The 127071-nt window shown below is 38.0% G+C and overlaps 2 protein-coding genes and 1 long non-coding RNA gene across 3 annotated transcripts; 1 reads left to right on the forward strand and 2 right to left on the reverse strand.

Annotated features, from left to right (window-relative positions):
* Positions 1-12758: 12758 nt before the first annotated feature.
* Positions 12759-17018, forward strand: LOC126490845 (uncharacterized). Its single transcript, XR_007589258.1, has 4 exons — positions 12759-12857; positions 13289-13389; positions 14035-14116; positions 16117-17018. It is a non-coding gene; the product is annotated as an uncharacterized lncRNA (long non-coding RNA).
* A 151-nt stretch (positions 17019-17169) lies between these two features.
* On the reverse strand, positions 17170-43272 carry Vsig4 (V-set and immunoglobulin domain containing 4). The gene is made up of 7 exons (XM_050126054.1): positions 43059-43272; positions 40250-40606; positions 32836-32898; positions 31178-31399; positions 22857-22961; positions 20212-20233; positions 17170-19893 (listed from the first exon to the last, which is right to left on the reverse strand). The coding sequence occupies exons 1-7, from the start codon at positions 43144-43146 to the stop codon at positions 19728-19730; spliced, it is 1023 nt and encodes a 340-aa protein (XP_049982011.1). The 5' UTR covers positions 43147-43272; the 3' UTR covers positions 17170-19727.
* A 17263-nt stretch (positions 43273-60535) lies between these two features.
* Positions 60536-108939, reverse strand: LOC126490838 (heat shock factor protein 3-like). Its single transcript, XM_050126053.1, has 12 exons — positions 108844-108939; positions 99254-99362; positions 82713-82837; positions 74374-74498; positions 69379-69454; positions 68888-68949; positions 67081-67165; positions 66750-66880; positions 65327-65536; positions 64113-64212; positions 61541-61601; positions 60536-60837 (listed from the first exon to the last, which is right to left on the reverse strand). The coding sequence occupies exons 1-12, from the start codon at positions 108937-108939 to the stop codon at positions 60536-60538; spliced, it is 1482 nt and encodes a 493-aa protein (XP_049982010.1).
* Between the last annotated feature and the right edge of the window lie 18132 nt (positions 108940-127071).

Consider the following 127071-nt stretch of genomic DNA (forward strand, 5'->3'; position numbering starts at 1 on the left):
AAGTTTGAGATTCCATCTTACCCCTATAAGTATGGCCAAGATCACAAACACTGATGACAACTTTTGCGGAGAGGTTGTGGGGTAAAGGAAACACTCCTGCATTGCTGGTGGGAGTGCAAAGTGGTACAGCCCCTATAGATATCAGTAAGGCAATTTCTCAGAAAATTAGGAAACAACCTTCCTCAAGACCCAGCAATACCACTTTTAGGTATATATCGAAAGGATTCTCAATTATACCACAAGGACATGCACTCAACTATGTTCATAGCATTATTCATAATAGCCAGCACCTGGAAACAACATAGATGCCCCTCAACCAAAGAATGGATAAGAAAAATGTGATACATTTATACAATGGAATACTATTCAGCAGTAAAAAAATGACATCTTGCAATTTACAAACAAATGGACAAAACTAGAAAAAAAATCATACTGAGTAAGGCAACCCACACCCAGAGAGACAAATAAAGTATATATTTGCTCATAAATAGATATTAGACATAAAGCAAAGAATAACAACCCTACAGTTCACAACTCCAGAGAGCCTAAACAAAAAAGAGGACTCTAAGAGAGACGTTAGAAAGGAGAAAAAGGGCAATATCTCCTGAGTAAGTTGGGAGCATGGAGGGCAACATGGGTGTGGGAGGGGAGAGGGAAGAAAAGGGGGAGTGAGAAAATTTATAGCTCAATAAAACAATAAAAAAGAACACTAAAAATTAATAAAAATTTTAAAAAGACTGTATTGGGGCTACTGAATTATGAACTAATAAAGCCAAACCTCTGCTTTAGTGAGACAATTGAGACTTGTCAGCTGGGACTGAAGAATCGAGAAGAGACCAGCATAATTGAGGTGAAACCTGGGAAGCATTGCCTCAGAGCACACAGAAACTGTTCCAGACGTGGCTAGGTATGTCATGCTGGCAGCTGAACTTGGTAGTGTAAGATTGTCCCAGGTTGCATTTTTTGAGCATGAAGGGATTATGGGAAACAGCTGGAGCTTGATGCTGTGTTTCAGGGTTGGAGACTGAAGTGAGCCCGGGAGAAACCAATGGTGAAAATGTAGCCTCAGTTGCAGTAAAATGCCCAGGGTGGAAATGTTCATGGAGAGAAGTTGAGGCTCGGCATCATGTGACAGTCCAGAATGAGATGGTTGAGTTGGGAGGAGGGACAGTGTGGGAGAGCAATGGAAGAGATATCTTGATAGAGGAACCCCTTAAGGGGTTAGGGAGAAACCTGGATTCTAAGGAAATTTCTCACAATAATGGAGAGAGTGCCTGAACAGGTCATCCGCTGTAATCATGTCGGTAATGACTCAGCTGCCATCATAGAGTCTTCATCCAGTAATTGATGGAACCAGATGCAGAGATCTACAGTCAAGCACCAGGCCAAGATCCAGAAACCCAAATCGAAGAGAGGAAGGAGGAAACATATGAACAAGGGAGGTCAAGATCATGAAAGGGAAATCCATAGAGACGACTGAACCAAGTTCGTGGGAACTCATGAACTTTAGACCGACCGCTGTGGCCCCTGCAAGGGACCGAACTAGGGCCTCTCCATGTGGGAGACAGTTGTGTAGCTTGTTCTGTTTGAGGGATCCTTGGCTGTGGGACCAGGACGTATCCCCAGTGCATGAACTGACAAGGTCCTTGATGCTTGGTACTGCCTTAACTGAATGTGCCAGACTTTGTAGACTCGCCTTACTCTTTCTGAGGAATGGATTGGGGCTGAGCTGGGGGAAGGAGGGGGAGTGGGAGGAGGGGAGAGGAACAATGTTTGGTATGTAAAATGAATAAAAATTTAAATAAAAAAGAAGTTGATGAGAGGCAACAGTTAAAGGTACAACCCAGATGAAGTGGAGATTCAAGCATTTGGGAAATAAGAGTACCTAAGATGACCTTCAAAGACCGCATCAGCTGTGGAGTAGAGTTGATCTAAGCTTCCTTTGGAGGAGTCCCGAAGATCATAAGGGAATCGCAGACCTTGATCACTGAGTTCTTTCCACTGGTGGAGGAATTTGGCCTTGGCCTTGTTTTATTCAGATTGAGACTGTGTCCTGGTTCTTCTTGCAGTAATAAAAATTTGAACTTACTTTGATTTTACAAGAATCAGGACCGCGCGGGGGGCACCCACACACTGAGACAATGGGGATGATCTATCGGGAACTCACCAAGGCCAGCTGGCCTGGGTCTGAAAAAGCCTGGGTTAAAACCAGTCTCGCTGAACATAGCGGACAATGAGGACTACGGAGGCCCCACGAACAATGGCAATGGATTTTTGATCCTACTGCACCTATTGGTTATGTGGGAGCCTAGGCAATTTGGATGCTCACCTTACTAGACCCGGATGGAGGTGGGTGGTCCTTGGACTTCCCACAGGGCAGGGAACCCTGATTGCTCTTTGGGCTGACGAGGGAGGGGGACTTGATTGAGGGAGGGGGAGGGAAAGGGGAGGCGGAGGTGGGGAAGAGACAGAAATCTTTAATAAATAAATAAATAAGGAAAAAAAAGAATCTACAGTTGAGAGACTTTTGAGTTTTAGAGTTACTTTGGATAGTTTAGAGACTTTAGAGACTTTAGATATTTTAGAGAAGTAATGAAATTAGAAAACCACTTTGGATGATTTAAAGAGACTGAACTTTGTTTTTTTTTTTTTTTGGTAGAGAGCTAGTTTAATGAATTATGGCATATATAGACAAGGAATACATGACACTCATTTAAAATGAGATAGATTGGCATGGATATACTGAAATGAATGTTCTTCAACAAAATACATTGATGAGCTAGGTGGGAGAAGCATCCCCATCAGCCCAGCACTTCAGAGGTAGATGCAAGAGGGTTGGGAACTCCAAGTCATTCTCAACTTTATAACAAGTTTGAGGCTAGTTTGGGCCATGTGAGACTATTAAAAAAAAAAAAAAACAAAGCATACCAAAACAAAGAAGGGAAAACATTAATTGAATTTTTATAAAAGCCTCTTGGGTCGGAGATTGTAACTTATAAAGTGTTTGAATTTGTAAAGACTATGGAACTTCAAAATATTAGAATGTTTTATACTGTGATATTTATATTAAATATGAGATTTTGGGGATGAACAAGAATGTAAAGGTAATGTAACAAGAAAATAACAGTAATGTGCTTGTGTGTCACATTGACAAGGGGTCAATTATGGGAGCTAGTTTTTATGTCAATGTATCACAGCTTGAATTTATTTTGGAAGAGGGAACCTCAGCAGAGAGAATACCTATTTCAGACTGGTCTGTGGGCAAACCTGTGGTACATTTTCTTGACTGTTCGTTGATGTGGGAGGGCCCAGATAACTATGGACAGTGGTACATCTGGTCTGGTTATCCTGAGTGCAGAAGAAAATAGTCTCAGCAAGTGAGGAGTAAGCCTGCAAGTTGCAGTTCTCCATGGCCTCTGCATCAGCTCTTACCTCCATGTTCCTGCTCCGTTTGAGTTCCCGCCCTGACTTTGAGCCATGAAATATGACCTCAACATGTGTAAGCTGAAATAAGTCCTCTCTGCAAGTTGCTTATGGTCCTGGTGTTTTGTTAGAGCAACAGGAATCTCTAAGACAGAGGCGTTTTAGTCAGTTGAGGTTTTCTCTTTCCAGATGACCCTTGCTTATGTCAAACTGCAAAAAAGGAACGGACACACCCATAAAACATCTACTTATTTGGAATGGGTTGCCTCCTAAATCAGTGCCCAACAGTTCTAGCAAATGGTTAGTTCTGACCAAAACTCAAGGGTATGTTCTGTATGTTCCTTCTGTTCCTGTAGAGGCACCACTTTTCCCCCTCTTTCACAAAGAAGGAACCCAAGAGAGAGAAAACAGTCTGTATCAGCTCAGTGATACAAGGGGTACTATCCCCCATCTGAATAAGTGAACACAGCTTTTATTGTAACTTCATAATTTTATGTGTTTTGAGGATAAAATAGTGTTATGATTTATAAAACTCCATAGAATTGTATCAGACTAATTGTCATGCTTATTACCCCAAACACTTACATTTTGACTGTGTGATTTGACATTTGATCTTTGTAATTTTGAAATATGCAATATACTACATTTAAGTACATTTAAACTTATTCCATTGAGACTTTGTAAATTTTAAATACTTTCTTCTCCACCTACATCCCCAGATTCTGTATCATTTTACTCTGTGTTTCTGAATTTGGTTGCCCTAGATTCCACTGGGAAGTGAGAATATAAAGTAGTTGGTTTTCGTGCCTGGCACATTTCACTTGGCATAATTTTTTACACTGTGTGTTGTAAACAATGGAATTTCCTTATTTTTACAGTACACATTTTAAAGTAATGTAACTTTCAAAGGGAATAGAAGTGCAAGAGTTCCCAGGTAAGCAGTTATTGACTGTTGATGGATGCCAGGAGGAGAGTCGTTTTCTTTTTAAAAAAAATCTTGGCCCCAGTTAGGTCTACTATGCTCTGGTGGATGGATGGCCTTGACCTATCAGTCTGGGGGCAACAGAAAATGGAATCTTTGGGGGAGAAATAAAGAGGTAGGGAGGAAGTTGAGAGTGGGTGTGGTAAGCTGGGGGGAATTGGGGGAGGAGGAATGGGTAGTAAATGTTGTCAAAGTCCGTTGTAGGTATGCGTGAAATTCTCAAAGAATTAATTGAAAATGCATTTGTCCCCTCCAAATATTTGCAATAGGTCATTGCATGTTGGTTTCTCCTTCCTTCCCTGATAAAGACCCTTGGTGGACCTCTGTAAGAAGCCGATAAGACTATTTGGCTAGTTCTCTGACCAAGAGCAAAGTATAGAAAGACAAAAGTATACTTAATTTGTTTTTCTATTTTTAAACAATTCTCTGGACCCCTTTTGTTAACAGTGTTGAGCATTGAACTCTGGGCTTTGCATATGCTAGGTAACTCCTCTAACACTGAACTATAACTACTGAACTTGAAATCCCATTTTATTTGCTTCATTTATTCTGTACTGTTAAGAAGCTAGGCAAAAGTAAGCTCTAGCAAAGCTCCAAGACCAACAATCATAAATGAAAAATTAGTGAGATTTTCAGTATATGACCGCTCTTGTAAGACAAAAGGGTGACTAACCCAAATTTAATATTTCTTAGCTAGAGTTAATATGATATATTGCTAATAATATATATGTTGCTGCAGGATTCCATTCATTCATGGATTTTTCACAGGCCATTGAAATCTTACCTCTTCCATTTGTTAATTGTGGCATTACCTATGTCATCTGTTAAATACGAATATGGAGGTGGAGGTGGATCTGAGAGGAATTCGGTAAGGAAATGGGTATGATCAAAATATACTGCATTATCAAAAAAAACCCCCAAATACACTGCATGAAATTCTCAAACAAATAATATACTTTAAAAGGGTGATTACTATAGTTCTCTCATTAAGCTATATTAAGGATTGTATTGGACTAATATTTTAAAAAATATATAAAACAATTGAAACAGTGCCTCACAGTGAGCTCACAAAAAAAAAAAAAGTTCACTATTGTGATTACAGTTCAAAACAAATCTTTTGGCAGATCCAATGATTTACCTCGTTATTCTAATACATCTATAGGTATTGGTAGCTCTTTTAGTCACACAAGGTAGCCATGTCCTTTCCTATCACTGTACTTTTTCTGTTTTGGTACTTTGGCTGGAACGGAAGTATCAGGTGTGCTAGGCAAGCACTGAGCATGCAATGGTGGTGGTGCATGTCTTTTCACAGCTCTAATCCCAACACTCAGGAGTCAGAAGCAGGCAGATATCTGAGTTCAAGGCCAACGTTGTCTATAGAGCTAGTTTCAGGACAGCCAGGGCTACATAGAGAAACCCTGTTCCCAAAAAAAGTGTGGTTATTAACACGTTGTGGCCACACTTTATTTCTAGCAAATTATTGCCTGTTTTTATTGGTATATATTTATGTTTTCCCTTGGTACCAAATGCAGAGCTTTGCAGGCAGTAAATGTTTGACACAACTTTATTGAATATATTTCAGCTGTTGTTGTTGAGTTACATGCTGAAATTTATTTCGTTGATATTACTGGCTGTGTATGGCCCTTAGTGAAAAGCCTGTCTTCAGATTCAGGTGTAAAAGGAGTTTTTTAAGTCAGATCTCAGTGTGCCTTACACATTGCATCAGCCTGTAGGCTTCCTCTCACAGGAAGCCCAGTGCAATACTGTGCAGAGCAACTATCAAGGTTGGGGTGGGGTGTGTGGACATCAGCCATCTCTTGCACAGGAAGTGGCCATAACTTTGCAATTGTCTTTGTACTCTTTCTTTCAGAAGTTTCCCGAAAGAGGTGGAGGTGGATGACCACGGAAATGAATTCAAAGTAAAAAGGTGTTTTCCTGGTTCCCACATAGAGGGAAACAAGCTAAGGATCTTGGAGAGTTAAGACCAGGAGGTCTTCCTCATTTTCTTATGCACTTGGTCGTTTATTTACGCACCTGATAGTCCTGGGGGAAACATTTCAGCTGTTGCCTTGAGAAGACAGCGAAGGCCTAGAAACAGTCCTTAGTTTGGGTTTCTACTAAAAATGGATGCATAAGAGCAGTTGGACAACTACTGATTTTGCTCAAGGTTATCAAAGAAGACTTTCTAGTGACAGCCAGCATCATTTTTATCTCTCTATCTTTTAAGACGACCTAAAACCTTACTCTTCTGAGAACCTTTCTAACTTGTCTAACTCTTTGTCTCTCACCCTGGGAGGACTGTTTATTTTAATCTATACATCTGATGTCACTTTATTCCTTTATCAAGTATTTGTCACATCCTATAGAGTAACACAGTTTCTTTGATACAGTTCTGTTTTCCTCTTTGCTGTAGTCTGAGACTCTGGGAATCGGATGTGAAGATTGAGGTTCAGCTAGTACATGATTATGTAGGGTCCTATAGTTATGTAGGGTCCTATAGTCAGAACTGAGTTGAAGGACTCTGTCTCAGGGTTCTTTCTCATCTAACACTGAGTGAGTACTTGAACATATTACAGAAGGGGTCCCCATCACAGTCTGCAAATTCTCATTTTTTTCTCTTTTATCTTTTTCCTCCGTCTTCCTTTCTTTCCAAACACAGCCATGAACTATAGCACCTCAAATAGGAAATCCGTTTGACTTTCCATTGCACTGAAAATCTGCATGGACTACAGGCATACCATATATATAAGGGGCCCCGCTTGCTGGATGTGGTGACACATAGCACAGAATCCTAGCACTTGTATGGCCGAGGCAGGGAGATGGTTTTATTCTGAGTTTGAGGTTAGTCTGAAAAAGGTCCTGAAAGCCTGGGGTTTAAAGGAAAACTTTGTCTCGAAAAATAAAAATAAACAGTCCCCTTGTGCTGTTGTTGAAAGCTGGGCCCTTACCAACATGTTCTGTGCTTGTGGAATAAAGAGGAACTCTCAAGCGCTCAGTACCCTTTGTTCTACTTCATATTCTCGTCACAGATGACATTTTTTTTTAAAAAAAAAACATCTCTGGCCCCTAATAGTTTCCATCTATGGTGCTGAAGATGGACACCATTAGTTATTCCTTTATTGAAGTCATTATCTCCAGAAGTACCTTGTTTAAAAGCCAGTGGGGAATGGTTGGGAATGTAGCTCAAACAGTTTGAGCCCCTGTCTAGCACACGAGAAGCCATGAGCTTAATCCCCAATATCACACACAAAAAGAAAACAAAATAGCCACTAGAATACCTTAACTGAGCGCATGCAAAAGGAGTGTTACTGAATGTAATTTTTTCAGAGTTAGTTGAGAGAACATAGTTCCTTCTTAGAGAAGGGCTTACTGCCTTGCTCCTACTCCAAGCTTTAGTTAGAAACTCAAAAGAAACAGTCGCTAAATCTTTCTAGAAGTGAAATCTGGATACACTGTTCTCAGGGTCTAAGCTATCATTATTATTTATTATTATTATTCTGGTGTAAGGAAGGTATTTGCAAAATAGCGTTGATGTGAATGGGTCCCTATTCTCGGCTACAGTCACAGCCTTGGTCCCTGTAATCACAGGAAAACAGACAGTAAATAAAGAGGACCAGGAAACTATGGAGTGTTTGAGTCAGAGAGGCTGAAAGCAACAACGACTCCCAACTATGCTGTTTAGAGAAGGAACAGAGTTGAGACTATACTCCCCACACTTTTAATTCTCAGGCCATGGTCTTTTTGCTTGAGTCCAAACTTAAAAAAAAAAAAAACTTTATATGGCAGAAACCGATTGACTATTTTCTAGGCCCTTATTTCCACTAGTTAGACTGAAGGGTGCAATCTGAAACCAACATCACAGGATCTGTCCCCATCCTTCATCCTCTGTATCATTAGAATTTAAGGTGGAAGGTCCTAAATGAGAACTGATCATCTTCCTAGTTTGATGTGGGAATGATTTCTTACTAATAAAGAAATTGCCTTGGCCCATTTTAGTGGATAGAAAATTAGGTAGGCGGAGTATACAAAAGAGAATTCTGGGAAAAGGAAGCTGAGTGAGTCGCCATGGTTCTCCCGCTCCAGACAGACGCAGGTTAAGATCCTCCCTGGTAAGCCAGCTCGTGGGCTACACAGAATATTAGAAATGGGTTAGAACAATATGTAAGAGCTAGCCATAAGGAACTGGAACTATCCGGGCCAGGCAGTGTTTGAAAGAATACAGTTTCCGTGTAATTATTTCTGGGCATAAGCTAGCCATGCGGGCGGCCGGGTGCCGGGGACGCAGCCCTGCCGCCGCTCCTATTTCAACAGATGGCGCCCAGACGTGATGGCTAAATCCACTTAAAAACCTGAGAAGGCTTAAAAATAAGGGAGAGAGAGTTTAACACAGATTTTTGCTGTTTTGTTGGTGGCGTTCTGTAGAGAGATTCCTGATTCAGCAACAGCAAAAAAAAAAAAAAAAGCCGCGTCATTTTAAAGCGCTGCTTCCTGGAGCTATGCTGCCAGCGTGAACTCTGGCTTTAAAGCATTTCAAGGCTTTTATGGGACTGGATGTTTGTGTTCCCGCTTGGGATCGGAGGAGAGTGCTCTGAGACTGTGCCGATGGCTCAGCGCTTCCCGCCTGCACCTGGGCAGACGGCAGAATCAGGCTTAGGCAGGCGGAAGAGCATGGCGGATTCCTGCCGCTGTACAGAGACGCATTTTCAGACTGCGCAGTGCTCTGCATGTCAGATTTGGCTGTAACTTGGATGAAAAGAGTTTCTGTGCTGCACACTCAGTCTCAGAGTTAAACTGCTGAGTGCGGCTCCAATGTGGACTTGCTGTGTGCCTGAAACTGTGAATGGTTCAGGGGCACCAAATGACTCTGAGGCAGGAGCAGCTGCTCCATGCTGAACTGTGCTGATCTCAGCAGGAACTACCGTAATTACCTTAAAACCGTGCAGTTAAGGTTTAGACTGGGCAGGACACAGGCAGTACCGTATTACCTGTAAATGGTGCAACTTAAGTTTTTAAGAAATGCTTAACATTTTAAGAAATGCTCCTGTATAGTAAAGAAATTACAGATTCACAATAAAACAGATTCAGACACTGTTGGATAAATGTACGTAGGCTTGGGAAAGAGAAGAAAAAGAATATAAAGAATAAAGTTAATGTCTTAAAAAGAAAAAGGGTAAAGTCTTTAAAGAGACAGAGTACAGAAGTACAGAGAGTTATAGATTAAAAGAAATAAAGAAATATAAGCCACGTAAAAATGGAAAATTCACAGAGAGTCTGGATTATGTACATTGTGTTTTCTTTAAAATTTTTGACTGTGAAGGAGCTAAGTACAGAGAGACATTTCATTACATGGGCTGCCAATCTAAACCAAAATGGATATAAGGGTATTATGATTTCAGAATTTGGGTCTAAGGATATGATGCTTTGGAGAGGGTCTTCTTTTGTTTTTGCAGAGGATGAGACCCTGTGGATTGCATCTATTCCGATTTGGTATGATAGACCACGCCCTCCTGAAAGGTTGCTGTGAATACCCTCAAAAAATTGCTTCGCTCAATTGCCAACTGAGATGAAACTAGCATACAGGTTATATCATGAACAACCTAATTAACGACGCCCCTATTCAGCAGGAAGCAGTTTGTAGAGAAAAAACTACGCCCATGTTCCCAAATATTGTTTATAAATGTTCTTTTACATTTAAAGGGGGATATGATATAGATATGAATAATTTGCATTGGTATGGATTTTATGGTCAATTTTGTTATATGTATATGTATTTTTGATCTTGATTAAGGTATTGTGATTGTGTAGTTCATTTAAAAATGTAATGTATAATTAGGAAATATAGGTTGTTAATGGATAATCATCGCTAATACTTAAGCTTGTAGTCATGTTAGTTAGATTTTCTAGATATATAGAGAGATATTTTAGTTAGATAGGCATTCTTCATATCTTTCAAAGGCTGCAGAATATGGCATTTAAGATATTTTAATAACTTAGGGTTTTTCATGACAATGAGACACATTTGCTCCTGGCAGCACCAATCTATTTCAAGAGGAAGATGGGCATCGAAGAGAATCCTTATGGAGTTTGATAGCCATTTGGGCAAGAAACTGCTCTTGCCTGGACTGTTGCATAAACTGGACACAGAGAACCCGCAGAGAGAGGACTGCTGAACTTGCCTAAAGGTGAGATGACCTTTTGGGGTTCCTGCTTCATGAAAGAGTCTGTGAGACATTCTGCAGGACACAGCAAAAAGTGACTGAACTGTCTTTGGAATTTCTTGCTTGATGAGAATGTCTGCTGGATACTATGGGCCTGTAGGCCGAAGATGGATGCCCCAACGGTACAGAGGAACTTTGGGTGACTGTCCAGGCAGCGAGATGTCTCTGTCATTTCTAGAGTTTTCTTATTTCTTGTTTGATAGGTAATATTATATCCTTCTGGAGTCTTTGATGGAGTTGAAGAATGGTTAGTTATAGTTTTCCTTAGTTATGATAAGAGATAAAATAGATATAAATATTGTAACTGTAATTCTTACTTGATAACTGTTTTGTTATATGTAATTTTACTATGTTAAAGTTAAAGCCTTTCTTTTTTGTTTAAACAGAAAAAGGGGAAATGATGTGGGAGTGATTTCTTATTAATAAAGAAACTGCCTTGGCCCATTTTATTGGATAGAAAATTAGGTAGGCGGAGTAGACAGAGGAGAATGCTGGGAAAAAGAAGCTGTGTGAGGAGTCGCCATGGTTCTCCCGCTCCAGACAGACGCAGGTTAAGATCCTCCCTGGTAAGCCAGCTCGTGGGCTACACAGAATATTAGAAATGGGTTAGAACAATATGTAAGAGCTAGCCATAAGGAACTGGAACTATCCGGGCCAGGCAGTGTTTGAAAGAATACAGTTTCCGTGTAATTATTTCTGGGCATAAGCTAGCCATGCGGGCGGCCGGGTGCCGGGGACGCAGCCCTGCCGCCGCTCCTATTTCAACACTAGTTGTGAATGTAGACTTCCCAGGGACTGCATACATGAGGCTTGAGCATTTAAGTCATTGCCTTCCCAAGCTCTTCAGTTATTCTTCTCATCCTGGAGGTCACATTGATTTTAAAGATATAGCATTATCTTTTATTTTATTTTCACTACTTTTTTTCCTTCATTGTGGTTAATAAAATACAGTTTAAAACATCCTAGCATCGGAGCAGTAACTGAGTGCCAATTCAGCCTTCACCCTTATTTCTGAGTGTTGTTTGCTTAGACAAGCTGTTTTATCTACAGTGTGTGGCAGAGAGTTACCAGTATATTCCCTGCGGTAACTTGGTCAGACTATGGCTTGCCTCACCTGCTGTATCCCTTGGGAGAAAGCAGACTCTCTGAGTCTCACAGGGAGGGAACAATGTACTAGCACCGTACACCCGAATACCTCAAGCCATGGCTCAAGTTCAGATCAAGCTGCACGCTGGGAAGACATTCCAGGTGGTGGTGAGGTTTACTCCTGATTTGGAGCTCACTTGTTTCCACAGTGGAGAAATACTGACTAATATGATCTGCGAGATGGCCCAGTCGGTGCTGGCTTCTCAGAACTGTCCTTTATGTTGTACCCACAGAGGCCCAGGGCTCCAGGCCTGCTAAAGCAACCACCTCGACTCCCACAAAGGTGTGCTGCTGTAAAGATGGAGCAAGTAGGTGCTACCACTTCTGGAGACAAAGAGCCAAAAGTTTCTACATTCTCTATTTGCTAGTCTTTTTAAACTTTTCTATAGTTTGTGCTCTAAAATGATGGGAAGGAGAGTCATACCCAAAAGGGAATGCGCTTGTCTTTAGAAGGGGTGGAGGTAAAACTGTCACATTTATTTTGTGCTACTCCTTATAAGTCATAGAGCTGCTTCTGTCTGTCACGAAAGAAGGAAAGCAGTATTCCAGGATGAGACGGCATTCTCACCGGAGAAGATTAACATTGTTTCAGTGGAAAGGGTGTAGTACCATATTTCAGTTTTGATACAAATGTGCTTCCAATTTAAAATTTTGACAACGGATTTTCATTAGGTATTATCATAGCTCTGATATTTGAGGATTCCCTCAGTTGCTCTTGGAACCTCTTTGCCTCATGGGCAGAGCCCAAAGGCAGCTTATAACTTCCTGCTTTCTCACTCTAAAGCATGGGAAGCCAGTGAGTGTCTTTGGAGGCCGCTTGAGAATGGGTGGAGGCAGAGCAGTAGAGGCTGTTGCTGTACTAGCAGCTCCTTTCACAATAGTTCTGTTTTGTCATGTTGTACCCAGATTTCCGTTGGTTAGCCTCAACTTTATCTTCCTCATTTCTGTTTCCTCTTCATGATACAGAGGCCTTCCGAACATGTGACCTGCCTGCTCACAACATAAAGCTCGGCTTTCCCTGATCGCTATAGTTCGGGTCGGCACCTATATCCCATCCAAGACAAAGACACGAACTACTTTGATGACAGGTATAGTATCCATTTATTCTCTTAGATTTCCATGCTGTGACAGTGTTCACAACAGCTTACAGTGGATTGAATATGCCTAACTGCTTCTCAGGTCATAGTTAGGGATGGAGGTCAAAGATAAGACAGGAGAAGTTTTCTATTGGCTTTCTATGCTGGAGTTTGTGGTAGCTGAGAGAGGGGACATGATAATTCCTAAAAAATGATAGGGCTTAGAAGATAGTCATGTAGAAGTTAAATGTTCTTCACAGCCAGGAGTTAGGAGTTCTGAATAGCATTTTTCAGTTTGTCCTTTATCTATCACCTTAATTCTTTTAGCGAGTCGTTTCTGCATTCTAGCGCTCAGGCTTGGAGCTTCTTTTTCAAAGAAGAGGAAGACAAAGATCTCTGGAGTGCCATTTAATGTCCTAGTCCCTGTGTCTCTTATTTCAAAGGTTATCAGCCCTCCGCTGAGAAGGGGGATGGGACCGATGCTCGAATGTAAACCTCTAGGCAGTGCTGAACACACGCTGGAAAACTGGTGTTGTTATGAAAGGTATGACCAAGAGATGAAAGTTTCTTCCTCTTCTAGTCTTATTCCCCACTACTCCAATGTTAGAACTGAAAAGTCACACAGAAGGAAGTTTGAGAGTAGAAAGAGCACAAATATGTAAGTGAGGACCAGAGGTCTAGGGAGCAGGAAGAAGGTAATTTGCCCAAGGCCATGCACAGAACCTACAGCACAGCTCAGTCTAATCACAAGCCAGAGCTTTTTTTGCCCTGCTGTAGGACTGAGACACCAGAAAGTAGAGGTGCCTTGCATTTGAGGCAGGTGGCTCTTCTTCTATTGGAAGAAATTTGGATATTTCAGAATGGCTCTGAGTACTTCTTCTTCACTAACCTATTTCCTGTTATATGGCTTATTCTGGACACTTTGGGTAAAACCTCATGCCTCTTTTTACCAAGATTATGCCCTCCAATTTCTTTGGTGACGACCGATCTATTGGACTCTTTGGGAACAGATCTCTGGAGATAGCCAATGGAGGATGTTGTGCTCTCATGGGGGTGAATGATGCTATTTCAAATCAGATCATGACAAATAGAAGAGTTTAGGAATCCTTCAATTACCACCTTCATTCTATGGGTCTGACTAACTTTTTTCAACTGAACTTGCTCTTCTTCTGTGTACTCCTTTGAACAGGTGCAACGAGCATCAAAAGTGAAAATGAAACTGGCCTACATCCAGCTTAATGACGGACTCCTTCCATCAATACTGGGAACAAGTATTTATAATAATTTTTTAATTCAGAGTGTTGACTCTTTAGCCCCTCTCATACCTTTCTTCCTGGCTTCCTGGGGTGTATGGGGTCAGATAGGACATTCAGGAGGCTATGAATATCTCTGGGGTGTCCAACTCTTCTTACAGCAGGTGTCAGGCAGTGGAGAGGATGATAGGAAGCAGCAACAACTGTCCATTACCCTTTTCCTTGCTATTGTAAATACAACCTCTTTTAATCAATTTCCTTGGATTTTACTAGCTCCAAAGTCTGAAGCAAGGTCTCTTTAAGCACCTTCATAAGAAGCTATAGAAATCTCACCAGACAACTTTCAACCACCTTGACATGTAAGACTTCTGTCCACATCTCTAGAAAAGACAAATTGAAGCCTAAGAAAAGTTTTATCCCAGCTGTGATTGGCTAGGATCAGCACCTAATTTTGTCTGATTCTTTCCACTGTACCACATGTGGTGGCCACAACAGCTGCCGTGTTAGAAAGTCACACTTTTGGGTGACATAGGGTGACTGGGAGAAAAGTTAGGGAGTAGAAAAGACAATTTTGATGTTTAGCTTTTAAGTCATCAAATTGGAGCGATGTGTTAACCTCTTATATTCATCTAAGAGTTTAGAAAAAACAGCATATTTTTGCTGAAATAGCATTCAGGGAAGTTTTCCTTTCCTAGTAATCTTGGGATGTTTGCCACTTTTTGTGCCAGTGATTAATATAGGCTATTTACTTTTTTTTTTCAAACCTACATTTAGTTCTGGGCAGGACAAAATTCGATAATGGCAAGCTGGCATTTTGAACAATAGGATTTGTGTAATGCAAAAGACAATCTCAATTTCCAGGTGTGGCTCTTCTGACAGTTTCCTTACTGCCCCAGTGGCTGTGAGTTCGAACAGCTTAATGATGCCCTGCAAAATCCACTATCCTGTTTTGCTCTTTGTTTCTGTTCTTCTCCTTTTTTGCAGGGGGATATAAGACAGGAAAAGGCGATGCTGAGGAAAGCTGAGGGACACAATGAGATGACATATGATATAACCCCCAAACTCTAAATGACTTATTATATGACTTTCCCCAAACTTCCTTTTCTCATTTTTAATCTTGAGTCGGTAAAGCCAGTTGACTTAAAAGGGAATTTTAATAGTATTTGCTTGTAACTATTTATGCGACATCTGGCTAAGGCCCCAAGAAATTACTGCTTCAATTTTGCTAAACAAATTGTCAATCATTTTTTTATGTTGATATTTATTTCATTTATTTATTTTAACTTTAAAAACACATTATAGTCACCTTTTTTTCTGTATAAGGAATGAAATACAGAGTTTTATACATGCTAGCCAAACGTTCTTCCACAGAGTTTTATCCCTAGGCTTTGTTTTTTTTTCTTTTTTGTATAAGATAGGGTCATATTACATAGCTTAGGATGGCCTCAAACCCGAAGTTCTCCTATCTCTAAGAAAGCTGGTATTCAGACATGTACAATCATAACTGGGTATAACCACAAGTTTTGAGCATTTGCTACATAACACATATTAAATGGATGTCGTTATATATTTTATCAATACTCTCACAGTGACTTCCTGAACATTCTCGTGGCTTTAAAAAACTAGGCGTGAGGGACATAAAATCACTTATCTAAGATGTACACTAGCTAATGGCAGAGCTAGAATTCAAGACCATTTTTAAAACTCAAAGTCATGCTGAGAACACAGCGTGAAGGAAGTGGATAGAGGGAAGGAACAAGGATGTTGCCTTTGAGGCTTTTAATATCAGGGAGGCAGGATAACTGCCAAACTGTCCTGTTTCAGCTGGATAGAAGAGTTAAGTGTGGCTTGGGTCACGGAGTTTCCCGGGCAAATATTCAGGATCCCTGGTTTGGTATGGTGCCTTAGGCCTATTTTGCTCCCTCCCCCTCTTTTGGTGTTTCAGCCAGTCAGGTCAGCCTCTGCTTTTGTCTGAGGCTCGGGGTCTAACTTCATCACCACATCCCTTCTCTTTCTAGGTGCACGTCTTCTAGGATGTGCTTGCTGCTCAGTGGATGCTCCTGACCTGGCCTTCTGCAGTGTCACGCTCCGTGTATTTGACAAGCTGAGTTGGACACTCTGTGTGGTAGAGTGTCAGTTTGTCAAATACCCCAAGTGTGGCTCCTGCCTAGCATCTCCAGGCCCAGGACAGAGCAAATAGCCTGCTGCCTATATACAAATGCTTATGAACGATCGAGCTTTCTCAAGGTACTCTGTGGCTCTGAGGGAACTATAACATTTCATCAGGAGACGTCAGAGTAAGGAAGGTGCAGCTCTGGGGCCTACACATCTAGGATCTATCGACACATCTTGTGAGACTGCCATGGAGTGTCCAATGGGATTAAAATATATTAAGGGATACCAAGAAGGATGTGCAATTTGATTTAGTATTAATGTCTTCTTTCACATTCCTCTTCCTGCAGCCAGAACACCAGAGTTCTTCTACAAGCATCTTGACATCAAGAAGAAAGTAGGACATAGCAATCCACTTTCTTGTCCCTGGAGCACATGTTGACCTTGCCTGCATTTTCTCTTTTTCTGTTTTCTTTTTGTCCCTTCTCAAAGTACTCTTTCTGTTTCTCTTTGCACATCCAATTCTTCCATGTACGTTCAGACCCCACCAAACTCCAAACACTCTGGGCGGTTCGGAACATCGACCTATACTTTTTCTTTACTCCTTGAGTAGATGCAGGTATTTGCTCTTATATTTCCTGCCACTCACTACATCCCCCTAAATTGTCAGTGAATTTTTCCAGGGTATATTCTTGAATTCCCCATTACATTGTAAGAGTCTAGAGCATATTACAGTTACTTGGTTGCTGCATTCCCTACTATTGTCCAGCATTTTAATTTGTTTAATAAATGTTTACCAATTAATTGATGTTCTACTAGTCCATTGCCTTTGGTGAAATATCATGCAGGGTTTTGTGAAAAAAAAATCAAGCTGTGTGTATTCCAATGCTAACGTGTACACAAATAGGAACCAAACAGATTTTTTTTTTCCTGAGAAATAAGACTTAGGACTGGAGAAGGAGGGTAATAAAAAATAGACTCAGAGGGCAAGTGAATTTTGGAATTGTTTGTTTATGTGGAGCTTTTAAACAGAATTTTCTGAGCCTTTAACATTCTGCACTAAATGAACTTTAATACAGACTTATAGAAAGGTGTTTCCAATATCTATCTCCAGAGTCTAACATTTCATGATATATATTTTGGGAAGTTTCTCTAGAGAAATTCCATACTTTCCCTCTGTTCTGGAGATACCTAATTTCACTCTAACTTCCCACGCATCAGCCAGCTACCTAAATGACAAGACCTATCTTTTCAACCCATTTTTTGCTTAGAAGAGTCACTCTCTATAGGAAGGACTTACTGGCTTATCCTGCCTGGGAAAACATCTTAGTTTAGGAGCAAAGAGCATCTCTAGAAGATGTCAGCAGCAATGCACGCACACTACTAAAATTCACGGGACTCACTTCCAGTCTTTGTTTAGCCATTGTCTTGATGTCTGTTACTTTTGACAAGTCATCATTTCTCTCTGAGCTTCGTTTCCCATTTTGTGATATGTGAATGCTCAGATCAGTAATTTTTCAATTGAAAAGACCAAGAGACATCTCTGATGGTTCCTGCGTCGGGGAGTTCCTGCATTTGTGACTAATTTTACTAGAGAAATTTCAATAATAATCCTCTCCTCAAGTCCAGGGATTATTTTTTTTAGCAGAATAAGATAAATGAGTGTTTTTAAAAGGAGCTTGGGGGGGGAAGGGCTGGGCTAAGAGCTGTTTCGTGAAGGAAGCTGAGGTTTCTGCTGAGTGGGACCACTGCTGTGTGGAGGCTTGTAAGTAAAATGGAGAAGTGGTCCTTCTCACCAGTTATGTGTAGCTAGCATTCAGCAAGGAAGAAAATGCTGAGGTTTTGATCACAAACTTGGCAGTATCAGTGGGGGCAAAATGTGGAGGCCTCTTACTTGCTCGTTTTTGTGTGCTGTTTTGACTTTTGTAATCATCTCACTGTGGGAGCAGCTCTTGTTGAAACTATAGGCAATGTAGTAACTCTCATGAATAGTAAAGAAGTTGATTCGATATGAAATACACGGGGGAAAGGAAGCAGTACAAACCTGATCCCAATTGATTTCTAGACAAGGGAATTTTATTCAATGGTACACAAATATATAGCTCTCCCCCCTCTTCTCTTCCCTCTTGTCCCTTCCTCTCCCTTTTCCTTCCCTTCCCTTCCCTCTTCCTTCCCTTTACTCCCTCACTTCCTCTTCCCTCTCCCTTGCCTCCCCATTCCCTTCTTTATCTTCCTTTCCCTTTCCTTTCCTTAAAAAAGAATCTGCTACACTTAACCCTCTCCACATTGCAAGAAGAGTTCAGGAGTTAAAGAAAATAACCGATGAATATTGCAACTAACCCAAAGATTTTAGTGATACTACACACATGTTTTAAACAAGGAAATTACTTCATATCTATGTTCATTGTCCTTTGAGAAAGAAGTAGGGCTTCTTGCCACACTTCCTGTTGCCCTGAGAAGAGTCCCTAAGTAGAACTAAAACGAAGATGGAGTGGGGGAATGGCTATTCTGTAGAATACTGTTTAGAAGTGATTGGTTTGTTTTAGATAGGACTATTCACGGTGTGAGAAGGGAAATGGCGTGAGTTGGAAAGTGAAAGACTAAGTTTAGCCAAAAAACAAACCGACAGCAACAAAAATCTATAGTATAGTTTAGCCTAGCATTCCAGAACTACAGTCCCAGCTACTTGGAAGTCTAAGGCAGCTGGCAAGCTCAAAGCCTAGAGTGAAATAAAGGCAAGCCTGGGCAAGTTAATGAGATCTCATAAAAATAAAATGTTAAAAAAATACAAGAATATAGTTTAGTAGTAGAGTACTTGGTTAACCCTGGTTAAATTTCTTGTAACACACACACACACACTTTCTTGTAAAACACACACAGACACAGAGAAGAAAAGGGTCTAGGGGGGCTTACCATCTTATTTAGTCTCATTTTAGGTAGGTCCTACTGTGTCTTAAGACAAACACAATTGACGTTGCTGTCCTGATTAAACATTTATTACCACCAGAAGAACAAAACACAAGAGCATTAGGTTTGCAGTATAGGAACAGATGTGTACCTTGGCCTTTGATTTGGCAATATTAATTAATTAACATAGATGATTGCCTGAGTTGGTAGGACTGAGCCTCACTCACCTGATTTTCTGGTGATGCTTTGAGGCATGAAAAAGAACCTTTAGTGCTATGGGAAATTCTCTAGTGTTTTCAGAGGAGGTGTGGAGGCCCCGGGCAGGAACATAGAAGGGTCCAGGGCCAAACTCAGAAGCTAGCTTTCTTGAGGGGCACATGGTAAATTCTTAGTCTAACTAGGATTTCCCAGTGGCCCCACCAATGGCAGAGTTGATACTTTAGGTTGTCTAGGAAGAAAGGAAGCAAGCAAGAAATCTTAAAGAGCTAAATAATCATAGGCAATTATGTCAGTAGACCTTGACTTGTAACATTTTAGCAGATGCTATTGTCTTCAGTAGCGACAACTTCGTAGTTTCGAGGAACTGTGTGAAGCAGGCAGGAATGAATAGTTATCGTTGATCTGGGTGGTTATCTAGTACTCCTGGCCCAGGCAAGGACTCATCAGAATAGTCATTGATCAGAGCATGGGAATCTGGTTCGTCACTGAAGTACCCATTTATGAAGGTAGTCACCTCTGTGGTTTCTCCAGAGTTTCTGGTCTCCTTGGCACACACCCTGTGGACCAAGAGCCAATTACTCATGAGAAAGATCTTGGGCTTAGATCCTGCCTTCTAGCATCCTAACTCTTAAGTTCTTATTCACTGACTCCCAGGATCCTGTTAGGCAGGGACTGTGGGGACAGAAAACTGGTATACCTAAATCATCTTGTGGATTCATTGATCCAGGATACAACATGAGAACATTCATCTAAGAGGGTAAAATACTTTCTGACCCTGAAGGACTCTGCTTGGGCTAGTCTCCAGATTTTCTGCCAACAACCACCAGAATTTAGGGCATTGAAGGGTTAATATGTTAGCAAAATGTGTATCTTACCTGTTTAGTTCATAGACATACTCTAGAAAACAAGGAAGAATCAGGTTAGAAATTTATATGGAGAGTATATAGGAGCTAAGTATGAAACCTCAGTAGCAGTCCAAAAATGGGAGAAAAAAACAGAAGAGAATCCAGGATACCAGCTTTGTAATATTGAGGGATGTTGTCATGAGTTAAAATACAAGGACACATATTTTTCAGAAGCATGGATGGTACACATCCTTGTTTGTTGTAATAGGAGCGGCGGGCTGCGTCCCACCACCTGGCTAGCTTTACCCGAAATAATTACATGGAAACTGTATTCTTTTGAACACTGCCTGGCCCATTAGTTCCCACCTCTTATTGGCTAGCTCTTACATATTGATCTAACCCATTTCTAATAATCTGTGCAGCCCACGAGGTGGCTTACCAGGGAAGATCTTAACCTGCATCTGTCTGGAGTGGGAGAATCATGGCGACTCACTGATTTAGCTTCTTTTTCCCAGCATTCTAGCTTATGCTCCAAAATAACACTTGTTCTCCATCCCCTTTGCCATTTCTGACTCAGATAATTAAGCTGAAGATATTGTTTGGTGTGGGTAAAGGGAAAATACACCAGACCGGTTCTTCACCCAGGATTCTCATCAAAGATTCACAGAAAATTCTGTGGGAAACTTGATTGCCCAGCTACAACCCAGGAAAATGCACTGAATTTGGTTCCATGTCAGGAACCATTTTCAAGTGCACTGACACTGACCTATTACTCAAGAAAGGGCTCAGTTGTTGCATAACCTCTTTTACCACATATGTTTATGAATATGTATACATATATGTATATGTATGTGTGTACGTATATGTGTGTATATGATTTATAACATACATGGGTAAGTTGGTATTTCATTGAATTAATAAAATATTATTACTTAAAATCTTAAGACTAAAAGGACCCCAACTAGATAGTCATTGCCCCCTAGTATTGTGGAGAACTGTCCTCTAGTCTAGAGGACTAGCCTGGCACAAAGATGGGTATTTCTTGATACAGCCCTCTTCTCTCTAGGTGCTTATGATCTTTCACGGTAGCAACTGGAAATTCATGTACTAAATTACAAGAATGGTAACAATGCAAACTATGGGAGTTCTGTTTTGTAGAGACCCACCTTTCCAAGTTTTATCTCCCCCACTGGACAGGGAACTTCTTTATTTCCAAAGTTGGTGTTTTTTCTGTCTTACCTTGCTTAGTATCCAGAGTACAACCTATGCTCAGTAACTACAGACTAAATTGAATTACTGCTCTGACGCTGTCTCTCTTAAAGAGAAACAGGAAGTGGGAATTCTGGAAAGGCAAACTAAGAAGGTTAAAAAAAATAAAGCACAAAGACATGTTATGTAAGCTTTAGTTGCTTGTCTAAATTCAGTGGCTGGAAATGAGAACAAGGAAAAGTGACTAGTGGATGGGAAGAAAACAGAGCTAGACCCACATCATAGAGGGTCTTAAAAAGATGACTTAACCTGACTTCTTGTTCCCTTGAGCTGCCAGGGACAATGAAATATTTTGAATATTTTAAGAGGCAAATAATATGTAGTTACTGTTTTAGCCTTTAGAAGACTATGGTGAATGGTTTCCTTCAAATCGAGCTGGTATTTGTGGCCATTTGAGGAATTTCCATTCCCTAGATCATCCTGATGGATCGCAGTCATGGTAACTGGCCAACACCATCGGTTATACTTGAGACCCTGAGGAAAGTGATAGACAAGACTGTGTTCTATTTAATTAAAGTGATCCAAGGCAGAAAAGATGGTTATGAGTAGAAGATGCTACAGAAAAATATACAAGATGATTTTAGGCAAATTGACTAGTGCAAGGTAATTGAATTCTAACTTTTTCTTAGAAACAAACATTCCAACCCTCCTGTACCTCGTGTTTTCCATACTTATTAAATCTCTCTGGCAATAATGTCTTCATCATGCAACTTCCAAAACAACTGGGTTAATCTTAGGGCCATTGCAAGGCCTAGTGAAGAAATTCCTTAGGCTGGAATTCAAAACCTGCTCTGATTAGAAGGGACCCTACATTGTCCCCTGTAATTCATTATCCCTTAACTAACTGAATTTTCCACAAGTACTTTCAGTTTAGACCTTTATACTTCTGCTCACTTGGTTTCCCTTTCCTGGAACACTGTCCCTTCATTTAGTGTCTTCATTTAGTATGACCTAGCTCTAGTTAAACCTTTTGAAAGGCTTTGTTGATTATTCCAGCTCTGACACTCTTCTCTTCAGTATTTGTTGAATATCTTCTTCTCTACACCTTGAATCATTAATCTTTCTGTAATGTATGCTATTGATAAATTCTATGCTTCAACTTGGAAATCCTCACATACATTGCAAGCAACTCAAGGGCAACTTCCTTTCCATTCTTGTAAGATGATTCATTACAAAGAGTTGTGCTTGTCTTAGTACCCTGGATTTTTATATTCTGTTTCATAATTCTTACAACATTACTGGCAGGAACAATGAATATCTGTCTCTTTTTATTTCTACCATTGCCCTGAAACTAGTCTTAAAGATCATTGGAAAGTTAGCCATACTTCCGCATATAGAATGTAGATAAATACATTGTTGGAAAGAATGCATGAACAAAAGGCCAGCCATCCCTACGTATTACTCACCTTGCTGGAATGTCCTGTGGCAGAAGATAAAATAAGCCGTGGTGACAACCACTATGCAGCAAAGGGAGGTGATGCAGATGATGAGAAAGACTTTCAGGTTCCTTCCTAAAAGAGAAAATAAGACCAAGAGTTATGTGGTTTAAAATGAGGTTAGTCAAAGGCCCTACCCACTGCTGGACTTTGTGCAGAATAATACTAACATACCAGGCATGATGTCGATGTGCCCATGGTATGATAGCAGCAAGACTAGTATAGGACAATTGAGACCTTTCTGATTTTCTGATTGGAACTGAAAACTGCTCCACAGGAGGGAATATCATGCCTATCATGCCTGGTACTATAATCTGGTCAAAAGTCTCTCTCTCTCTCTCTCTCTCTCTCTCTCTCTCTCTCTCTCTCTCTCTCTCTCTCTGCCATAGACCATAGAGTAGAATTTATTATACTTATTTTTGTAAATATTCAATTTGCTATTTGAACATTATACCCATAGGCTTCTCTCTGTATTGACTTGGAAGCTTATTTTGCATTTGACAGCCATCAATGCAGAGATGCATAACTGGTAAAAGTGCTGAGAACAGACTTAGACTCACTTCTACTTTATGTGCATTGGTGCTTTGCCTGTATTTGAGGGTGTTGGATTCTTTGAAACTGTAGTTACAGACTCTTGTGAGCTGCTATGTGGTTGCTGGGAATTGAACCTGGGTCCTCTGGAAGAGCAGCCAGTTCTTTTAACCACTGAGCCATCTCTCCAGCCTCAGTGCTCATTTCTAAATGATGAATCTCTCTCTCTCTCTCTCTCTCTCTCTCTCTCTCTCTCTCTCTCTCTCTCACACACACACACACACACCACACACACACACACACACACACACACACACACACACACGGGGGGGGGGGAACCGAGAGAGCAGAAAGATTAAGAGCCAGACAACGAGGAAGAGTGCTGTGGAATGCTATGTTCTGGACATGACAGGGTTATTGTATTTATGAATTTATAGTAGTATAGCTAGGGTTATCAGCTCAAATTGACATAAGAGCAAGCCAAAAGTCCCGCAGAGTTGGTAGACATGCTCGTCTTGCCCTACTCCTTACTGAATATTGCTTCTGGAGGAGAGAGATTCATTCTTTTTCCAGTGTGTTCCCACTCAGAGGTTTCCCATACTCCAGCGGATGGACTCAAACTCATGTACATCTGGGTGTTACTCGTTAGGTTTAGTGGGTTAACAACGAAGACATGAAGTTAGGAGGAGGTAGTTTGCAGAGTATATGGTTGGAGTAGGAAAAGAGAAATGAGAGGTGAATATGACCATACTTCATTTTTTACCTATATGAAATTTTTGAGAATCAAGAAGTTATAATAAAAGCATTGCATATTTACATGATATTATTTCAAAAGACAAGATTGGGTGGGAACGGTGGTGGGATACTGGCATTTGGGAGGAAGAGGCAGGCCGATCTTTGTGAGTCTGAGGTTGGCCTGGTCTACATAGCTGGCACCTGGACAGCCAGTGCTACATGTGCCAATAATGTAATATTGTTTATCCATGAATTATTAGTAATGGCCCAAATGGGAAGTTTTTCAGGTAATAGTCAAGAAGAATAAAATAAATTCATTGTTAAACACATACATACTAACCAATTATTTAATAGTTGAAATATATTTGCATATAACAAACGTATATATTCATATGAACCTGCCACTGACTCTGATAAACACACTGAGTAAACTAAACCAACCACAAAAATACATTATTTTATTCCTTTATAAGAGTTCAAAATAGCTTAAAATAATACATGGCAATAGTGACCAGGAAAAGAAACCATTTGGTGACTATTAGACTGCAGGTAATGTGGTTGTGAAGTATGCACATTTTAAAGATTTTTAAATATTAATTTACCTATACATTATTCATATAATGTTTCACTAAAAAGTTTGTTAAATTTTTAAAAAGCAGACAAATAAACAGAAATTGGCCTTGAGAAAAAAAAGATCAAATCAGAAACTCTAAGTATCAGCCTAGAGCATCTTGAGGTTCTGAGCTAGCCAGAGAGAAAAACAAAATCCCACATTCTTAGGACAATCTTGATAAATGTCAGAGACAAAGTGTCAAAACAAATTCTCATGGTCCCACTGGTTGATTGCTTTTTGGGCCACAGGCAGATTTTCTATTCTTTCCAAAGGGCCAAGATAGAAGAATTTCACTTTGCCTAAAAAAAAAAAATGGTGGTGGTGTTTTGACTTGCCAGCTTTTCAGAAATGCTATATTCATGAGATTCTGGCAACTTATGTTCTGCCGTAAAGACTCTTCTCACTGAAGTACTCTTTGATTCAAGTTCCCAGTTTCCTCTTTTTTCAAAAATATTTCCACTCAGAAATCTAGGGTACCTTGAGAGTTAATTCTGTCAATCTGAAAGGATCTAGATATTTCCAGGAGACAAGCCTCTGGGCATTACCTTAACTGTGGGCATCATTCTTCTATGGGCTGGCATTATGGAAAGAATGAACAAAGGAAAGCAAGTTGAGTACCATCATCCTCTGCTTTTTGGCTGTAGATCGGATGTGATTATATGCCATGTTTTCCTTGCTGTGATGGACTGCACCCTTGACCTATGAGCCCAAATAGACCTTTCCTTTCTTAAGGTGTTTTTTTTCCAGGTATTTTGTTGCAGAAATGACATAAGTAACTAATACAGGCATGTAAATAGTTAAAGGAATATACTGTACCGAGATTCTAGTCCTAAGTCTTATTTACTTGTTGAATGACTAATGGGTCAGATAATGGTTCTTCCGCCAAAGATGTTTGCACACAGATTCTTAGAATTGTATGTAACATAAAGACGAATTAAGGTAGAAGACAGAATTAAGGCTGATTGTTATTTGCACTTAAAATAGGGAGATAATCATTACTGTTTCTGATGGACTCAATGTAATCACAAGGATTGATTTAATAGTAAAGATAGGAGATATGAGAGAAGGTAAGAGAGGAAGATTTGAACATATTACATTACTGATGTTGAAAACAGGTGAAAGAAATCAGGAGAATGTGGGCAGCTTCTACATAGTGGAAAGCATCAAGGAATGGATTCTTTTACAAAGCTTCCGGAAGGACTGGGGCACTCCTGGCACCTGATTTTAGCTCACTAACATCAGACTTTTGACAGCCATAGTATAAGAAAACATATTTATGTCATTTTACCATACAAAATTTGAAGTAAGCTTTTATGCTAGTCACAGAAAAGTTAGTATGGTGACGTTGGTCAAATCTTTAACCAATATTAGACTTTAGTTTCCTCATAACTTCAGTGACACATTTGAATGGTATTCAATGCGCCCCTTTCATTGACTTTCACTTCATTATAGTCAGCATTCAAGATAACCTATTCCTCATACTTGCTTTGACTGATTTTTCTCTCCACCAGTGCATCCTGTCGTCTTGTCGCTTGTATCCTTCTGTTCCAGGAGTTACCGCTTCATGTCATGTGTGTTGTACTTCCCTCCTTCCTTAAGAGAAGCTGTTGGTTTTTGTTTTCATTTTGGAGGGATAGTTAGGTAGATGGCTCAGTGGTTTACATACTTGGTGTATAGCAAAACCAGAGTTCCCATCTCATTACTCACATAAAAATCCAACATAGTCATGAGAATCTATAAGCACAGTGTGTAGGAACAGAGGCACGCAAATTTTCTGGTCCTGTTGGCTAGCCAGTCTAGTCGCATAGTGTGCTTCAGGCCATCGAGAGACTCCATCTCAAGAAAAATTAAGGCAGAGGACAGCAGAAACACCTAGAGGAGAGCTCTGGTCTCCATATGAGCATACACAGGCAAGTATGTGCACACACACGTACATTATATTAAACACACAGACACACACACACACACACACACTGCTTTTTTCCTTCCTATTGGGTTCTTTCTAGTTTCATGGCTTATACCTCACTCATTCTTACAAAAATACACATGTGTAAAATTAGGAACTAGAATCTACATATAAGAAAAAACATTCAACATTTATGTTAGTGAACCTAGGTTACTCCAGTTAACATATTTTCCAGTTCCATAAATTTTCCTGATATTTTATTTTTCCCCATGACTGAATAAATTTTTTTTGCCAAATAAAAATGTATTTTCCTTGTCCATCCATCTGCTGGTTGTTATTTAGGCTGATTTTATTTCTTGTTGTGAACAAAACATCAGTAAACATGGATGTGCAAATATGCCCATGGTAGGATATAGTCTTTTGGTATATGCCCAGCAGTGTGAATGAAATATCTTTTCTCATTTTGTTTTTAGCAAATTTGTTGGTGTATATGTAAAATATTGATTTCGTATGTTGATTTTATATGTTGATTATATATCTTGAAACTTCATTGTGAACGTTATATTTAATAAAACTGGGGGTGATACACATTTTTACCTCATTTTACGTTTTAGAATGCTCTAAGTTTTTTTTAATTAATTAATTTTATTTATTTATTTACTAAAGATTTCTGCCTCCTCCCCGCCACCGCCTCCCATTTCCCTTCCCCTCCCCCAATGAAGTCCCCCTCCCTCATTAGCCCGAAGAGCAATCAGGGTTTCCTGACCTGTGGGAAGTCCAAGGACCACCCACCTCCATCCAGGTCTAGTAAGGTGAGCATCCAAACTGCCTAGGCTCCCCCAAAGCCAGTTTTTAAGCTTAGTATAATGTTGGCTACAGGCTTTTCATAGGAAGCATTTAATTGTGTTGAGGTAGGTTCCACACATTCTTACTTTCTTCTGAACTTTTATTAAGAAACGGCGTCTGTGTATCTGCAGAGATAATTAATCTGACAGTCAAACTTGGCACCGTTGTCCACATGGAACTGACTTTGCAGAAATGAAGAATGCAGAAGTTAGTGGGTCATGAATTCTTTCTTCCCCTGTGGTTTCAAATAGCATCTAAGGTTAGTCAAAATGGGGCAAGAAAGTTCATTCATGAAGGTTCTACTACAGGGCAAATGACCTTGAAAGGCATCTGTAGAAGGGGAGTGGAAACAACCTGACAGGGAATGGTGTTGTGGGCAGTAAAATCAGAGGGGTAGAGACATGTAAGCCCTCTGATATCAGTTACAGAGCTATGGAGCTATGGTATTGGGAATTTGTACTTTCGGGTTTCAGTCTTGCTTTGGTCCTTACTATGCCTCATTTCTCACTTTTATCATGGTAATGTATATTATGTGTTATTGTATGTTAGATATTATTGCTTTTTATTTTACAGGGCATTACAGTTAAGAGATTGTCTTAATTATAATGTTTCTGATGGGTTCAATGTAATCATAAAGATCAATTTAATCAGAAGAGACTTTGGACTTGCAAATAGTAATCTAATTGTGCAAGAATATGGGGACTTTGGAAGTTGGACTAAATGAATTTTGCTTTATGATGTGGCCAACAGACTATTAAGTTTAGGGAGTAGAATATGGTAGCTTGAGTGAGGCATCTTGGGATTTAGAATTGGTCTCTAGTTGGTTGCTGTTTGAGGAGTATTATGAGGGATGGCCTTGTTAGAGGAAGTATGTCACTGAGGATTTACTTTGAGGCTTCAAAAGCCATGTGCTACCCCCAGTTTATTCTTTTGGCTTCTTATTTTGTGGCTGGACTTACATGCTCTCAACTGCCTAATGCCTGCCACCTGCTTCACTCGACTATCATGGGTTGTAACCCTTTAAAACTGTAATTTCAAAGTATGCCCTTCCCTCTGTAAGTTACCGTGGTCATGTTGTCTCATCATATAATAGAAAAGTAACTAATACATACTTCATGGCTCTAGGAAGAAAGGAGGTCAATCCCAAACTCAGCAAACAACAAGTCATAATAACGATTAGGGATTGAAATAAATGAAAGACAGACCAAAGAAACAATACACAATATTAACCAAATAGTTTGTTCTTTAAATAGATTAAGATGAACAAACTCCCCAGCTAAAATAACCAAGAAAAAGAAAGAAACCTCAAATTAGTGAAATTAAAGATGAAAAGGGAGTTGTTAGACTTCAATGAAATCAGGAGGAATATTAAAAAAATATTTTAAAATTTATATAAAGCACTGGAAGACTGTAAGAAATAGATCAGTCTCTAAACACATATGCCTTACTGTAGTAATTCCTTTTCTGTTGCTGTGATAAAACACCAGGTCCAAAGGTAACTTAAAGAACAAGGAGTTTATGATTCCAGATGGATGAGTCTGTCATGGCAGGACATTGTGGTGGCAAGCATGGGCATGGTAGCAGGAGCAGGAAGCCTCGAGATCAATCACATTCATCAACATCAAAGACAGTGCAGAGGAAGGGATCTGGAACTGGCGTGAGGCTATAAACTCTCAAAGACCAACCCCAGTGATGTACTTCCACCAGTTGGGGAACAAAAACTCAATTAATCTATAGGGGATATTCAAGCCACCACATCCCACTCTTTGACCCTGATTATGTGATTATGGCCACATCATAGTACAAAATGTGCTTAGTCAAATTCTAAATAAAAGTCCTCACAATCTGTGACAGTCTCAAAACCATTGAAAAGTCCAGTGTCTGTTTTGAGACCCAAGAAAATGTCTTATCTGTATCTTCAGGTAAAATAAAAAAAGTGGATCACATACTTCTAACATAAGATGACACAGAATGCACATTACCATTCCAAAAGGGAGAAGTGGATGGATAGGAAGGAAATAATGGACCAAAAAGAGACTAAAGTCTATCAGGGCAGACGTGAAATCATGTAACCTCATTTCTGATGACACAAACGTTATATGACTCTTCCACTCCTGCCTTGAAAGCCTGCAACAGGCATCTCTTTCTTGGGCTGTTACCACTCCCTATCTGCAGTTCTCCTTGGTAGATGTTTCATGATTCTAGAATCATCAACATTTGGGGTAACCAACACAATTCAGGTTTCATTTTCACAGCATAAAACAATGAGCTCTTGGGCATCTTGTCTTCTCAGGCTGTTCATACAGGGACTGCCCTGTTACCCATATCCACATCTCAGGGGCTTCTATCCTCAATCAATTCTAAGATATAACTTTGTTGACTATACTAGTCTCAGTTGACAGTATTATTTTCAGAGCTTGAAATATATCATTCTGTGCTTTCCTGGATTTTAGTGTAGCTGGTAAGAGATCTGATGTTATGCGAACATTTATGCCTCTGTTTCTGAGTTGGCATTTTCCCTGTACATCTTTTGGCCAGTACTTTATTTGGATGTTTATTTCTTTCTCTAGGTTTATAAAATTCTTAGCTATAATTTCATTGAATACATTGTCTAAGCATTTTTACTTAATCTCTGCTTCTTCCACTGTGTGGGCTATTAGGTTTGGTCTCAAATATTTTAGTTGTGTTCATTAATGTTTTCTTTATGTATTTACTTATGTATTTCTATTTAATTACCCATCCTTGAAATTCATTCTTCTACATGGTCTTATCTGTTCCTGATGATTTCTGCTGTGTTTTCTATTTTATTTATTAGTAAAGCATATATCTTGCTTGTTTGAGATCACTGGTCCTATCCCCAGTATCATTAAAAAGAAGTATGCCTTCAATGAAACAAAGCCAGAGCATGAAACAATGAGTAATAGTTATTAAACTATTTCACACTGGATAATCAAAACAGATACTTGATGGATACCTGGAGTCATAGATGTTCTGCGTTATATCTGGAATTAACAACTGGTTACAAGACCATGAAATAATTTGGAGGGTTCTGACATATGACCTATGACATATGACACAGGTGAAAATGGGGATCTCATAGTTTGAGAGTAGCGAGTCAACTATTAATGTGAAAGAAATTCATTATTTTAAGAATTGATTTAGGCATATCAGTGCATATTAGCTGACTAGAAGTTTGAGATGAAATAATACAGGCTATTTTCTCTTTGAGATTTTAGTCCTTGAGTTCCTGATTTGGAAATCTTTGAATAAAAATCAACTCTGATCTGCTACAAAAAGCCCTTAGTTAAGAATTAAAGTAGTGGAGAACTGCTTTGATCTTTACCTATTCCATTTCCTGTCTCCTTAGGATAGATGGCTGAGTTCATGTTCCTAATCCTACTTTCCACCCATCGCGCCCAGTGTTTGAGAAGTATATTGCTGCTGCAATAGAAAACAAACTAAGAACACATTTATTCATTTCTTTAACCACAACCTCACTCTTTATTCTTGTATCGTTATCTTTTCATTTCTATCATAAGTATCCAATTTAGTTCCTGGGCTCTTCCTGGGTTTGTGGAGTTGAATTCCACATAGAAAACTTATAATGTATCACACAGTTTAGAGTCAAGGAAGAATGATAGCATAAAATATTGCTTTTACCTGGGCCATCAATGATGTCCTTATTGTTTTCATTCCCCAGGCCAGCAGTGGTCCTCTCATGTTTTCCATTCACTGAGCCAACAGTGGTCTTCTTATGGTTTTCATTACCTGGGCCAGCAGTGGTCCTCTCATGTTTTTCATCCACTGGGCCAACAGTGGTCTCCTTAAATTTTCCATTCTCCTTAGAGGTCCAGTCGCAGGTTGAATTCACTGTAGTTGTTGCTATGAGAACAGAGAATCCAGGTCAGAGGCCTATCTCGCACTGAAGAGATGTGAGGGTCGTCGAGTCTTTGCTGGAGATCTCTTCTGGGCTTCCAGGGTGTCTAGTCATTGTTTTTTCCATTTGCTTAGTGGCTACACCTAACTCTACTGATAATTTTACTACCATCTGCAGCTCTGTTGCCCTGCATTGAGCATTCTGCTGCTCAGATTGATCATTCATGACCTGGCGGGATTTCTGGTCCCATCAGCACCGGCTCTGTTGTAGTTGCCAATGTAGTTTTTAACTAAGTGTCTCTTGCTCTATCTACCAATAAAGATTTGGGAGTCAGACGTTTGGGTGAAAACCTGATAACTCAGAGGTGCTGAGAAGCAACCAGCTGACCTTCCTTTTGACCAGAGACTCAGCAAGAGAGTTTCTCTATTTGTCCTAAAATAAAAAGATCATGAATCCCTAAGTCCCTCCCTACTCCTTCCTGTGCATCTCTCTATCCATATTCCTGCATCCTCTGCACTCTCTATGGCTAATTCTTGTCAACTAGTCACTGGGTCTGCTTCCTGATTTAAGGTTGAGTTTATTAATACAGTCTTGTGGTTTCACAGTGCAATCAAATATCCTGCAGCGAGCCATATTATTAGTCTATATTGTACTATGAAGTGAAACCTCTCAGCTTTTTGCTATAAAGGATTTCCAGTGGAAGAAGATACACAAAGAAGTAGAATGCTCAATGTCACATAGTAAATCAGATTAGGAAAAATGTGATACGTTGCTTTCTTTTAGCTTGTTTTCACAAAGAAAAGTGTATATTCATGATTCAACTTCTCTACTACCCTTAAATATTTGCTACATTTCTTTTGTATTCATTAATTTACTGCCATGATCTCTTTGAGTAACACAGTGATCTCTTTGCCCAAATCAGTGGAATTGCATCTCCTTGGTTTCCAAATGTGTTTCAAGAATTCAGTAACAAAGCTGATGTGGGAGTGTCATATATCAATCTGTTGATTTCATTGGCTGAGCAATAAAGAAACTGCTTGGCTTAGCTTAGAGCATAGATGGGAGGAGGAAACAGAATAGAATTCTGGGCGGAAGAGGAAGTGAGGTCAGTCTCTGCTCTGCTCCCAGACAGACGCCATGCTCAGCTCTCCCGGGTAGACGCGATAGCTCTGCTCTCTGAGGCACACGCGATGAAGATGGACATAGGCTAGAATCTTCCCGGTAAGCGCACCTTGGGGTGCTTACACACATTATTAGAAATGGGCTAGTCCAGGTGCGAGAATTAGCCTGTAAGGGCTAGAGTTCATGGGCCAAGCAGTTCTTTAAATGAATACAGTTTGTGTGTTGTTATTTCGGGCATGAGCTAGCCAAGCAGCCGGGGTGTTGGGGACGCAGCCCCGCCGCCGCTCATATTTCAACACAAAGCTCTAGTAAAACTTACCTTCCAAGGAGGATTGCATGGTTGTAAGTGCTTCAACATTGATTATAGTTGGATTAGAGGGGTCTGCAAGGGAAAAAAGGAGTGAGGTTCAGGGATCTGGTTCCTTTAGATAAACAACTGAAGATACTATTAAAATTAGGAATTAGGTTGTACCTCTCAACCCTTCCATCATGATGCTGGTAACTTCTATTGCCTGTTCTTTAATCCTCACACATCACTCTAAGGTAGTGGTCATAAGGCAGGGTTCAAAGATGTGAGTGAATCATCTATATTTAGAATTGAGATGGTGTGAAGACTAGGCTGAGGGAATATATTCTAGTAATCACTAATTTTGACTAAAATATAACGAGTCATTCTTGAGGAAGAATTCCAAAGAACAACAAAGAAGGTGTTAGTTGGTGACTTCAATGAAAATGTCAAAGTAATGACTTCTAAAACTTGCCCCTCACAGAAATAAAGGCATAACTGAAATATTTTGGTATTGTCATTTTTTCCCAGAATTTGGAAAATTGGTTCGTAGGAACTTATGGTGCTTATGGAAGAAAAACAGCCCAGTTTTAGTAATAAAATGAAGCTTTGTGGCATTTCAGCTTTCCTCAGAGGTAATAAAAATTAATACCCTACTTCAGGTACAAAAGTAAGAAGTTCATTGCAGAAATACTATCTTTATTTGACCTTTCTAATAATTTCTTTAAAAGCCATAACTCCCAATGCTTGTTTTATTTAGCATCTGCACTAAAAGTCTCTCTCTATGGCTAGGAGAAAATTTGTCACACAGAGCCTAAAGCAATGGATAACAGTTTGGAGAAAGAATAGAGTAACCAAGACTTTTAAAAGGAAATGCTCAAAAATGAGATATCTCCAGGAACTTTGAAAAGCTTGGCAACTTCCCAGAGTCAAATATATCATATCCTTTCTTTTTTTATTTTTTATTTTTTTTTATTGAGAAAAGGAAAAAAAATTTCCTCCTCCTCCCAGCCTCCCATTTCCCTCCCCCTCCTCCCACCCTTCTCCCCCTCTCCCAATCCTCTCCCCATCCACCCACTCCTCTCCCCCTCCCTCTCCAATCCAGAGAGCAGTCAGGGTTCCCTGCCCTGTGAAAAGTCCAAGGTCCTTCCCCCTCCGTCCATGTCTAGGAAGGTGAACATCCAAACTGGCTAGGCTCCCACCAAACCGGAACATGAAGTAGGATCAAAACCCCGTGCCATTCCTTTCTTAAAGTCTTGTGCACATCCAGAAAAAATATAAGAAAGGTATAAGATCAAACTTATGATTAATCTTGAGGTTTCATATTAACAGCAAATAAACAATATACTATAATTATAAACTGGATACACGTTGATATCATCGTTAAACCAGCAACAAAGTTCTCTGGTAAATAATACGTGGTTTATTTTCTCCTGGCTCTTAAGAAAATCTCTATCCAGTTATTACTGACTTCTGAGCTAATCAAATAGTGAACTCAATGGCTATCTCATGACCATGAATATACAAGACTATACAAAATTGGTATTTTAAAATCACCAACAAAAGTCCTAAAAAACAAAGAAACAAACAGTCAAATAAGTAGAGTGAGAATGTGATTGCAGTCCCAACTACAAGTATAAATTTAGTTTGGGTAGCAAAGAAAACCCCCATCTAAAACATAAATAACCTCCAAATAAAAAATGAGGCAGAAATCATGATATTTCCCGGATAAACAATGACTGTGAGAATACTTTCTAGAAGATAGGACCAAAAGAATTGTCAAAAGGCATTGTTTAAGGTAAAATAAAAGGACAGTGAATCATATCCAAAACTCACATGAAGAAATAAAAAGGCACCAGTAGAAGTACCTATACTGGTGAATACTGAGTGTAAACATATTTTTCCAATCTGACTTAAAAAAATCACTTTACAAAACAATATTATTTTGATTGTGAGCCTAGCTTTTAATAGCTGAGCTATCTATCCATCCCTACAAAACAATAATACTATATCAATACTCATACAATTATAATATACTAAGATGCAATTTGCGGTAATGATAGAACTAAATGATAAGAAATTGAGCTGTATACAAATAACCCTTTGTATATTATGAAATTAAATTGGAATAAATGCAATAAATTAGGAATTGTTGATATCCCACAAACAGAAATAATGAAAATACTTAGTAAATGTCTTAGTTAAGATTCCTTTGGCTGTGATAAAGCACAATAACCCAAAGCAACTGGAGAAGGTAAGAGTTTATTTCTTCTTACAAGCTTCTGGTCATGTTCTATCACTTAGAGAAGTCATGGCAGGGACTCATGGTAGGAAATTAGAGGCAGGAACTTCACAAGCAGAAGCCATGGAGGAATGTTGCTTATTGGATTTTTCCCCATGGTTAACTCAGCCTGCTTTCTTCTAGCACCCAGGATCACTCAGTGGGTGGTACTGCTTGTGGTGAGTTGGGTCTTCTCACATCAATCATTAGCCAAGAAAATACACCACAGGCTTGCTCACAGGCCAGTCTATTGGGGGCATTTTCTCAGTTGAGGTTCCCTCATACAAAATGAGTCTAGCTTCTACGAAGTTGACATAAAAATAGCCATCACAGTAAACTAAACAAGAATTGAACTATATAATATGCTAGAAATTATCTATCAAGCATCAAAGGTAGAAGCGATGAAGGAATATAGCAATAAGTATAAAGACTACAAATAGAAAATTGGCAGAGATAAATCTTACTTTATTGATACTTAGATTAAATAGAAGTAGAAGAATTCAGATTTAAAGGCAGAGAGTCTCAGATTATCATATCTAACTATATGATATCCTTGCTTAGTACTCAAAGGCAAAACAAGGTTTTACAGTAAAATAATGTTAAAAGATGTACCATACAGTCATTAGCCAACATATAAGTAGAATGACTATACTGATATAAGGCAAATTATATTTGAGAAAAAATTTTACTAGGTACAAAGAACAACAACTTATAATCATAAAATTATTTTTGGTAAAGGATAAAGTTCATTAATAAACATATACTGATAATACTAGAGCCTCCAAAATTCATGAAGAAAATTTAAAAGAATTGGGGAGAGAAATGGTTAGTTTACCAATCATAATTTGAATTCAACATCCCACTTTAAATGATCTGTTTAATAACTAGAAAGAAGATTAAGGAGATTCAAGGGTTGAACAACATTGTTAACCAGCAGTGACATATATAGAACACTTCATATAATAATAGCAAAGTAGATACTATTATTAAGTATACCTGCAGCATTATTTGAAACAGACCATATGTTGTGTATAAAACAAATCTTACTAAATTTTAAAAATATCTGACATAATAAGCATCTTCTCTAACCGAATAAAATAAAATGAGGAGTAGGGCCTGGAGTGTTGGCTCAGTGATTAAGAGTTCTTTTTGCTCCTGCAGAAGACGTGGGGATGGTTCCCAGCCCTGACATAGCCACTCATTCCTGTATATAGCTCAAGTTCCAGAGAAACTATGTGTCTTTCTGACCTTCACAGGCACCAGGCAGGTACTCTGTACATACACATTCTGATGGTTTGAGTGGAAATGGCCCCTATAGGTTCATATATTTGAAACTGTGGTTCGTAGTTGCTGCAACAGTTTCGGAAGGATTAGGAGGTGTGTCCTTACTGCAGGAACTGTGTTACTAGGGGTGGGCTATGAAGTTTCAAAAGATTTGTGCCATTTCTACTGTTCTCCCTCTCGCAGCCTCTTGCTTTCAGATCAAGATGTGAGCTAACTGTTCCTGCAACCATGTCTTTGCTCTGGTGTCCTTTATATGTTGGTTATCAGATTTTATCACTGAAATAGAAAAGTAACTAATATACACATGCTTGCGGATAAAATCATCATCCACTTAAAATAATAAACAAATATTTAAAAATAAATGTTAAGTTCAAAAGATGAACCAGGAAACTTGAAATTATGGAATTTAAACAAGTAAAAGAATACTGGATTGCTAGTTAAAGAACTACTAAGAAAGAAAAAAATCAAGCTAAAGTGGCTTCACTATTCAGTTCTACCAGATCTTTTAAAAATTTCATTAATTTAATTTATTTACTTTTTTATTTTAAAAACAATCTTTTCTCATTTTACATTCTAATCACAGTTTCTACTCCCTCCCCTCCTCCCACTCCCCCCACTCCCCATCCACTCCTCAGATAGGGTAAGGCACATTGCTTTGGGGAAGGTCCAAGGCCCTCCTTACTATATCTAGGCTGAGCAAGGTATCCATCCAAAGAGAATAGGATCCCAAAAAGCCAGTACAGGCAGTAGAGATAAACCCCTGTGTCACTGCCAGTGGCCCCCAGTCTGCCCCAGCCATGCAACTGTCAAACACATTCAGAGGGCCTTGTTTGGTCCTATGCTAGTTCCCTGATTGTCAGGCCAGAGTTGGTGGGCTCCCATTAGCTGAGACAAGCTGTTTAAGTGGGTGTTCTATCATGGTCTTGACCTCTTTTCTCATATTCTCATTCCCCCTACTCTTCCACTAAACTTTGGGAGCTCAGTCCAATACTCCCCCCGTGGTTCTCTGTATATGCTTCCATCATTTGCTGGGTGAAGGTTCTATGATGAAAATTAAGGTAAGTAGTCAATCTGATTACAGGAGAAGGCCAGTTCAGGCATCCTCTCCACTATTGTTTAGGGTCTTAGCTGGGGCTAATTCTTGGAGATCCCTGGGAATTTCCTTAGTGCAAGGTTTCTCATTAGGCCCACAATGACTCCCTCAATCAAGATATCTCTTTTCTTGCTCTTTCTCTCTATCTTTTCACCATCTGGGCCATTCTATCCCCCCTGTTCTTTTCCACTCAGATCTTAAGAAACTTAAGGAATATTGGGTCTGGTGGGATATGCTACAAAAACACAAATATTAAGATAAAATAGGCTTAGACTTCAACCAAAAAAAAACTTTGGAGCCTTGAATGTTACCATCATGAAAGTAAAAAGGCAACATGTTGGGCTGCAGAGATGGCTTAACAATTAAGAGCATTGGCTGCTCTTGCAAAGGACCTGGGTTTGGTTCTTCACACCCACATGATACCTTAAACCATCTATAATTCCAGTTTCTAGAGCATCTGATCCCTCTTCTGACTTCTACAGGAACCATACACCTATATGGTGCATGAACATACACGCAGGCAAAGCACTTGCATATAACTACATCTCAAGAACTGTAAAAGACAACATGAAGAAGTGGGAGAATACTTGTGAATAATGTATTTCATAAGACTAACCCAGCCACATAACCTTCAACCTACAATTTACCCTGGCTACAAGATGTGCTGGGGTAAATGTGGCAAAGAAATTGTGAGAGTGACCAACCACTATCTGGTCCAGCCCTGAGAGGGAACCCATCCCCGACATTGTATGGAGTACCAGGACTCAGAGGTTGGGTAACCTAGAGACTTAGGGTAGAACCAGACATGACTGGAAAAAAAGCTAATGAAATGATTCCTAATAATATATTGCTATACTCCTAGATTGGTGCCTAGCCCAATAATCATCAGAGAGGCTTCACCTAGCAACTGATGGGAAACAGATGCAAAGAGTCACAGTCAAATATTAGGCAGAGGTCAGGCAATTCTGTGAAACAGGGGGAAGAAGGATTGTATGAGACAGAGGGTCAAGGGCATCACAAGAAAACCCGTAGAATCAACTAATCTGGGCTCATGTGACTCACGGAGACAGGGTGCCCATGTGGAACTGATCTAGGCCCTCTGTATGTGGGACTCCTAACAGTGGAATCAGGGGCTGTGTTTGACTCTTTTTCTGGCTTTTTGGACACTATTCCTTATTTTGGGTTGCATTAGTGCAGCCTTAATACGAGGGGAAGTGCCTAGTCTTACTGCAACTTGTTACTGCTTGCCCTTTTCTGAATAGAAACGAGGGGGAATGGATTAGGGAGGAGAGCACAAAGGGGAGGTAGAGAGAGGGACTGGAAGTAGAGGAGGGAGGGTAAAATGCAATTGGGATGTAAACAATAATAATAATTATTATGGTAAAAATCATTTTAAAAGACCTTAATAATCCAAATAAAGAAATTACGCTCATAACTCAAGAATAATTAGGCAAATGCAATTTTGAAATGACTAAAGTATTTGGATGGACAGTTCTCAAAGAAGACTGAAGTCATTACAATTCCTGATTTGGGGACATATCACAGAAGTATAATTAGCCAAACCAGTACAATATTACTATACAAAGATACATAGGCCAGTAAAACAGTGTACACATTCTAGAAATAAACAAATATGTCTGAAAGCAACTAATTTCTTGTAAATGTACAAAATCACATCAGAGAAACAGTAGCCTTTTCAATAACTGGTGCTGGGAAAAGTGGGCATCATCAAGATTGAAACCTGACCTCTACTGTCCTGTGCAAAAATCAAACAAAGTGGATTAAACACAGCAATGTGAGATTGGGAACTCTGAATCTATTAGGATTCAGCAGTAAAAAAAGATCTGAGTAGAGGCAATGATTTTCTGGTTACAAACTCTAAAACACAGAGAGGAATAAAAAAAAAATTATCATGATACTACATCCAACTAAAAAATATCTTTACTGGAAAAGAAATATTAAAAGACTGAAGAGAGACAAGCTGTAGACTGGCAGATTAGAAATGAAAATATTCAAGTTGAGCAAAGAAAATAAAGCCCTCTACTGTGGCTGCACACTAACAATAATCTAAACTCCAAGAACACTTAAAGTAATGAACAGAAGAGCCAGCAAATAATCTCAGCAGAATCACTCAGACAAACTGTAGAAAACCCAAGTCAAAGTGGCTAAAAGAAGGAGGAAGAAATGTCGGCAAGTCTACTGCTGCAGGGAATTTTATGTGGTTAAATGTGAATGGATAGAGTTTGGAATTTTGTTATGTAGAGGACAATGCAGATTTCAGTTTCTAAAACCTTGTGGTAAACTGGGAAGCACAGCTAGTGGGGGACCAGGTCCCTCAGAGAGCCTTTGGCAAATCTAGGAGTGATGGCGTGGCAGAAGGAGAGCTTTTTTTTTTTTTTTAAAAAAAGATTTATTTATTTATTATGTATACAGTGTTCTGTCTGTCTGTATGCTTGCTGGCAAGAAGAGGGCACCAGATCTCATTACAGATGGCTGTGAGCCACCATGTGGTTGCTGGGAATTGAACTCAGGACCTCTGGAAGAGCAATCAGTGCTCTTAACCTCTGAGCCATCTCTCCAGCCCATGAAGAGCTTTTTTGAAAGTGATGCATTTGTATTTATTTCCCAGCACTATTTAAATTCTTGAATGGGGTGATGACTTCGAGGATCCTGTGATTAGCACATAGAATTAGAGACCAAGGCCTCTCAATTTCTCAGAGGTGTCTAGGACTACAGTATTCTATCGTGTCTTTGTTTACCAACGCATTTCTGCTCTCACAGTGACTTACATTTCTGGACACGGAGCTCAATAATCTCATCTCTCATCACTTGGGTTCCCTCTGGGCTCTGCCAGGTGACCTCACATGTGTAGTGACTCCTGTCATCCATCTGAAGGGAATTCAGTTGGAGAGACACATCCCCTGGAAGTTTCTGGCTCACTTTCAGACGGCCTCTGTATTTGGCCTGTTGGATATGGTCTCCTGAGGAGTCACGTAGGAAGATGGTGACTGGATCAGAGCCATGATGTACCAGCCATTTCACAGACTCTTGACTGTAGCCTCTCATGGGAGTATAGACGCACTGTAATGTCACGTCCCCATTCCGGGTCCCTGTCACATTCTTTGGCGCTCTTAGGATGGGTTGGCCTAAAGACAGGGAAGAAAGTAAAATGAGCAAGTAACAGTTGACATGCTCACCTGAGTGAGGGCGAGTGACAGGCTCAATAGCTTTCTAAGAAGCACTTTCCCTTCAGTCATACTTTGGTTATCCCTGGCCTCTGCTGATAGCTTTCTCATCAATCCGAGTCAGTGTGTGGGATGAAGTCCTTAACATTCTTTAGCTAGAGTGGTTTCAGGTCCTTTTTATGTCACTGTCTTGCTAGGAGGTGACATTTATTTTTCCCAAACAGAATATGGAGAGTTAGGATAGACCAATCTTTAGAGATTCTATGATATTTTACATGCCCATAGTTTTTCTTTCACTATTTTCAAATGAGATGCGGGAAAAAGAATGGCAAATAGTTGAAACGGAAGTAGTTTTTGTGTGTGTGTGTGTGTGTGTGTGTAGATTCATGGTTGAAACAGTCCTCTGCTATATTACCACCTTTTGCTCACTCAAGATAAAAGGCTCAGTGATGAGGACACAAACTCACATTCTCTTCTGGAAGGATGACAGAGATGATCGATAAGGGAACTGAAAGGTGAAGCAAAAGGCCCGGATGAATTTTCCTGCCAGACCAAACCATTAGCTATGAGCTTTGAACCTTGTACTTTGCAAGTAAACCTAGCTGATTTTTTGGTCCTTATTTCTCTTTTTTTCCTTTTAGTTCTTATAAAAAAACATTAGAAAGTTACATTCTGAGGGGGGAAAGGGTTTAATCCACGCTTGGCCTGGAAAAGAAAAGAACCCGAATAAATCTCCAGAGCTGGATGGGCTAGTTATTGTGGTAGAACCAAAGGAAATTGCTCCTTGGCGGGCTGGGGAGAGGAGCCCAGAGGCAAGAAAAGACAGGGACTCATTGTGTTTTGTTAGAATTTTTCATATATAAGCTCATATCTCAATCCTTTTGCATTTTATTCAACTGGGGCCAAAAATTGTATTTAGGCAATGTCTTTCCTGGTAGATGTAGTTTCAAAATGCAAGGTATTACTGAATAAATCTTTTTCATTTAGCACATATTTTAGGTAAGCAGGTAGAATACAATGCCTTGTGAACAGAGTGAGGTTAGGCTGTCCATCTTCCTGGATGCACTGTAAGGACCAGAGTTTCTAATAATGGGGACACTGAAGTTGAGTCTAAGGCCTTTGCCCTCACCAGGAACTCTTAGAACATTCATGTCATATTTTAGCCATTAGATAGGCCAACTTTGGTTAAAAAAGAACAGCAAAAATTCGGTATTGCTAGATACTTCAAATTATGATTGATCTAGCTAGTCTTGTCTTCTAGGAAGACGAAACAAGCAAAACTTCAGCAAGAATCCCTTTACCCTATACTGAAACTTACTTAGCTCTTACTTGTACTTAGTTTCCTGAAAGGCACTTCATTTCCTTGAGTTGTAAATGAGTGTGGAGGAAGATTCACAGAAATGCCCCTAGGAGATAGATAGCCCAACCTCTTCTGGGCTGTGTATCTAGAATTAGTTCCCACAAACAGTCCCTACAACTGGGTTACTGTGTCCGTAAAGAAGTGAGTTATCTCAGCAGCTAGTAATGTACCAAGCTGAAGAAGCTAGAAATATTTAGCTTGGAGAAGAGGAGAGTTAAGGGAGCACAGTTTCTTCCTTTCCTCAGACATTTGAAGTGCTGGCATGGAAAAAGGAATCATGTGTATTCTGGGTTGATAGTGAGAAGCACTTGGATAGAAACAACAGAGAAGGGGATTTAGCACAACACAAGTACTATTTGGGCATGCGCCTGGATACAGCCTGGTGGAGACCAGCAAATGGCTGTGTTCTAAAGTGTATGAACAGCAAATGTTAAGCACCTGTAAACCATTTTATTTGATAATGCATATTACTATTTGTTTATCTAGAAACTGAGTTTCACCATGTAACCCAAGACAACTCAAAGTTTTCTATATAGACCAATCTGTCCTTGAACTCATTGAGATCGATCAGAGTTCCTCTGCCTTCCAAGTGCTGGGATTAAATGTGTGCCCCACCATGCCTGGCTCTAGGTTGCTTCGAAGGTCACACTTACATCACACTTACTTATTAAATATCTATTCATTGGTGACGGTATGTTGTGGCAAGAATCAAAGCATGGAAATGAGAAGTTAGTCATTATTGTAGACTTTCAAGGAAAAAATAGGAGGTTTGGGTGACCTTGAAGTCTTCTGACATACCTGAAATACTGGAAAATCATGCAAATACTTTCCAAGTGAAGAACTATTTCAATTTCTTCCCAAGGCAGCTTCTGGAATTTTACTAGATTTCAATGACTTCCTTCCCTTCTGCCCAAGATCAAAAAGCTTACAGAATTGCATATAACTGTTACTGACTATTTAAAAACAAGCTTTTCTCAGTAAAGACTCAACATCAACGCCCACATCCTCTGCCTGAGGTAGAAGTGGTAGTCAGGCATCAGTGTGCTACCTTACCGTAGGTGAGCACTATTAGGTGGCCCAGGATCAGCAGGACCAACAAGATCTCCGTCTTATGTGAAGCCACCTCAGTTCTTTCTTCCATCCTCCTGCTGCTGAAGAGACTAGAAATTCTGGTGGCTGTTAGTTTCTTCTTTTCTTCTCTGTATTTTCCCAAAATGCTAGTCTTATCACACAGACACCCCTCCTTCCGTATTTCAGAATAATCACATGGGGTTCTTTCCTTTGACCCCACCTAAGGCTGGAGATTTCAAACAGCTCGTCATTCTCCTAGGACTGCACTTCCTCTGAGGCCAGTGAAGGGCAGGAATTTTGAGTCTGCTCACTCCAGTGCAGGGATGTTTTCATTTCTGGTAGGTCTGTGGAAGATAAAGTTGTTCTAGCATATGTAATTTTCATCAGTTGTACTATTAACCCTCAATACAAATGGACAATTGGGAGGTGGGACATCTGAGTGCTTCACAGTATGAGTTTTGTGTATTAGAAGGCTTTCCACACGGAAATTTTCTTTTTATTAATTGTCAAGCCTAGGGGCACAGTTGTTCTGTCGTAATGGGAAAGTTTGTTGACTAACTATTGCCAGTAGCCATATCTCTGATGACAAGAAATGATTCATTTTTAATTAATACTTTATAATGCTTTTGTAAAGGCATTTATTTTTCATTTCTTTTAAGAGAAAAGCAAGCCATATTTGTAGTTTTCTAGACTTAAAAGGAATATGTTATATTACTTTGAAATTTTTAATTTATTTCACAATGATATAAGACAATAAAGAGATGTTCCCTAACTAAATGTAGTTGCTCTAAATATTATCCCTTTTCAAAGAAGGAGGGAAGAAGTAAAGGGGGGAAGAAGGCAAGAAAGGAAAGAAGGAATGAAGTAAACCGAGACTCTGCAGTCAGCTGAGGATCACACATAAGTAGAACCAGGAATCCTTCTTAGTTCTGCGTGATTCCAAATTTATGTTCTTTCATGCCACACAACACTATCCCAATTTATTTAAATGGAAAATAATTGAAATTCCCCATTACATCCCATATCCACTTTCAAAGTCACTGTCTTTAACATATACCCAGACTATCTCTTTGCTTTAAAGATTAGAAAGTGCAAATGGAATTACTTTTCTGGGCTGACTACAGATATTGAAAACTCTTAAGCAAACCTAGTTCTTACATCTCACTTGTTTGGGAGAAAAAGGAGAAATAGAAAAGGCTGACAGTGTTAAGGGATGTCAAAATTACACAAGATGTCTTTATGAATGTGACCAATATGAGCCTGCTGTATTATATTTAGTTCTAGAATAGATTCCCCCCCTTTTCCTTTTCACATCTTTTAGATGCCTCCCCATGTTAATCTCTTTTCTTCAGTCTTATAGTCAAATTTCTCATTGAGGTTATGTGCAGCTCGTAACTGAACAATTTCTTCTCATGGGCCTAACTATCTCAAATTTATCCCCCCAAATATTTTGATAATGCTTTGTTCTTTCTCATCAAACAGATTTGCAATCTAAGAACTTAAATATTGACTGAAATATCTCAGATTTCTAGTAGAAGATCAGGTAGGAGTGGGAAACACAATTTACTCCTCTTTTAAAATTTGGTTAGAGATTGAACCCAGGACCTTGAGAATGCTGAAAGAAGCTCTAACCCCAACATACATCCTAAGCCTCTGAGTTTGCATTTGATTTTCATCAGTTGATAGACTGTAAGTGCTATGATAGCACGATTTCGCACAAGTTTTGATATGTCCTAAGTATTAAGAATGGTGCTTTGCTGACAGCTCAATAATTTATTAAATGGATAAATGGGTGGCCATCTTTATGTTTTATACTTCATTTATGTCTTTTGTAGTATTTAACTAGGAATTAATTTGTCAGATTAACAATTATAGGATATACATTCTAAGAAATAAGATACCACAGATTTTCTGTGTGAATGTGAGGAGGTGTGCTCATGTCTGCCTGGTTACGTAGGCATGAGGGTGCATATACACATGTACACATGCACGTGTGTAGTGAGGAGGCGAGCAGGCCTGCTTTTTGTCCTGCCTGGCCCCAGCATGGCTAGCTTTACACCCAAAATAACAACACACAAACTGTATTCATTTAAACACTGCCTGGCCCCTTAGTTCTAGCCTCTTATTGGCCAGTTCTCACATCTTGATTAACCCATTTCTAATAATGTGTGTAGCACCACGAGGTGGTGGCTTACTGCAAAAGATTCTAGCCTACATCTGTCACGGGTCAAAGAATCATGGTGTCTGCCTCACTTCCCTTCTTCCCAGCATTCTGTTCTGTCTACTCCACCTATCTAAATCCTACCTTATCAAAAAGCCAAGGCAGTTTCTTTATTAACCAATTAAAGTAACACATAGACAGATGACCCTCCTCCATCACACGTGAAGGTCAAAGGCCAACATCTGCTGTCTTTGTTCAGATACTATCCCCCTGTTTTACTGTTGTTGTTTTGAGATGGGTCTTTCATTAACCTGGAACTCAGTGAGTAGTATGATGGACCGGGTGACTAGTGAGTTTCATAGATCCTCGTATCTCTGCCTCACTAGGGCTGGGATTACAAGTTCACACCATGACAGCCAGTTTTTTTTTCATGAATTTCACAGATCAAGCTTGAGTCCTCATGCTTATACTACATGCATTTTACTGATATAGACATCACTCTAATCCCCACAGTTTTCTATCCAAATCTTTTCTAGTTTCTAAAACTGTTGACTACTAGAAAATGCATCCTATACAAATATGACTACAGCATATCCCTACCACGGGGAAAACTCAGAATCCAGAATAAGCATATAAAATGAACACAACTTGTTGGTTGCAAATGTATTGTTATTTAATATATTCTAAGTAATCCAGAAGTACAAAGGACAGAGATCATCCTCAATTCTGCTATGAGAAGAGGGATGCTGGTCTGATATAATACTTATTAATATACTGATATAATTAATACTGATATAATATAATGCCTATAATCTTGCAAGCTGAGAAGTCGAGGCAGGTAAAATCATGGGTATTATGACTGAGCTATATAAGAAAGTTAATGCAATCCGACTCATGTGGCAATCCAATCAGAAAAGAGATAAATTGACAAAAAGAAGAGAGAAACTGAAGAAGGGAGAGAGGGTGGGGATGAGAAAAGGAGGGAAAAATGAAAAGGAATCCAGGCAAAATACATGCTTATCTAGCAACTTAAAAGTTCATCAAAATCTTTTTATTATTTATTTATTTATCTATTTATTTATTTAATATTTCCACCTCCTCCCATCCACCCTTTTCCCTACCCCTCCACCTTCACCTTCCCCCACTCTCCCTTCCCCCACTCCCACTCCCTCGACTCCCTTTCCCCCTTGCCCTCCAGTGCTAAGAGAAGTCAGGGTGCCCTGCCTTGTGGGAAGTCCAAGCCCCGCCCCCATCTAGGTCTAGGAAGGTGTGCATCCAAACAGACTGGACTCCCAAAAAGCCAGTACATGCAGTAGAATCAAAACCCAGTGCCATTATCATTGGCTTCTCAGTCAGCCCTCATTGTCAGCCACATTCAGAGAGTCCAGTTTGATCACATGCTCCATCAGTCCCAGTCCAGCTGGCTTTGGTAAGCTCCTATTTGATCAGTCCCACTGTCTCTGAGGGTGGATGCACCCCCCCCACAGTTTTGACTTCCTTGGTCATGTTCTCCCTCCTTCTGCTCCTCATTTGGACCTTGGGAGCTCAGTCCAGTGCTCCAATGTGGGTCTCTGTCTCTATCTCCATCCATCACCAGATGAAGGTTCTATAGTGATATGCAAGATATTCATTAGTATGGCTATGGGAGAAGGCCAGTTCAGGCACCCTCTCCTCTTCTGCCCAAGGACCTAGCTGGGGCCATCTCCTTAGACACCTAGGAACCCCTCTAGAGCCAAGTCTCTTTCCAATCCCAAAATGGCTCCCTTAATTAAGATATCTCCTTCCCTGCTCCCTTATTCACCCTTCCTCCATCTCTACCATCCCATTCCCCCAGGCTCTCCCCAATCCTCCCTTCTCCCTTCTTTCTCCCCATCTCCCCTTCCCCCAATCAACTCCCACCCCCCTCTTCCCAACTTTTGTCTGGCGATCTAGTCAACTTCCAATATCCAGTAGGATAACTATATGATTTTTCTTTGGGTTCACCTTCTTATTTAGCTTCTCTAGGATCATGAACTATAGGCTCAATATCCTTTGTTTATGGCTAGAATCTGCTTATGAGTGAGTACATACTATATTCCTCTTTTTGGGTCTGGGTTATCTCACTCAGTAAAGTGTTTTCTATTTCTATACATTTGCATGCAAAATTCAAGATGTCATTGTTTTTTACAGCTGAGTAGAACTCTAAAATATATATGTGCCACACCTTCTTTATCCATTCTTGTGTTGAGGGGCACCTAGGTTGTTTCCAGGTTCTGGCTATTACAAATAGTGCTGCTATAAACATAGTTGAACAAGTGCTTTTGTAGTATGATTGGGCATCTCTTGGGTATATTCCCAAGAGTGGAATTGCTGGATCCTGAGGTAGGTTGACTCCCAGTTTCCTGAGATACTGCCACATTGATTTCCAAAGTGGTTGCACAAGTTTGCATTCCCACCAACAATGGATGAGTGTTCCCCTTACTCCACAACTTCTCCAGCATAGGCTATCATTGGTGTTTTTGATTTTAGCCATTCTGATAGGTGTAAGATAGTATCTCAAAGTTGTTTTGATTTGCATTTCCCTGATCACTAAGGAGGTTGAGCATGACCTTAAGTGTCTTTTGGCCATTTGAACTTCTTCTGTTGAGAATTCTCTGTTCAGTTTAGTACCCCATTTTTTAATTGGGTTAATTAGAGTTTTAATATCTAGTTTCTTGAGTTCTTTATATATTTTGGAGATCAGACCTTTGTCTGATGCGAAGTTGGTGAAGATCTTCTCCCATTCAGTAGGTTGCCTTTTTGTCTTAATGACAGTGTCCTTTGCATTACAGAAGCTTCTCAGTTTCAGGAGGTCCCATTTATTCATTGTTGCTCTTATTGTTTGTGCTACTAAGGTTATATGTAGGAATTGTTCTCCTGTGCCCATATGTTGCAGACTACTTCCCACTTTCTCTTCTATCAGGTTCAGTGTGGTCAGATTTATATTGAGGTCTTTAATCCATTTGAACTTGAGTTTTGTGCATGGCAATAGATATGGATCTATTTTCATTCTTCTACATGTTGAAATCCAGTTATGCCAGCACCATTGGTTAAAAATGCTTTCTTTCTTTCTTCCATTGTATAATTTTAGCTCCTTTGTCAAAAATCAGGTGTTCATAGGTTTTTTTTTTTCAAGTTTTAATAATTTAAGTATGTTTAGTTTTGGGTTAATATCCAGGTCTTTGATTCAATTCCATTGGTCAACATCTCTTTTTATGCCAATACCATGCTGTTTTCATTACTGTAGCTCTGTAATAGAGTTTGAAGTCAGGGATGGTAATGCCTCCGGAAGTACTTTTATTATATAGGATTGTTTTGGCTATCCTGGGTCTTTTGTTTTTCCATATAAAGTTGATCTCAAGGTCTGTGAAGAATTTTGTTGGGATTTTGATGGGGATTGCATTGAATCTATAGATTGCATTTGATAGAATTGCCATTTTTACTATGTTGATCCTCCCAATCCAAGAGCAAGGGAGATTCTTCCATTTTCTGGTATCCTCTTCAATTTCTTTGTTCAAAGACTTAAAGTTCTTATCAAATAGATCTTTCACTTCCTTGGTTAGAGTTACCCCAAGATATTTTATGCTATTTGTGGCTATCGTGAAAGGTGATGCTTCTCTGATTTCCCTCTCTGCTTCTTTATCCTTTGTGTATATGCGGGCAACTGATTTTTTGGAGTTGATCTTGTATCCTGCCACATTACTAAAAATGTTTATCAGCTGTAGGAGTTCTTTGGTAGAGTTTTTGGGGTCGCTTATGTACACTATCATATCATCTGCAAATAACTAAAGTTTAACTTCTTCCTTTCCAATTTGAATCACCTTGATCCCCTTATGTTGTCTTATTGATATTGCTAGAATTTCAATCACTATATTGAAGAGGAATGGAGAGAGTGTACAGCCTTGTCTTGTTCCTGATTTTAGTGGAATGCCTTTGAGTTTCTTCCATTTAATTTGATGTTAACTGTTGGCTTGTTGTATATAGCTTTTTATTATATTTAGATATGTACCTTGTATCCCGTTGAAAGAGCGGCAGGGCTGTGTCCCCGGCACCCGGCCTCCCACATAGCTTATGCCCCGAAATAATTACATGGAAACTGTATTCTTTTAAACACTGCCTGACCCATTAGTTCTAGCCTCTTATTGGCTAGCTCTTACATATTAATTTAACCCATTTCTAATATCCCTGTAACACCATGAGGTGTCTTACCAGTGAAGATCTTAACCTGTGTCTGTGTCCGGTAGGAGAATCATGGCGACTCCTTCACTCAGCTTCTTTCTCCCAGCATTCTGTTCTGTTTGCTCCACCCACCTAAGGGTTGCCCTATCAAGGGGCCTAGGCAGTTTCTTTATTAATAAGAAGTCACTCCCACATCAGTATCCCTAATCTCTCCAAGACCTTTATCATAAAAGGGTGTTGAATTCCGTCAAATGCTTTTCAGCATCTAATGAAATGTCACATTTTTTTCTTTCACTTTATTTATATGATGGATTACATTGATAGATTTTCGTATGTTGAACCAGCCCTGCATCTCTGGGATGAAGCCTATTTGATCATAATGGATGATTTTTTAAAATGTGTTCTTGGATTTGGTTTGCCGGTATTTTATTTGAAAATTTTTGTGTTGATGTTCATGAATAAGTTTGGTCTGAAATTCTCTTTCTTGGTTGAGTATTTGTGTGGTTTTGGTATCAGGGTAACTGTAGCTTCATAAAAGGAGTTTGGCAATGACTCTTCTGTTTCTATTTTGTGAAATACATTAAGGAATATAGGTATTTGCTCTTCTTGGAAGTTCTGGTAGAATTCTGCATTGAAACCATCTGGTCCTGGACTTTTTTTGGTTAGGGAGGTTTTTGATAACAGCTTCTAATTCTTCATAACTTACAGGTCTATTTAAATTGTTCACCTGGTCTTGATTTAACTTTGGTATATGATACTTTTCCAAAAAATGTCCGTTTCTTTTACATTTTTAAATTTTGTGGCATACAGGCTTTTGTAGTAAGACCTAATGATTCTCTGAATTTCCTCTGTGTCTGTGGTTATATCCTCCTTTTCCTTTCTGATCTTACTAATTTGCATGTTCTCTCTCGGCTGTTTGATTAGTTTGGATAGGGGTTTGTCAATCTTGTTGATTTTCTCCAAGAACCAGCTTTCTGTTTCCTTTATTCTTTGGATTGTTTTCTGTGTTTCTATTTTGTTGATTTCAGCCCTCATATTTCCAGTCTTCTACTCCTCATGGGTGAGTCTGCTTCTTTTTTTTCTAGAGCTCTCACATGTGCTGTTAAGTCTCTAATGTGTGATTTCTCTGTCTTTTTTTTTTTCAGTGTGGGCAATTAGTTCTATGAATTTTCTCTTAGCACTGCTTTCATAGTGTCCCATAGGTTTGAGTATGTTGTGTCTTTATTTTCATTAAATTCAAGGAAGACATTAATTTTTTTCTTTCTTTTTTCCTTGACCCAGGGGTGGTTCAGTAGTCGACTGTTAAGTTTCCATGAGTTTGTAGGTTTTCTGGAGGTAGTATTGTTGTTGAATTCTAACTTTATTCCATGGTGATCCGATAGTACACAGGTAGTTACTACAATTTCTTTGTATCTATGGATGTTTGCTTTGTTACCAATTATGTGGTCAATTTTTGAGAAGGTTCCATGAGATGCTGAGAAGAAGGTATATTCTTTTCTGTTTGGATGGAATGTTCTATAGAAGTCTGTTAAGTCTATTTGGTTCATTACATCTGTTAGTTCTCTCTTTTCTCCATTAAGTTTCTATCTGGTTGGTGAGAGCAGACTGTTGAAATCTACTATTAGAGTGAGGGGTTTGATGTGTGCTTTGAGTTCTAGTAATGTTACTTTGACATATGTGGGTGCTTTTATATTAGGGGTGTAGATATTCAGGATTGAGACTTCATCCTGATGAATTGTTACTGTTATGAGAATAAAGTGTCCTTTTCCATCTCTTCTGATTGATTTTAGTTTGAAGTCAATTTTGTTAGATATTAGTATAGCCACATCCGCTTGTTTCTTTGGACCATTTGATTGGAAAGCCTTTTCCCAACTCTTTACTTTGAGGTAGTGTCTGTCTTTGAGTTTGAGGTGTGTTTCTCGTAAACAGCAGAATGTTGGATCCTGCTTTTGTATCCATTCTCTTAACCTGTGCCTTTTTATAGGTGAATTGAGTTCATTGATATTAAGTGATATTAATGAGCAGTGGTTGCTAACTCTGGTTATTTTTTTTTTTTTTTGGTGGTAGTGTTTGTGTGTTTCCCTTCTTTGAGTTGTGCTGGTGGAAAATTTTTAGATGCTTGTGTTATTATGGGTGTTGTTGGCTTCCTTGGTTTGTGCTTTTCCTTCTAGTATTTTCTGTAAGGCTAGGTTTGTGGCTAAGTATTTTTTAAGTCTGTTTTTGTCCTGGAATATCTTGTTTTCTCCATTGATGGTGAATGTGAGCTTTGCTGGATATAGTAGTCTAGGCTTGCATCCATGGTCTCTTACTGTCTTCAGCACATCTAACCAGCACATGAAAGACCTTCTGGCTTTCATGGTTTCCATAGAGAAGTCAGGTGTAATTCTGATAGGTTTCCCTTTATATTTTACTTGACTTTTTCCCCTTGTAGCTCTTAATATTCATTCTTTATGTTTTGTGTTTTGATTATTATATGGATAGGGGATGATTTTTTTTGATCCAGTCTATTTGGTGTTCTGTATGCTTCTTTTACCTTCATAAGAATATCCTTCTTTAGGTTGGGAAAGTTTTCTTCTATAGTTTTATGGAATATATTTTCTGGGCCTTTGAGCTGTAATTCTTCTTTTTCTACCCCTATTATTCTTAGGTTTGGTCTTTTCATGGTGTCCCAGATTTCCTGGATGTTTTGTGTTAAGAATTTGTTGAATTTGAGCACCGGACTGAAATCTCAAGGTCCAAATCAGGAGCAGAAGGAGAGAGAGCATGAGCAAGGAACTCAGGACCGCGAGGGGTGCACCCACACACTGAGACAATGGGCATGTTCTATTGGGAACTTACCAAGGCCAGCTGGCCTGGGTCTGAAAAAGCCTGGGATAAAACTGGACTCACTGAACATAGCGGACAATGAGGACTACTGAGACCTCAAGAACAATGGCAATGGATTTTTGATCCTACTGCACATACTGGCTTTGTGGGAGCCTAGGCAGTTTGGATGCTCACCTTACTAGACCTGGATGGAGGTGGGTGGTCCTTGGACTTCCCACAGCGCAGGGACCCTGATTGATCTTTGGGCTGACGAGGGAGGAGGACTTTTTTGGGGGAGGGGGAGGGAAATGTGAGGCAGTGGCGGGGAAGAGACAGAAATCTTCAATAAATAAATAAATTAATTAAAAAAAAGAATTTGTTGGATTTGTTATTTTCTTTAATCAATGAGTTTTTTTTCCACTATAGTATCTTTGGTGTCTGAGATTTTTTCTTTTATCTCTTATAGTCTGTTGGCTATGCTTGTTTCTGTAGTTCCTGATTGATTACCCAGATTTTCTGTATCCAACCTTCCCTCAGTTTGTGTTTACTTCATTACCTCCATTTAATTTTTCAAGTCTTGAACTGTTTCCATTATCTGTTTGATTGCTTTATCATGGTTCTCCTGGGTATCTTTGAGAGATTTATTCATTTCTTCTACCTTTTTGTTTGTCTTCTCCACTTCTTTACAGCAGTTTTTCACATCCTGTTTAAGGTCCTCTATTATTTTCATAATGTTACATTTAAAGTTGATTTCTTCTGCTTCTTCTGGAATAGGGTGTTCAAGTCTTCTTGTTCCGTAATCCCTGGAATCTGGTGTTGTCATGTTGCCTTTTAGGTTGTTGGAGGAATTCTTGCATTGATACCTGACCATCTCCTCCTTGAAATGCAGCCAGGAGAGTCTTGGTGTCTTGGTTCAGTCAATGCTGTGACTGACTTTGGGTGGATCTCCTCAGTGCAGGAGCAGGAACTGTTCCCCTCTGGGTGGATAGCCTTAGTGCAGGAGTAGGCACTGCTCCTGGGCCAAGGACCTCACAGCCAATAGGGCAGGCTTGCGGGGGTGGGCAGGGAGGTGTGGAACAAAGAAGGCCCTGCAGCAGGAGCTGAAGGTGCCCAGTGCTCCTTTCCCAGATGTTCTGCTCTGTCCCGGGATGACACCCACTCACCAGTCTGAAAGGTTGTCCTCAGCACAGGGAAAGGACTCTTGGAGGTAGAAGGACCCTGCAGACAAAAGGGCGAACTTGGAGAGGTGGGGTGGGGAGGCTTGTGTGGAGCCAAGAAGCCCCTGCAGCAGGAGCTGGAGGTGCCGTGCACTCCCCTCCGGCCTGGTGGGTGCACACTCACCCCTTTGGGTGGGTAGACTCAGAGCAGGAGCAGGAACTGTTCTTGGGCCAAAGAACTCGCAGACAATAGCAAGTTCATCAAAATCTTAACAAAGAATAGTTTAGTTGCTGTTGACTTAATTTCCAAGCTTTGCAGATTGACAGTGATACTTTCTTATTTTCCCCATCTTTTCTTCTACTTTATATGTATAACCTTAGTTCTATTAGCCTTAACTTGGAAAACCATGGTCTCATAGTTTCATGCACTTTAGAGTGATGAGTTGATTTTTAATCACTATATTTTACTATGATATGACAGTCAAACTCATGACAGCGTTGTTGGGAAATACAAGCACACCCAGATAATATGCTGACTAAAGTGGAAAATGGTCTTGTTGACAAAATAGTAAACTCATAATTGCATTCCCATGAAAAAATGAAGCAACTATGGAAGTGCCCCAAGAGGATGAAAACTGGGGTTCAGAAAGGGCAAGTGAAAAAAAAATTAACAACCAACAAGGATTTAATAAGGTCATCAGAATACCTGAGGTTGCCAAGTCACCAAGACTTTTGTTCCTGATTTTTTTGGTTACTGTCTTAGGTTTTTTATTGCTGTGGTGAAACACTGTGGCCAAAAGCAAGATAGGGGGAAAAGGGGTTGTTTCAGCTTAGACTTTCTGGTAACACTCCATCATTGAGGAAAGATAGGGCAAGAACCTGGAGGCAGGGGCTGATGCAGAGACTATAGAGGGGTGCTGCTTACAGGCTTCCTCCCTATGACTTGCTCAGCCTGTTTTCTTATAGAAAGAACCCAGAACCACCAGCCCAGGCAGGGATAGCACCACTACAGTGGGTTGAATGTTATGAATGCATATTCTCAATTGAGGTTCCTTCCTTTCAGATTTTTCAGAACTCTGGCTTTTGCTAAGTTGACATAAAACTGGCCAGTATAATTACCAAGAAAAATGGTGAACTTAAATTAATTACTACTTTTTCTTTGCTGAGGTGTTTTGGTTGGTGCTAGTGAGGATGAAACATGAACAAACAACTCTAAAATCCCAGATATCTGCGGCAAAACCGGCCGATTGACTGCTGAGTCTTGTGAGGAGGTAAAATCTTGCAGCAGATGTTTTTTTTTTTTAATAAATATGACTCACATAGCAACTAAAATCTAGCTGTGTCTGTCTCTATTTTGGAAACCAATGAAAGAGAAAATTTTATCAAAGTCTTTTAGCTAATACTTCCACTGGATTACTTTTTTAAGTTGTTATAATCCTTCCAAGTGAGGCTGTTGAGATGTAGATAAATAAATAAATAAATAAATAAATAAATAAATAAATGCATATTCAGGACCACTTTTGTGGCTGAGTTAATGTTTACATTTCTTTTTTGATAGTGTGTGGATTATCTTCCTGTGCTGAAGATTAGAATGTAGGGATGGAGGTTCTATATAGGCACCAATTTGAGTTCTTCATGTTTAATGAGTTGTGTAAGTATTGTCCAACGGTAGGGCCTTGCCATCAGTTTATAGACAGTAAGCTACAGCTTCAGAAACAGCCTGGGCTCTTTGGAAATTCTCATGAGATCCCTTTGACCAACAACTTAATTAGATGTAACCCAATCTTGTTACTAGAAGCTTAATTTAGTGACAAGAGATGGCCAATTGGGACTAGGTCTCCACAATTATTTGGTAATTTCATTTAAATCACCTTAATATATGTATATATGTTAGGAAGCTTCAACTGTATCAGGTTTCCATACTGCCCCTCACATGGCATTTACTTTTTAGCTGTCTCTTCATACTTTCCCTCCCTGGTCCTACACTCCTTTCCCCTCCCCAATTGATCCTCTCTCCACCAGTCCACCCATCATCCATTGCTATTTCCCTTCCATAGGGAGATCTATCTGTAATCCTGATCCTTTACAAAATAAATACATAACCTCTGTGGTTCTTCAGATTGCAGCTTGATTATCATTGACTTAAAAACTAACATCCACATGTAAGTGAATACATATTGTAGACGTAAGTCACAAAACAAACTCACACTAGTTTGGAATTATGATTAATAAATGGGTTATTTATTAAGGGAAAAACTTAAGGTTCACTGTCCTGGACAACAGCCCTCTGTGGGACCAGAAACAGAGTCTAGTAGATGGAAGCGGAGCCAGAATCAAGAGAGAGAGCAAAGCTACTGCTGCATTTTAAAGCAAAAGAGACCATGCCCAATGGCTACTGAACAGTTTAAAAGGCACTAAATGTCCTTAGCTACATAATAGTCAGAATGGTTAAAGCCATGAAAGTACCTGAAATCAAATTTTGAGAGGAAAAGGGAACTCTCATTCACATCGATATGACTATAAACGGGTGTAGCCACCCTGGAAATCAGTGTGGAGAATCCTTCGGAAGCCAAAAATAAACCGACCATATGACCTAACTATATCACTCTTTGATATATGCCTGAAGGATTTGACATCCTACTCTACAAATACTTGCTCAGTCATGCTCATTGATGCTCTAGCCACAACATCTATGGGATGGAAACAACCTAAATATCCTTCAACAGAAAAACGGATATGAAAATGTGGCACATAAACACAATGCAATAGTATTCAGCTGTAAATAAAAACGAACTCATGAAATTTGCTGGTAAAGGAATGGAACTAGAAAAGACCATATTGAGTGAGGTTAACCCAGACCCAGAAAAAAAAAACTGTCACATACTCTCTTTCATTTGTGAACTGTAGTTCTAAATTTATAAATCTGAGTGAATATGTAACATGGAGCAATCACAGAAAACACAAAGTCAAAAGGAACCATAGGGGATGGTGGAAGGAGTTCTAAACATGGCGATCATAGGACACAGGTTCTCTGAAGTAGGAAACAAGAAAAATGTGTGTGGATGTGTCTAGCTGGGGAAGGGAATACAGGAAAGAAGGAATAAGGAGGGAAAACCACTAAAGATGTTTGAAAAAGCCATAAAGAAGCATCATTTTGTTTTCATAAAATATGTGTGTGTGCAAGCATGTGCATGATATAAGTATATGTACACACACACACACACACGAATGTACTTAATGAAGTTACACCACTGGAAGTGATAATGCCCTCCCCAAGTACCACAGACTTCTAAACAAAACTCCCAAAGTCAGGCATGGCAAGTATCTCTTTGAGTAGTCTCATTAGAGGAGTTCAAGAACCTCCCCAAGTAATATAGGCAATTGTTAGCCTTGGTTGCCTTCTAAAACTTTAAAGTAAGTCCCTACTGCTAAAGACACCATACACTTCAGATAAAGGATTTGTAAGAATTGAGCTAGAATTACCTAGACCCTTAGCACAGGGTCTCAGTATCAGAAGGTGCTACTCAAGTTGCCACGTTATAAAAGCAGAAAATAGTCCTACCCAACTGTAAAGCCTTCAAAGCACAGCAATGATCCACAATGCAAGCTATACCCAAGGGTACAATAGTGGCACTTATAACTCACAAGATTACCAACAGTTGTCTAATTAGACTTAAGGACTACTCAGTAGGAGGGAATTCATGTGTGCTATTGCAACTCTAGCCAACTAACCATGGCTGGTGTGTTCATGGTCCCCAGAGGTAAGACTACTGTTGCCAGCTTCCTAAACCAGTATAATTCCTAACTGCTTCTAAATACCCATTCTTGTACTCAGAGATAAATGGAATTCTTACCCCTCAGTTTTTAGAAAAAAAGATAAGCTCCTTTTAGTGGCAGACAGAGACCATTACTAAAATCCATAAATGGACAGGGCAGAGAACCGCTAACTGTGGGGTATTCATCCCCAGGTGACGCACCAACAACATAGTCCTCACATCTAAGTTGCAGGGAAGAAAGTGGGAAGATTATCGGAGCCAGAGGACAAAGATGTACACTGTCAAATGGTGTTTTGTTTTGTTTCTGTGAAAGAGAAGCTGAACCCAAGAAATCATAACAATATGTATGCCTAAATAAGATCTGCAATATGACAACACCAGTTGACACTCCAATGGGCATGGGGGAAATTTCACAAGGCCACACCCATACATGATGAACTCTAGGTAAATAATAATTGCTAAGAGAGGAAGAATTAATTTTTTATAGATCCTTTACAGGTTAGGCAGTACCAAATTACAAAGTGGTCATCCTTAAATATCAGAAATAAATAAATTCAGTAGGATATATATATATATATATATATATATATATGTGTGTGTGTGTGTGTGTTGTATTAGGATAACATATATATGGACATATAAAAATGTGTGTGAAAGAACAATATATATGATATAATAATGACCAAAGAAGATGAGGTCATATATTTGAGAGGGGTGGAATGGGCATGGCAGGATTTGGATTGGAGAGGAGGGTTGCTAGAAATGATGCAAATACAGAACTTGGGTCTAAAATGCTCCAAATTAATTGATTAAACAAATAAATGTAAAGAAAGAAAAACTACTTTGAGATTTCATTTTACCCTGGTCAGAATTGCCATTGTCAGGAATACAAATGACAACAAATATCAGTATGCCATGTGGGAAGTCAAATGCTTACACATTTGTTAGTGAGAGTGCCAACTAGTAAAGCCACTTTGAAATTCAGTATGCAGGTTTCTCAAAACACTAAAAATAGTGCCACCATATGACCAAGTGAAATGATTCCTGGGCATGTAGCCAATATTTTATGTCCCACTACACACACACACACACACACACACACACACACACACACACACATCCATCTTCACTGCAGCTTTATACACAGAGCAACTCAAAGCTGGAATTGGCCGAGATGTCCATCAATTGACTTATGAATTAGAAAAATGTGACACATAGACACAATATAGTATTACTCAGTGATAAAAGAAAGATGAAGCAGTGAAATATGCAGGTTAATGGACGAAACTGGAAAATATGCAGAGAGCTAAAGCAGGACCAGAGAAAAGCACCCTATATTCTCTTTCACATGTGGGTCCTAGCTTCAAACTTTTGTGTACTTAACTTAGTGAATAAGTGGACACCAGGAAACTAGAAAGGGGCAATTGTGGGAGGTGTAGTAAGGGAGCGGAGACAGTAGATTATAGGTAAGAAAAAGTAGAAATGGATTTCTCTAGGTGGAAAGGCTTAAGCCAGCAGGAGCACTGGAGTAGGATGGGAATTAGTAAGAGTGGGGGGACTTATTCCAAACGGAGACGGTATGAAAAGTCATTTGAAGCCTACTATATCACATACAGCTAAAACAAATGAACTGCAGGAATTGCAGTGTATCCAATATGTAAACTGCAGGGAGAGAGAAAAATAGAGATTAAAGAATTAAACAGAGATGGGGGCTCAATGATTATGAGGGAGAGGAGTAGTGAGTGGCTAAACCAATACAAAGGGATGCATGAAAAAGCCTTATGGAAGTTCATTCATTTGTACGTTAATTCCAAAATGCCATAAAAAATGGAGTTAGAACGGATATACTGTGCATGGTGGGGGGTGGTGATAATGTCGCTCCAGAAGATCTGAATTATTAAGTCAAAATCACAGTGCCAAGCATAGTTTTCCTTCCTATGAGTTATAGGTTTCTTTGAAGTGAAGAGAAATAGCACAGGCATAAATTTATGCATGTGTGAGACACGTTTTCCTAACTACACATGCATGCATCCTAGAAGTTGCAATCCTTTTGTCACAGGTCCTGGTTTACAGCAAAGAATATGATACCACGCAAAGTATGCTCAGCTCTTTATTGACTTATGCAACAGTACACTAACAAGACAGCAACAGTTCAGCCAGAGCTACATGAGATCTGGATTGTCCTTGACACTTTTCAAAACTAAACAAACCGTTTTATTTAAAACACACACACACACGTTTTAAAATTAGACACTGACAGCAATGAGCTATTTCCTCTTCCTTTTAAAGCTGACTCCACTGTTGTGAGTTTTAACAGATAGAACAGAGCATTAGGAAAGTGCCATAGACCGAAGCCTTTAAAAACATGACGTTTTAGCATTCAGGTTACTAACAGAAAACCTTAAATACGCTCCTCAGTGCTTCTTCAATGAAACATAACCCTATAGTCTAAGTGCTATGGCGCTCATTGCTTAGGCATGTATGGATGTTAATGTTAATGTTGAAACAGTTTGTATGAAAACTGCTCCAGGCTTATGTAAAACCATACTATTTTTGAAACATTATATTCTATTAAATAATTACTTAGGAGCCAAAGAATACTGATAAAACTGAAGATGCATTTGGAAATGAGAGACAGAAATAGTTGAAAAATTATTGACTGAATTTTTTACTTTAATTTCTAATAAATCATTTGCTTTTGGGTTCCCTTATGCTTTAAGTAAGAACTTTGCTAAAGTCTGATTTTTGGAGTTCTTCTGCAAAGTTTTAGGTGAGAATCAATGTGTTGACTTTGATTCTCTATGCAGATGGCCATTAGACAGAAAAATACAATTCTGCTGAAATTTCAACATTCTTTGGGAATCAAAAGTTGTGTAAGACTGTAATAAAGTGGATAGCTATAGAATAGCTTAACCTATAAAATCAAGGACTAACATTAGCCATCACATTCTCATTAGCTCAAACATTTGCTTTTATACATGAGATTTGTTCCAGTAAATCTTGGAATGACTGTTTATTCCAAGCAAAGGTTAGCTACATAAATTTGCTAATTAGAAAAATGCAATAACACTATTACAAATAAGATATTAGAATATTATTGGCTTAAAATTAAAAACTAACATTTTGTTATTTTAAAATTTGGATATATTCCTTATCTTTTTGTGGTTTGAATTTCATCCTAGTTGTCAAAGCTTGTCTTCATACTGGGAGGTAGCAATTTTAACATATTTTTAAATTACAGAAGATCCATGATGAAGATCGATATACCAGCCAACATCTGTGGAATATTTATTTCCCAGCAGGAACTGAGATTCATTGAAATTCAAAATAAATTATAATAGAAGATTAAGCTTAATATGCTCTTCAAAAAATATTAGTAACAGGATTGAGAAAGAAAAATGGGAATACATTGGATTCCCCACCGGCTTCCACAGATAACTGGGGAACAACCTTTTCAATGGTGTTTGCAGGATCTTCTTGTGTAGTGGAAATATTGAAGGACTTATAGTCATGTTCACATAAAGCTGTTAAGACATTAGGTGGGTTCTTCAGATTATCCAAAAGGAGGTCACCAGAATCTTGAAGATCTTCTCCAAAATTACATATTGATGTCCCATCTAATAGTAAAAGCTGGGAGTTTTCCACACCTTGTTCCATATGTTTGTCTGTGGAAAGACAGTGCCTTGTTACATGTGACACAGGAGGAGAAGATTTAAAACAAAGTGTAATGCACACGTTTTACACTATTCTGTACTTCGTGGAAGACTTTCAGTCTAATCCCTCTACTCTGCTCGGCTACACTCAGAACTGGTTATATTAGTCAAGACAAAGATACTATTTTCTTAAAAGTTACTATCAGTCTTTCCTACTATACCTGTAGACTATCAGATTTTTTAAAGCAATTCTGTATGGGAAAAGAGGTCTAGTTACATTTAAGTATGTGTTTGGAATTAAGGACAGAAATTTGGTGAACTACATTACCCATAAAATAGAAAACTAATTGTGAATGACTAGGCTTAGTAAACAGCAAAGGAATTCTTTTCTAGAAAAGACCTTGTAGAAACTTTCAATTTCACATGAGGCACACAAAATTATACTGTGTCTTTTTAATGTTTGGCCATGGGTTTTGTCTTAAAGTCAGTTACATATTAATATACTCTCCCTGAAGTTTATAAAGTCAATATCAGCGATTTTTTCACATAATCTTATTTAAAATAACTTATGAAATAAGAAAAGCAGTTTACACAAGCACAGACTAGAACTTCCAAATGTTAAATGGCTTGCAGAATGTCATATGGATGGTCAGTTGTAAGCCTGGGTCTCCCAGGACATACATTTTCTGATGGTTCTACAAATATTCTTTTGTACCTTTTTCCATACCGGCTTCAAGAAGACTTCCTTTTCCTTCGTTATTCATGAGACTTAGACTCTGTATACAAAGAGAAAACACTAGAGTCCTTATCAACATGCCTTTTTTTTTTTTTTAGTGATAAAGTTAAATAACTGAGGTAAAACCTTTCCCTCGAGGCTGTGACTGTATAACATGTTTTGTAAATGTGAGATTATAGTTTCAATTCTCTGTGCCCAAAGAAGCCTTTTTCTTGAGAGATTAACAAAGGTAAGAAAAGTACATTTCCATTTATCTTGTTTTCTAAAAGTATAGCTTTCTTTTCTAATTGCTTTTTAGACAGAAAAAAAAAACAATTCTAGAGCCAACTATTCCATGTAAGTCTATTTTACATTTAACTTGAACTAGTATCTACTAATGTTTATTGGACAAGTGAGAAGCAAACACAGTACACACTGTTTTCCAACATGTATGTTTGACTAGTAGTAATGAGACACACCAAATATGCCTACTACACCTGACAAAGGGAAACAATACTTCTTTCAAGTCATTCCTGTCTGAACAATATAACAAAAATGAACTACAGCAAGATCTAGCCCCATTACTCATCAATGGTAAAAGAATAATGGTTGCAACTATACAGTTTCCGTAATTGGAAAAATCATTCTGAGAGAATAGGGCTTTAGTTTTATCTTAAAACAGCAACGGAGCCGGGCGACGGTGGCGCACGCCTTTAATCCCAGCACTCGGGAGGCAGAGCCAGGCGGATCTCTGTGAGTTCGAGACCAGCCTGGTCTACCGAGCTAGTTCCAGGACAGGCTCCAAAGCCACAGAGAAACCCTGTCTCGAAAAACCAAAAAAAAAAAAAAAAAAAAAAAAAAACCCAGCAACGGCAATAAGATCTTACTAAGCTATGACAAGGATCTGTAAATATTCTTTTAAAGACAGTTGCCTAGGAAGAATTGTGTTTTCTTACTATTTGAAGGCAAGTGAGGAAGATTTTCAAAATTTTATTTTATTATTTTACACATTTTAATTAATATATAATTATACCACTTACCTCCCTCCAGTCCCTCCAAGCTTCCACCCCACTAACTCCTTCCATGCACCCACCCTTACTTACCAAGGAAGATTTTTGCTTGTTTGTTTTGAGATAGGGTTTCTCTATGTAGTCCTGCCTGTCCAGGAAATCACTCTGTAGACCAGTCTGGCCTTGAACTCACAGACTGGCCTCTACCTTACAAGCGCTCAGATTAGAGGTGTGCACCACCACATCTGACTTAATAAGATAATTTTCAACAACTGGCTTTCCTATTTCTTTGTATTTCTCTTTTAATTTCTAGTAGTAACTATACTCATTTCACCACCCAATTAATTCCACTCAAAATTCAAGATTTTTATGATAAAATCTGGGTAATAATTATAATAGTAACAGTAGTAATTTAGTATTCAGATATTTAATCATGTCAGAGACTAAAATGCAGAATTTCCCTCTGTGAAACATTTTACCTATAATTATAAAGTTATGGCATAAGAGAAAAGGGGTGGCATTCAATAGAAATTTTTAAAAAATTGGTAAAAGATGGATGATGAAGTAATACTAGTGCTAAGTCAGTCTTACTAACTCAATCCTGCCCCTCCACATTGCTGACATGTCTCTCAATAACTCAACTTTGTCATAAAAAATAATTAATTTATGGAACAATATATGTAACTTGAAAGATTCTGTCAAGCAAAATAACCTAATCCCAGAAAACCAAATGCCACATGATCTTTCTCTTATGTAGATCCTTATTCTGTTAAATATATGTATCATAATAGAAATAAATATTGGTAAAAGTCAAGAAACTAGAGAGGGGCCCACTAGGATGGAAAAAAGTGTCTTTAAGGGATCAGTATGGTGAAGACAACAGAACAATGTAGAAGAGGAATACTAGGGGTAAATGGGGTACAGCAATAGGGACAGACATGGATCTTACATTGGCTTCTGCCATGTTATCCACATCAAGTAAATTTTCAGGTTTGTTTGTTATCAGAACAGGAAACTCATCACAGGATGGCTGATAAGAAATGAAATCCTCTTAATGTAATGACATATTATAAATAAACATGTAAACATAATGTTTATGTATTATAAACATCTAAACATAAAGTTTATTTATTATAAATATCTAAACATAATGTTTATTTATTATAAATAAATATCTGGCTATCATGGAAAATGGAGATTTTGTACAGCAATGAGAAATACTGTGAAAAGAAGGGAAATTTTGAATACATAAAACCACTATAAATAAAACATCATAATTTCATACCATGAGATACTTCAATGTTTAATATTTTAAGTTATGAGAGAAAGGAAAAGATCATGTAAAGACAAATAGTGATGTTGCTATAAGGAAGGGAAATATAATGATTTGAGAAAAAAACAGGAAAATATGAGATATATTAAATTAGAAAAGCCAAGGTAAAAGCCAAGCAGTCCTGAGTCCCAGGACTGATCTTATCAGTTCTAATTTTCACATGCCAATCTGCTTTTTGAGCAATCAATATAAATGCAAGAAAGTCACAAATCTGAGTTGATGAGCTTACCTCACTGAAATTATCAAAGTCAAAGTCCACTGTCTTCTCAGATAATAATGAATTTAACTCTAGCATGTCCTCTTCCGCATGATGCATATGCACTTCATCACTTGGAGAAACACAGAGAGAGGGAGCAAAGGTGGAGGCAAACCATGGTATTCTTAGTTCAAAGAAACAATCTTGGAGAAATCCAGCAGACAATAAATTGAAAAGATTATGCTGGGTTCTCAACTAAGAAACTATAAACCAATGTTGCATTTTTCAGTTACTAGCTTTTCTGAGAAATATTTGCATTTCCATAAATTATTATTATCAATATTGCTACTCAACTTGACTTTAAGAGGCTATTAAATTCTTGTAGGCCAATATCATAGGAAGTCTTTGATTTTCCCTATATCTTTCTTAATCTAGTAGATCTTGGACTCAGCTCTGATGGCCAAGTCCATTAATGTTAAAACAACTTAAAATAATCATCCCAATCAACACCGTTATTGTCATGGTTAGTTATGGTTCTGGTGAGACCCAGTGCCCTAAAAGATAATTTTCTTGTCTAGAGTTGTTACTTTATGCACATGTCTAAGAGTCTCCACTGAAGTCTGAGATCAAACTGAGGAAGCTCTTTTGGGGTGTGTATGTAAAGAGGATATTTATATAACAGGTATACCAAGGACTAAATATGACCTCTGTTCCTCTGAGATTGGTCAATAAATGAGAAGCAGTAATGAGGCAGCATAATAGAAACATAAGATGATAACACATGCAAATAGACAATCGGAAGCACTGCTGATGAAGGTGAAACAGGCAGACATTCTCAGGACAGAGATGTGCTGACAATGGTGCCTTTGGGGCTCCAATTTCATAGTATTTTTGCTGAAGCATGCACAACCTTCAAGTTTCAGGAAATGAAGCCATTTCTCCTTTTTTTTTCTTATAGTTCTGTTTCAAGGAGGAAGTTTCATTGACATTTAAGAGCTAATATTGGGTACAGAATTGAGTATTTTACAATAACAATGTTGGGTGTTCGTTTTCATTCCAGAAGAGAAACACTAAATGCACTATCAGAGTGTATCTGTAATACATGAGAAGCAATGATAATGTCAGGAATTGAGGTACCTCAGGGAAATGTTTCTTTAATCACATCTTGCTTCTCTCACATACTATTAAACACTTTTTCAAAACCATGTAAATGCACATCTAGATTAAAGATGGAAGACACTGAATACCTGTTAATTATACTGTTACACCGAGTGTCTGATGTATCTTCCATCAAAACTGAATCCTGAGAAGAAAGCACTGATTCCAAATTAATATCCTCAGGTTCCTGTTCAAAGAATTCGTCAATTATTTTTTCTTGTGGAAACGGTATGGTCAAATCGAATTGAAGGGTCAATGAGTCTTCATTCACAAGTATATCAGGAACGTTAGGGTCTTTTCTGAAAGACAGTGCAGAAAAATATTAACATGATTCAAGAGTTCAAATCACATGAGCTATAATCTATCTATTTATATTGCATAAGCAGATTTTCAACACTCAGATCAAAGAATTTATATAGTGCAAATATGCTCTCCTTTAATTTCATTTATAAAACGTATGAGATAACGCTCAAACATACTGACAGTTCAAGTGGTTATTTGGCAATAAAAAATAACTAAACTAGTAATCCTAAATGAAGCAGAAATGAACCTTGGAAACATGCTAAGAGAAATAAACCAAACACAAAAGATTACTTGTGATGGATGGTGGTGGTGCACGCCTTTAATTCCAGTACTCAGGAGGCAGAGACAGGCAGATCTCTGTGAGTTCAAGGCCAGCCTAGTCTACAGAGCAAGTTCCAGGACAGCCTCTAAAGCTATAGGAAATCCTGTCTTGAAAAACCAAAAAATTACTTGTGCAATATTATTGATATGAAGCATTTATATTTAAATTTTTAGCATGTATACAAACTCTAAAAACAATTCAGTGGGTATTGGTGTATGCATGTGTATGCATGCCTGCTTTCCTGTGCATATGAATGTGGTGGGTAGAGGCCAGTATAGGATGTCTTTATCTGTCTCTGCCTTGATTTTTGGGGACAGAGTCTCTCCATTCAACATGGACCTCACTATTTAGACTGTAATGGCTGGTCAGTGGGTCTGCAAGACCTAGCCATTTCTGTCCTTCAATACTAGGGTTATAGAATTTTGTCACTATGTTCAGCTTTTATGTGGGTGCTTAGACTTGCACAGCAAGCACTTTACCCACTGAACCATCTCCCTAGTTCCTGAAAATCTTAACTTTGTTGCCTCCCTTTAAAAAAATGTGCTAGCTACATTTATTACACTTGTAATATGTTCTGAATTATTTTTTTGTAGTACTGAGTCACTCAACCTAGGAAATTCCATGTGCCAAGAATTACTTTACCAATGAGCTTTATCTTAACCCCTTTAACTTATATTTTATAAATATATGTCTATCTATGTATCTATATCCTGTTGTGACTGTGCTGTTTTGCAATAATAGTATTTTGGCTATTTACAAAGAGGAATAAACATTTAAATGGATTCAACTACTACTATATAGTAAATACATACAAATGAATAAAATATTGCTAATTTATCACCACTATAATGTTTCATTGCCAATATATTGCCTACTAATTTGCTTACCCATCATCTTCATTTGGCTGGTCTACAGATGAAGTTAAGTTTTTGGATTCTTTCAACATTGGTAAGTCTCTGTCAAGAAGACTTTTATATTTGTCATCAATAAGTTCATAACCATCTTTTAATATCTCCATCTAAATAGAAAGATTAGAGAAAATGAGAGTTGGATATGTTCCTTTTATACATCTAGTATTTCTTGGATCATAATTGATGCAATTCCCATTCAAACTATTTAACAATTATATAAAAAATAACAGGAACTAGAATTAGAAAATGTACTAATAAATGTTTGTTTTAACCCATCCACCACCACCATTTTACTTCAGCATCTTACAGCTTCTTTCTTCTTGTCATCTGGAATATGAAAGTACTGATGATCCCATTCAGAATCTGAAACTCCAGATATGGATGATAGTAACCTGCAATGAGACCCACAAGCTTACTGTCTTAAGCTATATTAATGTTGCAATGGTCAGCCAACTTTAGTCATCTTTTGACATAATGATTCCTGTTAGAAATTAGTGCTAGAGGTTTTAGACCAAAGGTAAAGGGCACTGCACATTTAAGGGAGAGGTCATTTTGGAATCATATCCCTGTATGTTAGCCATCTTTCAAAAATGTTTAAATCTTTTAGTACATCATGCAATGTAAAATTAAAGCAAAGAGTAAAAGCCCCTTGAATTATACCTGATTCTAGAGCTGGGGAAGACAAAAGACAGATAGAGTTTGGGACATTTTACTATGTTCAAAGTAAATATTAACTGTAACAATGTCAGGATATATTTATTAATGGATCTATTTTAGTAAAGATTAAAATATTTCGGATAAATTATGAATATATGATTATATACTGAAATTAACGAATATAATCAGGAAAAAGAAAATATTCATTCTCAAATAGAATGCAAACTAAACATGAAAAATTATGTAACCATAAAACAATCACAATTCACCATAATAGCAATAGTACTATAGATTCAATTGGAAACCTTCAAGTAGAGACTTCAGCACCACTGTCAACCATTCAGTGAGGCGAGAGTGCAAGCTGAGACCTCCGTCCTTGTGGCAGAGCTTCACTCAGCCCTCAGTTTTCCTTATTTCATTGATATTCAGGGCAATACAGCATGCCAGCTTGGTCCTCCAACTCATGTCTTGTATTCCTTCCACCCACTCATTGCTTTGTACACTTGCCTACTTCTTTTGCCTCTCCTAAAGATCATAGCCTAGCTTGGTTTACATGTTCTGAAGGGCTCAACCTCCTGGAAAATGAGACTGTTACACATTACTTGAGTGCATATTTATATTTTTCTTTACTTTGTCTCTAACTAAAACTCCCATACCCTTCCTTTTTCGTTCTTTTTCTTCTATTATTTCCCTTTCTGTACATCTGTACACTTTCCACTCTTCTTTGTCCTGACTAGCAACCTAATGCTAACACTAGTCCCAGTGATTTCTTGCTTGTTTTCATTTCTACTCATATTCGCAATACCATAACTATTACTTTACACAGTACTGTAAGTATTCATTTGTTTCCTAAAACAATTGGTTTTTAAGGAGAAACGACTGAGTGTTTTATAGTCAACAGGTATTCTAATTTCGTAGTGGCTGTTGGTGTTTTTAATATGAAAGGCTCCCATGGACACATATGTTTTGAACGCTCAACCCATAGGAAGCGGCACTACTAGGAGGTGTGGCCTTGTTGGAGGACGTGTGTCACTGTGGAGGCAGGCTTTGAGGTCTTATCTGCTCAAGGTACATACAGTGTGGCAAACAGTTTTTCCTTCTGCTGCCCACGAATCAAGATGTAAAACTCTCAGCTCCTTTTCTGGCACCAAGTCTGCCTGAAAATTGCCATGTCCCACCATAATGATAATGGACTAAGTATTTGAAATTATAAGCTAGCCCCAATTAAATGGTTTTCCTTTACAAGTGTTGTTCGTGGTCAGGGTGTCGCTTCACAGTAATAAAACCCTAACTAAGACAGTGGGTTTACTGCTGAATAATGAATGATACGGTTTGTTTTTCTTAGCAGGTACTTTTTCCCTCTGGCGGCAATACTCTATCCATACACTATGGCTTGTTTAGAACTAAGCAAGAGAATTAAGGAGCCTTTGGAGAACACTTGGAGTTAGCGAACTGACCTTTTCCTCTTTTTTAGGACTGTATGATTTCCATTCATCAAATCCAAGATAAAATGGAGTACCTGAAAATAACAGACTATTTTAATCCTGACGCCGTTCTCGATATTTCGGGAAATCAACAACAACACAGGAAGGCTGTGAGAGATCCTTGAATGTACCACCAAAACTTGGCATACTCATTTGGTTTTCACAGGACTTTATATTGTAAATAGTTTATATTTATGTACGCAGTGCCACAAAATAACAGTAATTCCCAGAAAATAAAAACAAAGACTCTATGGGCTGGAGAGATGGCTCAGCGGTTAAGAGCACTGACTGCTCTTCCAGAGGTCCTGAGTTCAATTCCCAGCAACCACATGGTGACTCACAACCATCTGTAATGTGATCTGGTGTTGCCTTTTGGCCTGAAGGCATCCATGCAGACAGATTACAGTATACATAATAAATAAATAAAGATTTTAAAAAAAGACTCCTAAAAAATCAACTTATACCTGTGTTAACAGCTGCTGTTGCTCACAGTACTTCTTTTTTAGGTTTGTAATTTCCAGATGTAAGTTTGAATAGTCCCTGGAACATAAATAGATGACTTAAATAAAGAAAGATATTAGTGTTCCTTAAAAACTTGAAAATATCCTAAAATATAATTAATTATCTGAACTAAGAGTATCCATTATGCTCTTCACAAAATCATATCTGTATTGTCCTAGTGGAATATTACTGCCTTTTAGTTTAAAGTCACCACACCTTTACTAGTTCAATATGTCGCACGGATTTTAAAGCAATGAGTTTTTGGCGGTGGTGGTAATAACTTGGATCATGGCACATTCTAGGAAACACTTCTGCTACTAAGTTGCATCTCCAACCCCATACATTTATATTTTTTAAGACTCAGATTAACTTGATATTTTGGACTTCAGTGATGAATGGAATGACAGATGTCATGCTTAGATTTCTCACAGTACTACCTTAATGCTTTTCTAGACTTAAGCAAAGGAAAAAATAAATTCCTTATTAATTAACTTCAACCGCTGGAAGAGAAAAATATTCTACAGAAGTATATGAGTACAAATAAATCTTCAGGTTAGGAGTTTTACACCAAACTATCACATTTAAGACTTCTATTAAATAATACAAGAGACACATGCTACAGATTGCATTTATAATGCTGAATTAGTTTTTATATACAATTTTTCATTGAGTTTTGTGTTTTAAGAATAAAGAGCAATATAGCAAAATTTCAATAAGTTGAAAGTGCTTACAGGTATGCTCCCTCTGGTACTTTTCAATTATTAGAGAGGAACTGCTTGAAATGCACAATATTTGAACATGTCTAATTATCTGTTGATCTTTGACATTTTGACTGGGAAAAGCCAGTCTATCTGGGAGCCTGCTGTGAGATTTTTGTCTCTTAGTAACATCAGAGGCTACTCCCATAAAGTCTCACCAACATGACTGCTCAAATAATGTCAGCATTATACAGACTAAATAGGGTATATTTCAGAATATATGTATATGCATATAACATATGCATGTAATAACAATTAATAAAAAAGAGTGAGGATGGATATATGGGAGTGTTTGGAGAGAGTAAAGGGAAGGGAGACATATAATTAAATTATAATTTTAAGAATAAAAATGGCAACACTAGTAAGAGGAGCAGATAAATGGGTCCAGTGATAGCTTTTTAGAATTAGTTATTTTTTTCTTTCATTTAGTGTATAGATTCTTACATCTCCAATTTTTATTGTGGGCACCTAAATTCTTCCAGAAATTACTTCTAAATATGATATGAAATACAGAACTTCACATGGGAAAATATCACAAATATTTGCTTAGAAAGAACTTCATAAGGCTACTTTTTCACTATTTAGGAGTAGTGTTTTGACTTGTTTGCATATAAACCAGCCAGAACTAACTGGAACATTATCATCCACATGATATATACATATGCAATGGTTAGCATTCAACAACAGACTGACACCCAAAATTAACACGGACTGGCCCATGTTCAATTTCAATGAAAATCTTGGTTTCTTTTCAATGTTGATGAAAAATGCTTCTATCGACTCCATTCCTACTTTCCTTTTTCTGTTTCTGTATATGAAAAGCTTAATTTGTTAAGTCAAAAAAAAAGAATCATGAAATTTAAGGTTCATTTGCATGTTACGGTAAAATGTTCAAAAAATTCTATTTTAATTTGAATACTGAAAAAAGGAAATATAGGTAGAATCAGCATAATAAAAATGGCAATCTTGTCAAAAGCAATAAACAGATCTAATGCAATCCCCATCAAAATCCCAACAAAATTCTTCACAGACCTCGAAAGTACAATACTCAACTTCATATGAAAAAGCAGAGTCCAGGATATCCAAAAAATTAAGCACAATAAAGGAACTGCCAGAGACATCACCATCCCTGACTTCTAGCTCTACTATAGAGCTATAGCAATAAAAGCAGCTTAAAAACAGGCATGTGGATCAATGGAATCTAAATGAAGACCCAGACATAAATCCTCATACCTACGGATGCTTGATTTTTGACAAGGAAGCCAAAACTGTACAATAGAAAATAAGAAAGCATCTTCAACAAATGGTGCTGGCATAACTGAATGTCTACATGTAGAAGAATGCAAGGAGATTCATATCTATTGCCATGCTCAAAATCCAAGGCCAAGTGTATCAAATAACTCAATATAAATCCAGTTACACTGAACCTGATAGAAGAGAAAGTGGGAAGTAGTCTTGACTGAATTGTCACAGGAGACCACTTCCTAAATACAACATCAGCACCACAGACACTGAGAAAAACAACCAATAAACAGGACCTCTTAAAACTGAAAAGCTTCTGTAAGGCAAAGAAAATGGTAAATAAAATGAAACAAAAATGGTAAATAAAACAGAATGAGAAAAGATCTTCACCAACCCAACATCTGACAGAGAGTTGATCTCTAATACATATAAAGAACTAAAGAGACTAGACATCAAAATACCAAATAATCCAATTTAAAAATGGGGTGCAAATCTAAACAGAGCATTCTCAATAGGAGAAAGATATTTAAGGAATTGCTCAATATCCTTAGCCACCAGGGAAATACAGATAAAAATGACTCTGAGATATCATCTTACACCTATCAGAATGGCTAAGATTTAAAAAAAAAAACACTGAGGACAGCATATGTTGGAGAGGGTGTGGAGTTAAGGGAATGTTCCTCCACTCTTGTGGGAGTTCAAACTTGTACAGTTACTTTGGAAATCAGTATGGTGATTTCTCAGAAAACTGGGAATCAATCTACCTCACGACCCAGAATTACCAGTCTTGGGCATATACCCAAAGGACACTCAATCATACACAGGGACACCTTTTCAACTATGTTCATAGCTGCATTATTCATAATAACCAGAACCCGGAAATAACCTAGATGTTTCTCAACCAAAGAATGGATAAAGAAAATAGAATACGTTTACACAATGGAGTATTATTCAGCTGTAAAAAGCAATGACATCATGAAATTGGTAGGCAAATGGGTGGAACTGGAAAAAAAAATCATCCTGAGCGAGGTAACACAGACCCAGAAACAAAACCCAAGTATTTACTTACCCATAAGTGGATATTTGATGTAAAGCAAAAAAATAACCAGGATACAATCCATAACACCAGAGAAAGTTAGTAACAAGGAAGACCCTAAGAAGGACACATGGATTTCCCTGGGAAGGTAGATGAGATCTCCTAGGTAAACTGGGGTGGGAGGTAGAGAGAAGGGAACTGGGGAAGAGAACATGAGAGATCAAGATGGTCGAACTTGAGGAGGGACAGAGTAGGAACAATGAAAGAGATATCTTGTTAGAAGGAGCCATTATGGGGTTAGGGAGAAGCCTCGTGTTAGAGTAATTCCCAGGAATCCGCAAGGATGACCCTAGCTAAGACTCCTAGCAATAGTGGAGAGGGTGCCTGAACTGGCCTTCCCCTGTAATCAGATTGGTGACTCCCCTAATTGTCATCATAGAGCCTTCATCCAGTAACTGACGGAACCAAATGCAGAGGTCCACAGCCAAACACCAGGCTGAGTTCTGGGAGCCCAGTCGAAAAAGAGGGAGGAGGGATTATATGATCAAGGGTGGTCAAGATCAAGTGGGACAAATCCACAGGGATTACAGTACACTGGAGCTCACGGGAACTCACAAACTATACCTGTAGCTAGGGAGCCTGCATGGGACTGAACTAGGCCCTCCACAAGTGGGTGACAGTTGTGTAGCTTGATCTGTTTGAGGGGCTCCTGGAAATCGAACTAGGCTCTATCTCTGATGCATGAATTGGTTCTTTGGAAACCATTACCTATGGTGAGATGCGTTGTTCACACTTGATACAGGGGGAGGGGCTTGGTCCTTCCTCAACTTCCTCCCCATGAAAGGCCTTACTCTTTCTGAGGAGTGGATGGGGTGGTTTGGGTGGATATGGGGGAGAAATGGTGGGTGGAGGAGAGGGAGGAGGAACTGTAGTTGGTAAGTAAAATGAATAAAAAAATTAAAATAAAATATAAATAAAAAAGAAAATTAGGCCTTAAAGTACAAAAACTTGATTCACTAGAAATCCCCATATGGAAAAGAAAAACAAATATCTTCAGTAAAAACTGAATATTAATGAATATTTGCTAAAACATGTCCACATATATCTTCTCTACGATAATGAATTACAGTATTTCCTCAAATGTATTATTGTGTAAATATCTAGCTAGTTAAAATTTGCCTTATAATATTACTTCCTGGGTAAAAGTCTTACCGTTAGAGATATTTCATGGTGTCTTATGGACTCGGATTCCTTATTAAACACTGAAGAAGATTATAAAGAATTTATTTGGGGGGGCTGGAGAGATGGCTCAGTGGTTAAGAGCATTGCCTGCTCTTCCAAAGGTCCCGAGTTCAATTCCCAGCAACCACATGGTGGCTCACAACCATCTGTAAAGAGGTCTGGTGCCCTCTTCTGGCCTGCAGACATGCACACAGAGAGAATATTGTATGCATAATAAATAAATCAATAAATAAATAAATAAATAAATATTAAAAAAAAGAATTTATTTGGTAGGCCAAACTAAGGGGGAAAGACTGAAGGAAGAATCAGTAAATGCATGGGACATGTACATCAGAGTACTTAAATACACAATTTATACATTTAGCAACCTTGTATCATTTTCTTTCTCAGTTAAAATGGAAATTTCTATATACCTTAGTACTCACATTTCTGTTGTCTTCTACCCTGGGAATTTTCCTTCTGACTTGTACAGTGGAATTCTAGACAATCACAGTTATAGTTGAGCTACCAGCTCATCAATAGCAATTCAAGAATTAAATACTTTGATTTAGTGTTGTGTTTTAACTTAAAAGACATCACACTAAAAAGTTCCATATAAAATAAGAGTGGAGTTTCCCAACTTGGAAGTAATCAAACTTAAAATCCTGGAACCAGGCCCTAGAAAACAGATAAACACCCACTGTTTCATTTGTGAATATCTGGCATCCATGTCGCTCTGCATGTTTCTAAGCTCTTGCATTTCAGTCAGAACTTTCTGAAATTCATCAGAGTAGAGGTTGGCATCGTCAATTTTTATTGTTGGCCCCTAAAGTGGGAACAGTACAGTCAGGCTGGTTAAAAATTTGGCAAACTATTAGCTATCCATTATGAGCACTAATGACAGAGAGAGAAAAAAAAACATGACTAATGGAAAAAATTACATCTGCTTCTGCAAATGTACCTTGATTATAGTGCTACACTATGCATGCTTCATGTTATAGTTACTGCATATGTTATTATGCTTTCACGAACTTGGATGCTCCTGGAAGATTAGGAAACTGGAGAGGGGCCTTATCAGTCCATAATACTGGCTGCTCTTCTGGATTATTCTGTAACTTAAGTCTCAGGGGATATGACACCCTCTTCTGGCTTCTGCGAGTACTACATGCTCATAGTAGTAGACATTGAGGCAAAATACCCACACATATAAAAGTTAAATAAGAAATGAAAATATTTAATTTTTGACTATACTTCTTCCTGATCTCAAGAACAATACCTTACACATAGAATACTTTCAATAAACCCAGAATATATATTATATATACACACACATGTACTTGTATGTATTATATAATACACACATTACATACACAGACATCTATGACACCTTAACTCTGAGGGTTAGGAAGGGATCATAAGTTTGAGGCTGAACATGCCTCAGACACCTCCACCAAAAGAAAAAGAAAAGAAAAATGAAAACTCTAGTTAAGTATGGCAGAATTTCTATCCCTAACAAAATGATAATACTTTACAAAGACAGAAAAAATACAATTTATTAAGTACTGTAACATAACCAAATACGGTATATATCATTGTCTGTGACTTAAACAATATATTATATTCTGTCATACATATATCTCAATATTTTTAGAGTTGAACTCTGAATTTTTCCCTCCTTTTCCTGTTGTGAGTGATTATGAAAATAATATGTGATTAGTTTTATTTTGTAAATAATATACAATGTGGTTAGCTCTCAGAAATAATCCATAGCAGACTATAGATCCATTTTTGGCCTGTTGAATTGTGAGCATATTAAATTATGTTTTTTTAATGAAATGAAACACCATACTATGGTTATACAACGTAATACAAAATAATGCCTATAATAATGTGAAAATTAATTTTGCAGGTGGTGCTTGGAGCAGCTTTAATGATTTGACTGTGTATTATTTCCAAAGGTTTAAGTGCATTATCACCAGAGTTAATAGAACTTTTAAAGTTTCATTCATTCATAATGAATATTCATTCACAATGAATATGGACATAATAAAAGCTTATTAAGACTTTTTAATACAGATGAGAGAAGCAATACAAGATAAAAAATTTAAGAGAATAAAACATTATTAATTATTCTAAATTAAATCTTTATATCACACCAGCACTACAAATAGGAACTAGAGGCTCCTGGTCCCTCAAAGTAAAACTTCAAAACTGTCAATAGAAACGTCTACCACGTTTTACCTGCTGGAAATGTGTCAGAAGAATAAGATGGAACCCTGCTGTATAATTAACAGACTGGAGAGAAATGGGATACTTAAACATAAAACGATGGCCATGAGAAACAGTATGTAGTAAACTGAAAATTAGTAGTATAGATATATTTTTATCAGGATTACCTGCCACCAGACATACTTTATCCAGTAACTGATGGAAGCAGAGGCAGAGATTCACAGACAAGCACTGCGCTGAGCTCTGAGAGTCTTCTGGAAGAAAGGGAGGAGGGATTGTATGAGCCAGGGGCATCAGGATTGGGGAACCCACAGAGAATGCTGACCTGAGAGCTCAGGGAAGCTCAAGGACGTTAAACTAACAGGGATCCTGCATGCTACAGACCTAGGCCTTCTGCAGGTGTGTGACCATCCTGTAGCTTGGTCTCTTGGGCTTCTAACAGTGAGAATAGGAGCTCTCCCTGGCCCTTAGCTGGCTCTTGGCAACCTGTTCCCATACTGGATTACCTTGCACTGCCTCAGGCCTGTCCCAGCTTGATGTGCCATGCTTTGCGCAAGCTCATGGGAGGCCTGCACCTTTCTGAAAGGAAATGGAGGAGCAGAGGATGGGGAGGGCGTAGATGGGACATGAGGAGGGAGGGGAAACTAACTGATACAAAAAAAACAACGAAAAAATGTTATTTAAATAAAATTAAAAAGAAAAAAGAAGAGGGTGCAATTATATTACCAATGAGCCAGTTCTCTCTTTTGATTCTGTGACGAAAAACGAATTGCCTACCACCTGGATAGTTCATAAACTAGGCATCTCCTCTTTAGACAGTCTGTATCCTCTCTGTGATATTCACCAAACTGATGGAATAAGAGCTACCAAACCACTGCTGCAAAAATTGTCTTTTTTCAATCATAAAAATTAAAATAAAAGGACGGTATCCCTTTTACATATTATTACTTTCAATAACTAATGAGATATGAGAATAATTGTTCCCCATGTAGAAGTTTTAATCTCAAATTAAACACTCTTCAGGTCATATGTCTTAAAATTATTCTTAATTAGACCAAGAAGATTAAGTGTTCAGTAGAATCAGCAATGTCTGAACATAACTCCCTTTTCAATGGATTGAAAAATGACTCCGCGAAGCATTGTTTCCCATTCTCTAGCTCCTAGAATAGAAACTGTCATTCCGAAATCACCATGACTAAATTGAGAGCAGTTCAATTCGGTATAAGAAAAACAAAATTTGACCTAGTTTCCTTTTAAATTAAAACTATTTTACATACCAGCCGCAGTCCCCCTCTTCTCCCTCTTTTCCCTCCTCCACCTTCTTTCTACACACCCCCAATCCAGGCCTCAGAAGGGTTAAGGGCCTCCCATGGAGAGCCAACAAAGCCTGGCACCTTGAGGCAGGACCAAGCTTCTTCTGACTGCATTAAGGCTGAGTAAGGCATTCCACCATAGGGAATGGGTTCCAAAAAGACAGCTCATGTGCCAGGGACAGATCCTGGTCAAATAGATGAAACCACACAACTGTCAGTGACACGCAGAGGGCCTAGGTGGGTCCCATGTAGGTTACCTAGATGTTGGTTTAAAGTCACTGAGCTCCCACTAGCTCGGGTCAGCTGTCTCTGAGTTTCCCTGTCACCATCTTGAACCCCTTTGCTCATATCATCCTCCTCCCTCTCTTCGATTGTACTTAAGGAGCTCGGCCTGGTGCTTGCCTGTGGATCTCTGCATCTGCTTTCATCAGTTACTGGATAAAGGTTCTATGATGACAGTTAGGGTAGTCAGCAATCTGATTACAGGAGAAGGCCAGTTCAGATATCCTCTTCACTATTGTTAGAAGTTTTAGCTGGGGTCATCCTTGTGGATTCCTGGGAGTTTCCCTGGCACCAGGTTTCTCCCTAACCCCATAATGACCTCCTCTATCAAAATATCTCTTTCATTGCTCCCCCACCCGTTCCCTTGCCCAACTCTACCAAGGTGTTTTTATTACTATAGCTCTATAGTAGAACTTGAAGTCTGGGATGGTGATCCTTTATTATATATTTATATTATGTTATATATATATATATACATATATATGGATTGTTTTGGCTATTCTGTTTTTTTTTTCATATGAAGTATTGTACTTTTGAGGTCTGTGAAGAATTTTGTTGGGATTTTGAAGGGCATTGCATTGAATCTGTAGATTGTTTTTGGTAAGATTGCCATTTTTACTATGTTAATTCTACCTACCCAAAATCATGGGAGATCTTTCCATTTTCTGACATCTTCTTTGATTTCTTTCTTCAAAGGCTTAAGGTACTTAAAGTCTTTCACTTGTTTGGTTAGAGTTACCCCAAGGTATTTTATATTATTTGTGGTTATTGTAAAGGGCATTGTTTCCCTGATGTCTTTCTCAGCCCATTTATCATTTGTATACAGGAGAGCTACTGTTTTGTTTGTTTGTTTTGCTTTTAAGTTAACTTTTCATCTTGCCACATCACTGAAAATTTTTTTATCAGTTGTAGGAATTCTCTGGTAGAATTTTTGGGGTCCCTTGTGTATACTATCATATTATCAGCAAATAATGAAAGTGTGACTTCTTTTCCAATTTGTATCCCCCTGATCTCTTTTTCTTGTCTTATTGCTCTAGCTAGAACTTCAAGCACTATATTGAATAGATATGGAGAGAGTGGACAGCCTTGTCTTGTTGCTTATTTTAGTAGCCTCACTTTGAGATTCTCTCCATTTAATTTGATGTTGTCTGTCAGCTTGCTGTATATTGCCTTTATTATGTTTAGGTATGTTCCTTGTACCCCTGCTCTCTCCAATATCTTTACCATTAAGGGGTGTTGAACTTTGTCAAAGGCTTTTTCAGCATCTAATAAGATGACCATGTGTTTTTTTCTTTCAGTTTGTTTATACTGTGGATTACATTGATAGATTTTCATGTTTAACCATCCCTGCATCTCTGGGATGAATACTACTTGATTGTGGTGGATGATTTTTCTGATGTGTTTTTGGATTTGGTTTGCCAGTATTTATTGAGTATTTTTGCATTGTTTTCATGAGGGAGATTGGTCTATAATTCTCTTTTTAGTTGCACCTTTGTGTGATTTGGGTATCAGGGTAACTCTAGCCTTGTAAAAAGTGTTTGGCAATCTCCCTTCTGTTTCTATTGTGTGGAACAATCTGAGGAGTATTAGTATTAGTTCTTTGAAATTCTGGTAGAATTCTGCACTGAAACCATCTGGCTCTGGGTTTTTTTTTTTTTTTTTTGTTGTTGTTGGGGAAGTTTTGATGACTGCTTCTATTTCCTTAGAGGTTATAGGTCTCTTTAAATTGTTTATCTGTTCTTGATTTAATTTTGTTATGTGGTACCAATCCAGAAAATTGTCCATTTCCTTTAAATTTTCCAATTCTGTAGAGTACAGGGTTTTGAAGTATGGCCCAATGATTTTCTGGACACACAGTGTGAATGGGTTTACAGGTCTGAGAAGAAGTAGTGGTGCTAAAAGCATATCAATGCCTTCAAATGGGGCTGTGCAGCTCCAAATGGTTAGTGGAGGGTTAGAAGCAGTCTCAGTCCAGAATAGCTGAAAGATGCTGTTTGAAAAAGACTTCTGTGGACTTAGTGCCTTAGCAACTGTGACCGTATGTGAACAGTACCTCCCAGGAAGCTCAGAGTGAATGACACATGCCTACGTGCTGAATTTGGTCTAAGAAAATTCTTCCAGATAATAGGGACACCCCTTTGAGTCAGAAATAAGCAAGGTGGAATCTAATTTGGAGCCAAATGTTGCCATTGAATGGTATAGGCCCTAAGCTGCTCACCAGATAATGGAAGCAATCTTCCCCCTAGAGATGAGTCGATCATTAGTAACATACCTGAGAACTACTCAGAAATATGACCAGCATCTGAGTTTCCACCAGTCAAGCCCTCCCCACTGACCAGAATAGCCCTATCTCCAGGAAGAAAGCATAGAATCAATAACAAGATGGCCAGTCTAAGTCAGATTTCTGGGAGCTAAGCAACAACAGGCTAGATAGAATGCATCCATCTTCTACATTCCACGTTTATCCTCATCCATATTATCTCTCTCGCGCCCTCTTCCCTGGTCTTTCTTTTTACATTTTCGTTTCCCAAAGAACATAGGCTCACAAGGTTTGCATATGTCTCCTCCTTCAATTTACCTTTAATATGTTCCCCCTCCCCCAACTTCTTGTTCCTTTGTAGATATTTTCATCTCCACTTTTTCTCAGTCAAATAACAAACACTACTGCTCTTACCCTGCTGTAGCTGTTGCTATTTGTTGATTTTTCTTTCTACTCATATCAAAAGCAACTAATATATTTGTACACAAACTAATATCTGTGTTCCTTTAACTTCTAAATTGATCACTGAATAAGAACAGATGACTTTTTATTGGGTTAATACCAGATTGCTATTGAGAGCCTATCCCTTGACAGTGATTTTTTTCCAGACAATATTGTAACTGTAGGGGAATATTATGGATCAAATCTGGTGTCCTCATTAGCTGTATTGCAGATGAAAACAATACTTCAACCCTATAACATCATAGCTTCACTTGTAAAGACCAGACAGTTCCCCTGAAATAATGAGGGCGATTTAAAATTAGTGAGTTAGTTAATCATAATGAAATGTAAAAATAAATAAATTCAGTCAAGAGCTAAGCTCCAGATATACAAGACCCAATGGAAAGCCATGATTTGAAAAACCAAAAAAGCAATAGTAGCCCTCCAAAAATAACTAATTCTATAAAACTCGTCTCCAGGAAGAATTAGTTACATGAAATTTTAGTTAGGTGACTCTCAAGTATGAAATTAAGAAAGACAAACCGAAGGAATTCTAAGAACTCACACAAAAATTCAAGGAAGTAATAAATATAAAAATAATAAATATAAAAAGTAAATATTACATATCAAAGAAGAATCCAAACATGGCAACATTGAAGAAAAACCAAACTGGAATACTGGAAAAATGCAAACAAAATGAAAATGTCTGTAGAATGATTCAAGGGCAGGATACAACACTTGTGCTTGAAGTTATAATGGAGGAATCAGAATATTTCAGAAAGGCCTCACATAAATTAACCTAAAAGTATGGCTCATACAGTCAGGATAATCATCATGCTATGATAATAACAAATCTAAGAGCCATTATGAAGGTATAGTTAATGGTTTGGGCACCAGAAAATTTCCCAGAGTTATGAAAAGAGATGCCAACCTAGATATAGGAAGCATTTTGGACACGAACAGAAAATAAACATGAAAAAACTTCCCTTCAACTAAACTAACTATAGAAACCAAAAACCTATTTTGAAAGCAACACAAGAGACATCACCTACAAAATCAGGCTTGTGAGGGTAACAGTAACAATGGGAAAAAATATAAAAAGCATGAGATGACATATTTTAAGTTCTGAAAAACAACTACCATCCCAAAATATTATATGCAGCAAAACTATGTGGAAAAATTTAAGGAAAACCGGCTGAAGGCATTCATGACCACTACACCAGATTTATGGACGATACTTAAAGGAGTCCTTTAAAGTAAAAAGGAAAACATCCATAGGGCCACAGGAAAAATAAACTGCACTCCTGTAACAGTTAGGTAGAAGAATAAGCCCCAAACCAGAAAACAATAAAATATCAGGAATTAACATGCATCCTTCAACAATAACTCTGTTCATGGAAGGTATTAATTCCCTAGGCAAAAGACAAAGATTAAAAGATTAAATTAAAAGCAAGATTTATTGATTTGTTGCCTCCAAACAAATGACAGTTTTTAAGGTGAAAGGATTTTTTTTAACTAAGCAAATGGAAGAGAAAAACAACACTCTACCATTGGACTTATATAAAATACTTAAAACAGAAAATATAAAGAACAAAAAGAAGGCACAGAAAGCAGCAAGAGAAAAGCCACACATCACAGATAAAGAAAAACACATCAGAATAATAGCTGAGTTTTCAATGCAAACTTTGAAAGATGGAAAAGGTTAAAACAATGTAATCCTAGTTCTAAAACACACAAAATCTATACTTCTGTCTACAAGAAACTCATTTTTGTTTTAATCCTGGGAACCACCTTACAGTGAAGGGATGGAAAAAAAGTTCTACAGACAAATGGGACCAGGAAGTAAACAGGCATTGCTATCTTAATATCTGATAAAATACTGTTAACTTATTTAAAAGCTATAATACTGTGCACACTATACATTAAAATAAAAATACTTATATAATTAAATATCATGTATTACTAAGAATATTGAACTGTGATCATGAGAGAATAAAGGTGAAAAAATTACTTCTATAGTTTTTTTTAATGAAAATAGATCATAGTTTTCCAAAAACGTCTTAAGACACTTAGAGATTTAAAAAAAATATCTATTGACAACCAATACTTCTTACTGACATTTTCTTTCTGTATTTAGGTCCTGAACTTCTAGTATATAGACAAAGGTCACATGAATTTCCAACATACAAAGAAATCTTGCAAGTGAAAAACTGTGTAACTGCAATCTATCCTAGCCTCCTCTGCTTATTTTCTCAAATTTTATTTCAATACCTACACAGTAAAAAAAAGACACAAGAAAACAAAATAGAGCACAAAGAACAGCTTATCCCAGAAATTAGTGTTTGGGTAAATTAATTCCTAAAGGTCAATTTACAGCAACCCAAAATACACCTAGCAACCAGTTCCTGATTCCAGCAGCTTCATGCAAAGACTTAGAGAAATCATGAAATGTTTAAAGACTGCATGCTACCCTAAATCCTACAAAAAACGTATAAGAAAGGGATCTACTTCCTACCTTTCGCTTAATATTTTCAAGAAGACAGGCTCCTCCTTTTTTGAAGAGTGGATGCTGAAATTCCATAGAACCTTTCTTTTCCTCACTAGTCTTTTCACTCTGCGGTGAAACCTTTCGGAAACCATCTAGTATAAAGGGCAAAATTGAAAATTAGACAATGATAATGAATGTCATACAAGAGATTCTAAGAAGAAATCTAGAAGGATCAGAAGTAAGTAATATTTAAAATTTTTTGATGGTCATAAAAGATAATTGGTACACTCCAATAGCTTAATTTCAAACTTGGATGCTTCCGCTTCTTCTTATTATTCTTTATGTCGTGTGTGTGTGTGCAAGCACCTGTGTTGTTGTGGTCTCCTGTGTGCGAGAATATAGAGACCAGAGGTTGATGCCATGATTTCTTCTTCAATCCCCTTTCCACCTTATTTTTTGAGGTAGCAGCTCTCATTGAACTTGGAATTTGCTATTACATCTAAACTGGCTGGCCAAGTGAGTTCCTTAGATCTGCCTATCTCTGTCCTTTACACCTCAGTGCTGGGATTTAAGATGTGCAATGTCCACTTGAGTTTTACATTGGTTAAGGGAACCTGAATCCATTTCCTCACACTTGCACAAGGATTTTACTAACTGAGCTGTTTTCCAAGTCCCAGCATTTGAGATCTAAATTGCTTATGCACAACTTGGGAGCAACTTTAGAGTCAAAATAAATAAGGATGGGTCACACACACACACACACACACACACACACACACACACACATAATCTCAAGCCTCATTTTAACCAACAGGTTCCAATTTTTCCAGTCGCTAACTAAATGCCAAGATACTACAATATCTCATGTATTCTCAAGTGTGTATGTGTGTGAGGGGGGATAACACTATGTGTTCTGGGTCTTATCTCCTTTTGCTACCATGTTAATCATTTGGAAAATACTGAAAAAGAAGACAGTATGAAAAAAGGATGGAAAACAGACATGTTGATCAATGGAATTAAATGGAAGATCTAGACATAACTCCAAACACCCATGGACACCAGCTTTTTTTTTTTTATAAAGAAGCCAAAAATAGGCACTGGAAAAAAGACAGCACTTTCAATAGATGCTGCTGGTCAAGCTGATATCTTCATGTAGAAGAAGACAAATAGACCCATATCTATCACACTGCACAAAACTCAAGTCCAAGTGGATCAAAGACTTCAACATAAAACCAGACACACTGAACCTGATAGAAAAGAAAATAGGGAGCAGCCTTGAAATTATTGGCACAGGAGACAACTTCCTGAACAGAACACTGATACTGCAGGAACTAAGATCAAGAATTAATAAATGGGACCTCATGAAACCGAAAAGCTTCTGTAAGGCAAAGAACACCATCAAAAGGATAAAACACCAATAGAGGTCTAATATTCAAAATATATAAAGAATTCAAGAAAGTAGGTATCAAAAAAGAAAATAACCCAATTAAAAGGAGGGAACAGATCTAAATAGAAAATTATCAATAGAGCACTCTCAAATGGCTGTGGAACACTTAAAGACATCTTCAACATACTTAGCAAGCAGGGAATGCAAATCTAACCTACTCTGAGATCCTATCTTACAACTCTCAGAATGACTAAGATCAATAATATAACTGATAGCTCATGCTGGTGAGGATGTGGAATAAGCCGAACACTTCTCCATTGCTGGTGGGAGTACAAACTTACACAGCCACTTTGGAAATCAATGGACTTCAAGATTCAGCTATACAACCCTTGTATATATACACCTAAAGGACACTTGATTTTACTAAAAGGACACTTGTTCAACTATGTTCATTGTTGCTCTATTTATAATAGCCAGAAACTGGAAGCAAGCTAGATGTTCTTCAACAGAAGAGTGGATAAAGAAAATGTGGTACATTGATACAACGGTGTAATTTTAGCTGATAAAGAATGATATAAAATTTGCAGGCAAATGGATATAACTAGGAAAAAATAATCTTGTGTGAGGCAATCCAGGCAAAGAAAGATAATATTATATGTAGTCACTTATATGTGGATAATAGCCATTAAATAAATCATAACTGAGTTACAATCTATAGACCCGGAGAAGTTAGGTATAAAGAAAGGTGTAGGCCATGGATTCTGGAAGGGGAAAACAGAATACATTTTGTGGGAGGACTGGCGATGGGGAAGTGGAATGGAATGTTTATGTGGGAGGGTAAGGGGAGATAAAGTTGAGGGAGGGGATGCAGGGAGAGACAGAATTGAAGGGCATTTGAGGGAATGTGTGGAAATGCAGTGCTGTCGAAGCTTTCTAAAATATGAAGGTGATTCTAATGAAGTATCCAAATAATGAGAGAGATAAAAGCCCAACTGGCTATCTCTTGTCACCAAATGAAACTTCCAGTATTGAGACTTGGTTACACCCAAAATGAGTTGTGAGCCAAAGGGGTTCAATGGAAATCTCCCCTAAACCCCAGAATATTGCCAAGATCATAGGTTGCTCTCTACAAACTGATGGCAGGAACCCATTGCTGAAGACAAGACCCATACAACTCTTTATGGCAAAGGACACCATCAAAAGGACAAAACACCCGCCTACATAAATGGTAAGGGTTTTTTTTTCCATTATGGAAACATTATGGTGACATAGAGCTGGTGTCCACCTAGAGCCTTTACCCAGTTGCAAAACCTGGAAGAGTTTTCAGCCTGAAAGAGCCTGAAAGAGTATGCACATGCATGGGAGGAGGAGAGGGAGAAGAAAGTACAATCAAGATGTATTATATGAGAAAAGTATATATTTTTAATAAGAGGGGAAATACATAAATAAGTAAATAAACATATTTCTTTAAAAAGGAAGAAAAACAAAAAGATCTGGAGATGTGCCAAACTAGGTTATAAACATCCTAACCAAATTTATATAATAATTATATACTAAATATCTGAATAAAGACTTCTCAAAAGAACAGTGTGTGTGTGTGTGTGTGTGTGTGTATGTGTGTGTGTGTGTGTGTGTATGTGTGAATGTGTGTGTATAAAAGACCCTGGATAAGCAAAGAAATCTTGAGAAAAAGAGGATAATGCTGGAATGGCTATCATATCTCTTCTCATGTGATACTTCACAGACATGGTAGTTAAATCAGCATAGCACTGACAGAAAATTGGGCCAATGGAATAGAACTGAAGACCCAGATTCATGTCCATGCAATTATTACTTCCTGATTTTCTACAAAATTGCCAAAAATGCTCAGATACTTTAACAAATGATCTATAGAATGAAATCAGACCAATTTCTAGCACCCTACACAAAAGTCAACTTGAAGTAGATCAAAGACAGTGTGGAACCTGAATCCTTAAAGTGCTAGAAAAGTTAGCATGCGCTCTAAATAGAGCTTCATTCTTTAAACAGTATTTTACAGATTAAATAAAAGCGCAGTCAAATTCCCCATAAATTAATATCAACAATAGACTAATAGAACATTGTGAAAATGAAAAGCTTGTTTATATGTTGATTTTGTATCCAGCAACTTTGTGGAAAGTGCAGTAAGTTCTAGGAATTTTCTGTCGGAGTCCTTGGCATCTTTTATAGCATCACATCATCTCCCATAATTTGACTGCTTCTTTTCCTATTTGTATTCTTTTGTTAAAATTCTATTGTTTTCTGCTCTAGATAGAACGTTGAGCACTATGTTAAATAGGAGTAAAGACAGTTAGCAGTCTTTTGTTCCTGATTTTAATAATATTGGTTCAAGTTTTTCTCCATTTAAAGGTGATGTTGACTGTGCACTTGTCATATATGGATTTTAATATTTTGAGGAATGTTCCCTCTGATTCAAATTCCTCTAACAACTTCACTATGAAAAGGATGTTGGATTTTTGTCAAAGATCTTTCTGTCCTCTATTGAGGTAAGCATGAGATTTTTGTCTTTAACACATTTATCAATTTAAATATATTCTGTAATGTTAGGAAATATTCTGTAGATGTCTGTTAGAATCATTTGGTCTCTGACATTTAACTCTGATATTTTCCTGTTTTTTTTTCTATTCTTTCTGCTGGATTTCCTGTCCATTCTTGACAGTATGATTTCAAAGTCATTTACTCTTACCAACCTGATATTATTCTGTAATTTAGTATCTACCAGTGTTTTTCTTTGTTCTGAAGTATTCCATCCAATAATCTTTGTAAGGCTTGTATAGTTGTCATAAATGCTTTGAGTCTGTTTTAATCATGGAATTTTTTCATTCCATCACAATTATGACTGATAATTTAGCTGAGTAAAGTTATCTGCTGGAAATGTATCCCATACAAGGACTTCTTAGGTGTTTATAGAGAGTTCTGAGGTGGGTGGTGATCTTGGCAACTTTCTTTTTTTAATTGATTTTATTGAGCTATACATTTTTCTCTGCTCCCCTACCTGCCTCTCCCCTCCCCCCTTCAACCCTCTCCCATGGTCCCAATGCACACCCAATTTACTCAGGAGATTTTTTTTTTTTTGCTTCCCATGTAGATTAGATCTATGTATGTCTCTCTTAGAGTACTCATTGTTGTCTAGGTTCTCTGGGATTGTGATTTGTAGGCTGGTTTTCTTTGCTTTATGTTTAAAAACCATTTATCAGTGAGTAAATTTGATAATTGTCTTTCTGGGTCTGGGTTACCACATTCAATATTATGATTTCTAGCCCCATGCATTTTTTCTGCAAATTTCAAGATGCCATTATTTTTTTTTCTGTGGTGTAGTACTCCCCTGTGTAAATGTACCACATTTTCCTTATTCATTCTTCGGTCGAGGGGCATTTAGGTTGTTTCCAGGTTCTGGCTATGACAAACAATGCTGCTCTGAACATAGTTCGGCACATATCCTTGTGGCATGATTGAGCATCCTTTGGATATATACCCAAAAGTGGTATTGCTGGGTCTTGAGGACAGTTGTTTCCTAATTTTCTGAGAAATCACCATACTGGTATCCAAAGAGGCTGTACTAGCTTGCACTTCCACCAGCAATGCAGAAGTGTTCCCTTTACTTCACAACCTCTCCAGCATAAGTTGTCATGAGTGCTTTTGATTTTGGCCATTCTTACAGGTGTAAGATGGAATCTCAGAGTTGTTCTGATTTTGGGCAACTTTCTTGATTCCCACAGATGAAGAGCTCAGAGGAGGAGCTCTGTTTTTCAGATAACGCAGGAGGTAGGAAGGAATGGGACCTAAGTTGAGGTAAGACAATATGGAATCCCAAGCCACTTTCTCTACTCTTACTTTTTGTAATGTTGAAATTCTTAGTTAAAACAATAAGACAAAAGAAACAAAAAACATAAATATGAAAAGAAAGGTATACTTATCCCTACTTATGGATAATATAATTCTATGCATAATGCACAGTAAATACTCCACCTAAAACTTGAACTGATGAACACTTTCAGCAAAATGGCAAGATACAAAATTAACCAAATGGTATAATTCTATATATAAGACATTGTAAACTTTCCACTCAAAACTGACCTGAGAAACACTTTTATCAAAATGGCATGATACCAAACTAACCCCCACATTGATAGTATTCTTACATACCTATTACAAATATGCTGAAAAAATCTCATTCACTATTGTTGCAAAGTTCTGCCCCAATTCTGAAGTAGACCTAATCAGAGAAATGAAAGACTTGTATAGCAAAAATTTGAAAATATTCAAGAGAAAAGGAAGAAGACACTGAACCATGTAAATACTTTTCATACTCATGGATTAGGAGAATCAACACTGAAAATGACCATTGTACCAAATGCAATTCACAGAATACAATCCCAATCGAGATTCGATTATCAGGCTGGGCAGTGGTGGTGTATGCCTTTAATCTGAGCACTTGGGAGACAAAGACAGGAGGATCTCTGTGAGTTCAAGGCCAGCCTGGTCTACAAGAGAAAGTTCCAGGACAGGCTCCAAAGCTACAGAGAAACCCTGTCTCAAAAANAAAAAAAAAAAAAAAAAAAAAAAAAAAAAAAAAAAAAAAAAAAAAAAAAACCAAAAAGAAAGCAAAAAAAAATCTATTATCATTCTTCACAGAAGTAGAAAAAGATTTTAAAATTCATTTTAGAACCTATAAGACCTTAGATACACAAAACAACATTGAACAGAAGAGTAATGATAAGGACTGCTATACCTAATTTTAAGGACTATTACAGAGAAGCAGTAACAAATCCAACATAGTCCTGGGACAAAGACAAATCAATGGAAAATAATACAAGATCCAGATAGAAAATCACACAGCTACAGACACATGGTAAGACAACACTGATAACAAAAACAAAAGAAAGAAGGGTTATTTAATAAATGATGCTGGGGAAATTGGATAGATACACATAAACAAATGAATTTTATCTCTCATCTTGCACAACAAATCAACTTCAAATCAGTCAAAGACCTCAATGTGAAACCTTAAAGTCTGAAACTGCTGGAGGAAAAAGTAGGAAAAACACTACAAATCATAAGTAGAGGTAAGGGCTTTTAGAATCGCATTCCAGTGACTCGGGAAATGAGGGGGAGGATTAAGCGAGGCCTCTTGAAGTCATAAAGCTTCTGCACAGAAAAAGAGCCATTCTTGAAGGGAAGATACAGCCTTCAGCATGAAAGAAAAGTTTTGCCAATAATGTATCTGAGCATTAATATATAGAATGTACAAATAATTTAAAAATCTAAAGAACAAATAAACAACTATTCAAAAAAAGCTAGAAATGGAAGAGAGGGTTCTGAAAGAAGGAATTAAAATGGCCAATTAATTTTTTTAGTGTTCATTATCTTTAGCAATCCGAATTAAAGTTACTCTAAAATTTCCTCTAACCATAGTCAGAATAGTTATTATCCAAAACAAAACAAAACAAATGACAACAAATTTTGGTGACTGTGTAAGGAAAGAGAAACTCTAAATCACTGTCAGTAGGTATATAAAGTGATATAGTCATTGTATAAATTAGTGTGGATTTTTTTTTAGGAAAACTAACAGTAAATTACATATAATACAGCTAGATGATTCTTGCTAATATACTCAAAGGACTCTACATCTTAACAGAAAGATTTCTGCATACCCATGTTAACAACTGTTCTATTCATAATAGGAAAAAATGAATCAGTCTAAATGTCCCTCAACTCTTTAGTGGACAGCATATATATGTATATATATACATAAATTTTATTTATCCAAAAGAAATATGAATTATAGATTCTGAAAACAAATGAACAGAACTAGAAAATATTATATGAAGACTGATAACTCAAGCTGAGAAGATAAACACCACACTTCCTTTTTCATATGGAACCCAGGTTCTACATTTTATACATTGTTATTTATATGGGAGTGAGAGGAGAAAAAAAGTCTTGCAAAAGGAGAGTGAAGAGGGTAATAGAATACATCCTCAGTTAAGAGCATAGCCATAATGTCTATGAAGTAATACACTTAAACACAGATTACTATAAATCCATGCTTAATAAATAGCAGAAAATTGTCCAAGTATATTTAAAAGTAAACATTTATTTCAAGAATTGCTTTCTGAAGGATTATTTCCCTATCATGTGATGAGAAGTATAACTTTTATTTCCAATTTCTACATCCTCTATTAAAGCAAATAACATAAAACTAATCAAATGAGGGCTATTTTTCTCATCAAAATACCACATTTTTACAAGAAAGATACAATTCCTTTCCATTTGGAATATACTTACAAGGAAGTTAACATGCTCTCTGGGCATTTGAAGCTATAACTTTAAATATTCTTATCAAGTATCCATTTGCAAACATTTAATGAACATCATTTAATCAAACATAGCTGGTTTGCCAAGTTATGTGGAGTATTTACAAGTCAATAAGATGAGATTCTTGCTTGTAAGAAAGATAACAGAGTAGGGAATATAAATGCATTCACAGTTACTACATTACAACAAAGTTAATACTAGTACTTGGGAACATATAGGAGACAACAATTAATTATGTCTAGATGGTGATGTCAAGTGTATTTAGAGTAAAACCGACAAAATAAAGGCAGCCAGTGTTGTCTATGTTGAAAATTAATTCATATCCAAAATAAAAACACTTGTATACGAATGCAGGTAGAAAGAATTCACATATGAACCTACATGAGTGACAACATATATCAGACTCTACATATGTGATTATGCAACTTTCTTCATAGAGAGAATCTTAATATTTGCCGAGGAGAGTGACCACATAGAGACAGGCTCTGCATCTACATCCATACAAGTGAGGACATACAGAAAAGTCTTGTCCTGAGCCAAGACCAGTGAGCACAGACAGATTTTGCACATATAGTCAAGTGAGTGACCACTTAGAAATAGATGTTGTGAACCTGCCCAGTTGTCTTTCCATTACTGTCTTAATGTTTTATGTTTATGGAATGCATGTATGTTCATGCATTCCATATTATATATGTGAAGGTCAGAAGATCGCTGGCAGAAGTTATCTCTTTCTACCATGTGGGTTCCAGGAATTTAACTCAGGTCATCAGGCTTTGGGGCAGTTAGTTTTATTCACTGAACCACATCACTTTGCCTGCCTTCACTTTTAATACTTATCTATAATGTAACTTCAATTTTGAACTAGCTTTGTCCTGTCCTGCTCTCTCTCTTCCTCCAACCCCCTTTCTTTCTATTCTTTCCTTCCACTCTCTTTTCTTTTTTCTCCCCTTCTCTTCTTTTTCTCCTTCTCTTCCCCCTTTTTCATAAAGATTTGTTTATTTTTAATTTTGTGTATGAGTATCTTGTTCACATGTAGGCTTATCTTCCATGTATGTGCAGTGCCCAAGGATCCCAGAAGAGGAAGTCAGAATCCCCTGAAACTGGGATTAGAATCAGTTGTCAGCCACCCTTTCGATGCAAGGAACCAAATATGGATTGTCTAGACGAACAGTCAGTGCTTAATGACTGTTAGGCCAATTCTCCAGCAACCTCTATCTCTTTCTTTTTTGTTTGATTTCTTGCTTTTCTTTAGGGCTATCTTCGAGGCTGAGGGCATCTTTATTCCCTGGCCTCTCAAGTCCTGGCATTGTTTAGGTTATCTGCATTTCTCTTCCTTTCTGTTTTTATTGTATCTTCAGGTAGTGCTTCTTTATGTGCTACCATTCTTTGGCCATTTCTATTTACATTTTCCCCTTCTACTCTTTTTCTTTTTCTGTTGCTGAGTTTCTGTGGTACTGCAGTCCCTCCATCTGAGAGCTCAGATAACCTGATACTAGCATTTCTGTCTGAGTTTTGTGTCTACCTGCTTGTCTTTATTACTCTACTAGCTCAGTCAAGTCCATTCATGGAGCGAGGCTGGGCATGGCAGAAAAACAACTCTGATGAACAGATACTAGGAACAGAAAAGCATTTTGGGGAGGAAAGCATTTGATGTGAATAAAAAAATGATTAAGAAAGTCATTGATAAAAGAGAGTGTATGACAATCCTACACAAAGTGTGGCCCAAGGTCTGTTCTTAGCTTGCAATCATTTTGCTATTAATTGGCTATGTACTTTTTAAAAGTCTATAATAAATGTTAATCTCTGGGATGAATATGTTCTCTCCAAGAGCCAAAACCCTTCTGTCAAAAAAAAAAAAACCCTAATGTCAGACTTGAGGCGCTCTCTTTTGAGTTGTTTTTGAGGGTTGTCCAGAGGCTTCCAAAATGTTACAGGCTATTGCTATTGCACTTGGTCATCTCCTATCTGTGGAAGATAATTCTCTATTTCTGAATACCCCATGAACTTCAGGCCCAGAGAGCTTTGAGTTGCAACTAACCCGAATGCCTAAGAGAGGTCTGAGGACTGGCTTCCATTGTATCAGAAGGTGACACGGAAGCTTCTAAAACAGAGAAGCAACCAATAGTTGTATCCAGCTATGAGATCTATTAATTATTATAAAAACAGAATGGCATGTTAACTCTATGGGTACAGTAGTGGCATGCATATCTCGGCACTAACCAACAGCTTTCGAAGTGGACAAAAACTCCTCTCAACAAGAGGAAAATTGTGCCTGATACTGGAAATATAGCAAACTAAACAGAGCTAGTGAAGTCATGGATCTTGAAGGAAAACCAATAATCACCACTCTACTAAACCAAAATAATTCCTAATTACATTCTAAATATTTGTCCTTATTCCCTCAGATAAGTGTAGTTCCCACTCCTCATCAAGGGAACTTCTCTTTGCAACAGCTGGAAACCATTATGGAAAACCACAACTAATCAAAAAGCAGACTTATGGAGTGCATTCCTAACTGACATATCTGTAAAACACTCTTGAACCCAAGTCTCAGAGAACATTAGAGAAAAGTGGCAGAAATACTGTGGAAAAATTAGAAAAAAACCCACAGTTTTCTGTGAAGATTGTGTTTCCTTGTAATGTCGGAAACTACTCCCATATTGTCAGCTACATTACCACTCAAAGTTGAGCTAAATAAGGCTAACTAAAGTAGATGGAGGAAAGCCCCAAAAGCTTCAAGCCTACACAAAGAACTACAGACAACCAAAGAGTGTTGAGAACAGGAGAGATACTCACTGCCAGGGAAGAACATGTCAATTGATTATCCAATAGCAAATAATTAGCCTTGAAGAAATATATATGAATACACATATATTCATATATATGTTTTATACATTGAATTATGGATATGAATGTTATAAATATAACATACAGACTGAGCAGTTATTTGGGAATATATGTAGAAACATATATGTATATAACAATTAATGCAAAAAAGAGGCCATAAATTTGTAAAAAAGAGAGGCTGAGTATACGAAAGTTTGGAGGGAGGAAAAGGAAGGGGGAAATGATGTAATTATAATTTCAAAATAGTTCTAAAAATTAAAAAAGAAACAAAATGCCCAATAAACACTTTTAAAGTATTCAACATCCTTAACTATCAGAGAAATGAGGATTAAAATGATTTTAAGTTTCTGTCTCATCAGACAGACAGAATGGCCGTCATCAGCAATAACAATAAGTGATCAAGTGGATGTGGTGGAAAGGGAGAACTTATCCACTGTTGTTGTGAGTGTGGTGGAAACTACTGTAGCCACTTTGAAAATGATTTCTCAAAAATAAATAAATAAAGTCAGGAGCTCACAGAGGCTGAAGCGACAATCACAGTACCTGCATGGGTTTGTGGTAGGTCCTCTGTATATATGTGTACCTTGGTGTTTTTGTGGGACTCCTAGAGGCGGAAGTGGGAGATGTCTCTGACTCTTTTGCCTGTTCATAAGTCCCTTTCCTACTACTGGGTTGCCTCATCCAGCCTTGATATGAGGGTATGTGCCTAGTATAATGGCATCTTGACATGCCATGTTCAGTTAGTATCCCCGGGAGGCCTTCTCTTTTCTGAAGAGAAATGGAGAAGCAGTGACTCTAGGGGAGAGGGGAGGTGGAGGAGGGAAACTGGGAGGGAGGATGGAGGTGAAACTGTGGTCAGGATGTATTGTATGAGAGAAGAATAAAAACTAAAAACAAAAACTCTAAAATTAGATTTACCATATGACTCAGCTATATCACTACTGGGTATATACTGAAATACTCTGTACTTTACTACCAGGATACTTATACAACTATCTTCACTGCTATTTTAATTATAATAATTTATTTTTAATTATTAATTAGAAAATGTATATGGAATCAAGCTAGGTGTCCATCAACTGAAGAATGGGTAAAAAATAACTATATATATACATAATAGAATTTCTCCACTACAAAGAGAAATAAAATAAAACTTGCAGGTGAATGGGGAAGACTGGACTACATTCTACTGGGTGAAATCATTCAGTCTCAGAAAGAGAAACACCACAGACCCTCATATGTGGATCCCAGCTTAGTAAAATATAGGCAAAATGAAAGTAAAGGAGAATATTGGAGGCAAAAATATTCTAAGAAAAAAGTGGCATGGAGAAATTGAGAAAATGGGATGGGGGAAGGATCAAGCAACATAAAAACTATATGGAAAAACTATATGGAAACTATGATCCTGCATAAAAGTGAAAATCTTCACCAACCCCGCAACTGACAAAGGTCTGATCTCCAAAATATATAAAGAACTCAAGAAACTAGACCGTAAAAGGCTAATCAACCCAATTATAAAATGGGGCACTGAGCTGAACAGAGATTTCTCAACAGAAAAAGTTCAAATGGCCAAAAGACACCTAAGGTCATGCTCAACTTCCTTAGCGATCAGGGAAATGCAAATCAAGACAACTTTAAGATACCATCTTACACCTGTCAGAATGGCTAAAATCAAAAACACCAATGATAACCTTTGCTGGAGAGGTTGTGGAGAAAGGGGTACACTCATCCATTGCTGGTGGGAATGCAAACTTGTGCAACCACTCTGGAAAGCAGTGTGGCGGTTTCTCAGAAAATTCGGGATCAACCTACCCCTGGACCCAGCAATACCACTCTTGGGAATATACCCAAGAGAGGCCTTATCATACAACAAAAATATATGCTCTACTGTGTTCATAGCAGCATTGTTTGTAATAGCCAGAACCTGGAAACAACCTAGATGCCCTTCAATTGAAGAATGGATGAAGAAAGTATGGAATATATACATATTAGAGTACTACTTAGCAGTAAAAAACAAGGACTTCTTGAAGTTTGCAGGCAAATGGATGGAAATAGAAAACACTATCCTGAGTGAGGTAAGCCAGACCCAAAAAGAGGAACATGGGATGTACTCACTCATATTTGGTTTCTAGCCATAAATAAAGGACATTGAGACATTCGGGTTCTTAGAGAAGCTAAATAAGAAGGAGAACCCAAAGAAAAACATATAGGCATCCTCCTGAATATTAACCTTCATCAGGCGATGAAAGGAGACAGAGACAGAGACCCACATAGGAGCACCGGACTGAAATCTCAAGGTCCAAATCAGGAGCAGAAGGAGAGCGAGCACGAGCAAGGAACTCAGGACCGCGAGGGGTGCACCCACACACTGAGACAATGGGGATGTTCTATGGGAACTCACCAAGGCCAGCTGGCCTGGGTCTGAAAAAGCCTGGGTTAAAACAGGTCTCACTGAACATAGTGGACAATGAGGACTACTGAGACCTCAAGAACAATGGCAATGGGTTTTTGAGCCTACTGCACGTATTGGCTTTGTGGGAGCCTAGGCAGTCTGGATGCTCACCTTACCGAGACCTGGATGGAGAAGGGTGGTCCTTGGACTTCCCACAGGGCAGAGAACCCTGATTGCTCTTTGGGCTGACGAGGGGAAGGGGGACTTGATTGGGGGAGGGGGAGGGAAAGGGGAGGCAGAGGTGGGGAAGAGACAGAAATTTTTAATAAATTTAAAAAATAAATTAATTAAAATAAATAAATAAAATAAAAATAAAAAAATAAAAACATTATTTTGTAAAAGAATATAAACAAAGTTACCCTTCATGAGTGGACAATGCTGCTCCCAGAAGACATGGATTATTAAATGAAGACCTTAAGACCCAGAATAGTTTCTTTTCCTATGAATTATTGGTCTTGGAGAACCAGTGGCCCCCAAAACAACACAGACTATTGCCATCAATCTTGGCTGCCCACCATAACTAGATGTGAAGACCCTGCTGTTGAAGAAACCACACACTGTGGTTGTAGAACATAGGAAAAGCAGTCTCTGACCAGGACATTTTCTCTCTATGGGCTAGCTTTCACTGTTCCAGGAGGCGCTATCAGGTTGCTGCAGGAGAAAAGGCATGAATCACTTTCACCCAGGCCTGAAGTCTGCATCTTACAAAACTGACATGTAAAACAAAATGTGCTTAATTATGCATGGCTATTATATGAACAAACAACCTGGAAATTTGAGATCATTTCCATAGGAGGAAAGTCATGCCAGCATAAACCTAGTCAGCAGTTCATGTTTGGGGAGGTCACTGTCCCTATGGGAAAACTATTGCCATTTTGCTACGTGGTCCTATTATCAAACTACTATCATCTAAATATTTCTGTTTATACCTATATATTAATATTACTCTCAATTTGATCAGAGAATCTTCTTTTCCTTCTGCTGGTGGGAATGCAAGCTGGTACAACCCTTTCAGATATCAGTATGGTGATTTCTCAGAAAATTAGGAAACAACCTTCCTCAAGATCCAATAATACCACTTTGGGGTATATATCCAAAGGATGCTCAATCATGCCACAATGACATGTGCTGAACTATGTTCAGAGCAGCATTGTTTGTTATAGCCAGAACCTGGAAATAACCTAAATGCCCCTCAACCAAAGAATAGATAAGGAAAATGTGGTACATTTACACAGGGGAGTACTATACAGCAGAAAAAATGACATCTTGAATTTTGCAGGAAAATGGATGAAGATAGAAAACATTATTTTGAGTGGGGTAACCCAGACCCAAAAAGACAATTATCACATGTACTCACTCATAGGTGGTTGTTAAAGCAAAGAAAACCAGCCTACAAACCACAATCCCAGAGAACTTAGACAACAATGAGGATACTAAGAGAAACTTATATAGATCTAATCTACATGGGAAGTAGAAAAACACAGGATCTCCTGAGTGAATTGGGAGCATGGGGACCCTGGAAGAGGATTGAAGTGGGGAGGGGAGAGGCAGGTAGGGTAGCAGAGAAAAATGTAGAGCTCAATAAAAATCAATAAAAAATTACCACAAATCATGGAGATAATTAAAATCAACAAGATATCATGAAAAACCATATTTAGCACTTAATTCAGCATTCCTGGGTAAGTACATATCTTTATTTATTGACACTCTGTTCATAAAAGCAAGGAAATAAATTCAAGGTAGATTTCTATCAACACATGAATGGACAAAGAAAACGTGATCTGTACATAATGAAATTTTACTCAGACATAAAAAAATAAAGTCTGCAGAAAAATATATAGAACTGGAAAATAATATTATTAATGAGGTAATTCAGGCTCTGAAAGCAAAATACTACATTTCCCCCTATGAGTATTCCTCAATTCTGATTTTTTAAAATATGTATTGGAGAGAGTGAGGGTAGAGAAACTGCATGAGCTAATGAAAATAAAAAGACTTAAAAGAATAGTTTTCTTTTCTCAGTAAGTGTAAAAATAAATTATATCTGTAGTTAAAGTAAGATTGGTTAAATATTACTGTCGTAATGTTGAACGAGGAGAAAAATAGGGCAAAATAACTGCATGTATTAATTTTAGAGTTAAAAAGAAATCTTTATATTTACTTCTTGCTATGCTTGCAGCTGTGGTTGGTCCTTGTTAAATATGTCAAGTGAAATAGCGTGTGCTATTAAGAAATACCAAGTTTCTGCATTTGTTACCCTGGCTAATTTAGAGCACCACATTGTATACTACTTCTCTCTCATTTAGGCCTTGAAAGTAGGCAGTGATTGATCAATGAATGTCCTGAAGAGGAAGTCACTGGCTAATTGCAAAGTGGATTCAGTATAGCCCTGGAAACTTTTGTACTAATTGTGACAAAGTCAGGAAGGACTAGCAATAACAATGTAAACATCAAGTCAGTCCCTCAGTGAAGTTTTACTACCAAAAAGAAATTTGATATTATTTTAAAAATATTTTGTAACAATAGTACACAATTGTTACTATAATAGAGGCTTATTAAGAAAATCTGAGAGAAATAAAAACAGAAAAAACTTTTTAAAGTGTCAAAAATGAAAATAACCTTAATAATGGTATGACATAAAATAACACGTTTTAAATGGGGGAAATATTTATAAAACTTTACATTAAAAATAATGAAGACAAAACACTATTGTTTTCATATACAAACATTATTTGTCTGTACCTTTTGTATTTATAATGTCTCCATATTAGTAAAACAAAAACTTATGTTGAAAAATCAGGCCTATGGCACAGTATAATTATCATTTGTACTATGTAATACTTTCAGAATTTTAAAGATTAGAAATGGGAGAACTAAAGTATATTTAATGAAGGAACGAATTACCTAGCTGTACAATCTGGATCAAGCATACTTAATCCCTTTAGTCCCCATTCTTTAGCACCGGCACAGGAAGATTAAATTAGATAAATCTTTGGTCCCAGCCAGCTGCATGATTCTGAACTCAAAATTTTAAATCAGATCTTTCCAGAAAGGAAATTTTTATGTTTGAAATCTTTAGTGTTTCAAAGAAAAATGGCCACCATAAGCACATATATTTTAATATTTGGTCTCTAGTTGGTAAAACAGGTCAGTAGATGTGGCCTTTTTGGAAGAAGTGTGTCACTGGGATAGGCTTTGAGCTTGTGGCTGTGTTTCAAGATGTGTGCTCTCAGCTACTGCTTCAGTGCTATGTTTTCCTGCTTGCTGCCCTGCGCTCTTACTCCCTAGAATTATAAGGCCAAATTACGTGCTTTCTTTTAAAAGTTGCCTTGGTCTTGGTACTTTATCATATCAATAGAAAAGTAACTAAGGAAGAACTTCAGTCAATAAGAAAGGCTATGCAGACTTTAAACAATATACTGCAGTAAGAGCTTTCACTCAACTTGGACTTCTAATTATTCATTGACAATAAAATAGATATTTTTGTGATAAATGTTAATAATTGTGCAATTAAATCATACTTACACATGTTGAGTTGTCGAATAAAGCTGGCTATTTTGTTATGCTTGAAGTATTTTGGTAGTATTTCATTAGAAAAGTTTTCTTTATTCACAATCTCAAAGCTCTGACCATCCTTGTAATAAAGGAAAACCAAAACATAGTCATTTATAGAAAAAAATAAGGTTTCACTCAAGCAATAATTCAAAATAATGTCACTTGATTCCCCAACTTGTGAAAATTTAAAGTCCAAATTAAATAATTCTTCACACTGGAAGTATAGCTCATTAGTTGAGTATATTTATATCACGCACAAGACTCTGGTTTCAATTCTTTATCATGGAGGAAAATATATCATAAAGATACAGAATATGAGCAAAAGACATACCATGAGGCCAGGCGGTGGTGGCACACACCTTTAATCCCAGCACTTGGAAGGCAGAGGCACGTGGATCTCTGTGAGTTCGAGGCCAGCCTGGTTTACAAGAGCTAGTTCCAGGATAGGCCCCAAAGCTACAGAGAAACTCTGTCTCAACAAACCAAAAGAAAGAAAGAAGTACTATCAAGCATAATGCAATGAATTGATCATGAAAGCATGTGTCCCCAAATCTCACAAATTAAATATAAACAGGTAAAATCAGATATGGTTGAGCATATCTGTAATCCCAGCATTTGGAAAGCAAAAGCAAGAAGACTGAGGGTTTAATTTCAGTCTGGATTATACAAGGAAACTTTCTCTCCACAGACTTGGAGACTCTCCACAGACAGTAATTCAAAGAATTAGTCCAGCTGCACGTGGTAGCCCATGCCTTTAATCTCAGAAATTGAGAGGCAGAGGCAGGTGGATCTCTGTGATCTTGAGGCCAGCCCAATCTACAAATTGAGTTTAGGACAGCCAGGACTATTATACAGAGAAATCCTGTTTGTAAAAATCAAAAAGGAAAAAAAAAAAGAATTAGCCAATTGTAATGTTTAGTGTTAGTTGTCAACTCGACAAAATCCAGAATCACCTGGGAGAAGGACCTCTAACTATGCCTACAGGGGATGAAATTGACTGTGTTAATTGATGTGCGAAGACACTTCTGACTTTCAGGTCAGATCATTCCCTGAGCCAGGAATTCTGGACTGTATAAGGGGAGAGAAGGTGCTAAAAAGTATGCTACATTCACTCCTTACTTTCTGCTTCCTTAGTATGGATGCAACGTGGCTAGTTTCTCCAAGCTCTGGCCACTATGACTTTTTTCATCAAAACAGACTGTCACCTTGAACTATGTATTGAAGTAAACACTTTCTCCCTTAAGTTGCCTGTGTCAAGGTATTTTATCACAACAACAAAAAACAATTCTGTTTTCAAGAATAATTTTCATAATTTAAATTACAATGAGATATAATCTTTTGTCTATCAAATTAACAAAGACCAAAGAAAATATTAATCTTCAGTGGTTGCAAATTAGAAAGAGTGCAGATAAACAGGTTTTCATATTGCCAGAATTTAAATTGTTTTAATATTGCTGACAGTAGACATTCAAAGTTCCCAAGCACTCAGTCTTTGGATTAGAAATTCGAATTCAAGATTGTACAGAAAATAATTGCTAAAATTTGATAAGATTTAATAATAAAGTTACATAAGTATTTGTATATAATATTTAAAATTGGAAACTACATTAATACTAATATAATAATTAAGTCTGCACAAGTAAATATTACACAGTGATTAAAAAGTAAAGCTATATAAAATATTTCGTGAATAGAATTAGGTATGTTTCCAAGGTCAAACAAAGATATATTTTAGATAGACAAGTCATCTTCAAACACTTCAGAGATCTTGAGAATATGACATTTAAGATATTTTAATAACATAGGTTCATTTTTTATGACAATGAGACAAATCTGCTTCTGGCAGTACCAATCTACTTTAGAGTAGATAATGGACATTAAAGAAACTTCACATAGTTTACTTTCTTTGTGGCAAAAGTAAACCATTGGGCAAGAAAACACCCTTGCCTTGACTGCTGACAGTATGCTGTCCTAATTAGACAAGCAGGACACAAAAGAAAGTGATTGCTAAACATTGTCAAGATAAGGAGGTGCAGCCCTTCAAAATATCCCACTTCACAGAAAAGTTTGTTGGATTTGCTAGACCTCTAGGCCAAAGATAGAAGCCCCAATGTTGCAGAGGAACTTTGGGTGACTGTCCAGGCAGCCAGCTGTTTCTGTCATCTCTCACATTGTTTGGAAGTCACTTGCTTGCACTTTCTGCTTACTCAGTTAATAATATCTCCTTCTTGGGTCTCTGGGGGAGTTGAAGACTAGATAGTTATAGTTTTCCTTGTTTATCTGATGCAGAAAGCAGGTTACAAAAGAAAATAAAATAGGTACAAGACTTTGGACTCACCAAGATAGCATACATTTGGAGTATTTTCTCTGAATTTGTCAATGCAAATAGACTAGACATTGTTGATGCACTTCTTTGAGTATTTATTGTATATAGTCATTACACTTACTGTTCATAGTTTTTCTTATATTAGTTAATAGCCTTCTTTTTATTTTAGAAACAAATGGGAAATGTAGTGATATCCCATTTGTATTTTAGTAGATAAAGCTTTCCTGAGAATCAGAAAGAAAAACAGCTGCACTGTCTTACAGACGAGACAGTGGTGACACACACCTTTAATCCCAATGTCCACACTAGTTTGCCACAGAAACTGGGCAATAGTGGTGCATACCTTCAATCCCAATACTAGAGAGGAATATAAAACAGGAGGAGACAGCTCTTGCACACAGTCTCATTCTGAGATTCCTGGAAGCAGGATTTCCAGGTAAGATTAACTGGCTGGTTGTTTTCCCTTTCTGACTTTCAGGTTGAACCCCAATTTCTGTCTCTGAGTTTTTACTAGACATGGTGCATTAATCATAATGATATATTTCAAATGAAAAGGGCAAAATTTCAAAAGGCATAATAAATGACAGAGATATGTGATAATGATAATTATATAGATCAATGACAGACACCTAAATTCAAGCCCTAGCATCAGTGCTCCTCGCAAATGATATTTAAACATACAAAACAATATTATTGCTCAAACTGAAGAACAACAGTTATCAGCGGATAGCACTATAATTACTTACTTTCTATAAAGTAGACTGCAACAAAAAGTATTTTAAAGTAGACAAAGGTGATAATATTCTTATATGCTGCTCATTCTCTTAAATTAGAAATTTAAACTTAAATGAAATTAGAAGAATTTTAAAACTTGATTCCCTACTTCACCTAAGAATAAGAAAATAGGCCTTGGCCGGGCAGTGGTGGCGCACGCCTTTAATCCCAGCACTTGGGAGGCAGAGGCAGGCGGATCTCTGTGAGTTCGAGGCCAGCCTGGTCTACAAGAGCTAGTTCCAGGACAGGAACCAAAACCACAGAGAAACCCTGTCTCAAAAAAAAAAAAAAAGAAAGAAAGAAAGAAAGAAAGAAAGAAAAGAAAATAGGCCCTGCTCATCTATTATTTACCCATAAAATTCCACAGATATTTTAGTTCTTTAGAGGTTACATGGCTCCTTATAATCCCTCCAAACTACCAAGATTGTGTGTGTGTGGTGTATATGTATGTTCAAAGGTGCATGTTCCTGTGTACGCATTTCATGTTCTTCTGGAATCCAGGGAAGGACATTAAGTGACTTACTTGATTTCTCTACCTGCTCCCGGGAGTCAAGGTTTCTTCATGAACCTGGTACTAGGCAGGCTGCCAGAAATCTCCAGTGATTCTCCTGTCTTCAACACATACAGAGACACACACACACACAGACACACACAGACACACAGACACACACACACACACATCCCAGACATATATTTTACCTGAATTTTGGGATCTGAACTTAGGTCCTCTGCTTGTGTAGCAAGTACTTTTACCCACTAAATCATTTCTCTGTCCCTGGAGCCAAGGATTTTAGTTCATTCTATTCTAGTAATTAGTGGAGTCCCCGAGTCACTATAATGAAAGGTATGTGCATTTTAGAAGGATGGGGTTATCTTTAGTTGCTTTTGCTTCTCAAAACTATTCATAAACTAACTTATTGTAAAACCAGAACCCATACCACCTTAGCTTTTCAAAGAACTGATTGGTCTTCAGAGACTAATAAAGAATGTCAGAAAATATCTTCAAAATATCATATTATTCTATTTCTTGATCAACCCTCTGAGGAGATACAAAAAATAGTCCAATTAAAAGGAGTCAAAAAGTTTAAAATGTCATAGAGAAGAATATTAACTATAAACTGGATGAAAGGTTTCTTAATAATTAGAGGCTTGATAATGATACATAATGAAATGAAAGAAAACGTAGTGATGTATGTCTCAAGTTAACCGCATTGTTTATTTTGCTCCATCTTTAGATTTTTGAAAATAAAATAGTGAGTACTGAAAATAACATACATATTAGAAAGATCACGGTGACATTGAACAGGAGTGGGGAAGGGACCAGCAAGAGGAGGCTTGGGAAATAGGGTAGGGCAATAAGAGAGGGGGTAAATAAGAATAAATTATAATGACATGTGGATGAAATATCATAATTAGACCCATTGCTTTGTATGATAACTTAAAAATAATTCAAATAGAAAACAGGTAATTGGCGTGGAATATTATCACACGCGTAATTTAGCATTCAGGAGGAGAATTGGGGGAGGATCACAAGTTTAAGAGCAATGTCTCTGTACAGTCAGTTCTTACTGAACAAAAACAGGGGTGTCTGGAGATTAGCTCAGTGGCAGGGGTTTGACCAGCAGCACAAGGCCCTAAGTTTGATTCCTAGCATTGGAAATATTAGAAAGTAATTATTTGCATTGTGTTATCAGAACTAAAATCAAAAGAGAAAACATTCATACTAATTTATTTTCTACAAAAGGGGAGAAAATAGAATCTAATCAGGAGGCTGCTAACACCATACTAAATATCATCTACAGAATAGATGGGCACCATGGCTTTCTAAAAATGATAAAAGTGCAACTTGGCAGACAAACCTACTAATCTTTAAGTCTGATAATACAAAAGGACTTTGGGCTCATTTTCATCTTGCCCAGTAATTTAATAACTAGCTGAGGTAGTGATATTTTATTTGTATTAAATAAGGCTTGCCTGAAGTTCAGAGAGTAAAACAACGACACTGATCAGCCTTATAGTCCAGGCAGTGGTGACACACACCTTTAATCCTAGTAGCCACACTAGTTTTCCACAGAAACCGGGCGATAGTGGTGCATGCCTTTAATCCCAGCACTAGAGAGGAATATAAGACAGGAGGAGACAAGATTCACACAGTCTCATTCTGAGATTCCTGGAGTCAGGGTCGCCATTTCAGATTGAGGTAGAGGCAAAAGCCAGTGGCTGGCTGTTTTGCTTTTCTAATCTTCAGGTTGAACCCCAATTTCTGTCCCTAGGCTTTTATTCATTGTGCTACAAGATTAGACTTATAACTTATACATGATGGATAGAACTGATCTTTTCGGATAAGAAAAAAATGAACTGCAAGTACAATAGCTAATTTCACTGAGCGAACACATCTGGAGACACTGCTTTGCTTTACTGGGGGAATTTTCTCATGAATATGTGAGCTGTAACAATGCTAGAATTAAAGGTAATAACATAGCAATATGGACTACTGAATCAAAAAATGAGATACACACATACATAAATATATATGTATATATGTGTATTTAGTAGTCTGTAGTCTATAGTGCTATCTTATTAGCACAATGTAAACTATTAATACATATATATCAAGAAATATTATGCATGTGTGCATTATATTAAGAATGTGTGCATGTGGGTATGGGTGTTTCTTTTTAGTGACTGTGATAAAGCACTATGACCAAGATAACTTACAAAAGGGAGAATTTATTATGGCCTAAGAGACCATCAGGGCAGGGAGGCATAGAAGCTGGAGCAGGATGCAAAGAGATAACACACTCAACCACAAGCATGGTTCACAGAGAATGTGAGAGAACTGGAAGTGGGTAAGATTATAAAACCTCCAAGCCTGTCTCTAATGACATACTTCCTCCAGGAATGCTGAGTCTCCTAAACTGCTGCCAACAGTGACACCACCTGGGAACCAAATGTTCAAATACTCAAGCCTATGGCGGGGATCTCTCATTCAAACAATCACATATGTAGAGTATACAGGAAAGGTTAATACTTCCACAAAAGGCATTACTTATGAGTCTCACACAGCACAGTTAATAAGAATTGCTCCAGCACTGAAATGGGTTTGCTGTTAGAAAAGATATCTTCTGAATGTTCTCATAGGACACTGTGCAAGCAACTGAGATTTGGAACTGAATCCAAGTGTTAGTGAAACAGGGTGACTTGCATTTAAACATGATTCCACATTGGACACTGACTGAATGGACATAGATTGATAATTTTCACAAGATAAAAATGTTCTTAAATTGTGGTGGTAAATGTACCACTCTAAAAAACATGTTTAAAAAACGTTGAATTACATTCTTTGAGTGAAACGAACAACACGTCTTAGTAAAACTGTTATTTAAAAACTGATTCTAACTCAGTGTTGCTAGGATGTAGGAAAAGTTTCATTTTCTTCTGTTTCATACTTCTATATCCATTATCAAAAATAATATTTGGAGCTAGAAACTAGCTCAGAAGTTAAGAGCAGGTACTTTTTCGTGCAGAGAATCCAAGTATGCTCAGCATCCACATCAGGCAGTTATGACCACCTGCAATTCCTGGTTCAGGGGACTGAAACCTTCTTCTGGCCTCCATGGGAACTCAACTCATATTCACATGGTACACAGACATACACAGACATACAGGCACACACACACAGATCACATACATATAATTCAAAAAATAAAGTACCCTAGATTAAAAAATATCACTGCTCAAGCATCCACTATCCTAATTGAAGAATTACAGTATATATCATCTTCAAAATTCATAAATGTTTTTCTGGTCCAATGTGCAATGGCCTGATAAAATTACTGTCACAAACAAGTTTTATATATTTTCAATATTCAAAAAGAGTTTTTGTTCTACACATAAACAAGCAAATATTCTGGTTTTGTACCATTGCATGTAAGAGTACATTTTTGCTTAATTAAAGAGCATGATACACAAAATACTGCAACCCTTTGTAATGACATTATTTTGCTCTACTAACCTCTAACCTCTGATGATTACCACATTTTAACTTCTTTGCTTTTCTGTTTGAGAGCGTTAGTGGTTTTGACTTCTGTTTTTCATTTGCTTTTTCCTTATAAAACTTTGGTGAAGGAGATTTCATTTTACCAAGTCAGAACGGTTAAGATCAAGAAAATCACTGACAACAAATGCTGGTTAGGATGTAGAGACGGGGGGGGGGGGGGGGGGGACACACATCATTCACTACTGATGGGACTGAAAACTGCTACAGTCACTCTCAAATCAGTGGAGAGAATCTTCAAGCTCTTTTAAAAGAAAAGGTTACCTTACCACCCAGTTATGCCGCTGTTCCACATGTGCCAAGGGCCTAGACATCTCACTACTCCAGCAGACACTTGCTCAGCCATCTTCATAGCTCACTACTCACAATAACTAGGAAAAGGAAATAACTAAAATGTCCTTCACCTGATGGATGGATGGCAGAAATGGGGTGCAAATATTCATTATTCAGCTACAAAGGAAAATAGACTTATGAAATTTTCAGGTTAATATATGGAATTAAAAGAGTACACTAAGTGGGGTAATCTAGACCCAGACAGATAAATGCTGAATGTTTTTTATTTGTGGTTCCTAGTTCTTAACCTCAGGTATACGTGAGTATATCAATTCTGGTAACCACAAATACTCAGAAAGTAAAAAGGGACCTGTGGGCGTGGGTGGGGTAGACAGCGTGGAGCTCGAGGGGAAGGAATAGTAGGATACAGGTGCTGTGAAAGGAAAAACGGGGGGGGGGCAGTGAATCTTGATTCTGGAGGAAAAAAGTAAGGACAGCACAAGAGATGGGGGGAGGACAAAAAGAAACATTAAATACGTCTGAAAAGGCCATGAGGAACTAAGCTATTTTGTGATTACTTAAAATTAGATAATGCATGCAAGTGTATTATATTGTATATATACAAATGGTTTAATTGAAATTATGTCACTTGGAATGATAGTCTTCCCCCAAAGCCAGAGACTATCTAGCAGTACTCTAGCACCAGGCATGGCAAACCCACTTTCAAAGTTGTCATTAGGAGAAATCCAAGTAGCTCTCAAAAGAATATAGTTATTGCTGTTGCTTTTGATTTAGGACACAAGACTCAGAATATTTGAGCTGAATCGAACCTGAAAACCTCCTTCTTTCAGTCTGACTTCCATAATACAAGAAAGTACTATGTAATTTGCCAAGGGAAGGAAGCAGTCCGTAGTCCTACCCAGATATAAAGACTCTAATCACAGCAATAGAAGCATATATTCCAAGGAAACAGCACCTGTGAGCTTTGAATGATTTCTTAGTCATGAAAATCCCGCAGTAAGGCTCAGTGCAATACAAAGATTGATTCTAAACTCTTGGAGCCAATTTAATTAATTAATTAATAAGATATTATCACTATTTTTGTGTCTTTTGGTGATGTGCCCAGAGCCTTTCATATAAGTACCACCGACCTGCATCCCAGCTCTAATTTCTTTAAATATAAAACATTTACTTCAATATTTCTTTTGTTTTAAATTTATATTTCTTTTGTTTTAAATATATATTTATGAAGAAGTTATAAATTAAAGATGATACACACTATTTTCTCAAATGAATTATGAGTAAGAGCTGTTTATGAAATAAGAGTGGCTATGAATTGACCACCATTTGAAGTGAGCTGTGGTACTTGGGTTTTCATTATACCACTTTATATTTGTGTTTGAAATTTTATTAATAAAAAAGTTTTACCTTGGCTGAGTGTGGTAGTACATTCCTGTATTACCAGTACTGAGCTGGACTGAGGCAAGATAATCATGAACCAAGACCAACCTGGGCTATAGAGTGAGACCTTCTTTTAAAAACAAATGGACATGATGCTTTAGAGAACTAGTCACAACCTGCTTTTAACAGATTCTACAAGATTTTATCCCTAGCCAGAGTGATTTGAAGCTAAATGTTAATCAAAATCTCAGTGAAAAGGGTGCATATATAATTCACCCAGCTCACACAATGAAAGACTAACAAGGCCCCAGTGATAAAATAAGGTGTATCACAAATTCTCTCAGAAACGGTGATAGTAGCTAGCCCTGGAACACCCAGTTTAGGCACGCTTGGTGGGAAAGTTGGAGTATGTGCTATGTATACTTTTATGGCAAAGCGATAAAATTCTGAGTAAATTTTTACTCATATATCAAGTGTTTAGTGATTATGAAGATGAAAAATGATAGAAAACGAGTGTAGTTTTTGCCAGGAATCACAGCACTGGCTGAAGTAAAGCTTAATCATCTTCTTATGAAACTCAGTGTCCACCAAGCGGCTGTAGGGGGTCGTGAAAACGTCCTGTGCCTCTATCCTTCACCCTGTCTAAAATTTTCCTGCACTCTGAAAAGACGCTTTCCAAAGCTACGTCCCTCTATTTACACCCATGCTTCTTCCCATATAGTCTTTTACCTTGCTCCAGTGAACCACATGATCCAAGATGGCGTCGTCGACTATTACCCACAGCTTGGTGAGAAAGGTAGGAACTGTCTTGCAGAATTGTTCCATGTTTCAGGGTGTCAGTACCTCAGAGAAATGTCAGCTCTCGAAAACTACGCAGTAGCGAAAACCTGAGCTACCGTTACTGAGAGCAATTTCACTTCAGGTCAAGCAGCACTGCAAAAAGCGGAACTTTCCTTGGGGGCGGACCTTAATTCCCAGGGGAGACTTCTCATTGGCTAGCTCCAGTACCGTGTTTTCAGCGCCTTCTGGCACGCGACTACTAAGGAACTTCCGGTAGAGGAAAACCTTTGTAATGTGAGGAAAAATAAACCATGAGCAAAAACAGTAGGGGGCACCACCTTCGGTGTTTTCTCCGCTGCTTTCGTGGCTGTACGTGCTACGTAAGCGCTTTTGCAAGCTCCATCTTTGTTCTTAGCAGGTTAGGTACTTGCGGCTAGGAGAATTATGGATATTATATTACATAATTTATATCATCACCTTTAAAGGAATAGGAACCTTCACTATGCACAGTCATGACCTGGTAACCAAATGGTGTGGAATGGTACTAAGTGAGCACTGAATTAGCTTAATGCTGCATATAGCTTAGCAACGAACTTAATGCTATTGCAAAGGCAATGCTTTGGAGTGCTTGGTTTGATCTTTTCTCTGGGTAGATGATGAGAACTGGCTGGTTTTTGTTTTGATTTCTTTGGTTGTATTTTTGTTTTCTGTTTGTTTTTCAGAGTCTCACTATGTAACCCAGCTGACTGAACTCACTACGTATAACAGACTGTCCAGAAATTTATAGAAATCTACCTGCCTCTGGTTCCCCTAGCACTAGGGTTAAAAATGTATGCCACTGTACTTGGCTGGTGAAAATTCTTGGTATGCATTTTGGTGACATGAGACACTCCTAGAATATTGGAACATTCTCTTCTTCTAATGATAAGGTTAGAAAGAAGATCAAGTAGAAAAAAATTGTCTAAAAATGTACACAATTGCTTTTGTTGTTGTTGTTTTCTTATGTCCCTTTCATTAGAAAATAGTTGGTTGAGGTGAGTCAGAGAGAAGCCATATAGTCACCACAGGAGACAGACGCTTACACTGGCACCTGCCTAAACTTTGCTGGTAGGCTATGACCTCATGGTGATGCACAGGTTAATGGAAAAGGGTTAATTTAAGATATAAGAGCTAGCTAGCAATACACCTAAGCTATTGGCCAAGAAGTGTTTTAAATAATATAGTTTAGTATAGTTTCTGAGTAATTATTTGGGGTCTGAGCAGAGCCTGCACCAACAGAATAGCACCCACCATCAAAGGGCCTGGATTCACGTAAGACCTAAAAACATTTTTTTTGTTGTTGTTGTTATTGTTTTTTTTTTTTTTTAAGATGGTTTCTAGACCCACAGAAACGGGAGTCAATTGGAGCTTGTTGGTAGCAGCATATTTTTAGATAGGCTGTTTACATGACTCCTTTAAGAGATTTCCTTATTGAATTTTAGCAGCAAAAAAATTGCATGTCTTCTTTAAGATCTGGCTTCCTGGTTTAGGTAGCACAAACTCTGTGCCAAGCACTTTAATGGGGTTTGTTGGCATCTTGCTGCAAGTTACTTAGTGGCAGAACGAGCCATCTGCTTACCAGTGTTGAGGTGGTAAGGACGACTCCCACCTGGCAGTCTCAGAGGCAGTGAACATGTCTCTGCCATGTAGGACTGGGTGGAGCAAGCAGGCAGGGTTGAGTTGGTCTGAGCCCTGCCTTCTTAGCATTTATATAAATGCTATTAAAAGGCGCTCATGCTCAAAAAAAAAACAATTACAGATATCCACACTATAAAGACAAATTCAGATAGAAAAGACCTCTAAATAGGTCACAGTGTTAGATAAATGTACGTATTCTTGAGAGAGAGAGGAAAAAGAGAATAGACAGCTAAAATATAAAAGAGTACAGACAGTCAGAGATTAAAGGAATAAAGGTAATAAAATAAATATTAAAATTGCAGAAAAATAATAGAGTAAGAAAAGTAAACCACATAAAGATGAAATATATACAGAGAGTCTGTACTTTATATATAAGACCTCTAAATGGGTCACAGTGTTGGATAAATGTACAGAGGCTTGGGAGAGAAAAGAAAAAGAATATAGGCAGTTATAAAAAGAAGTAAATTAAAAAAAAATTATCAAACAATGTCTTTAAAGAGAGAGACTACAGAGGATTATAGACTAAAGGAGTAAAGAAAAATAAAGCAATTAAAGATGGAATATACACAGCAAGTCTGGATTATGCATATTTTTGGTTTTTTTTTTTTTTGAATTTTTTGACTACAGAGAGACATTTGATTCTGGGGATTGCTAAACTAAGCCAACACATATAAAGGTATCATGACTTCAAAATTTGTGTCTAAGGATATATTGCTTTGGAAAAGAGGTTCTGTTTTTGTTTCCACAGAGGATGAGAACTTGTGGATTCCTTTCAGACTAATGAGGATTGATGCAGCAAGACCCCCTGAAAGGTATAACCCCCAAATTACTTCACTCAACAAAAAACAGTTTTGAGGGAACTATGTCCAAATTCCCAAATATTGTTTATAAATGTTTGTTTTCATTTAAAGAAGAATATGCTATAGAGATAAATACTTTGGACTGGTATAGACCTCGGTTTGTTGGTACAAATTTCAGGTCAATTTTGTTATATGTATATTTCTGCTCTTGATTAAGGTATTGTATTTGTGCAGCTCATTTAAAAATATAATCTATAATTAAGAAATACAGATTACTAGATAGTCATTTATAGTAGTCAAACTTGAGGTCATGTTAGTTCGGTTTTCTAGATGTACAGAGTTATAGTTAAGTTAGATACATAATCTTCAAACCTTTCAAAGACCTATGGAATATGGCATTTAAAATGTTTTAAGAACTTAAAACTTTTCATGACAATGAGGCTCATAAGCTGGTAGGACCAATATACTTCAAGAAGATGATGGGCATAAAAGAGGCTCCTTATGGAGTTTGTTAGCCATTTGGGCAAAAAAACTGCTCTTGCCCTGACTGTTTGATGTTATGCTGTATGACATGCAGGATCCACAGAGAAATGACTGCTAAACTTGCCTAAAGGTGATATGGTTTTTCAGGGTTCCTGCTTCATAAAAGTGTCTGACAGACATTCTGCAGGAGACAGAAGACTGCCCAACTGCCAATATAGGAGGAAATGTCTGAAATTTCCGGCTTCATGGAAAAGTGTGCCAGATACTATGGACCTGTAGGCTGAAGATGGACACTCCAATGATACAGAAAAAGCTTGGGTGACTGTCCAGGCAGCAAGATATCTTTGTTAATTCTAGAGTTTTAGAAGTTGCTTACAATGCATTTCCTGTTCACTTAAGTAATATTATATCCTTCTGGGGTCTTTGATGGAGTTGAATAATAAGTATAATTATAGTTTTCCTTAATTATGATAAAAAATAAATTAGATATAAATATTGTAACTGTAATTCTTGCTTGATATCTGTTTTGTTATATGTAATTTTACTATTTAAAGTTAAAACCTTTCTTCTTATTTAAACAGAAAAGGGAAAATGTTGTGAGAAGTCCTTCTGTATATGTGCTGCTTTTATTGGTTAATGATTAAAGCTGCTTTTGGCCAATGACTTAACAAGCCAGACAAAAAATCCAGACAGAGATGGAGAGAGAGAGAGAGAGAGAGAGAGAGAGAGAGAGAGAGAGAGAGAGAGCAAAGTCAGACAGAAGTCATGTAGCCAACACAAGAAACAGACACCTCTGCCGGAGCCTGCCTAAACTTTTCAGGTAAGCCATGACCTTGTGGTGATGCATAGATTAATGGAAATGGGTTAATTTAAGATATAAGAGCTAGCTAGCAATATGCTTAAGCTATTGACCAAATAGTGTTTTAAATAATACAGTTTTTGAGTAATTATTTCTGCTCTTAACAGAGCCTCTGCCATCAGAGAAGAACAAAGCCAAGTACAACTTCTTGGTAATCATCTTTTTTTTTCTGGTAGGCTTTGTTTGCTAGAGGCAGGCAGAGGCATTGCTCCTTTAAGAGAGGCTTCCTGACTCAGCTTTAACTGCAAACCCACACAGCTCTTTTCAGAGGCTCGGCCACCAGCCAGGTGGTGGTGGCTCACACCTTTAATCCCAGTCCTTGGGAGGCAGAGGCGGGCAGATCTTTGTGAGTTTGAGGCCAGCCTGATCTACAAGAGCTAGTTCCAGAACAGGCTACAAAGCTACAGAGAAACCTTGTCTCGGAAAAAAAAAAAAAAAAGAGGTTCTGCCACCAAACACTTAAATGGTGTTCATGAGGAGCTGGCAGTATGCTTCTTGGTGGTAGCAGGGACTTGAAACTCCCTAGAGGTATGGCAATAAACATGGCTCCCACCAGTACCTCCTCTGTGAAGCTAGACTCTCATAAATCTAAGAAATGGGGTGGAGCCAGCCACCAAAACTACAGTTTTAATCCTAACCATACTGCTTAGCAGGTTTAAGACTCACGTGCTGAGAAAAAGATAGAGATATATAGCAAAGAAAGATTCAGATGGAAAAAAAAACAAACTTCTAAATGGCTTACAGTATGTTTCAAAATGTACATAGGCTTGGGAGAGAAAAGACAAAGGATAAAGAAAGTCTTTAAAAAGAAGAAATAGAGTAGCCAGGCATGGTGGCACATGCTTTTAATTCCAGCACTCAAGAGGCAGAGGCAGGCATCTCTTTGTGAGTTTGAGGCCAACCTAGTCTACAGAGTGAGTTCCAGGATAGCCAAAGACACACAGAGAAACATTGTCTCAAAAAACCAAAAATTAAAAAAATAAAAGAAATGAGTAAGAAAAAAAGCCATTTAAAGATGGAAAATACACAGAGAGTCTAGATACTGTATATTATTGTATTGTCTAAATTGTTTGACAGATGAGGAAGTAGCAACAGCTGCTAAAGGACATTTTATTATAAATGCTGCTTGATTAATTATATATATATATTGCTTTGATTTTAGAATTTAATTCAAAAGATATGTAACTTTGAAGATAAGGTTTTGCTTTTGTTTCCACAGGAAATGAGAGTCTATAGATTCATTGTGTGTTAATTAAAAAAAAAGGTTTGATTGAGGAAGACCCCCTAAAAAATCTCTGGTGGGAATGGATGGCCCAGATGATCCATGTTTCAAAGCACCTCTGTTTCTTCTGAGTTTTAGATTCAGAACAGCCTTAAGACTGCTGACTGTGATGATCCAGCCTCACAGAACACTTCAGTCAGTACTTGGCCATAATCCTAAATTTTCTTTGTGTCTCCATAAGATTAACAGTGGCCCCAGTCAGAAGGAAGTAGCCTAGAAAAACTATGCCTGCATTCCTCCCCCCACCAAAAAAAAATGGATTATGGATGTCTGTCTTTGTTTAGCGTGTTGGTTATGGATAATGACGAAGAAAAAAGCTAAACAAAGTAAATTAGATTCAGAGTTCTTATTTTGAAGAGAAAAGAAGGGGAAATGGTGTAAGACAATGTTCTTCTACACTGTAAAGATTGTCACTTAAATTAGTTTAATAAAATGCTGGTTGGTCAGTAAGTAGCCAGGCAGAAAGAATAGGCAGGAAAATCAGACTAGGGAGAAATCTGGGAAAAGGAAAGGAGAGGTGCAGTCACTAGCCAGATGTAGAGGAAAGATCAGAACGCTTCACTGAGAAAAGCTGGCTAAACATAGATAAGAATTGTGGGTCATTTTATGTCATAATATTTAGTTAAAATAAGCCTTAGCTAATTGGTCAAGTAGTTTATAATTAATATAAGCTTTTGTGTGTTTCTTTGGGACTGAACAAATGTGGTGCCAGGCAGGACAGAAACTTGCACCTACAATTTATTTTTATTTTATGTTCATTGAATGTGTCTTGCTTGCATGTGTGTTTATGTGAGGGCATCAGATTTTCTGAAACTAGAATTATAGACATTTGTGAGCGGACACGTGGGTGCTGGGAATTGAATCTGTGTCCTCTGGAAGAGCAGTCAGTGTTCTTAACCATTGAACTATTTCTTCAGCCTTTACATTCCATTTTAGGATTTATCATAATAGCAATAAATAGCAGTAGAAACTATCAAACTTATAGGCTTACATTCATTTTATTTTATTTGAATAAAATTTTAAGAGCATATGCAAGAAAAATGAGTATGGGATTAAATTATCTGCAGAGAAATTTCACATAGAATAAATTTACCTTTTTATCTTAAAATGCTAGATATAAAAGATAATCAATTTTTTAAATGCTAGATATAAAAGATACTCAAAGGCCAATGCTTTGTTTTAAAGTTAAAGTTATAGAGGAGTTGGATTAACTGCCTAAGGTAACACAGCCAGTGATTAGGGGACAGTTTCATACGTATTAGCTAAATTTCTAAAGAAGTATATTCAATGATATCCATATAGAAGATGTTTCAAGATAATCCACAGGTTTACTTTTTCTTTTTCTTTTTTTTGTTTTTTCTAGACAGGGTTTCTCTGTGTAGCTTTGGGGCCTGCCCTGTAACTCACTCTGTAAACCAGGCTGACCTCGAACTCCCAGAGATCCACCTGCCTCTGCCTCCCAAATGCTGGGATTAAAGATGTGCACCACCACCCGCCCGGCTTAATTTTTCCATTTTTAATTAAAATTTTTTCTTATAACATATGTGTACATGCAGGTTTACAGGTGAACTTGCCCATATTGGTTTATCTGAAGATATTTTTTTTCTCAGTTGTTTCTGTACCATAAGTTTTGAAAACCAGGCCTTTCATTAAACATAAAGATCATCATTTTGGTTAGAGCAGCTGACCAGTGAGCCTCTTAGGACCTCTTATCTTTGCTCCCCCAAACTAGGGTTACAGGTAGACCCTGATGTGCCCAGATTTTATGCAGATCCTAGATATCTAAATTCAGGTCCCCATGCTTAAAAAGCAAGCACTTTACCCACTGAGTCGTCTTCCCAACTCCTAAAGGCCCAATATTTGGATCACAGACTATCATAACCAAATAATGCTAATTATGACTTTTTTCATATGAAGAGCAAAAATATTTTTAGCTCAGCCTCAATAAATGTTTGAATATATATTAAGAATTGCAACTGCCATGAACCTTGATATTAATATAATAGTAATGGTTTTAATGATATTTCTGCAAATCTTGTTTCTACTCTGCTCCTCTTTGCCCAGTCAGACTTCATGATTCTGGATAAGAAATAATTAAATTTATATCCCTGGCATGGCTTCATGTAAAATTACTAATAAAGGTGATTTATGAAAAAGTTATCAAAGTACTTGGGTTTTGCTATCAATCTATGACAGTTTATCCACTGGAAATTATGAGAAGTTTGGTTCTCCAGTGATGTTGAAAGACATGTTAATAATTTGCAGATTAAAAAGTTTCCATCAAGAAGATGAAGAGACCAGTTTTTGTTATCTTTTCATAACTAAACAATGGAACAAATATGACATCATCAAAAATGAGTGGTTAAAAATGAATGGCTATTCTTCCAAGACCCACAAGGAAGAATACATCCAACTCATAATTATTTCAGTGTACTTGGATAGCATACATGTCAACTCCAAAACCACAGGAACTTCATTCAGGTGTTATCATTAAGTGTCTGTATATGGCAACATTTATTCAAAGGTGATGAGGGGAAATTTTTTGGTTCTTAGCAGCTTCATCTTCTTATGTGATCATCATTTCTTCCCACCTGCCTTTCATCAAGAAGACCTTTCATAGGACACATGCCATGAAAACAATGCAGCATCTGAGCATCACAGATTATTTCTAGGGTTCCAAGACACCGCTCCAGTAATCTGGTTTAGTTCTACATCTCAGTACATATGCAACACCTTTATGTTTGTTTTGTCCCGAACAGGTTCTTTCTTTCTCTTTCTTCAATATAATTTTGGTAATTCTTTGCTTTGTCTCCTATATGTACTTCCTACACTGAATCAGTGTCTTAGATTTTTAGGCACATTTTAAGAATTTGAAGACTTTTATGTCCACTTTTGTAAAACACATGCACACACACAAACATGCACACAGAGACTATTACATATAAATAACACCTGAAAGTTCAGTTGCTACATTTTCTGGAGGAAATAAATAAAATGCAATCTCTATTTAATCGACTAAATAGTAATTTTTTAAAATTATTTTTTATGCTAAGGATGGAATAAAAGCCCTAACACATGCAAGGCAAGTACTCTGTCACTGAGCTATACCCAAACTCCAAATAGTGAATATCTTAAGAGCTAGCAATATGTCACAATATAAAAATTAGATGGTCTCTCTTGAATGGAAATTAGATACCTAATTATTAAGTTTATTCAATAAAATATAAGATGAAGTTCTTTAATGAAACATATTAACATTAAAATATATTTTGCTTTTCTAGCTTGTTGTACTTCTGTAAGTGCATACAACGTTTTGATCAAGTCCTTCGCATTCTTCCAATCACTAATTCCTCACAACTCATGAGGTCATAAGTACACTAGTACTGCCAGTGTATATATTGAGTGTGGAGCCATATGTTGGAGCATAGTTGTCCTCTCAAGGCCTGAGCCTTTAAAGAAAGTTGACTCGACCTTTCCCAACAGCCATCACTTAACCATTGCTTCTTAGTTGGAGGTCCTTTCTTAGATTGCTATGAAGTATCCTTTATTATTTAATCTTTATCCTATTCTCTTCTTTAGTCAGTACTTGTTCATGTGTATAGTTTCCAGCTTGAAATGGAGTTTAGTGATAGGCTTGCCTGCCCAGCAAGCACAAGGTTCTGGAATTGATCCTGAGGTCCAAATCAAAACAAAACTTTGAATTTTCCTTACTTATTTCTCTGAGTCTTCTCAAAAGAATTCAAAATGATAAATACTCATTCCTACTCTGTTTACTTTTATTCTTTTGAGGAACTAGGGGTTTAATCCAGGGCCCAAGGAATGTTCAGTAAGCACTCAGTCACTGAGCTGTAATGCCAGCCTGACTGATCCTGCTCATTTGAGTAACGTAATAGAGATTCCTAATGTAAAAAGACTGGCATTAAATTAAGATTGCACAACAACTACTTATAATTTTTTTCCCAAGACCTTCACACTTCCCCTTCACACTCCCTTCTTATTTGCTTCTTTTCTTCCCTATACTCCCACCATTCAAGAATAAGCCAAGGAAGATTTTGGAGTTTTTACATTCTTGCCTTCACAGTTAAGGTCAAGCATTTGTTAAAGAAGCTCTGATATGCTACAATTCACAGCTGCAGAGGCTAGCTAACAAAGAGAGCCCAAAGAGGGATACATGAATGTCCCTGGAAAAGGAAAAGAGATAAGATTTCCTGGGTAAACAGGGGGCAGATGAAAACATAAGTGATTGGGATGGAGGGGTTGGGGAACGATGGAAGAGGAGAATAATCAAAGAGATGTCTTGATGGGGGTATATTTTGGTGTTAGAGAGAAGCCTAACATGTCAGGGAAACTCCCAGGAATCCGGGAAGATGACGCCAGCTAAGATTTCTAGCAATAGTGGAGAGGGTGCCTGAACTGGCCATACCTATAATCAGATTGGTGATTACCCTAATTGTCATCAGAGACTCTTCATACAGTAACTGATGGGCTGAGATCTGGAAATCCTGTTGAAGAGAGGGAGGAAGAATTGTATTAGGTGTGGCAGTCAAGGTCATCACAAGGAAACCCACAGAAACAACTAATCTGGGCTCAAGAAGCTCACAGACTCCAGACCAAGAGCAAGGAAGTCTGCATGGTACAGGTGTAGGTCCTCTTCATACATATGACAGTTGTTCAGCTTGGTCTATTGGTGGGACTCCCAACAGTGGGAGCAAGGACTGTCCCTAATGCTTTGACTTGCCCTTGGGCACCTATTCTTCATACTGGATTGCCTTGTCCAGTCTTTTTTTTCCAACTAGAAATATCAAAACTTTATTTGATCAACAATATTGGAATGTCTTGACTAGAAGGGATATAAAATATAAACTTTTTTCACAGGTTCAAAGTATTCGCATTCTGCAAAGGTATCTTGAAGTCCAATTTTCTTTTTTTATGCTTTATATATTATATATATATATTTTATTGAGAAAAGGAAAAAAAAGTTTCCGCCTCCTCCCAGCCTCCCATTTCCCTCCCCCCTCCTCCAACCCTTCTCCCCCTCCCCCCACTCCTCTCCCCCTCCCTCTCCAATCCAAAGAGCAGTCAGGGTTCCCTGCCCTGTGGAAAGTCCAAGGTCCTCCCCCCTCCGTCCATGTCTAGGAAGGTGAACGTCCAAACTGGCTAGGCTCCCACCAAGCCGGAACATGAAGTAGGATCAAAACCCCGTGCCATTGTCCTTGGCTTCTTAGCAGCCCTCATTGTTCGCCATGATCAGAGAGTCCGGTTTTATCCCATGCTTTTTCAGTCACAGTCCAGCTGGCCTTGGTGAGCTCCCAATAGATCAGCCCCACTGTCTCAGTGGGTGGGTGCACCCCTCGTGGTCCTGACATCCTTGCTCGTGTTCTCCCTCCATCTGCTCCTCATTGGGACCTTGGGAGCTCAGTCCAGTGCTCCAGTGTGGGTCTATGTCTCTATCTCCATCCATCACCAGATGAAGGTTCTATGGTGACATGGAAGATATTCGTCAGTATTGCTATAGGATAGGGTCATTTCAGGTTCCCTATCCTCAGCTTCCCAAGGGACTAACTAGGGACATCGCCTTGGGCTCCTGGGAGCCATTCTAGGTTCAAGTCTCTTGCCAACCCTAAGGTGGCTCCCTTAACTAAGATATGTGCTCCCCTATCCAACCTTCCTTTATCCCAATCATCCTGTTTCCCCAATCCTCCCCTTCTCACTTTTCTCTCCCCGTCCCCCCTTATCCTCAACCCACCCCACCCCCAAGGTCTCAATTTTCTCCCCGGCAATTTTGTCTACTTCCCATAGCCAAGAGGATAACTATATGATATTCCTTGGGTTCACCTTCTTATTTAGCTTCTTTAGGTTCACCAGATATACACTCCGTGACCTTTATTTATGGCTAGAAACCAATTATGAGTGAGTACATCCCATGTTCATCTTTTTGGGTCTGGGTTACCTCGCTCAGGATAGTGGTTTCTATTTCCATCCATTTGCATGCAAAATTCAAAAAGTCATTGTTTTTTACCGCAGCATAGTACTCTAGTGTGTATATATTCCACACTTTCTTCATCCATTCTTCCGTTGAAGGGCACCTAGGTTGTTTCCAGGTTCTGGCTATTACAAATAATACTGCTATGAACATAGTTGAACAAATGCTTTTGTCATATGATAGGGCATCTTTGGGTCCAAGGGTAGGTTGATCCAGAATTTCCTGAGAAATCGCCACATTGATTTCCAAAGTGGTTGCACAAGATTGCATTCCCACCAGCAATGGATGAGGGTACCCCTTCCTCCACAGCCTCTCCAGCAAAGGCTATCATTGGTGTTTTTGATTTTAGCCATTCTTACAGGTGTAAGATGATATCTCAAAGTTGTTTTGATCTGCATTTCCCTGATCCCTAAGGAGGTTGAGCATGACCTTAGGTGTCTTTTGGCCATTTGAACTTCTTCTTTTGAGAATTCTCTGTTCAGTTCAGTGCCCCATTTTTAAATTGGGTTAATTAGCATTTTAAAGTCTAGTTTCCTGAGTTCTCTATATATTTTGGAGATCAGACCTTTTTCTGTTACAAGGTTGGTGAAGATCTTCTCCCAGTCAGTAGGTTGCCTTTTTGTCTTAGTGACAGTGTCCTTTGCTTTACAGAAGCTTCTCAGCTTTAGTAGGTCCCATTTATTCAATGTTGCCCTTAGTGTCTGTGCTGCTGGGGTTATACATAGGAAGCTGTGCCCATCTATTGTAGGGTACTTCCCACTTTCTCTTCTATCAGGTTCAGTTTGTTCGGACTAATATTGAGGTCTTTGATCCATTTGGACGTGAGTTTTGTGCAAGGTTGTAGATATGGATCTATTTTCATTCTTCTGCAGGTTGACATCCAGTTGTGCCAGCACCATTTGTTGAAGATGCTTTCTTTCTTCCATTGTATACTTTTAGCTCCATTATCGAAAATCAGGTGATCATATATTTGTGGGTTAAAATTCGGGTCTTCTATGCGATTCCATTGGTCGACTTCTCTGTTTTTATGCCAGTACCACACTGTTTTCATTACTGTAGCTCTGTAATAGAGTTTGAAGTCAGTGATGGTAATGCCTCCAGAAGATCCTTTATTGTATAGGATTGTTTTGGCTATCCTGGGATTTTTGTTTTTCCATATAAAATTGATTATTGTCCTCTCAAGATCTGTGAAGAATTTTGATGGGACCTTGATGGGAATTGCATTGAATCTATAAATTGCCTTTGGTAGAATTGCCATTTTTACTATGTTGATCCTCCCAATCCAAGAGCAAGGGAGATTCTTCCATTTTCTGGTATCCTCCTCAATTTCTTTCTTCAATGCTTTAAAGTTCTTGTCAAATAGATCTTTCACTTCCTTGGTTAGAGTTACCCCGAGATATTTTATGCTGTTTGTGGCTATTGTGAAAGGTGAAGCTTCTCTGATTTCCCTCTCTGCTTCCATATCCTTTGTGTATAAGAGGGCGACTGATTTTTTAGAGTTGATCTTGTATCCTGCCACATTACTAAAGGTATTTATCAGCTGTAAAAGTTCTTTGGTGGAGTTTTGGGGGTCACTTATGTACACTATCATATCATCTGCAAATAACGAAAGTTTAACTTCTTCCTTTCCAATTCGAATCCCCTTGATCCCCTTATGTTGTCTTATTGCTATTGCTAGAACTTCAAGCACTATGTTGAAGAGAGGTATGGCGAGAGTGGACAGCCTTGTCATGTTCCTGAGTTTAGTGGGATGGCTTTGAGTTTCTCTCCGTTTAATTTGATGTTAGCTGTCGGCTTGCTGTATATAGCTTTTATTATATTTAGGTATGACCCTTGTATCCCTAGTCTTTCCAAGACTTTTATCATAAAGGGATGTTGAATTTTGTCAAATGCTTTTTCAGCATTTAATGAAATGATCATATGGTTTTTTTCTTTCTATTTATATGATGGATTACATTGATAGATTTTCGTATGTTGAACCAGCCCTGCATCTCTGGGATGAAGCCTACTTGATCATAATGGATAATTTTTCTAATGTGTTCTTGGATTCGGTTTGCCAGTATTTTGTTGAGGATTTTTGCGTCAATGTTCATGAATGAGATTGGCCTGTAATTCTCTCTCCTGGTAGAGTCTTTGTGTGGTTTTGGTATCAGAGTAACTGTAGTTTCATAAAAGGAATTTGGTAATGACTCTTCTGTTTCTATATTGTGAAATACCTTAAGGAGTATAGGTATTAGGTCTCCTTGGAAGTTCTGGTATAATTCCGCATTGAAAGCATCTGGTCCTGAGCTCTTTTTGGTAGCGAGGTTTTTTATAACATCTTCTAATTCTTCGCGACTAACAGGTCTATTTAGATTGTCCACCTGGTCCTGGTTTAACTTTGGTATATGGTATTTATCTAAAAAAGTGTCCATTTCTTTTACATTTTCCAGTTTTGTGGAAAAAATTATTAATGAAAAAAATTAAAAGAGAAGCTCTGACAGACAAATTTCAAATTCATTATTGTAATTTTAATATTATTTTCTTTACCAATGATTTACATTTTATCAATAGATAGGTTTTATCACTAGATAATGACAAAAAGCGCTTCATTTGCTTACTATCTGCAAGGTTTTATGTTTATACTCTAATTGGATTATAAAGTTGTTGAAGTCAACATTATTTTATAAACTGTATAGTTTTGTTTTATATAGGGATAGACACAAACAGTTTTGTGCATTGGTTAATTAACCAATGTAACCCCAAGCCATTTTTCCTTTCCAATCATATTTCTCTGTGTTTAGTGACATTGTGATTATCTCCATGCGAGTCTTTCTGTTTGTGTATTTTTTCTCAAAATTATTTTCTATGCTATTGCCAGATATAATTACTCTGCCTAGAAAATTATGTTTCTTTTTTCACTGACACACATATTATATTAGTTTATTTCCTGCTACTGTAAAACGATATATGATGTGGATGCTTCATATAAATGAGACCTAAACAAAAATCATGCCTATACAAAATAAAATTAACAGCTCACCTAAAAAATGAAGTTTGTTTTGTACTGCGTAACTATTACTTGGCACAGGACCTGACCTATAGTATGGCTTATACACAAAGTATTAAAGAAAACAGACTTTCCCTTTCGCGGCAGGTATCTTTTTGTTGTTTGTTTGGGGGTACATAGAGCTGAGTGGTTAAGGAGGTAGAATGGATTCAAAAGTTGAAGAAGAGGAAAACATGAACAAAACGTGTTGTATAAAGAGTGTTTAAGTTAAAAAAAGGAGTCTTGGAGTATAGCTCAGTGGTTTACTATATACTTAGCATGCTCAGAGGCTCACAGTTCAATCCTTAGTACCACACACATGCCCACATCTGTACATACACGTACATGCAGAGAAAGAGAGAAAGACACTCACACTATGCACACACACAAACATACAGAGAGAGAGAGAGAGAGAGAGAGAGAGAGAGAGAGAGAGAGAGAGAAAGAAGCACTTTATTTATACTTTATTTAATTCTCTGTTCTGGAGGTTCAAAGGTGTGGACCTTGCAATATTTGGGCTATGTTGAGGGTCCCTCTGACTATGCTACACAGCAGATACCAATAGAGTACAAGAATATCTATCAGAGACCATGTGGTAAGGTAGGAAAGCACTGATTATTTTGTTTAGAAACGTTTTAAGAGAATTAACTCAAGGGTCCAAAAGTCCTTTCTCATTATCTTTAAAGGAATGTTCTTCTAGCAACTATTCAACTCCAGTAGACCTGCAACTCCTCTTTTCATTTCTAATTTAATAGATTTCTGATTCAAAACGGCCTCTCTCCATTGTCATGACAGAGACCAAGTTTCTGCTTTAAAAAACTGTAACTAAAGTTATCTTAATACTTGGAACTCCAAATTGGAACTGCTCTGATAAACAACCTCAGCAGGAAGTAGCTTAGAAAACTACGCCCACATTCCCCAAAAAAAATGGATTATAGATGCCTGTCTTTGTTTAGTGCACCGGGTACAAGTTGTTATGGACAATGGCCAGGAAAAAAGCTAAACAAATGAGATTAGATTTAGGGTCTTGTTTTTAAAAGGGAAAAGAGGGGAACTGCTATGGGATAATGCTTTTGTACAGTGTAAAGATTTGTCAGTCATACTGATTTAATAAAATGCTGATTGGCCAGTAATCAGGCAGGAAATATAGGTAGGGAAACCAGACTAAGAGAATTCTGGGAAGAGGAATGGCAGAAACGCAGTCACCAGCCAGACACAGAGGAAGCAATATGAGAATGCCTCTTTGAGAAAAGATACCAAGCCACGTGGCTAAACATAGATAAGAATCATGGATTAATTTAAATTGTAAGAACTAGTTAATAACAAACAAGCCTGAGCTAATAAGCCAAACAGTTTATAGTTAATATAAGCCTCTTTGTGTTTCTTTGGGACTGAACAACTGGAGGACCAGGCAGGGCAGAAACGTCCTTCTATAAAGGATGGAGAAGAGGGAGGTCATATGACTTCACCATTAGCTTAAATAAAGGAGTAGATCCACTGAGAGACAGCATGTCCCCAAGATATTTTGGATTAGGATAGATTTCTGTATGATAATTACTGTCATGTCCTAAAAACAAGGTTTATGAGAGATTAGATGAAAACAATGCTGGTTTACTGAGGTATTAAAGCTGCATCTCCATGCATTCATATACAGGGATGTATCTTGCTGGCAGCCAGATTTTGCAACATAAGGTAATCCCCTTGATATTGATTTTAGAAACACTAAATTGTTTACACTGTAAAAACTTGGTTTTGCCTTCTAGAGATACTAAAATGCTTATACCTAACAGATAATGATCCCCTGTTCCTCAAATGCTTCAGAGACCTGAGAATATGGCACTTAATTAAAAAAAAAAGCTTCTCATGATAGAGACATGCCAGCTCCTGGCAGCACCCTGTATCTCCTCCAAGGACACAGGATGGCCACAGAACAATTTCCTCTTGGAGCTTGCTTGCTTTTAAATGCATCAAAGTCAGCCACAGAGCAGAAAATTCCCTTATACCTTCACTGCTTCTAAGACCCTGTCCAGACTGTGTCCAAGCAGAACACTGGGGAATTTATTGATCCACTTTGTCAAGACAAGGTTAAGTTGGTTTCCCTAAACTTTGACTCCACAGGAAAGTCTGTCAGATCTTTGGGGCCTGTCAGCTGATACTGCCTTGGGACCTCTGTCCCCAATGACCATGGAGAAACCTGGCTTAGCTGTTTACGTAGCCAGAAAGATGTCTCACTTCTGCTTACTCAGGTGAAATTTATCCTTCTCAGATCTGATGGTGTTTGATAGATTTCCAAGTTTAACAGCTCCCTTTGCCTGACCCCTCAAGGCTGCAACCACCTTGGTAGCCCATTAGTTCATTAGTTAAGTTTCCTGTTAAAAATACAGACAGATTTGCTTTGTTCATAGACTTCATAGTAAAGGATAAACAGGTTTCAGTTGTAACTTCCCACTTAAGATACGTACAAATGTTTTAAACTTCTGTCCCCTTTCTATGCTATTATTACCCTGGAATTTCAGAGGTTCAGCATTTTAGCCTTAAATGCAGTTTTGGTAAGCACTGACTACAAAACTTTCCTGAAGTTCTTAAATTTCTATGGATTTTAGAACTGCATGGAGGCTTTTTCAGCATTGCTGGATTGTCTCCAGCCACATATGGCAAAACTGCTGAAATGCCAACTCCTCCCCCCATGAAACAGGTTAGCATTAAAAGAGGGTCTGGAAGTCTGTAAGCATGTTCAGCTCTGTTCCTCCTCAGGTGTCCCTCAGCCGCCTCCCCCACCTCTTTGGCTCACTCAACCTCTTTTGTTCAGTAAATCTCCTCTAGTTGTCTTCTAAAATTGTTCATGCCTCCTAATCTAAAGCCATAGCCTTTTTACTATGACAGCTATATGTGTATCTGTTCCAGCTGTTTTACATACACCTTCATGTTCCTGGTGAAAACTAATATCAGTTTCTACAGCCCATCTTTGACCCCACCCATTTTTGAAGCTGTATTTCACAGTTCCACTCCTCTGCCCGATGTATGCCAAGGCCAACCCTCAGGGGGCTGTCCAGATCCGTCAGCCCCCGCACCAGTTTTGAGGACACCAACTGGGCGAATACTGGCAGGTTAACTTCACCCACATGCCCACTCTTTAAAAACTTTTGTTATCTCTTAACTCCTGTTGACACCTTTACAGGATGGATAGAGGCACTCCCCACCTCGAGGGAAACAGCAGATGTGACGGCTCAGTTACTCCTGGAACACATCATCCCCTAATTTGCCATGCCACACCCTCAAGTTTCTGGGACATCATTGCTGGTACCATCTCCCCAGGCTCAAGCAGATGCCTATCCAGGATACATGGTCTGTCCAGCAACTGGGATCCTCCACCCTCTGGTTTTCCAAGTTGTCCCCCAAAAGGGCCTATTTGCTCTTCTGCCTTGCTCATTTATCTTTGTCAGTGCAACCCGGACACATTTTTGTTCCATTCTTTTTGTCAGTCTTCATTCTTCCTATGACTAGCTCCATTCATAGAGCTGCTGGTAATAATTTATTTTTTTTTTCTCCTAGCTGCTCGCCTTTGCTTTATCAAGAAACAGATCCCGGAGGTCATGGCAGTTAACCAAATGCTTCTTCACACATACCTCCCACTGAGCACGAGTCCACTGACTCTCCATTCCCTCTCCCCACATCATCCCATGCCAGCAGGAAGTAGCCAGACTTGAACTGGTGCCCATGTATCCAAGAAGGTTGGGATGGTCTGTTGGAACCTCCGCCTCAGCCCCACTCCTCCCTCTCCATACCCTTTACTTCAAAAAGTAAGTCCTTTAGTACCTTCTTTGAAGAGGTCTAAATTTCCCTGTCCTGTCTTGGTACCCATTACGCTACTACCAATGATGTTTGATTTAACAGAAGGAAACACACACACACCGTGCCAGCGCAGCTTGGATGCTGAGACTGGTGGGGGTGCTGGGATTGAGACACGAGGCTGGAGGCTTCTCTTCAGGTGGAAGAACAGCAACCTTTATTTTGCCCTGAGCTGACGTCTTTTTTTTTTTTTTTTTTTTTTTTTTTTTTTTTTTT

Source organism: Alexandromys fortis, unplaced genomic scaffold (assembly GCF_014885135.2).
Source record: "Alexandromys fortis isolate MF-2015 unplaced genomic scaffold, M_Fortis_MF-2015_v1.1 scaffold_246, whole genome shotgun sequence".
Lineage (NCBI taxonomy): Eukaryota > Metazoa > Chordata > Mammalia > Rodentia > Cricetidae > Alexandromys > Alexandromys fortis.

Excerpts from the sequence above, each read along its gene's own strand:
- Vsig4 (XM_050126054.1), bottom strand. The coding sequence starts at position 43,146 with ATGGAAGAAAGAACTGAGGTGGCTTCACATAAGACGGAGATCTTGTTG. Across the intron at positions 40,607-43,058 it reads CCTAATAGTGCTCACCTACG|GCCAACCCATCCTAAGAGCG; the intron begins GTAAGGTAGCAC and ends CCCTGTCTTTAG. Across the intron at positions 32,899-40,249 it reads TGAGCTCCGTGTCCAGAAAT|ACCCCTCTAATCCAACTATA; the intron begins GTAAGTCACTGT and ends TTTCCCTTGCAG.
- LOC126490838 (XM_050126053.1), bottom strand. The coding sequence starts at position 108,939 with ATGGAACAATTCTGCAAGACAGTTCCTACCTTTCTCACCAAGCTGTGG. Across the intron at positions 69,455-74,373 it reads AGATATTCACAAATGAAACA|GGACTATTCAAACTTACATC; the intron begins GTGGGTGTTTAT and ends TTTATGTTCCAG. Across the intron at positions 61,602-64,112 it reads ACTTTGATAATTTCAGTGAG|AGTCTAAGTCTCATGAATAA; the intron begins GTAAGCTCATCA and ends CTTTGTATACAG.